At 41.3% G+C, this 144,179-nt stretch overlaps 6 protein-coding genes and 1 pseudogene across 7 annotated transcripts; 6 read left to right on the top strand and 1 right to left on the bottom strand.

The window, feature by feature from the left end:
- The first annotated feature begins 2,470 nt into the window (after positions 1–2,470).
- Positions 2,471–2,986, top strand: LOC137277865 (interleukin 17-like protein). The gene has a single exon (XM_067809839.1). It carries the CDS (start codon positions 2,471–2,473, stop codon positions 2,984–2,986), a length of 516 nt encoding a protein of 171 aa, XP_067665940.1.
- A 28,792-nt stretch (positions 2,987–31,778) lies between these two features.
- Positions 31,779–47,112, top strand: LOC137285695 (Na(+)/citrate cotransporter-like). The gene is made up of 15 exons (XM_067817754.1): positions 31,779–31,839; positions 32,357–32,572; positions 33,178–33,327; positions 36,131–36,246; positions 36,620–36,777; positions 37,254–37,335; positions 37,894–38,025; positions 39,024–39,152; positions 39,571–39,657; positions 39,907–40,011; positions 40,172–40,269; positions 40,350–40,465; positions 41,912–42,073; positions 43,432–43,569; positions 46,587–47,112. The coding sequence occupies exons 2-15, from the start codon at positions 32,369–32,371 to the stop codon at positions 46,752–46,754; spliced, it is 1,845 nt and encodes a 614-aa protein (XP_067673855.1). The 5' UTR covers positions 31,779–31,839; positions 32,357–32,368; the 3' UTR covers positions 46,755–47,112.
- Positions 47,113–53,473: 6,361 nt separating this feature from the next.
- On the top strand, positions 53,474–91,004 carry LOC137285669 (solute carrier family 13 member 2-like). Of its 2 annotated transcripts, none has more exons than XM_067817752.1 (16): positions 53,474–53,590; positions 60,394–60,473; positions 65,992–66,292; positions 66,613–66,762; positions 68,842–68,957; positions 69,413–69,573; positions 70,255–70,387; positions 72,475–72,630; positions 73,693–73,821; positions 74,709–74,807; positions 77,772–77,876; positions 79,039–79,136; positions 79,545–79,660; positions 81,212–81,373; positions 87,742–87,879; positions 89,296–91,004. In XM_067817752.1, exons 3-16 carry the CDS (start codon positions 66,074–66,076, stop codon positions 89,476–89,478), a joined length of 1,965 nt encoding a protein of 654 aa, XP_067673853.1. In that variant the 5' UTR covers positions 53,474–53,590; positions 60,394–60,473; positions 65,992–66,073; the 3' UTR covers positions 89,479–91,004. The 2 variants fall into 2 exon arrangements, with proteins under 2 accessions (XP_067673853.1, XP_067673854.1); XM_067817753.1 differs by lacking the exon at positions 53,474–53,590 and adding an exon at positions 56,586–56,736 and having other exon boundaries at positions 89,296–91,001.
- Positions 85,289–86,529, bottom strand: LOC137258740 (UDP-GalNAc:beta-1,3-N-acetylgalactosaminyltransferase 1-like). The gene has a single exon (XM_067796433.1). It carries the CDS (start codon positions 86,447–86,449, stop codon positions 85,289–85,291), a length of 1,161 nt encoding a protein of 386 aa, XP_067652534.1. The 5' UTR covers positions 86,450–86,529.
- A 6,934-nt stretch (positions 91,005–97,938) lies between the features above and the next one.
- LOC137277857 (interleukin 17-like protein) lies at positions 97,939–98,982 on the top strand. Its single transcript, XM_067809825.1, has 2 exons — positions 97,939–98,417; positions 98,871–98,982. Exons 1-2 carry the CDS (start codon positions 97,939–97,941, stop codon positions 98,980–98,982), a joined length of 591 nt encoding a protein of 196 aa, XP_067665926.1.
- Positions 98,983–108,577: 9,595 nt separating this feature from the next.
- Positions 108,578–109,159, top strand: LOC137277846 (interleukin 17-like protein). The gene has a single exon (XM_067809814.1). It carries the CDS (start codon positions 108,578–108,580, stop codon positions 109,157–109,159), a length of 582 nt encoding a protein of 193 aa, XP_067665915.1.
- A 34,130-nt stretch (positions 109,160–143,289) lies between these two features.
- LOC137277838 (uncharacterized) overlaps positions 143,290–144,179 on the top strand; it is a 1,460-nt pseudogene continuing 570 nt past the window's right edge.

Here is a 144,179-nt window from a genome sequence, read left to right as displayed (position 1 = left end):
ACAGAGGTCGCTCTACGACAGAGCACGCTGTACGACAGACCACGATGTACAACAGAGGTCGCTGTACGACATAGCACGCTGTACGACAGAGGTCGCTGTACGACAGAGCACGCTGTACGACAGAGCACGCTGTACGACAGAGGTCGCTGTATGACAGAGCACGCTGTACAACAGAGGTCGCTGTACGACAGAGCACGCTGTACGACAGAGCACGATGTACAACAGAGGTCGCTCTACGACAGAGCATGCTGTACGACAGACCACGATGTACAACAGAGGTCGCTGTACGACAGAGGTCGCTGTACGACAGAGCATGATGTACAACAGAGGTCGCTGTACGACAGAGCATGCTGTACGACAGACCACGATATACAACAGAGGTCGCTGTACGACAGAGGTTGCTGTACGACATAGCACGCTGTACGACAGAGGTCGCTGTACGACAGAGGTCGCTGTACGACGGAGCACGCTGTACGACAGAGGTCGCTGTACGACAGAGCACGCTGTACGACAGAGGTCGCTGTACGACAGAGGTTGCTGTACGACAGAGCACGCTGTACGACAGAGCACGCTGTACAACAGAGGTCGCTGTACAACAGAGCACGCTGTACGACAGACCACGATGTACAACAGAGGTCGCTCTACGACAGAGCACGCTGTACGACAGACCACGATGTACAACAGAGGTCGCTGTACGACAGAGCACGCTGTAGGACAGAGGTCGCTGTACGACAGAGCACGCTGTACGGCAGAGGTCGCTGTACGACAGAGCACGCTGTACGGCAGAGGTCGCTGTACGACAGAGGTCGCTGTACGACAGAGGTCGCTGCATGACGTGTTTGCAAGAATTAGAAGGAGCGTGGTGTTGCAATCAAATCATACTGACAAATATTTATGCATCCAGATAAAGGAATTGTCTAAACAATCTGGACTGGGTATCCAGCTCCTTAACCACAAAGATACCCTAATACACACACTGTGAGTGAAACCTGGTGTCTACCTACATCGTACTGCAAGTGTGTACTACATTGTACTGCAAGTGTGTACTACATCGTACTGCCAGTGTGTAACTACACCGCACTGTCAGTGTCTACCTACACCGTACTGCCAGTGTGTACTACATCGTACTGCCAGTGTGTACCTACATCGTACTGCAAGTGTGTACTGCATAGTACTGCAAGTGTCTATCTATACCGTACTGCTAGTGTCTACCTACATCGTACTGCCAGTGTCTACCTACATCGTACTGCCAGTGTCTACCTACATCGTACTGCCAGTGTGTACTACATCGTACTGCCAGTGTCTACCTACACCGCACTGCTAGTGTCTACCTACATCGTACTGCCAGTGTGTACCTACACCGTACTGCCAGTGTGTACCTACATCGTACTGCTAGTATGTACTGTTGGTTGTGCCAAATTAAAGTTTATCCTATTATCGACTGTTGTGTCAGCAGCAAACAGTGTGTAACAGCTTGTTTCCCCGAGACCAGAAAAGATCTAAGCTTCGTGTGTCGCATCATCGATCATATTTTGAGGCTTTTCACTTCCAACAAGTGTCCCAAATGTAATCACAATGGGCATTCAGTTTATCACTCCGACTCACGTAAACATGAAGGAAGTATACACTTAAGATATCGATCCTATAAAGAATCTGAAGAAACAGAGGTCTACTATGAAGACATTTCCTTTCATAGAAACATGGAGCGGGCCTGCCCTTGAATAAACATATACCTAGTGTTAGATACTTGACCTTGTGAGCGGAAACAAGTTTTAGAACTTTTACATTTTGTACGAGATGGGGCTTTGAGTCTGAAGAAAACCGACGCCTCATCTTCAGTTCGCCTTTCGTGTTCATTAAACAAATTGTTTTGTTAGAAAAAATATAGGGAACCCTCCTGAAACACTTTCTTGCAAAGTCAAATTGGAAAATATAGAAATGTTTTATGTTCTATAATTCTAACTACAGCAAGAATATCTGTATAATGTATTATAACCTACATGTGTACCAACGGTCCCTCAATTTCAGTATTGCCGTGTATCAATACACGTCACTCATCCACTCACCCATTGAAACACTCACTCACCACAACCATCCACTCACTCACTTAATCCAAAATTCACATCTTCAAGTAATTATAAAACTATTCTCTTTTTGCGTGGTATATATTATAGATCCGTCCTCGCGATATCACCCAGAGGACCCCGGGAAATCCTTGAATACTTGGAGGTGTTGCTAATTTCCTTATCTTTAAGATGGTCGTCTTTTGCTGTGGCTATATTTAACTTTCAGAGTTTGACATCTTGCTAAATATACACTAGACACGTGGGGTTGTTCCGATGGGATTTCAAGATTTGTCCAGATATTTGGTACTATATAACCAAGAGTTGGAGACCAGTTCAACAGTCTCAGTATTGTAGACAACTCACAGTTAAACGACCAACACATCTGTAGTTGCGAGCATGCCAGCATGGAAGCAGTACAATCAACTTCATCATCGCGTCACTTCGTCAAGCTGCTACTGACGTTGATGTCTTGTGTCACCGCCCAGCACACTGACTGTGGGGCTGCAGGTAACGACACTGAGTTGATGGCGAGATTTAAAAGTTTAAATCCTGGCACGTTTGTCCAATACCACCGCCGAGGATGTCCTCATGACGGTGGTATGACGACCGATTCTACTCCAACAATTCCAAGGTGTCCAACGTCTCTAGGTGATTCCTCAGCTGCTACGAATGACAAGGCTCTCTGCCCATGGACGTACAGAGATGAGCATTACCAGGGTCAGTTCCCCCCGGTTCTTGTACAGGCCACATGCCTGTGTCAGAGATGTGTGAACAACACGGGGTACAGCTGTGCGCCCGTTAGGTACAGCATCTGGGTGCTGCAAGAGACCGGGGAGTGCAGGGCCGGCGTCAAGGAGTACCGGAAGGTACAGAGGGACGTCACCGTGGGGTGCACCTGCGTCACACCACGGACCAACTGAAGCAAATATACGTCGACCAAATGGACATGTTGAACACGAACTAATCTAAGGGACAGAACTGGTGAAGGACTGACGCTACAGGTGCAGTTTCTCTTGATGAATATGAAAACACAGATAAAGTATAAACGGCATGTGAATATACCGGTGAAACTGCAAGTGTTTCTGCACATGACGCTACAGCTGAAACTCCAGTGTTTCAACACATGACGATACAGGTGAAACAATGAGTGTTTCTGCACATGACGCTACAGGTGAAAAAATGAGTGTTTCAACACATGGCGCTACAGGTCAAACTACAGGTGTTTCTGCACATGACGCTGCAGGTGAATGCTCATTTCTCTGAAATCCCACAAATGCGCAATGGATGAGAAGTGGATTGGTGAACTCATTGTGTATTTAGTGTCCCCAAGTTGTGTACATATCATCGTATGTCTAAGTGGGTGAGTGAGTGAGTGAGTATTCTATAAGATACCATCGCGTGTCTTAGCTTCCTCATGAATTCTGTAAGATTTCATCGTGTATCTGAATGTCCTGAAGTATTCTATGTAAAGCCATCGTGTGTGTAAGAACTTGTGGAGACTAAGAGCCTGATGTACAAAATCATTATCAATAAGCTGTATCGTTCGTCATTAAATAATTTCATGTTCATGTTCTTGTATATTGTTCATAGTGTGATATGTATGTATATAAATATTTACCACGTTCCTTCACCATAGTTGACCACTCGTCAAAGCCACGCAGATTCACGGAGCAATTATATTTCAGTTTCCAAAAGCACGGGTTGGTAAACATGCAGAGCTGGTCATGTGAGTGGGTGAGTGAGTTAGAATTTACAGTGAAATCAGCAATATTTTAGCCATATTGTGACTAAAACAAGTCTCAAACTGACCATAAATACATGTAAATTATAAAAACCTGTCAACGAAGGACAGTAAAACTGACCTTAAATACATAACGGGAAATTATAAACACCTGTCAACGAAGGACAGTAAAACTGAACATACATACATGTAACTTATAAACACCTGTCAACGAAGGACACTAAAACGAACTAGACTACCACTGAATCAAAAATTAAATGAGTGAGTTTAGTTTTACGCCGCACTCTGCAATATTCCAGCTATATGACGGCGGTCTGTAAATCATCGAGTCTGGAACAGACAATCCAGTGATCAACAACATGAGAATCGATCTGCGCAATTGGGAACCGATGCCATGTGCCAACCAAGTCAGCAAGCCTGACCACCCGATCCCGTTAGTCGCCTCTTACGACAAGAATAGTTGCCTTTTATGGCAAGCATGGGTTGCTGAAGGCCTATTCTACCCCGGGATCTTCACGGGTCATCAAGAATTAAAACTAGCGTCACTCTCTAAAATTTGATTTCAAATTAGGACAAGGCAGTATGAAAATGGGGATAGATCTCCAACAACAGAAGACAGAGCACCACTCTAGGGACCATGAGGAACTACTGGTAATGCTGGTACCGACACGGTGACATGAACAACAATACGACTGATCAAAAAGGTCAACAAATTAAAACGTGTGTCATTTGTGACAGTGTACAAACAGATGTGTTGAATCCAATGTGAGTTCAGCGGTAAAAAAGTATACATATCATCACTGAAATCTGAACAGGTTAAAGAATGTCCATGTTGGTCTAGTGTTATAGCGACGTACGTACTTATACACCTGTACCTAAACTCTGTCATTAAGTGTTAAAGGACACATCGCCCCTAATATCAAGATATTTATTGTACATGTGAATAGATAATGTAGGGCGTGATCACAGTGATAACGAGGTGAGTAGATATTAATAGATATGTGTCTGACAAATTTTAAGTCTCAGTTTGACTCAGTTTAAGTCAAAGTAGGTGCTTGTCAAATCTGGATTAGAAATTAAAGTCATATTTTTGTTGAGTTAACGTTAGTGACTTCTTCAGGCATGGGATTCCAAAAGCTTATTGTGCTTGGAGTAAATGAATGTGTATACCTCTGGCTTCAACAGTTTGTAATATTGTTGTTGGTATTACGATCGCTCATACATCTAAGTATCTGTGCCTGGTTCAAGGTCAGTAAGATACTCGTAGAGCCATGCGGTACGTCATTACACCATGTCATTAGTTTGAAGCTATATCGTTTTCCTTTCAGAGACTTCAAATTTCAAGATCCTGTTTATCTGTAAATTTGTTCAATTATACCAAGTGTAACAACAAAAATTAAAGATGGCGAGAATTAACGATTCAGAGATTTTCTTAATAGGCGACAGTTTAAACTCTGCATACACAAGCATTACTCTCTGATCAATATCATTCCATGAGCAGAAGTTTGAAGTTTGATTTCCAATTGTTTATTACATTCTACTTCTTTTATAGTTTTACATGTGTGTATAAGATCGGTCTTTACAGTAGAAATAATACTTTCAGTCTTTTCGGGATTAAATCCTACTTTATATTTATTGGTCCAATCTGAAACATTTTGCAGATAATTGTTGGCACATATGGCTGCATATATAAGTACATTACTGCCCAAGAGCGTCCGTTGTGGTTGCTCTCGGGTGGTAGTTCAGGATGGTGGACAAGAGACAGGCAAGGCAAGAGTCGACGGTAGAGATGAAGACAGCAGCAGTCATGTTTTATTATTGTTTGGTTGAATGATGGTCGAAATGGTATACACAGTGGTAAACATGTGACAAAACGCACATCGGGACTGAGTGGTCAAGAATCCCGATGTGGAGACCCGCTCTGTTACTTACGCACATTCAGAAGTCCGACGGCGATTCTTCATCGTCGACGTAGTGGTATGTGGGGCGACGGCCTTGACCGACACCCCGTCTAGCCGCACAATCCGACCACTTTTGTCGATGATCTGGTTTCCCTGCTTGGTTCCCATGGCTGGTGTCGCTGGTTGGTCTCGCAAGTCGGTCTGCCCGACTGACCATATCAGCCAGGCTTTTATACGCCACATTGTGCAAAGTCACTGGCCCAAGGTCACTGGCCCATGCACATGCACATACGTAAGATTCGCCGAGGTGTTAACTGACATGTATTGATAGCGTTTGAGAATTAAGTGTCCTGCCCGGGAGGGATACACCGAACACTTAATACATTACATAGACAAATGGGACAGAATTTCGGTGCACTTGGGACATATATTGAAACAAATAGATCGCTTGAATGATGAAGTTTTAAAGAAACTTATTGAAATGATTTAGTCTACGACATTACTAGTCGTACCTTCAATGACGCCATTCATATAGACTGTCAATAGTAGCGGTTATAAGACTGGTCCTTGGGGGACCTCTACTTCTATGAGTTAATAATCTTCAGAGATATAAACCTTTAAAACATTTTCTGCGTTCCATTTCAAAACAATTTTAAAAAAGAACATTTCGCCGTTGATACCGCAATATTTTCAGTTCAAGCAGCACGTTTTTCACAGAGAGGAATAATTAGTGCTGACCTCCACAATAAATGAAACATGATGGATTGAAGTGACATGCTTATGCTTTTAAACATTGGAGCTAAAACACTCCTTGTTACTTTGACTGATTTGTTTCTGTAACACCCGTTGCTTTAGATGGTACAATGGGCACGAGAAATCACGAACTTCTCCAAAACAAATATTGGTTGATGATAAAGCATTGTCAACCATGTACCGATCAATTATTGGAAGATCTTAATCGGGGTGTCTGATTTTCTTATTGTACTACGAAGAAACTGTCGAGCATATTAGTATTGCCTTGTAGATCACCATACATGTGGTTCAGTTGATGGGAAGGTCAAACTATCAGTATATTAACTCGGGAAAATTTTACCAATATTTTATAACGGTATGTGCTATTGAAAACTGGAAATTCACAGACCAACTGAGCACATTCCTCAATGCTAAACCTGTCGAGGGTCACAGTGACAACGAGTATCAGACTTAATCCGTGACCAGTATCTCTTAAGCTAACAGAACCAAGGTGCAATGCATGTATCTGTCTCTACGGCCGTTTGAAGCTCACGCAAGTACAATCACGTGCGTGCCACGTGTACCCTCGTGGCATGCTCACGACTAGCCATCGATGCCTTGGTCCTTCTAAATTACATAATCAAAGGTTCACAATAACAGCATTATCGTAAGTTTTATCTGTAAACGCGATTATCCGCTATAACTGGAATAGGTATAAAACAGGGATGGCACACAGTTGGTCTGTAAATTTCCAGTTTTCAATAACACATACCGTTATAAAATATTGGTAAAATTTTGTCCAATTTTCCCGTGTTTATAAGTATCTTTTCAAGCAAACAGCACCATGTCATAGGACCATTCTTTGGTCTTTACCAGGTTTGGTCACGTGATTTATTACGCTCGTCTTATAAGTCATATCACCTTGTTTTTTAAGTTTTTAACATTAATCTAGTCTGAAGATCGCTGTCAGTTTTTTTGCAAATTTATTAATTCGGTTTCGCGTTCTAATCAAAGATCGTAATTCATTATTTATACATACTGGGTCCTTAGTTCCAGTCTTGTTTGGTATCTCTCCATCCTCTGTTGGTTCATTCTTCGTTAGAAAAGAAAACATCTAAGTTAATATCATTTATGGTCTTATTTGCGCAACAGTTATCTGCTAAGTCGGAATTATGTTGTTTTTTTCTGTAAAATGTATAAATTATAAGGTAGCACCCCACTGTTGTCGCGGAAGACATGACAGTTATTGATATCAAGAATCCCTAATGTCTATAATGTATAGTAGTAAAAAAAACAACGTTCACATTCTTTCTTCGGGACACTATAAAAGAACAAGAGATGGTAAGATGGTTAAATTGTTATTATTTCATTGCTGAGGTCTGTGTGATGTACTCGATACACTGACAGTGCCACAATCAGTTTTATTATGCTACACCGCCGTTCCCAAAACATGGGTATACAGAATGTCAAGTCACAAGAGTAAAAATTCGAAATTTCTCAGTTCAATATTGTGTGTGGCCGCCCCGCGCATTCACCACTGCCAAACACCGTCTGCTCATTGACTGCCTAATGCTTGTGAACACGTGGTTGGGATTCTGCGTCATTGCTCTTGCAAGGCAGCGCCAAGTTCCTGCGAATTCAGAGATTGGTTCCTAAGACCACGAAGCCTTTTCCCAAGTGCATCCCACACGTGCTCTATTGGATTAGGGTCAGGGGACCTCGATGGCCAGTCCATGACGCTGATTCCAGCGTTTTAATGGAAATTTCATGTCAATATCACGATATGTGGCCGAGCATTATCATGCTGGAACTGCAGACCTGGGCCATGAGCCGCCATGAAAGGAACGAGTTCAGGGGTGAGCACCTGGTCGCGGTAAGCAGCGGCTGTGAGATTTCCACGGATGACCAGAAATCGGGAACGGTTGTTCCCAGAGAAAGCACCCCACACCATGCAACTTCCGCCCCTAAATCTGTCGACTTCCTGTACACAACATTGGGCATGCCGTTCACGACGTCGTCTCCAAACTCTATGCCTGCCGTCCGCGAATCTGAGGGTGAACCTAGATTCATCGCTAAAGACGACTTGATTCTAATCTCTCTGGGTCCATCGGAGGTGATGGTGACCTCTAAACATATCAGCCCTGGTTCGTGTCTTCTCCTCGTGACGTCATATGTAGACGACCCGACCTTGGGCGATCAGAAGGGGTGCCACTTTGTTGCAGACCTTGCAAGTCATACACAGTACGACGGCTGCATCCAAATGTTCTTGCGACGTCAATAACTGATCTTCCCGCTTGCAACACGACAACGGCACGTTCACGTTGCACATTTGACAATCGTGGTATTTAAAGTACCTTTAGAACTGTGGTTTAAAAGTGTTTTTCAATTGTTGAGACCAATGCAAACACGTGCAAATGAAGAAAACGTCGATGCGAAGATCACGTGATCGACTGCAGGGGCAAAACCTGATTTGGCACTAACGTCATTTGCACGACGAATGGATGGGTTTGAGTGGGTTTTGCTAACGTTTTTCTAGAGTCGAAAGATAGGGAGCCCATTTCGGATACATAGATGTATCATCAGAGAAAAAGTATTCATTATGTTTAAAAATTACATTTTGTGAAGTTTCTTTTTTGACTGAGTATATACGTAATTTTGTATATAAAAATGTATATATATATACTTAATACAAACATTAATGTTAGCGGTTAATCAGATAGCTCTTGTTACTATTTGTTGAGACCGTGGACAGATTACAAACGCACTGTGTCCAAAGAGAACATCACAGTGACGGCACACTGTGGCCACATTTTCTCGCTTTATACACACATCAGTGTACGATGTTTGAAACTAACACAGGAAACCGAGACTAGTTTAGTGCTGACGTCAATGACCACATCGGTCACGGCTCACAGTCCACGTCGTGCCGGTCACAAATAGGCGTGACCTGTCACAGCTCGTACGCTTAATCTTCGAGTGCCTTCCTGTCCGCGGGGGAGCTGTGCCAATTTACACTTGAGATAAACGAACTATGTGATCTAGACTACCAGTTGTCTGACTTTCATCATTGTGCAAGCCTGAATGACTTAGTGGGTTAGATCGCTGACTTTGTATGCTGGTGAATTAGGTGTACTCTGAGAGTATTGGCTGGCATCCCGGACGAGACTCAAAATAAAGGGATAATAGAATCTTTACTACAGTGAAAACTATACTCACAAATATAATTTATGTTGTCACTCCATCCTGCATGATATCATCCCAGTTCCATAGGGTTAGGCGTATCCAGAGTAGGATGCGCATACCGCCACTCACCAATGTCTCACACACAGCATGATTCTCGTGGTCAAGAAAATTCAAAATAATTAACTTCAGATGTGTTTTCATTTCTTATTTAATCAGGTTGTTATCTTGAAATTTCAAATGTTATCTGGAAGTTCCAATTTAACAGTCTTTGAAAGCCATTTACAAGTGATACAGGTGGTGACAAATTCATGGCTGTCAACTTCTTTACATTGAGAAACCCGACGTTTCGGAGTATATTCTAAGTCCTTCATCGGGTTATTTACAAGAATATACTCAGAAACGTCGTGCCCATCAAATTATTGAAGATGAGGTCCACATGTGCTCGCCCTTTTCAGTTCAATTTCTCGAAATGTCAACTTACATATCTTAAAACGTGTCTCAAAGACCCGATCTTAAAGACCGATTTCCCCGCACATAGTGGAAGCCTTTCATACGTTGGCATAATAGGACCATCTGTTTTGGTATTTTTTCTTGAAATTTCCAGCAGTAACTTGAAAATTCGAGATTGGAAGTTAAAATTTCAAGATGTTGATCGTGAAATCATAAATAAATTTCAAGAAGAAAAAAAACAACAACCAAAAACCAAAGCCCTATTATTCCACCACACCAAAAGACTTCCACACACAAGCCGTTCAAAGATTCTAAGAAATTTAATTTTCAAGTTAAGTAAGTTGCAATTTCAAGATGATATATTGATACCACAAGAAATCAAAGTATATTTATCGTTAATTATTTTGAAATTTTATGGTCATTTCTTGGTGGGCATTTTCGATGTGGGGATGGTGAAGAATGGCTGTACTTTGTATGGATATGCCACTCCGTCATAGTGGGAAATGCCACGTTTTGACATCGATTCTAATCGATGTTGTCAAACAAGTGATGACGACATTAGAATCTATGTTGAATGTGTACCTTGAAATTTCAGTTTAGAATTTTAAGTTTTCCTAAAAGACTTCCGCAGTAAACGGTATATGTGAATAAGTCTTCATCTCATAAAAGTGCATCCTGAGAACCCCCCCCCCCCCCCGCCCCTCCAAAAGAAATCACTGTGTATAGGTAAATCAGTTAAAAAGTCACTTTACTCATATATCGTACTAAATAAACCATCAATCTAATCAAGCGGTTGAATATTTAAATCGATATAATTTTTAAGCAAGCTTTGATTGAATACCCAACACCTCGAAATGACAGATTTCGTTTTTGTTTCCACTTGATACTGCTTTCAGATCGAACATTTTGACGGGATACTACATCTGACGTCTTCATGATCAGATATTTAACTGAGAACGAGCAAAGACGCTTGTGAGTTTCCCCATGGCCAAATGAAGCGCTATCTGAAATGTGTAGTTTATATTCGAGTACATTCAAGGTACGAGTCGTAGCCGAGAGCATGACCCGTGAAGTCCGTTTTATAGCAGGTTCTATATCAGTACTAATCTCTCACAATCACAATCACCACCTGTGGTCTGTGTCAATTCTATATCATTACTAATCTCTCACAACCACAATCACCACCTGTGGTCTGTGTCACTTCTATATCAGTACTAATCTCTCACAACCACAATAACCACCTGTGGTCTGTGTCACTTCTATATCAGTACTAATCTCTGACAACCACAATAACCACCTGTGGTCTATATCAGTACTAATCTCTCACAACCACAATAACCATCTGTGGTCTGTGTCAATTCTATATCAGTACTAATCTCTCACAACCACAATCACCACCTGTGGTCTATATCAGTACTAATCTCTCACAACCACAATAACCATCTGTGGTCTGTGTCACTTCTATATCAGTACTAATCTCTCACAACCACAATAACCACCTGTGGTCTGTGTCACTTCTATATCAGTACTAATCTCTCACAACCACAATAACCAGCCGTGGTCTGTGTCACGCCACTGTTTAGTGTATCTGGTAAAACTGTCTCTACGATGTAAGGCTACAGTTTGTTCCGGACAGGATATGCCCCAAACGCATTCTGGTCGTAAAAGGCGATTTACTGGATAAGCTTCACTGGTTCATTGACTGTCGTCATCAGATTACAACGCCAAGCGGAAGGTCACCGATGTTCTTCCTCCATAGCTACCCGATAAACATCTAGGTGTACATACAGGGGCGGGTTGGGGGTCACGGAAATTCTTTGATCGTGTATGAAATTGAGCTTAAATACCTCATAGTCAATAGCGGATTACCCAGAGTAATTCCTAGTAACTAGGGTAATATTTTATATATTACAAATGAAGTGTGAGTAATGTTTGTGGCTCCGACATGTTGTACGAAAACTTGATGAAATCATAACGACCGAACACTGAAACCTCTGGACTACCCCACCAGCCCCCTTTTCCCCCACCAGCACCCTCCGCCCTCCTCAGCTAAAATAGGGATTAAGGAACTGCGAGGATATGCACACAGATTCTGATGATAATAGAAACAATCCAAACATACAGCCACACTCTGATTATACATCCGAAACACCAGCCACAGATATAAGCACTCTGTCAATGACGTGGTCCTACTACTTCTAGGGGTCAGTATTTGCCTACTGTTTCAAACCTAGTCAAGGATTTAAAAGTCTTTCTCTCACTGATTGTAATATCATAAATACTTTGTATTTGGAGAGGTAGTCGTTGTTGGAGAGAACACTCGGGGGCTGGGCTCGGATAATGTTGGCTCTATGCAGCGGTCGATGTGATTATTCTCCCGTACTCATTGTCAGTTTCCTCCACGTCGTCATCGTCAGTTTCCTCGCCAACGTCATCGACTCTTGACATTCAGTATCACTTTCGTTGACCGCTGCGTTGGGTTATTCACAATAGGGCTTACGCATTTGAACTCGGAAAATGAAAATAGCATTCACATCAAACGGGACATTGTTCACTGACAGCAGGGACGCTTGTGTGTGCGTGTGTGTGGTAACCTAGTGGTTAAAGCGTTCGCTCGCGGGTTCGATTCCCCTCACGAGTACAATGTATGATGCCGATTTCCCAGTGTCCGCTGTCGCGATATTGCTGGAATATTGCTTAAAGTGGCGTATACCTCCTCAGTAACGCTCGTAGCTCTGACGCTTGCGTAGAGTCCACAGCGCTGAACTAGAAATAGGTTTCCGTCAGCCTGACGATGTCAACACTTGGTCAGCATCAGGGGTTTTTGTGCGGGTTTTGCCCACTTAGGCAACTGGGTTTGAATTACGAATTTCGTTCCGTTCATTCAGAGAATAAATTTCCTATGACGCAGTAATTATCCTGAAAACTGATACACTGACCAAAGACGTAATGAACGAGTTCTACTTATTGACATGCTGACGGCCTTCCAATATTCAAGAGCACTAGTTACTCTGTATGACCAATATTGAGCATGATTTGTAATGTGAAACCAGCCATACCATTCCCTATAGCTGTGACAGGTGACAAAAGTAAACCACCCAATCTTCACTTCCTCGGAGAAAAAAACACAGAATTTGATAGTCTGTGTGGTCTCGAGTTTAATAGTAAACATAATAAAGTGGAAGTAAAATGTGTCACAAGTGATGCACTTGTGACAAGTGCAATCAAAGAGGCCTGAGCATTGGCAGAATTACCTATCCATGCACAGAAAACCTAATTCTAAGGTCTGATGAATATTTCCGAAACGTCGACCAAGAATAGCGCCATAGGGGTAGATCACCATTGCTTAACCTTCCAATGGATATGCTCCATGATTTCCCCCATTTACTACACGCACCAAGAGTGCCTGGAAAAACTGCACATAACATGACTGCGTGGTCAGCATAACATTTTGTGCTATCCACACGTAGGCGAAACCATGTCTAAATAATAACATGCTCACCTTTGATACCCAGTTCTTGTCTCCATTATCATCTAGTCTTTTTAACATTTCATAAGAGTTTCTTGTGTATCTGTATGGGGGTTGGCGTACGATCCTGATCCAAAACGACAAAAGAGTAATATGGGCGCAAATTCAATTGTATAACGGCCAATTTCTGCCAGCGCGGCTTTACCTGATGCCCTAGAGCCAATCTGTAATACGTATTTACAAAAACCTGAATATACCCTTTCAACTGGTTTACGTTTTTCCCATCCCCAGAGTCCAGCTCCATATAAAAGTATAGGCTTAATCTTGTCATCAAATAGCTTGAATGCTGCCTCAACTGGGAGATTTTGTATTTTGTTGATAAAGCGTTTGATTGGGTAAAGGGCCTTTTCTGCTTGTTGGGAAAGTGTCTCACATGCTTTTGCAGACATGTTTCTAAGGGAGAATATAATGCCGAGATGCTTATTATAAGATGTGGTTTCAATGCGCTGTCCATTAATAACCATTTTTCATATTTCGACAAAAAGCCTCTTTTCTTAAAAACAACTTTGGTTATATTTGTGTTTATAGTTAATCCCCATTTCTCACAATATCTTACTAAAATATCTATTTTCTTTTGGAGGTTGATAACAGAGTCTGCAAATATGGCTACATCATCAGCAAAGAGCAATACTGACAATGCTTTTACAGATTCATCAATGAATATGCCAGCGTCATTAGATTTCATTATTTCATTTACAAGTTCATCAATATACATTTTAAATAATACTGGTGACAATATACGCCCTTGTCTTACTCCACATGATGTGTTAAACATACTAGTCATGGTTGTCTTACTGCACCGAACTGAAGCCTTAACATTCTTGTAAATATGTGCTTAAGGGTTATGTACCTTACCATGTATACCTCTTTGGAACAGCAGATAGAGCAGTTTACTCCTGTTCACTCAATCAAACGCTTTTTTGGAAGTCTACAAATATACAGTAAATTTTACCCCTCTTTTTCTAATATATTTGTGTATAATTAAATGTATAATTCCTCTGTAATTCCCTGGATCGTTCTTTACACCAGACTTAAATAAAGGCACTATTAATCCTAAGTTCCAAGAAGACGGAAAACAGGAAATGTTTAAATGATGGGTTTAACAAAGGCAACAAGAGTGTAGAGACCTCCTTAATTGATTCGGCAGGTATACCATCCTCCCCCAGTGCCTTACCACTTTTTAACTTTTCGATAGCATGGATAATTTCCTGGTCACTTATGCAGCTGGCGATCTCAGTATCACTGTTATTACAAAATTCACAGTCGTTGGTATTGTGATTAGACAAAAACTCAGAAAAATGTTAAGCAATGTCATTATTTGCGTTGTCGGGGTTTAGAAGATGTTGAAAATATTCATGCCATGTCTCAGGTGAAATAATTTGTGGGCAAGAAATATCATAACAATATCTTTTAATTACTCTCCAAAATCGGGTGCAGTTCTTGACGTTTACTGTTAAGAATGACATCAAGTATATCCCTTTCATATTTAGCTTTCTTTTCACTACATAATTTCTGGAACTGTTGTTAACGTCAAGGTATTTTCTACAATGCCCACCGTTATTTCTTTTTCTAATTTTTTTTCAAGAGCTTGTACCTATATCTCTTAAGTTGCTCACATTCTCGATCGAACCACTTGGGTTGGGGTTCATGTTGCGTGTTGTTGATGTTCAGAGTGGCTGTTTTGTTATATTTTGAACTATAAGTATTCGCCGAGTTAAAACACTCACTAAATATTTCATAAAATACATGTATGGCTTTATCTATGTCCTTATTCAAATGATAAAAAAAGAGCAACGAATATTTGTCAATTACACTAGATAAATACTGGTGAAACTCACCACGCACGCTGTCTCGCCATACGAATGTGTCCACGTGCTCTACCCGAGCATGAGGCGTGCGTGAGTGGGGTGAGTCACGTGGTATACCTGAGTGAGAGGGTAAACTCACCATCACTGTCAGCGGTAGATGGTCTGATACACTCCTAGGTAAGATTCTAAAATCGGTTATATTTGTGTATAAATCAGATGATACTATTCCCTTGCTGACTGATAAAAGAGAAATCCCCTGATCTATCATTTCCAGCCCTACCATTTAGGATATGCATATTTAAGTTGCGACATATTGGTAGCAGCTGTTTCCCTTCATCATTTATCACAACATCTTTAGAAGACCGCAAAATATCAAAACCATCATTGCCATATTCGAATTCGTCAAGTGGCAGATAAGACGGGTCATCGTTTTGAATGAAACATTGCTCACTACCAGTTCGTGCGTTCATATCCCCAGAAAGAAAGAAAGAAAGAAAGTAGCTGAGGGGTATTCTGTTGATAGGGTCAACAACCTCCAGTCCAACAGGTCCATACCACATAATTCTTCAAAATTTTTAACAGATGCCTCAGAGTTTGTGACGAATACGAATCCAAAGATAACTTGTTTATCAAAGCTGGTGTGTAAAAAGAACACACAATCTGACCATTCAGTATGCAGTCTACTAAAACTGTGGACAATGTTAGCGACGTAAACAGCAATACCCCCGCCATAGCGTCCTCGTCCAAAGCGACGTTGTCTCACACATTGGAGGCAGGTATAATCTGTAAACAGATTTTCCAAATCTGTAGTGGTTCGGGCCCAAGCCTCTATGAAACAAATAATATTATAATTTGCGCACAAATGTAACAAGCTGTTCTTTCCTGTAAGGATTTTAGAATACAGTCCGTTGATGTTCCATGTATGCAAATTTATAGATTGTGGACAATTAGAGTGTAATGTTGTATTCATTTGTATTTGTTCAGTGTCCTGGCCTCGGCCGCACCCCTCGGTCTCCTGAACACTGTCATTCAGGACATCCGTGTCCTCGGCGTTGGCTTGTCGTCTGCTACGTGGAGACCTCCCCGGGGGTCCCACTGGTCTGAGACTGAGCGTCGGTTGTATCCCGAGTGTTGTCAAAGGGACGTTGCCGTGTCCCTATCTTAACTATGGTCTTTTTACTCCAAACATAAGCATAGACATCGCCATTCACTATCAGCTTGTTACAGGATATGTAACAATCGTCGCCATTATCCCTACAGTGTTTGACAAACTCTCCCCGCTGCCTGCGTGTTTCTCTCACCGACTGTGTATAGTAGAGTCATCTGTAGTAGCTGGATACACACGCTCACTGTCTTTATACGATGAAAATAGCACTATGATAGGGCCTGGTTTTCTCTTCGTAGGCAGCCTTTGAGTTCGTTCTATGTGGGTATTACGACACTTGGCCTCACTCACATGTAATTCATTACACAAGAAGTTTTTACCCTATCTTCCGAGCTTGACCACGTTTCTTCGTTCTTCATTCCGAAAAATATAAGGTTGTTTCTCCTTAATTGTGACTCTAATTTTTCGACTCTATCTGACAGAAACAATTTTTCATCCTCTAGTCTCTCAATAGTTTTCCACATGTTGTCCTGCTCCGACTTCATGGTCTCTATAGTAAGACTCGAATTGATCAAACTTACTGTTGAGGCTGGAGAGCTGGTGCTGTATATCTTGCAGTATCCCGATGGCACGTGTGACGTCAGTATCGCCAGCAGCAGCATGGTGTCTTCACTTGTCTATCTGGACACCAGCGGATGACACGGACAGTCTACTCTGGGTCTGACGTGTCAGGGCCCCGGATTTGATTCCACGTTACCACTCACAATGATCAACATTCCGACAACAAGCAGAATTTGCAATTACCTTTGCAAAAAAACACCCTGATTACCCCAAACCACATTTGCACTTGCTTTTCGTACTGTTGGGCTGTACATTCGTGCCTATACGCATGCGCCAGAGCTGGATGTCTACTCCTATGGTGTCGTGTGCGACCTACCCTCGCCATTACAGGTGGCGCTTCTAATGTACATGCTCTTCTTCATTTGCAAAAGAGGTGGAGAAATTTGGCTCTTTAGATGCATGTTCTGCGTGGAATTTTGAAAACTGTCTGCACCAGAAAGCAAGTTTCATACTGGACTTCTCTCCCATTACTACATCAGTCTGGTAGTAGGAGTTGTCTCCCATTACTACATCAGTCTGGTAGTAGGAGTTGTCTCCCATTACTACATCAGTCTGGTAGTAGGAGTTGTCTCCCATTACTACATCAGTCTGGTAGTAGGAGTTGTCTCCCATTACTACATCAGTCTGGTAGTAGGAGTTGTCTCCCATTACTACATCAGTCTGGTAGTAGGAGTTGTCTCCCATTACTACATCAGTCTGGTAGTAGGAGTTGTCTCCCATTACTACATCAGTCTGGTAGTAGGAGTTGTCTCCCATTACTACATCAGTCTGGTAGTAGGAGTTGTCTCCCATTACTACATCAGTCTGGTAGTAGGACTTCTCTCCCATTACTACATCAGTCTGGTAGTAGGAGTTGTCTCCCATTACTACATCAGTCTGGTAGTAGGAGTTGTCTCCCATTACTACATCAGTCTGGTAGTAGGAGTTGTCTCCCATTACTACATCAGTCTGGTAGTAGGAGTTGTCTCCCATTACTACATCAGTCTGGTAGTAGGAGTTGTCTCCCATTACTACATCAGTCTGGTAGTAGGAGTTGTCTCCCATTACTACATCAGTCTGGTAGTAGGAGTTGTCTCCCATTACTACATCAGTCTGGTAGTAGGAGTTGTCTCCCATTACTACATCAGTCTGGTAGTAGGAGTTGTCTCCCATTACTACATCAGTCTGGTAGTAGGAGTTGTCTCCCATTACTACATCAGTCTGGTAGTAGGAGTTGTCTCCCATTACTACATCAGTCTGGTAGTAGGAGTTGTCTCCCATTACTACATCAGTCTGGTAGTAGGAGTTGTCTCCCATTACTACATCAGTCTGGTAGTAGGAGTTGTCTCCCATTACTACATCAGTCTGGTAGTAGGACTTCTCTCCCATTACTACATCAGTCTGGTAGTAGGAGTTGTCTCCCATTACTACATCAGTCTGGTAGTAGGAGTTGTCTCCCATTACTACATCAGTCTGGTAGTAGGAGTTGTCTCCCATTACTACATCAGTCTGGTAGTAGGAGTTCTCTCCCATTACTACATCAGTCTGGTAGTAGGAGTTGTCTCCCATTAACAAAGTATCAAAAGTAAAATATGCTGTTCATAGTCAACAAGGGAAAGATAAGGTAGAATGTTTTTATGGCTTAGTACTCAGCATTTAACTTGAAAGTGTGTGTAATGCCCAAAGATAAAGCACCTGTTATTGAGACTTCACGAATTGGGAACAATTTGAAGCGTAGATCGAGTACAAAGTATTCATGGTTCATTCAGTTGCTTTTGTAAAAATAATCAGTATAAGGTTTAAAACAATATAAAACAATGAATGTTATCAGTAATCATGCAAATATATGACAATGTGAGCACACTGGCCCTTTAATTAATTAATTACCACACATAGTGTTTATGTTGTACGTTTTATTTTTAGATATTAATCCTTTCTATGTTTTAAGTTTTGAAAAGCAAACATTGATAGGTGCATTATAACAGTCTTGAGAGAGATTAATTTTTATTACAATACTATGATTATTTTTGCAGATCATGTTTCCTGCCGTCCATTTTCAGGATAAGAACTGCGCTGAGTGTGTACCAACAAGATGGATAGATGGACTAAGAAAAATACTCCAAAACAGAAGTCTTGTGTACACATTGAAAAAGATTCTCTGATGAATTTATGGATAAATATTTGTAAAGAGGAATATTAACATTAACCACATCAAAAACCACACATCAAGTTTCAGATGTCAGGCACGCAGTATTTGTTGCAGGATAAGTGCTTCTGGCCATCGGATGATACAAAGAACAGAATATGGACTCAGTCAATACCTGACACAGAGAGATGACCTAGGTATAGGATAAGAAGGCTTGGGAATGGTTACTTCTTAATTAATTAGTTAATAAGATGTTTATAGTCATTTAATATGATACCAATAGTCAGTTTTTGTCTCGTAGCCCCACGTTTTTGTCATCAAGTGGACTTTCATGTGACGCATCTCTTGTATTCTACATTGGCTTTTCTACAATGATGACCAGGGAAATTTTCTCGTTTCAGTTTTCTATGGACGATACTTGAAAGACACACCACTATAAATCCTAGAGGATTACCTTTCAGATTATCAGGATTACGTCACTACTACAGACAGAGGAGGAAACTTCATCCATCCTGGAATAGGAGGAAGAATCCAAGAAGATGAAGAGGTCTCACTTGCTAATGAGCGAGAATGAGGCAGAGGAGGAATCTTCCAACATGGAATAGGAGGAAAAATCCAGGAAGATGAAGAGGTCTCACAGGCTAGTGAGCGGCAGGTATTTAAGGTAGTAGCACTTTAGAGTTACCTCCCTTTGGTTAGTTGGCCTTGTCGATCGCCAAACATATCGAAGGTGCCATACTTCACTCGAATGCGCTGGAGTACGTGACTGTATGTAAATAAAGGCTGGTTATTGTGCTGACCACGGACACGGACATCCACACTGATTAACTGGAGTACACCAACCTGCCTGCCTTTGTCAGCGGTCGACCTACATGACCGCTGTCTGACCGCTCGCCACTTTACATTCAGAATTACTGTTTCTCACTTTCAAATCAAGTCTTTGGTGAGCTGATATTACATTTGTGACCCATTACTTTAGATCTGATTCAGTAGCATTGTGCTAGAAATCTCTATTGTGAAACTTTGTATCTTGCTCTTTTTGTTCAATACATATTACCGAATATCTTAGACTTGTCACTGTTATATTTGCTGGTTCGAAGGGGATTTCTTATACCTTTGTCTCGGAAAACTTTTAACCGTAACAATATTCAAATAACCAGGTCGCAACGACTTAACATAATGACTCAAATGTATTATAGGACAATGAATAAATAGTCCTTGCCGTAGAAAACACGGGGGTTTAATGCAGATCAAATCACCTGCTTCACTGCAAGGTGGTAGTCACTCATATGTCAGACCCTCATTCGAGCCCAAATGACAAACCACTTGATGAGCCAGTAGTGGACCGTGCCAGAAAGGCAAGCCGGCCTTCATCCACAAACCAGTTTACATGATTATAATGTGTAATCCCACTCTTGTGTTTTAAGGTATAATTTATAAGCTATCAGCATTTGCATCTCAACAATCTGTTTATATAATTATATTAATGTAGTACAGCACTTCTTTTGCTCTGAATAGCCAGCTCTGCATGTTTGCAGGTAACTGTACACAACAGCCTACGTATATATTGATACCTTTTGAAGAATTTATCTGAGCTGAGAGCGTAGTGATCGTATATGGAAATTGTCCAGCAAATAAAAATATTAACCAGTTGAATTTTATCATGTTGATATTTGTTGGCAAATCAGTACCAGATGGCTGTTGCTGTATATATATATCATAGAATATTCAATACTAAGCTGTCACCCTTCCCGCCCCTTTTCTTGTGACTACATGTAGCTTACATCAATATGACCATCTCTTTGTATTTGTGTGTGTATTTCATAATTAGCCATTTTTATATCTTTTAGTATGCTAGTATTCTTGTGCTCTGTACATCTAATTTGTTTGGTTAAGCAATCACATGAAAATATATGACCTCAAAATATAGTACTCAACACATTCTATGTTTTCAGAGACATCAACAAAGGCAAACCGTTGTTACATTAGCAGATGAAGACTCAGATTGAACTGAAAGACTGTTATCATGTGAATATCAATAGATTACGTTCCTTATACAGTTATATCCCTCGTTTTGTGGAATTATTTACATAATTCTTACCATGTTTTCAGTTTTTAGTCCTGAGTTGATGAAGTTAAAACTATCTGATGCTTGTATTAGCTTACTTTACAGACAGCAGTTAGATCAGGTACATGGCTGTAACACATGCATCAGTTAGCTGATGTTGAGAAGCAGGACGAAACACGCTCCTGGTGTTTGGGTGGCGTGAGAGATGGCGACAGACAGCAGTTAGATAAGGTACATGGCTGTAACACATGCATCAGTTAGCTGATGTTGAGAAGCAGGACGAAACACGCTCCTGGTGTTTGGGTGGCGTGAGAGATGGCGACAGACAGCAGTTAGATCAGGTACATGGCTGTAACACATGCATCAGTTATCTGATGTTGAGAAGCAGGACGAAACACGCTCCTGGTGTTTGGGTGGCGTGAGAGATGGCGACAGACAGCAGTTAGATCAGGTACATGGTTGTAACACATGCATCAGTTAGCTGATGTTGAGAAGCAGGACGAAACACGCTCCTGGTGTTTGGGTGGCGTGAGAGATGGCGACAGACAGCAGTTAGATAAGGTACATGGCTGTAACACATGCATCAGTTAGCTGATGTTGAGAAGCAGGACCAAACACGCTCCTGGTGTTTGGGTGGCGTGAGAGATGGCGACAGACAGCAGTTAGATCAGGTACATGGCTGTAACACATGCATCAGTTATCTGATGTTGAGAAGCAGGACGAAACACGCTCCTGGTGTTTGGGTGGCGTGAGAGATGGCGACAGACAGCAGTTAGATCAGGTACATGGTTGTAACACATGCATCAGTTAGCTGATGTTGAGAAGCAGGACGAAACACGCTCCTGGTGTTTGGGTGGCGTGAGAGATGGCGACAGACAGCAGTTAGATAAGGTACATGGCTGTAACACATGCATCAGTTATCTGATGTTGAGAAGCAGGACGAAACACGCTCCTGGTGTTTGGGTGGCGTGAGAGATGGCGACAGACAGCAGTTAGATAAGGTACATGGCTGTAACACATGCATCAGTTAGCTGATGTTGAGAAGCAGGACGAAACACGCTCCTGGTGTTTGGGTGGCGTGAGAGATGGCGACAGACAGCAGTTAGATCAGGTACATGGCTGTAACACATGCATCAGTTATCTGATGTTGAGAAGCAGGACGAAACACGCTCCTGGTGTTTGGGTGGCGTGAGAGATGGCGACAGACAGCAGTTAGATCAGGTACATGGTTGTAACACATGCATCAGTTAGCTGATGTTGAGAAGCAGGACGAAACACGCTCCTGGTGTTTGGGTGGCGTGAGAGATGGCGACAGACAGCAGTTAGATAAGGTACATGGCTGTAACACATGCATCAGTTAGCTGATGTTGAGAAGCAGGACGAAACACGCTCCTGGTGTTTGGGTGGCGTGAGAGATGGCGACAGACAGCAGTTAGATCAGGTACATGGTTGTAACACATGCATCAGTTAGCTGATGTTGAGAAGCAGGACGAAACACGCTCCTGGTGTTTGGGTGGCGTGAGAGATGGCGACAGACAGCAGTTAGATAAGGTACGTGGCTGTAACACGTGCATCAGTTAGCTGATGTTGAGAAGCAGGACGAAACACGCTCCTGGTGTTTGGGTGGCGTGAGAGATGGCGACAGACAGCAGTTAGATCAGGTACATGGTTGTAACACATGCATCAGTTAGCTGATGTTGAGAAGCAGGACGAAACACGCTCCTGGTGTTTGGGTGGCGTGAGAGATGGCGACAGACAGCAGTTAGATAAGGTACATGGTTGTAACACATGCATCAGTTAGCTGATGTTGAGAAGCAGGACGAAACACGCTCCTGGTGTTTGGGTGGCGTGAGAGATGGCGACAGACAGCAGTTAGATCAGGTACATGGCTGTAACACATGCATCAGTTAGCTGATGTTGAGAAGCAGGACGAAACACGCTCCTGGTGTTTGGGTGGCGTGAGAGATGGCGACAGACAGCAGTTAGATCAGGTACATGGTTGTAACACATGCATCAGTTAGCTGATGTTGAGAAGCAGGACGAAACACGCTCCTGGTGTTTGGGTGGCGTGAGAGATGGCGACAGACAGCAGTTAGATAAGGTACATGGCTGTAACACATGCATCAGTTAGCTGATGTTGAGAAGCAGGACGAAACACGCTCCTGGTGTTTGGGTGGCGTGAGAGATGGCGACAGACAGCAGTTAGATCAGGTACATGGCTGTAACACATGCATCAGTTAGCTGATGATGAGAAGCAGGACGAAACACGCTCCTGGTGTTTGGGTGGCGTGAGAGATGGCGACACATAAAGACGTGCAGGAGGTACTGCCGATGGCCATGTGGAAAAAGTGAGAGAAGAAGCATACCTAACATAAATTTGAGGAAACTGGGATAAGTTGTAAAGTAGTCGTGGATAAGACATGTATAAGTCAAGGATAAGTCGTTGATAAATCGTGGATAAGTCATGAATAAATCGTGGAGAAGTCATGAATAAATCGTGGAGAAGTCATGAATAAATCGTGGAGAAGTCATGAATAAATCGTGGAGAAGTCATGAATAAATCGTGGAGAAGTTGGAGATAAGTCATTGGTAAGTCATGAATAAATCGTGGAGAAGTTGGAGATAAGTCATTGGTAAGTCATGAATAAATCGTGGAGAAGTTGGAGATAAGTCATTGGTAAGTCATGAATAAATCGTGGAGAAGTTGGAGATAAGTCATTGGTAAGTCACGAATAAATCGTGGAGAAGTTGGAGATAAGTCATTGGTAAGTCATGAATAAATCGTGGAGAAGTTGGAGATAAGTCATTGGTAAGTCATGAATAAATCGTGGAGAAGTTGGAGATAAGTCATTGGTAAGTCATGAATAAATCGTGGAGAAGTTGGAGATAAGTCATTGGTAAGTCATGAATAAATCGTGGAGAAGTTGGAGATAAGTCATTGGTAAGTCATGAATAAATCGTGTATGTCTTGGATAAGTCTTGGATAGGTTGCACTTGTATAGCCTACGACAACAGAATGACACCAGGTGTCCATATGTTCGCTGCTTGACTCCCGTCCAGCTGTAGACTCCGTAGTCAGGACCGACTGAAAGCCAGGACATGGTAACTGCACAGTTGTGGACAGTAGGCATCCGAGCTGAGTGTCAGTATAATCAGTGTATGTGAACCAGTGAAGATGGATGGAGTGACAGCTTTCAATCGGCTGTTACCGTCAAGATTTTACTTCTTTACGGATTTTGGAATGGCTCCATTCGCGTCTTCGTTAGACTATCAATTTGTCTGAATGAAGATATTTTACAGAAAAAAAGTTCATAGTAAGATAAGTAAACTAATGAAAGGGAGCCCTGAAACTTTCTTCATTTTCAGATCCTGGAGATGTTGAAATCTAGACTTGCCACATTTTCTAGACTTGTGTGGGCTTGGATATATTGGTTCTGGGTCTGTATGACAGACTACGTCCTCGTCGGCAGATTGCCAGTGTTTATCAGGGAGATTATGTTTGTGTTACTCACTCTTCTGTCAGTGTAGCAAGGAAAGATATCAGTGGCGTCTCTCTCTTAGATTCACTGACCAAAACAAGATACAAATACCATCCCTGATTATTGCTTTTCTCCATGTTAAACAAAGCACCTATCTTGAAGTGATCTGGGATCATGACAGCGAATGAGTAGAGTTTACGCCGCTTTTGTCCCAGCAAAATCACCACCAGACATGGGCTTCGCACACTTCACCCATCGAACGCGCGTGTTCGGTGCAACGAGCGAAATGCTTTAACCACTAGTCTACCTCACAGCCAGTCAGGGGTCATGAATAAGTAGGTTTTACACTCAATACATTCATTGTGAGATATTGATTCAGCCGTCATAATTATATCTAGTGTATTGCTGAGTGTCTTAATCAACAAGTAACAAAACGTTCTCCAGCAACTGTTCTACTGGAGACAGTATAATTAGGTTCATGTATCTTGAATGCGTCTGTGTTATCTAATGACGGTACACGATAAGGGTATTAAAGTACTGTAGGAAATAACAACACCTGTATTTCGGCTTTTACTCTACAACTGCACATAGGATATGTCGACATACCTCACTTCGGCCTAACTGGGCTTTCAGTAGGATACGTAAGAGATTATCAAGAAAAGAATGTTTACTCCTAAAATCGGACAAAACTTTGAAAAATACGAAAAGTTGATGAAAACAATAGATCAATCTTTGATGGCAATTAGGTCGCTCAGTCAGGTTTAATGTCAACTCACCTGGCATGAATTGCGTGTGCTGCCGACTGGCGCAAGGGGTCATCTGAAAGATATTTTGTGCGTGTCATGTGTGTCGAATATGTCTCATCTGTTGAACATGTTGCATGTCTTTCTTTCATTAAGTTTATGTTAGATATGTAAAAGAGTATGACACTTGAATACCATGGCTGCCTGGAGACCGAAATGGCTTGATATTATTTGTAAATTGTTATTATACGCAATGTATTTCTCACCATGTATTTGCCGCCATGCATTTCTTGCCATGTATTTCCCGCCATGTATTTCCTATGGTGGCTGATTCGGGCCATCGCTTTATCGCCCTGTAAAATCTGGGCGACATGGCGACAAAGCGATAGCACGACACGACATTGCGATATGGCGACACGATATAACGATATGGCGATACGGCCAGAAAACGAAATAGTGAAAACCCGACACGATATAGCGATAACAAGACACGAAATGGCGATAACTAGACACGAAATGGCGATATCACGACACGAAATGGCGATAAAACTGGGCGACATTGCGATATGGCGATAACGCGAAAAGGCGACATTGCGATATAGAGACACGATATGGCGATGTTGCGATAAAGCGATACAGCGGCATTGCGATATAGCGACACAGCGATATAGCGATACAGCGACAATGCGATTTGGCGATACAGTGACATTGCGATATGACGATATTGCTCCCTTTCCATTTGTTATGGTGGCTGATTCGGGCCATCGCTTTATCGCCCTGTAAAATCAAGGCGACATTGCGACAAAGCGATAGCACGACACGACATTGCGATACGCCGACACGATATAGCGATATTGCGATACGGCCAGAAAACGAAATAGCGAAAACCCGTCACGATATAGCGATAACACGACACGAAATGGCGATATCACGACACGAAATGGCGATAACAAGACACGAAATGGCGATAACCCGACACGAAATGGCGATATCACGACACGAAATGGCGATATCACGACACGAAATGGCGATAAAACTGGGCGACATTGCGATATGGCGATAACGCGAAAAGGCGATATTGCGATATAGAGACACGATATGGCGATACAGCGACATTGCGACATAGCGATACAGCGACATTGCGATATTGCGATATTGCTTCCTTTCCATTGATTCAGTTTTAGAATCTGATAGGTGGAGTATGTGAGATAAACGCATTTGTAAAACCATCCAGTTTACACAAATAGCTATAGCTCATCCAAAAGCACGATGAGTGATGACATATTTCAAACTGTGATAGTTGTGCAGGCCATGGTCATGCTAATTTTGTACTCTATAGGATTTCACCAGAACGGACTTGGCATCATACCGTGCCTTTTTTTTTCTTCTTTACGAAATGATCATAAAGAAAAGTTGTAGAAGACTTTTTATACTTGTATCTATAAATAAGAAAATATTACATTGTACACTGAATTAATTTCAGTAAGTATAGTAAGTCACTCTCAGAATTTAAAGAATTTAAAGCAAAATATATTTGACGCCGAATACAGTATTGTGGACCCACTGATGACCTTCAGCGTTTGAGGAGACAGCCCAATTGAACAGTCCGAGATACAATATTACACATGATTAGATTAAACAATTTGATACAAAATTGGATGGAATTGACTTTAGTTTAGGTTTGTTGAGGCTAGAGCAATAGAATTTTACTGGAAAGGTACATGTACGGGGATGTAAATGTTTTTGGGGTGAAACATCTAGTTAACAAAATACAATGTATATGATTAATGCACATGGGTTTCAATCTATCTCTACAGATATTTATAGATTAAGAAATTGTAGGTCTTGTAGTTGTTATAGCATGATCCCTCTGGTAAACGATTTGGAAACAAACAGATAAAAACATGTTTGTTTGTTTGTTTGTTTGCTTTCTGACCATGTCAATGTTGTATTTGAATGGTGGGGTGGTTATTACTATTTAAACCGTACCTCTTATCTCTTATCTCTTACCATCTGTGTAACTGCGGCGTCATATTACCACTAACTAAAGAATAATGGAACAACGTCGACTCATTGTTCCATACATAAGGACAAAAAATATTACACTAAATGTAGAAATGTTTGAGATATTTACCGATTTTCCCTAATAGGCATTAGCAGGGTTGCGTGTTATCAAAATGATCGTATACCGATGTTTTGTGATATACTTTGGCGTACTGCAATATGTATTGCAATACATTGTGAAAGTGGAACACATGGTTTAAGGTCATGAAATTACTGTTTCATTTCTTTTGAAACAATGCCACTAGCCAGTTAGGAATCAGGTGTGATTGTAGGAGAGATCAAATGAACATGTTTCTGAATGCTTTGCTCTAATGTTTGGAACTCGAGAAAAAGCGTCTGCAGCAGGGCCCACCATTTCGGTTTGTTTATCCCCACAACAAGTGCCCCACCAATCTATTTTCTTTAATCACATGACCAATAAATATTTTCGAAACTAAAAGTATGCGGTTTAAACAGTATTTATTCAAAAAAAAGAAAAGACATCAGAAAGACAACAGAGAAAACCACAAAAAGGAATGGCAAACAGATCGAACAAGGCCTGTATTGATGCCTCTCCCAAGAGAAAACAGCTTAAACGAATTAAACACGATTAAGAGATTGTAAAAGGATGTATAATTCAATGAGTCAATTTTCAAAACCAAGAAAACGAGTTTATGTGTTATTTAACCATACGTTTGGAGTTGAATTATGAAATGATAAATGGATGTAAGAAGTAATTCTGCATGAATATTGGATACGTTATCTTTGCCACAGATTATTTCTTCAACAGAGAATCTATTGCGGTAGAAGTACTGGTTATATTATGTCTGATATGACGAAATACAGGGCAGAAAATGAAGTACGGGGTATCTTCTGTTAAAAAGCCACATTGGTATGAACTGTTTTGTTTTATATGTCTTTCGAAATGGTGTAAGTTTAAAACACTACACCCTGTCTCAGTTTGGACATGATAATTTGGAAAAAGTTGGATAATTTGGCAATAATTAAAGTATTTATAGCTCTGAAAATGAGAGTGTAATAAGTAAGATATAATTTAAATTTAGACAATAACTTTGCCGATTTACATATTCGTCCAGATTATTGTAGCCTTGTATGACTAATGGAAGAAGAGAGTGTTATAGTGTTAAACTCGTCCAGTTGTTTTTGTTCTGGCTGTCTTGAGTATCTTTGGCATTGTGAAGGAAATAGTGAGTATTTCTGCCCACTTCTTGTTAAGTACTCTGGCGTTAAACATGTACCATCTTATAAAAAATAAACAATTTATGATTCTTTCTCCTTTGAGAGAAAGATGGCATACATGTTTCTTCGTCATTTGTTTAATGACTGATACCCATGATGGCCTCACTTAAGGTACGATGAGCATCAAGGTGTAATCTTTCTAGTACTGATCCTTGTTCTTGGGATCAGTTGTCCCAAATGAAGTCACAGTAATCAAAGATAGGAAGGAGGAATGATATATGCAGTCTTTCTGTTTAGTTTATTAGTTCATATTTAAGACTCCAAAAGCAATATATTATAGGACTAGTTTCTTTACTTGATATTCGATTTGCATATTCTATATACCATTGCTTTGAAATCGTAGCCCTAAATGTTTATGATAGTCATCCATCATTAAATCTGTTTTCGCTCTAGGTATTGCCTTTCAGTGAATAACGTTGTCACCGCTTTGGGGGGACTAAACGACACCTGCAATTCATTTCTTCATTCAGACAGATTAGCAAGATCACTGTTCAATATTCTTGGTGCATCGGTGGGGTTACGTATAATTATGTAAAGGGAGGTATCATCAGTAAATAAAATTATGCTGCTTGATACCAATAAGTGATTCATTTATCTAAACAAGGAACATAAGAGGACCCAATACGGAGTGTATTAATGTATAACGATATAAAGGAAATACGAATATTATTAGTAGTTTGGCTACATCACAAAAATGGCAGATCGTATCGGGTGAACCGGTTCGCGAAAAGTGTACCGCAATATATAGTACTGTGAAGCTCGTATGGCAATATATCGGTTAAGCGGTATTATCGGCCACGTCCACAAATTTATCATTGTCGTACTTTAAAACGAACTTCTAAGCTACAACCAAATCGAGAAAGCGTTAACTTTAACAAGTAAAAGATAAGGTTCTGATCTTAAATAAATAAATAAATAAATAAATAAATAAATAAATAAATAAATAAATAAATAAATAAATAAATAAATGAATGAATGAATGAATGAATGAATGAATGAATGAATAAATAAATAAATAAATAAACATGAGATATTACTAGAATGCACACGTAAAGCACGTTCTTCATCCAGTATATACCAGTCAGCGGCAGGATGATATGCTGTGAACGAGCCTAGCACATTGAGGTATACTAGTATATTTCAAAATTGCACTTTGTGCATTATGAACTGATAAAAAAATATGACATTAGTACTAAACATTAACTTGACACGGCAAGACGTAGACTTTCGGAAAACGGGAAATCAGCTTCATTAATCCTTTTGTGCACATTACCATGACCACACATGATCTTAACTGTTTGTTTCCAAATCGTCTTCCAGAGGCATTATGCATGTAACAACTACAAGACCCAGACTTTCTTAATCTATAAATATCTGTAGAGATAGACTGAAACCCATGAACATTAATCATTTAAATTATTTTTTTATTAACTAGATGTTTAATCCTATACTCCACATTTTCCACATTTCACAAATGGAAAGGGAGCAATATCGTCATATCGCAATGTCGCTGTATCGCCAAATCGCATTGTCGCTGTATCGCTATATCGCTGTGTCGCTATATCGCAATGTCGCTGTATCGCTTTATCGCAATATCGCTGTATCGTCATATCGTGTCTCTATATCGCAATGTCGCCTTTTCGCGTTATCGCAATATCGCTGTATCGCCATATCGTGTCTCTATATCGCAATGTCGCCTTTTCGCGTTATCGCCATATCGCAATGTCGCCCAGTTTTATCGCCATTTCGTGTCGTGATATCGCCATTTCGTGTCGTGATATCGCCATTTCGTGTCGGGTTATCGCCATTTCGTGTCTTGTTATCGCCATTTCGTGTCGTGATATCGCCATTTCGTGTCGTGTTATCGCTATATCGTGTCGGGTTTTCGCTATTTCGTTTTCTGGCCGTATCGCAATATCGCTATATCGTGTCGGCGTATCGCAATGTCGTGTCGTGCTATCGCTTTGTCGCAATGTCGCCTTGATTTTACAGGGCGATAAAGCGATGGCCCGAATCAGCCACCATACGAATCAGCCACCATAGGTTTTACAAATGCGTTTATCTCACATAGTCCACATATCAGATTATAAAACTGAATCAGCTTACCCGCTGTTCCATATTTATTAAATGGAAAGGAAGCAATATCGCAATGTCGCTGTATCGCTATATCGTGTCTCTATATCGCAATGTCGCCTTTTCGCGTTATCGCCATATCGCAATGTCGCCCAGCTTTATCGCCATTTCGTGCTGTGATATCGCCATTTCGTGTCTAGTTATCGCCATTTCGTGTCTAGTTATCGCCATTTCGTGTCTTGTTATCGCTATATCATGTCGGGTTTTCGCTATTTCGTTTTCTGGCCGTATCGCAATATTGCTATATCGTGTCGGCGTATCGCAATGTCGTGTCGTTCTATCGCTTTGTCGCAATGCCGCCTTGATTTTACAGGGCGATAAAGCGATGGCCCGAATCAGCCACCATAGATTATCATGTCTTAGCAGATTTAAAAAGCGCCCATTTAAAATACAATATCATCGCACACTAATTTGCATAAAAGCCATAGTCTGTTCCAAATAAATCGCTTGGGACCTTGAAAAAATCTGCATTGCTCATTTATACACTACTCTCTCCTCAGTAAAGTCCCTTTTCATGTTTCCTATCTCGCTACCGCTGGAACTGTAGTTAGGTAGAACGTATTTTTACACTTTCACATTTCAGCTGCATAAATTGTAGAGATAAATGTCAAAAAAGTTTATTTCTATTTCCAACAGTACTTTAGTAAATAACTTTTTCTTCATGAAGATTCCACAGGTTCCGGATACGCTGTACCTTGACATGTTGTGACCTACGCTCATTGAACAAACAACACACAGGTATGCGAACCTGTGTTACTAGTGACACAATGTGCATGCGTTGAGCAAACATCGCTATTTATCTCATCCAGTGTTACAGTACCCAGGAGATACGTAGGCGTTGGTACCTAAACGGTAAGGGATCGCATTCTTTTGGTGTTTCTTTGGTATCAAAGCTCACTCAGTGGGTGTTTTGTATATATCACTGATCGGCCGATATGCATCTTCATTGGAATCACACTAATTATTGTTTCTCCGTAACAGTTTATCACAAACATACCATCCGCCTATTAGCAAACTCTGCACACCCCTCCGAAAAATTTGCTTCTAAATTACATGTAACTAGCATTGGATATTGATGGAGAGAAACATATAAGCTTGGTGGAACGTGAAGATTGTACATATACAGACAAACTCTTCGGCAAGCTGTCTGACTTGATTACTTGACCTGTGGTGAGGTCGCTGCTTCACAAGTTGGGTGAATCCGAAATTTTGAGCATCATTAACAAGTTAGTGAAGGTTTTGAGCCATATTTAATTTGATCAACCAAGACGTGGGGGATACGTTGAGTATTCTCCGGCCTGAGTATGAAATTTCAAATATTATTAACCGGTGCAACGTTCATCTGACAACGGGCAATTAATAACGCCAGTTACAGGGAAATATGGACCAGGAACCGAGCACGTGTGACCTGTCAGCCAGCCCGCCAACACCGTTTCCACCAGTCACAGAGTCAGACCTGGAACCAGTCGCAGAACAATGCAGTAGACCAACAATAGGGAAGCAGCTCTGGGCTCTACGCAATGTTCTTATCGTACTCCTAACTCCGCTAGTGCTCTTACCGCTTCCTATCGTGGTGGATGACCCGGTGAGGAGCTTATTTTAAACATTTTCTGTAAAACAAGTGAGTGAGTTTAGTTTTATGCAGCACTCAGCAAAATACCAGCTATATGGCGGCGGTCTGTAAGTAATCGAGTCTGGCCCAGACAATCAATTGACCAACATGAGAATCGATCTGCGCAGTTGGGAACCGATGACATGTGTCAACCAAGTCAGCAAGCCTGACCACCCGATCCCGTCAGTCGCCTCGTACAACAAGCATAGCCGCCTTTTATTGCAAGCATGGTTTGCTGAAGGCCTATTCTACCCCGGGACCTTCACGGGTCGTAAAACAAGTAAATTATTATGTAACTAGTAGGACCTACCAAAGTTTCGCTGTTTGAACATCACGCTGGTAAACGTATCTTGTGAACATCAGTGATCTCATGGATATACACGAGACAAATCGTAGCGAAAATATCTTCTAAGGATATGAATTAGCTTTATGTTTCGTTTACTGATTCAAGAGCACTCATTCAAACACGGACCTGGTGCCACAATGCACCATCTAGTATCTAGTTGCAATTTCTGGATATTCATTATCAATAAAAGCTACTGCACTGCACGTGCACGATCTCTTCGTCTGTTACCTAGAAAACCAACTGTGCCTACATCATACTGGTGATGGCTGTGTTCTGGATGACTGAGGCAGTTCCCATCGCAGCCACATCCCTCATCCCCATCTTCCTCTTCCCTATGATGGGGATGCTCCCAGCCTCAACGGTGTCAGCAACATACCTCAACGTGAGTAGCAGCGACATCGGAATCCGTCCCTGTGTTTAGCAATATCTCAATATCAGCAACATACCTCAACGTGAGCAGCAGCGACATCGGTATCCGTCCCTCAATATCAGGAACATAAACCTCGATGTCTATACAACACATTCTTTTAACCTTTATATAAACTTGTCGAATTTCACTTATCGTTGAACAAAACAGCAACTTGATCATTTTTATCACAAACTAAGCCATCTCGAGTTATCTCCCTTTGTGATCGGTCAGGAATTGTCATGGTGAAACATTCTTGCTTCTCATTGTGCTGAATGTTGAATATTGTTTGAAAAAAAGCTAAATCTTAATTAAGATCTTAATGGCAATAAATTCGTCACGCGGTGTTTTGAAAAGTTGTGCGGGACCGTAAGACCCTTGTAAAGTCCGTACTTCCTTCGACTGCGCCTCAGAAAATACGGAATGTACAAGGATCTTACTGTTCAGTTACACGTGTATTGGAAGGGTATACGGGACTCGAAGACCCTTGTAAAGTCAGTATTTCCTGAGGAGATTTCCTGATCGCGAAGCGATCAGCCGTTTGTCAGTCCTTCTACTAACGCCAAGGTTATTCGTACAACTCATGTAGCTTATCACATGAAAGATTTGACGAGTTGTACGGTTCGTACACCCTGGCAAATCCATCTAAATGGTTTGGTATGCTTGGCTGTTGACCAGTCAGAATTCGACAAGTTTATTTTAAGGGTACACCTTTTCAAAAACACAGTGTAACTAGTATTATTATCCATGCAGTGAAAATGACCGAGTACATAAACATTATATGTTGCACACGTGTAATAAAACCTAAAACGAATTTGATTGGTCAGTTACTCGAATGGGAACTACTTTTTTCATTCATAACTTTTTACTACAAATTTACTACGAATGTTCAGTCTCGCCACTACGAGAACAAACCAATGGAATGTTATCAAATCATCAATACTAAACGTCACAAACAAACACATTTTCACACACCGTGTTTATTCGATATGAGATTTACGTCAAACGACAACACCTCAAACTCGTGTCAGAAAAAGCCCTATTTTCCTTGCCCTCGCTCGAGAAATATGGATTTTTCTGACACTCATTTCGTAAAAACAATATAACAGACTCGCGAATGGATTAACCTCTGTAACTGAGGATCACATGAAAGGGCAAGTGTTCATTTATATTTTCCCCAGGTTTCTTCGCAAGCTTTGTATCACATAGCTTGTGAAAAAATGGAAACAATAAGGGGACACCTGTGTTTTCATGGGATGCCTTATTTCTTTCCCTCAGTATATAATCGAGACTTAGTCTCTAGTCTGTACCCTAGTTGCGAGTATCACCGAGGTGGCCCATACAGCGACCTGGAGTATACGGGGGCAAATAAGCGCTAAGCCTGTCACAACATACGTCTTTTAGGCAATGCAAAATTGCTAGCATGCTTAAGTATGTGCTTTGGAGGATACAAACACTTTGGCGGAACTTAGAAACTAAACATGTACTTCACCCTCGACCAGAAACAGGTATTTCACTTAAACAAGGTAATCCTTCTATTACTTGAAATAATACATTGTAAGTGAATATAAAAAGCGCTAAACTCGATTGAATACGAGAATGCTCCTGGTGTTAACAATCTGGCTATTTTAACCCCGGATAAATGCCTGTGATGCGCTGAATGGCTAATAGTCATATGACACACAACTAATGGCCAGTGACAACGATTTGAACCTATAATCATTTGTTAAACAACTTTAAGTTGAATAAAATACTGAGATTTATGTATTCAATTGGCAAGTTAAAATTATGAGGCTTTTTAATTTCACTTTAATCGATTTACAATTTGGGACTAATAGACATTCATCGGGGCGTTTTCATTGCAGACTATACGTGTCTTTCCTTCATAACATGTGTGTTGAGAAATGTAAAAGTTTATGATACCCAAAAGCTTTAATCAGCCATCGTATTAAATGTCTCAAAATACATAGTTCCAGAAGATCGGCAAGACTGGATATTAATTGTAAAGTGTTATGACGTGCCGTTTGATTCCCAAGGCCAATTATCCTAAAGGATTAGCCTATCTTACCTGATATCTCCCCCAACCCGACCTCAAACGCCGTTTGTGACACCTGGTTTTACTTTTGAAGCGACTCCTTCTACCTGATTTATTTTTATGATGACATTGAGAATTCGTGGTAGCTACATCCTAAATAGTTTCATCATTAAAGTTGTTGTTTCTTACGTCAACTATCCTATGATTCTAAGTCTAATTGCAAAATTTTCATTCCTTGGTTATGCAATATGACTAAATACTAATTTGCATACAGACATGGTCTGTTCCAAATAAACCGGATTGCTCATTTCTGCACTAATCTTTGATCAGTAAAGTTCTGTTTGAACGTCTCCTATCCCCCTACCACTGAAACTGTAGGCCGAACCTAGTTTAACCGATATTTCACACGCTCGTATATTAACTACATAAACTGTAGACAAAAATAGTAGTCTTTATGTGTTTCCTGCAGTTCTTAGAAAACCTTCCAATACCAGATGAAGTTGAGTGATCCATGATGAAAGTATGGTGAAACTGTCAGCGAATACCATCATATGACACCAAGGTCCCGATCAGGTAGCATGAGCCGTCAGGCAGTGGGGAGTGGCTGGGCGAACATTGCTGATAACATTGCGCATGCCCTGATAACGTTCCGGTGAATATATGCAATATACCATATTCATGAGAAAACGTAATATAAGCACAAATAGAACATGCGTCGATATACCCACTTCCTTCCTTTTCAAGGACGCGTCTGTGTTGTGCTTTGGCAGTCTCGTTATGGCAGTTGCTATAGAAACGTGGGGAGTCCACAGACGAATAGCATTGAGAATGCTGGTGCTTGTTGGTGCAGAACCAAGACGGTAAGTGATCTCTATGAGACTAATGGACACATTTGCCACATCCTCCTAAACCATTGTCCGCTCCACGCTGGTATTTCTCAACGTGTAACAGACCTTCTTGAAATGTGTTCCGCATTTACACTGACCCTTCCTTCTTTTATCATTAGCATGTTTTGAGTCGTCGTAGACACACAATGGGGCAACAGTTTGTTTTCTGACTTTGCAAGAGTAACGGAATATAAGTTGAATACAAACTGCTTTCTGTACCCTTGTGAGCAGCTTTGAAAGTCTCAACTTCAGAACCCTCCTGACAGGAAGTATAATAAAAAGATATTCAGTCGTGTAATCTGGTGAATGCGAATGCATATGATACGATATTAACGTGTCGTTACAGGCTGATGGCGGGGCTGATGGCGTCCACGTGGTTTCTGTCCATCTGGATGGCCAACACCGCCGCCACCGCCATGATGATTCCTATTGTCAATACCATCATGCAGCAGCTGAAGACTTCCGGTCAAGGCGGTCTTGACAAGGACACGGACATAGACCAATGTAAGGTTGGCGGGGAACGCTATTAACACAGAGGGAAGCCTCCGTTAAATCTCCAACAGTAGTGAGCGTAATGGACGAAATGGCGTATATTGCGAATTTCACAGAATGCTTTGTGTGTTGGTTTGTTTGCTTGACACTAAGCAAGATTCTATTTATCGAATGCCGATCTAATCTGGAAAGGACTCATCATGACTGATGATTCAGTAACTTGATTAAACTAGAGGGAAAGGCTTGACCTCTTACTACAAGGATTTGGTGCTGAAGACCAATGAGAACTTGAGTTAGTGGAGTTCATTAGTCCGGTTTCTCGATAAAGCGTTAGCTCGCAGCGACTAAGATTCCGCCTCCTGGTTATTTAGTAACGTCTTTATTTGCCCTGAAGGTTTAATAGCATACTGATAGATTGAATCAAGATACCAGCAAATGAACATATGTTATGACATACTTCGCATTTGACATAATTCCTATATTCGTAGCTAGTAACTCCTACAAGCTGGCGAAGATCTCTCCAGAAGACGGTAAACCTACCGACACATCTCAGACCTCCTCTCACACTCGGTATGTCAGTAATATTACTCCACTAGACAAACACCAGACAAACACTTGATAAACACTAGATAAACACTTGATAAACACTAGATAAACACTTGATAAACACCAGACAAACACTAGTCTTGATAAACACTAGACAAACACCAGATAAACACTTGACAAACACCATATAAACACCAGACAAACACTAGTCTTGCTAAACACTAGACAAACACCAGATAAACACTTGTCTTGCTAAACACTAGACAAACACCAGATAAACACTTGAAAAACACCATATAAACACCAGACAAACACTTGATAAACACCAGTTAAATACAGCAGCTTCACATGTAGACACTTTTCTAAAGTCACGTCTTATCTTGTCTTACCTGTTATCAAATACTGGATTTAATAATTAAAAGCACCATTTTTCAGACGACAACGTAAATATTGTGTTAGTTGTTAATGCTGTGATTTGTGTTAAATATAATATAGTTCAACGGTAATGAATTATATTAGTAAGCCGCATGTCTTCCAATCACGGGATGGATTGATTGGTTCTCTGAACTTTGCATGTTCCAGCGACGACGAGGTGCACCATCAGCGGATGTTTAAAGCTCTGTCTCTCAGTGTTTGTTTTGCCGCCAATATTGGTGGCATTGCCGGGCTCACCGGGACTGGTTCCAATGTAGTGTTGAAAGGCCAGTCTGACATGTGAGTCCACAAAGATATAGTGAGTGAGTGAGTGAGTGAGTGAGTGGGAGTGGGGTGGTGCTAGGGGTAACCGTGCTAGCCTATCACCCCGGCAAGTTAGAACCGTTGTACATGTTGACGTCAAAATCGGGTGTCGAGACGTGTGGGCCAGGGGAGTAGCTGCCCTTACATACACGCTCGGGTTTACACATAATCGTTGCCCAAAGGCCCTCAATACTATCTGAATATAAAACTGTAAGCCTATCGGGCTTACACGTAAACACTGGCTTGCGACGCGCCTGGTGTGGGCTTGGGTGTGGGTGGTGGTGGTGGCACGATGCTTAGAGACTGTGTGACGTCATTGTTTACCATGCCAGTCCAATGGCGCCACTGATCACTCTACCAGATCAGATCCTGGTTATGAATTGTAAGGAACCAATAACAGATTGAACTTTTTGACTTGGTGGCAAAGAGTGACCTCGCCACAGGATGCTAGTATGTGTTTTCCGGGGTCTATTGACATGTTACTGTGCATTGATGAAAACCCAGAAGAAAGATTCTTGATAATAAAGTGACTCCTACACTCTCAGTTCCCGTACAGCTGCCAATGGTGGACGTCATCAGCTTCCGAGGTGGAAGTTGTGGAGCGTTGAAGTAACTATATCGTCTTACATTAATAAAATTGAGGGCAACTGTGATAATATTTTCGTTCTAATAATAACTGGAGCAGTGATTGGTATATGAAGTCTTTTTCTCACAGGTAGGATACAAAGTTGTGTCAGCATCCACGCCACTGGACCTGCCACGAGATTGGTGCTCTCCAACGTCAAGGTTCTAGCTGTATTTCTTCTAGAATCTCTCTAATATTTTACGAGGAGTATTGTTATCGCCGGCCAGGTGTGCTGGCCCATTGCTAGAGCTTGTCGATTACGTCAGAATCCCATTTACGGGAGTCTCTTCCTCTTCGATAATCAAGGAACACAGAAGCGGGGTCAAACTCATATTTGTCTCTTCCTCAGGATTTTCGCTGACAACAACGCCACGTCGCCCATCACGTTCAGTGCGTGGTTCGTGTACGGCCTTCCCCTCTCCGTCCTCGTCCTCGGCATTCTGTGGATCTGGATGCAGATCTACTTCCTCAGATGCGGGTACTGATGGTAGCACAACTTGTTCTATGTAACCGCAGACGATCTGATTGGGGCAAGGTGCCGTGTTTCCATGCTTGTACCTTTATAGTATATGGTTGAATTTTCAAGAATATTTATTGTATGCCGAGACTACAGGTATGGAGGTGGCAGGGAATGGACATCCATAAAACTGAATCCCTCCCCCCCCCCCACCACACACACACACACACACACACACACACACACACACACACACACACACACACACACACACACACACACACACACACACACACACACACACACACACACACATCATCCCGACCAGTTAGATTCGGCTATGCCGTTGCATTTCTACTGCTAGAATATTGGTAAAATTTATTATAATCCTACTTCCCTTGATTAGACTAGTATGATGTAAATTGTATATTTGCTACAGATGCGGGTCATTTTCAAACGACAGAGCGGCAACAAAGCGAGTAAACGACGCCATAAAGAAGGACATCAGACAGCTTGGCCCTATGTCGTACGTTAGAACCGCCTGCTTAGACTCACATACTATCAGAATGATAAGATTCTGCCATGAAAGATAGACCAGGTTGTACAGTGCGCGCGCGTGCGTGCGTGCGTGCGTGCGTGCGTGTGTGTGTGTGTGTGTGTGTATGTGTCTGTTTGTTTAGAAGCATTGGTACCATGAAATCATCAATCACATTTTCTAGAGGCAAGTTTGATGTAGAAACCAGAAGGAACATGTGTGTTGTTTGTTTTCCGCCAGGTTTGCAGAACGGAGTACTTTAATCTTCACCGGACTTCTCATGGTTCTGTGGATCACCCGGGATTTCGGCAACTTTGGTGGCTGGGGACTCATTTTCAAACCAAAGCAGGTTTTTTCCATCTACCGTAAGATTAAATAAGACTAAATGTACAAATCTCCATTCTTAATGTCGGACATGTAAGCTTGACGAAGTATATGACAGTTTCTACCTCACAGTCACCATGACAATGTAAGCTTGACGGTATTTCTTGCATTCTCATACCAGATTTGCCTCAGATTCGACCCCAGCGTTGCTGATCAGCTTTCTGCTCTTCATATTTCCCGCAGATAGACCCCCCGTGTTCTGTTTAAGAAAGAAAGATGGTAAGTAGCTTTTTGTTTTTCAGCAAGTTCATAGTAGACCCAGCCATCGCCTGAATATACATGTACCTATGTGTTTCCAGATTCCGGGGACCCAGCGTTCCGCCCGCTTCTCACATGGAAGGATGTGCAGGAGAAGATGACTTGGTCCCTGTACCTTCTCTTCGGGGCCGGCTTCTCGCTGGCAAAGGCATCTCAGGTGATAGCATCCTCGTACGTTCCGTTTACAACATCGGCATGTTGTTTGAATAAATGGATGAGATAGATGCTCAATCCCTTTGAATTCGAGTTATTGTATTATTTTATGCAACATTTCTATTGCGCTCTATTTTGGGAGAAACTGTAATATGTAAGTAATGTGTCCAATGTCCATGTGTCTGGCCTCTCCGACTGCATTGGTGAGAAGATGCAGGTGTCTGACGTTGTGTGTTCAATGTTCAGGTGTCTAGCCTCAACAACTGCATTGGTGAGAAGATGCAGGTGTTTGACGTTGTGTGTTCAATGTTCAGGTGTCTAGCCTCAACAACTGCATTGGTGAGAAGATGCAGGTGTTTGACGTTGTGTGTTCAATGTTCAGGTGTCTAGCCTCAACAACTGCATTGGTGAGAAGATGCAGGTGTTTGACGTTGTGTGTTCAATGTTCAGGTGTCTAGCCTCAACAACTGCATTGGTGAGAAGATGCAGGTGTTTGACGTTGTGTGTTCAATGTTCAGGTGTCTAGCCTCAACAACTGCATTGGTGAGAAGATGCAGGTGTTTGACGTTGTGTGTTCAATGTTCAGGTGTCTAGCCTCTCCAACTGCATTGGTGAGAAGATGCAGGTGTTTGACGTTGTGTGTTCAATGTTCAGGTGTCTAGCCTCAACAACTGCATTGGTGAGAAGATGCAGGTGTTTGACGTTGTGTGTTCAATGTTCAGGTGTCTAGCCTCAACAACTGCATTGGTGAGAAGATGCAGGTGTTTGACGTTGTGTGTTCAATGTTCAGGTGTCTAGCCTCAACAACTGCATTAGGGAGAAGCTGCATGTATTTGACTTTGTGTTTAATATTCAGGTGTCTGGCCTCTCCGACTGGATTGGGGAGAAGCTGCATGTATTTGACTTTGTGTTTAATATTCAGGTGTCTGGCCTCTCCGACTGGATTGGGGAGAAGCTGTATGTATTTGACTTTGTGTTTAATATTCAGGTGTCTGGCCTCTCCGACTGGATTGGTGAAAAGCTGCATGTATTTGACTTTGTGTTTAATGTTCAGATGTCTGGCCTCTCCGACTGGATTGGGGAGAAGCTGCATGTATTTGACTTTGTGTTTAACATTCAGGTGTCTGGCCTCTCCGACTGGATTGGGGAAAAGCTGCATGTATTTGACTTTGTGTTTAATATTCAGGTGTCTGGCCTCTCCGACTGGATTGGGGAGAAGCTGCATGTATTTGACTTTGTGTTTAATATTCAGGTGTCTGGCCTCTCCGACTGGATTGGGGAGAAGCTGCAGGTGTTTGACGTTGTGTTTAATATTCAGGTGTCTGGCCTCTCCGACTGGATTGGGGAGAAGCTGCAGGTGTTTGACGTTGTGTTTAATATTCAGGTGTCTGGCTTCTCCGACTGGATTGGGGAGAAGCTGCAGGTGTTTGACGTTGTGTTTAATATTCAGGTGTCTGGCCTCTCCGACTGGATTGGGGAGAAGCTGCAGGTGTTTGCTGACCTCAACCCATACGTCACTATGCTCATCATCTGCTACATCGTGTCATTCGTCACACAGTTTATGAGCAACGTTGCCCTGGCGACGCTCATGATGCCTATCATGGCCAAAATGGTACGTTATGTTAATCCCTACGTTACCACTGTAGTCTTGAACCTGGCAGGGCTGGATTCTACTGTAACCCTTGTCTTTTCATGGCACAAATGGTACGTTATGTTAATCCCTACGTTACCACTGTAGCCTTGAACCAGACAGGGCTAGATTCTACTGTAACCCTTGTCTTTTCATGGCACAAATGGTACGTTATGTTAATCCCTACGTTACCACTGTAGCCTTGAACCTGACAGGGCTAGATTCTACTGTAACCCTTGTCTTTTCATGGCACAAATCGTACGTCATGATAACCCTTGTCTTTTCATGGCACAAATCGTACGTCATCATAACATTTGTTTGTTAAAGGCACAAACTGTACGTCATCATAACATTTGTTTGTTAAAGGCACAAACTGTACGTCATCATAACATTTGTTTGTTAAAGGCACAAACTGTACGTCATGATCATGATGACCCATGCGTCAGGAGTATCCGCATCGCTTGTAAAGTTGACTTATTCACTTCTCCAGATTTACAATGTTGTAGTTATTGCTAAGTGTAGACTTCCGACATGTCGTCAAAGATGCTGCTAGCTGTTCTAGTTAAACGATGGAACGACAGCAAAGGTTGCAGCGTAATTATCTTGTATCTGTGTTTACTGTATGGCGAAGTGAATGAAGAACACCAAGGCCAGTTTCCCTAGCACTGTCAGCATCTATCTTGACTATTGTTTGACTTGACGGGTTAGAGCGTGGCTGATATTTCGGAAATGTCTCGGACGGTTACCTTGTCAAGAAACTAGCAAAACCTTGGAAATGCAGCATATGTCCACCACACATACATGGACAGTTATTTTCCTTCCACCGTAGCAGTCAGTCCACGTTATCTAGTGAATGCATAATGCCATTTAGAAATTAGTTATCTAGTGTTTTAAATTTTCCATACCCCGGGCGTTTCACATAAAATTCAAGCAATGCTGCGAAGCATGGTTGTCAAGAAAATGTGTCTTTTGCAGTTTATTTTAGATCAAATTTCAGATCGATTCAACTCATACACTATTTCAAGCATAATAACAAGCACCTATATCACACTCGACCAGCTGACGGTAAGATCTGGGTGCCCACATATGTTAACGTTGTGAAACTGTGTAATTTAGTAGTTTCGCTGGGTATTTATAACTTTACAGCACATGTCCAGAGTACTACCTGTGTACAGTATGTAAATGAACACGCTTTGCCTGACGACAACCTCTACTAAAGTCTCTAGAGTCCCTTGCCTAGATGTTGACGCATGGGGTTGGTGAAAGATGCGTGAAACATGCTCCACTGGATGGGAGGATATTTGGTTCTGATATTCACGACACTGATGATCTGTTTTCAGGCCACCAGCCTCGGTTTCAGCCCTCTCTTCTTCATGTTCCCCGTCACGGTAGCAACGTCCTTCGCCTTCATGTTACCAATAGCAACGCCTCCCAATGCCATCGTGTTCTCTTATGGAAATGTGGGCGTGGTGGAAATGGTGAGTTGCTTCCATCTGGCCAGAACCAATCAACATTATACAGCACCGCGAACCCTCCGTCCACTGCACAACCCCACCCACCCCCGCCTCTCTCCCTCACTCACACACACTCACTCACACACACACATACACACACACTCTCTCATACACACTCACTCACTCACACACACACTCACTCACGTTCTCTCTCTCTCTCTCTCTCTCTCACACACACACACACACACACACACACACTCCGTCCGTTACAGGATTGTAGGAGGTGGTCTGTGATGTCTGATTAGTAAGCAATTGTTCGTGCTCACTTCTTTGAGTGCCATTTTTAGAAGTTGGGGAGTCCAAGATTGTCAAGCTTTATGGATAACAACTTCTTTATTACGATAGTGCGACGTTTCGGTAGAGATTCTTTGTCAAGCAGGAATGAAACATACAGTGGTGGCAAAGTATATATAGTAAGGCTAACACAGACAACAAGATAACAAGGTAATTAACACAATAGGGTGGGGTCTGGGGGTGAAGCCATTGGGTAAACAATGGGGGAGGGAGTAGAAGCCAGCGATGTACAAATGTAAGGGATGGTTTAACAAGGCAGAGAGTTTGCTGCAGAAATCGGTGGAGTCCTTGATGAATGAGTTAGCAGAGTTGCTTAAAGGAGAGAGTACATGGGTAAGGTGTTAAGTCGTGTTGTAGAACACAGTGTCACAGGACAACAACCAAACAGACTTCACCAAACGCAAACTCACGATGGTATTCATATCAAACGTCAAAAGCCTACCATCAACCGAGATCAAGGATACTACATTCCATCAGCTTATGATGCACTCCTCCAAGCCCAATCAGCTGTATAAACTCTCTTACACCCCACTGTGTCAACTTTTAGAAAATAAAAGTGTTACATTGGCTTAAGGGTGATAAGAGGATTAGCGGCTAATTGGTAGTGGGCACTGGGGCCCAACTAGGAGGGGAATTCCATGCCTCCTTACAAATGAGCTGCACTATCCAACATGATGTAAGCCGTATTTGAATGAATAATCAAACTTATGATTAGTGAACAGATGTCAGGGATTATTAGAGAAAATATTTCAATTATTACGCACTCTCATCGAGTATGTTCCCAATTCTCAAGGTGGTGAAAACTTAGTGCATGAAGGGTACAAGATCAGAGTTAAGACCAGGAAAGCAGACCGAGTATACTGGAGGTGTTGTATTAGAGGTTGTACAGCAACACTGACCACCCATCATGGGCTCATCACCAAGTATTCCAGGACCCACAACCATCCTGCTAACCCACACAAGGTGGCCGTTGACAAGTTTCTTGGTGCCATGAAAACCAAGGTCCAAGAGGAAACCAAGCCGGTGTATGCCATTTATCGAGAGGAAGTGGCAGGTATGTGTGCATTTTAGTCATCCAAATGTTCTCAAGAAAATAAATGTAATTTATCATCTTATTTTCACACTTTGAGGAAAGAAAGGTAATTTTTCGTCTTAATTTTTCACTTTGAAGACAGGGTGAACTTAATAGTGTCAATATATTCCTTACAAACACTAATAGGTGTATTCTTTTTTTCCAGCCCTGCGATCTGATCGTGACTCAACTGACATCATCCCGGAGATACAAACACTCTACAGAGGTATGGACTTCAAGCAGACTTCTCCCGAGTTCCAGCAAGTAAGAAGATAATCAAACTAGCAGCAGCCCTCTCCCTGGTTCCTGAGCAGTAGATAGATGATGTCTGACTGAAGGCTTTTGATGATACGCCACTACAAGATCCAAGAGTGCTGCAATTTGCTGATTACGTGACTGAGTTCTGGGTTGAGGAGCAGCATGGCCGCAACATGTGGAACCATTTCCACGCTGAAGGTCCAGGCACTACCAATCGCGTGGAAGGATGGCACTCGAAGATGACATCCATTCTAGCTTCCCCTCACCCGAACATTTTAAAGTTAGTAGACATTTCACGAACAAGCCTTCTCTGAGGCCACTACCATGCAGTTAACTGCAAATGGAAAAGTACGGCCAAAAAGAAGAAAGTATCGACAAGTGGAGACCAGACTCCAAGTGGAGACCAGACTCCAAGTGGAGACCAGACTCCAAGTGGAGACCAGACTCCAAACTCTGACAACTGAACTGTTAACCGATGCAAAAACTGTGTACGAGTATGCCGACGGTGTGGCCGTTCTTACTGCCTTGTGAATGTATATGAGTAATATTATTATGTAGATGTACATTTTGAAGAGTATATGATGACTACATTGACGTAATGTATGACGTAATATGACAAGAATGAATTATATGTATATGTGTGTGTGTTTCTAACATAGCTGAAGAATGAAGACATTTTGAAATATATGTGTAATATGATGACTATATATTGATGTCTATACTCATGTAATATGGCAAGAATGAATTATGTATGTGTGCATTTGTTAAAAAGCTGAAGAGTGAAGATTTCATGCATGACTGATTATGTTGATGTAACATGTTACAAGGTGAATGGAAATGATGCAGAATAAACTGTTATACAGTATCTCTGACTTAAGTCATTATTTATTTCACCAAATGTTAGAGTTGAGGGGACCCAAGTTGGGCCCCAAGTGCCAAACCCTAATCCTCTTAATTTTAATTGGACTTAATCCCTTATTTTACAAAAGTTGGCACAGTGGGGACCCACCGTTAAACCATTCCTTAATTTGTACGTCGCTGGCTTGTACTCCCTCCCCCGTTGTCTGCCCACTAGCTTCATCACCTCAGTCCCCACACCCTATTGTGTTAATTACCTTGTTATCTTGTTGTCTTTGTTAGCCTTACTGTATATACTTTGCCACCACTGTATGTTTCATTCCTGCTTGACAAAGAATCTGTACCGAAACGTCGCACTATCGTAATAAAGGAGTTTTATCCATGAAGTTTGACAATCTTGTTAGTGTTCAGTGTATCGATAACTGGTTTCTGGAGCCCCATCCTCGCCATCTTTTATGAGAAAAAACGTTAAAATATGTCATACATGCTTTGTTCATAGGCGACTTGCGGATTAATGATGAACATATTGTCCGTCCCTGTCATAGTCTTTGCGACATCGACGTGGGGGAACGCTTTCTTTAACCTCACAACCCTCCCAGCGGGGTTTCTACTAACAGCTACAACCAGCTCCCCTTTGAACCTCTCAGTCTCCAACACGACAAACTGACCACTGACCGTAGAATCAGCATCCAGCATGTGAAACAGATTAAATAAACGTTTTTAGCGTTATGTGCTTCTGATTAATTAATTGTGGTTAGGCCAAATAAACCCAGAGGTATCAAGACACAAGCAATCAGAATCAGTTTCATCTCTTGTTTCCTCAACCATGAAACAGTTTGATTACAAGGAATGGTGCTCCAAAGAACTGAAACTTAAAAACTGAGTGCAGTGTATAGATTTTTGTTCCCATAATTATTACTAACGTTGTGTTATTAATTAATATCCTAAATCACGTTGTCCAAATGATTACGGATAGTGATCTCAAAACCGGAGGCGATGCTGTGCAGAATAAGAAAAACAAGGTTTGTGGATGTCGACTCATTTGTTGTGAATAACGCGAAGATTGGGAGCGTAAGCTTGCTCCTTCATCAGGTGGGGTGAATAAAACGACATTTGGGAGCGTATGCTTGCTCCTTCATCAGGTGGAGTGAATAACACGACATTTGGGAGCGTATGCTTGCTCCTTCACCAGGTGGAGTGGATAACACGACATTTGGGAGCGTATGCTTGCTCCTTCACCAGGAGGAGTGGATAACACGACATTTGGGAGCGTATGCTTGCTCCTTCATCAGGTGGAGTGAATAACACGACATTTGGGAGCGTATGCTTGCTCCTTCATCAGGTGGAGTGGATAACACGTCGATTGGGAGCTATGCTTGCTCCTTCATCAGGAGGAGTGGATAACACGTCGATTGGGAGCTATGCTTGCTCCTTCACCAGGTGGAGCTGATGAAAGACCTACACATTAACGTCAGACTCATCTGCTGCACTGCGTGGGCCACGTCATACTGTTATTTGTTACAATTTGTGGCTGACTTGTAACTGCCAATCTCTTTTGATCACCCCCGGAAAGTTGAGGAGGTGGGAATGTTTTAGTGGAGGAAATCATTGGACCGTGATAATCACCTCTAATTCCCTTATTTTGTTCCCTATGAAATACTATCCTGGACTAAATGTGATAAAATAATAAGTAATTTTGACTCAGTGTTCATCTATATGTACACACAAGTTATCCCGTTATGTAACTTAACACAACGTCAATACTGATACTGAACCTACAGCCTCAGTCAGTAGACCAAGTACTGGCCGCCATTGGGAAGACACAAGAGTCTATTGAACAATGGAGAAACAAGGACAAGGACATTTCAATACTTTATAATTCTTGTCGTTGGCATAGTTCCCTCAATTAAAATTCATTTCGTAGGAAATGATATGAATATAGTTCAGTTGGGTTATCTTGTGAAATGTGTTCACCCGTAGAACTTTTGTGAGGCTTTTCTCCAAATGCGACGTCAGTCTCCGAAAACTAAATATCCGTCCTAGAAGTCCCAAATGTGTCCATCATTAAGAAGCTCTCGTCTACTAACAGCACAAGGCCTTCAAGGCCTTTCTGAATTAGTTAATCATATGTTTAATGCTTTTAAAAATGAAATATTGTTGCTTTCTTTCATCTCGCTATCGTGCAAGCTGGTGTCTTGTATATCATGTAAATATGTACATGTATATGCCTATCTCATGTACCGCCGTTGACGGTTTGTAGAGAACAAAGGTTTGGAGCTTAGTCATGACTTGAGTGGTGGGTGAGTAATATCACAGGCACAACAAAGGTAGCTAATTCACCCTGCACAATCAAAATGGGAAAGAGCCTTTTGAAACAAGCGGGTTCGTTTTCAATTTATTTCTCATAATTTTAATCAGGTCATTTGTATAGAGACTTGTTAGTGTCACTTTATAAGAAGAACTCCTACTTTCAACTATGTAGAGCATACTTTCATCAAAACTGTTTGGTTGACATTTTAGAAGTTGAATGAAAAGTAAGAAAGGTAAGATACCTTATGGAAGACAGCTTCTACGTTGTACTATCATGCAGCGTTTCGGTATACATTCTTATACCGTAGTCACGCGAAAGTGAAGTACTTCATCACAGAACTGACATATACATCAACAATGATTAAGTAAAAACAACATGCAGGCATGATTACACGGTGTTATTTTAGACAGTCGTCAAAAGCAACATGTCATATTTGGCATTTCACTTTCTTAGCCACTTTTGTGGAAGTCGCGGTGGCTGAGCGGGTTAGGTGGCTGACTTTGTGTGCTGCCGATTAGGTGCCTGACTCTGATGGTGCGGGTTCGAATCCCGGATGGGACTCAACCAAAAAGTACTAGAATTTGTTCTTTACTAAGAAAGTGAAATCCCAAATATGACATATGTTGACCATGTAGGTATGAAGGAGATCAACAAAACCAACAACAATAGATGGTCGCAATGCTGCGGTGACAATAGGGCGAGGCCGATTGTCCATGAGGCGGATTTTTAGTCCGGGTTTGTGGTGTAAGTGTAATGTGATCTAAGATTCGGATGTTTATGGGACGAGAAGTTTCACCTACAGTCACAGCTGATTTTGTAGACAACACCTTTGGGTTGATGTTGTCGGTTTGAGGTGTTTTCCTGCCATTGGCTTTCAGTAGGGTTGTGATGTACAGCTGGTGAAGTAGGTTCCGAAGCATGCTCCTGGTGGGAGGTCTTCCCGAAACGGGGAGAAACGTACGAAGGGGTACTGGTACTGATGCTGATAATTTTGTCGACTAGCTTTGACGGGTAGAGGCTGAACCTCATTATTACAAATACCCACTGTTGTTGTTGCTGTTGACGTTGTCAAACATTTGCATGTATACATTCATCCATAGTGTCTCACTGTTCTCACGTAGATGATCGATACCCACATGGTTGTAGAACATATATATATGTACATATATACAAGATGCCACGTTAAGCCTTGTTCCACCTGGTGCGATGCAAGTCGGACAAACATGAGGGATCATCACTCCAGTGACGTGAATCTGTTCATAGGGATAAACCTTGTGTAATACTGGCCTAACAGGAGGGTTGTACACATAATGACAAGACATCTACCTAACGGATATAAAAGAGAATCACCACCTCGTACCTATGACGTCATCATGACATAATCGATTTTTAAGACGAAAATTGACTAAACGAGGTACATGGAAATCTTCCCCACAGTCATAAGTTGGAGCTGTGACGATATATTGTAGTATCGATACCCGTGATGCGTTATCGGACGATATATTGTAGTATCGATACCCGTGATGCGTTATCCCACGATATTGTAGTATCGATACCCGTGATGCGTTATCGGACGATATATTGTAGTATCGATACCAGTGATGCGTCAAGATTTATACTGTTACTTTCTATTAAAATAAATCTTTTGAAAGAAACTAACTAAAGGCAGCATATCGTGATATGCATCGTATTGATTTAATCATGTTGACATCTTGCCTGTCATTGATAAAGGGCAGAGACATCCAGGCCGGGATTAAAAATTCAATAAGACCACATCGGTGATCGGTTACATTCCAACCGACGAAACATATACAGTCTGACACTTCCGTCATGGATTAGAAGGGAGTTATAATCATTTGGTTGTCGTTTGCACACCTCTAAAAAGAATAAATAAGGAAGTTAGTGATGCGTCGTAGAATCTCTACTAGCAAAATATAACTGCAGTTAACGCAACAAATCAAGCCTTTACTCACAGAATGTATTTAGGCCATCGGCCCATAATGTAATGCAGTTTTACATGCTTGCAGCCATATTTGATTGGAGGTACATTGCAGCAGAAAATGCAAACATTGCCACAATTCTTATGACAGAAGTATTGTTTGAGACATCAATAAACTGAAATTTAACAAAGAAGGGTATGTATAAAACTTGGCCGGAATGTATTTAGTGCGCATAAAAATGTATGCAGTACACACCAAAAGGAAATGATACTTTTTCGGCATATTCATTGTCGCACAAGTTACATGTCTGAGCCTATTTGTGTATCTACCTGTGTTCATCTTTAACTGATGGGAACCACAACGAAACAGTGCAAGAGCATGTTGTTGATAACAGAAGCGTATGGTCCCATAGAAAGATTACTCTTAGAAGGAGAATGTGAACAGGTTCTAGAACTCGATGATGGCAGGTTATGCCATTCTTTATGGGATATATGTTGACTCCAATATTTCATATAACTTTTGTAAGCATATATATATATATATATATATATATAAATATATATATATATATATATATATATATATATATATATATATATATATATATATATATATATATATATATATTTATATATATATATATATATATATATATATATATATATAATATATGAAATATTGGAGTCAACATATAAGGGAGTTATATATATATATATATATATATATATATATATATATATATATATATATATATATATATATATATATATATATATATATATAAGGGAGTTATATATATATAATATATATATATTAATGTATTAATATGAAAGTAAGCAAAGATTTACAAGCCAAAGTTAGAACGTTCTCGACTGGTGAGCCAAAAGCACAATCCAACCCCCAGACGTCAGCCCCCTTATAATAGGATTGGTAACACTTTAGAATAAAAACATCCCGAAGACGATATCACCGCAAATAGGTTTCAACTTCGATAATGACCTAATAATACTATAGAAGGCCTTTTAGATTGTAGAATGGACTTATCAAAATGTTTATGCCACTACAACCATTGAGAAAAAAGAACTCCCAGATACTTATGCCATGGGACACAATTCTTTTCTCTTACCGCTCCACAATTTTGGATTTATCTATATTAACGGAAAGATCATACTCAAAACAATGCTTTTCCAAAACATTAATACCCCTTTGAAGTCGGTAGATTGTATCTGTAGTCGGTAGATTGTATCTGTAGTCCGTAGATTGTATCTGTAGTCGGTAGATTGTATCTGTAGTCGGTAGATTGTATCTGTAGTCGGTAGATAGTATCTGTAGTCGGTAGATTGTATCTGTAGTATCTGTAGTCGGTAGATTGTATCTGTACTCGGTAGATTGCATCTGTAGTCGGTAGATTGTATCTGTAGTCGGTAGATTGTATCTGTAGTCCGTAGATAGTATCTGTAGTCGGTAGATTGTATCTGTAGTCGGTAGATAGTATCTGTAGTCGGTAGATAGTATCTGTAGTCGGTAGATTGTATCTGTAGTCGGTAGATTGTATCTGTAGTCGGTAGATTGTATCTGTAGTCGGTAGATTGTATCTGTAGTCGGTAGATTGTATCTGTAGTCGGTAGATAGTATCGGAGAGGCGTACCGCGTCGTCAGCGACCAACAGGAGAAATGCTTGTGCTAGTTCTTTATGCATCTGTATACCAGGAAAACAAGAAGACTCAATTTCACGAGCCAAATCACCTATAAAAATGGAACATAGAAAGGGACTAAAACACACCCTAGACATACTCCGACATTACACTGGAACATGTTGGTAAACATAATTTTATTAGTTGATATAACACAACATTGAACACAATCATAAATGGATCGGACATAGGTCTTCATTTTAGGAGACACGCCCTTCTCATTTAATACAGACAGTAATCTTGCCCTGTTCACCTCACCAAACGCTTTTGAATAATCTACAAAGAGAGCATACAATTTAACATTTTTTATGAAGTCCGTTTATAATAGTTTGTAAATGTTGTCTGTAGTTTCAATATATCGCTATAGGTATCGTACGTATGTATCGTTCACAAGAATTATCTGGTGTGTCACCGTTTTCGGTGTTGTAGCCATTAAGTAGCCATCAAACAGATGTATCGATGTATCGGCCTTGAAACCTTCCACCTAACAAAAACACAAAGGAAAAACATGTGAAAGGCATGTTCAACTGTTATCAAGTCAAACCAGTCACTACAGGACATGCTGTTTTCTCAGTTTGTGTCTCACCATTAAAGTAACACATGTATTTAGACAGCGATCACACGAGTTTTATTGAGAATTACCGTAATCATAATCAAATTATGACAATCGGGCGGGGATCAGGAGTTATCGTATTTGAGCTCCGCTAAGTGAAGGAAAGAGCGTGTGAAACAGGTTTATCACCTGTGGCATACCGAGTTCATGGGAGTGATGTAAGGGTAGTTGGTTATAGTGAATCGCTGACCCAGACAAACAATAAATTTGAACAAGGCTTATCACCTCATTACTCTATCGCCACAACAGCCATTACCGAGTTCCCTCCTATAGCTGCACACCTAGGTGTGCTGAATTCTTCCAAATGACACTAACCATTACCCATTTGCATATCAGCAAAATTAACTCGGTGGGAATGATCCAACTACCAGACATTTCCCAATGAAATTTAGAGAGCCCTTTATTCAAATACTGGGAAGCCTTCAACGGGGTATGTGAACTTCCCCTGATGTTCCTACAGCGTACAGTAGTACTACGTAACCATGGTAACAGTGTCGGTGGTTAGCGCGCTCGCTCGGCAAGCCTGACGCCAGGTTCAATTCCTTATATGGCTACAATATGTGAAGACCATTTGTGACGTCACCATGATACTGTGGGAATATTGCAACAAGAGGCGAAAAGCGAGTCACCTCAGGTACATTCGTTAGTCACCAAGCTGTTCGGTATAATGACGTAATTCGTGATGATTGGTCACCCAACCATCCACTCTCTAACGCCAAACCATCAGGATACATATGTCATGCAACAGCGCTATGAAGGTACGGATGTATTTTGGAGACAGTACGGTATGCGGACAACAGCCCCCCCTGTGAAGGACTGGCTGCCGATACTGGACACAGATCTTTGACAGGAGCCAGTGTCTGCATTAGGAGCCAGTGCCTGCACTTGCGTCTTGAACCTGGATTTCAACACAACAGTTACGGAACTTCAGTGAGGAGAAATACGGTAAGGTGTGCCGACGCCCATGTTGACAAAGGTAGGCTAACGGTAAAAACAGTACATATTAAAACAAATATAGTTTTCAGAACTCGTGGAAATCTAGACTTGCCACAAGATGAACACGCCTAACCTCTCTGACATCAATGGTGGTTGTGTGTATTAACGATCAAACGTATATTGTGATACATACTGTATCGTAAGATACAGTTATACCAGGTACTGAGACGACTTAATGTGATGTCCTGATGTCCTGATGTCCTGGTGTTATCAAACAGCATACAGACCATCGACAGACTGGTCAGTGAGCCGGACTTCCTGGACAATACAGTTTTTGCAATCACGAACCGGAGTTTGCTTAAGAAGACATGCATTATCTATGTATTTGCAAGCATTTTTCATGTCGGTATACCTTTAATATTATTTAATTAATGTATACCTTAAATGTTAAAAGTCATCTCAATTTTTAAAAAGTCCATCCAAGTTGAGTAAGAGACAGCTGTTTTTTGTCCGCAATAGGTAATTGCCCAGCTACATTAAGTGAGGGCTTGATCGACCGGTTGCAGATGGCGCAGCGGTCGGATACGACCAGACACTCCCAGCCCGACTACACGTTCTTAGTGTGATCCTAACGTGTCCTTAGTTTAGTAGACCCGTGAAGATCAGGTGTTAGAATTGGTCTTCGGTAACCCATGCTTGTCGCAATAGACGACTAACATTATCGGGTGGTCACTGTCGCTGACTTGGCTGACACGTGTCATTGCATCCCAGTTGCGTAAGTCGTAGCTCATATCTGTTGATCACTGGAGTATCTGATCCAGATTCGCTTATTTACAGATCACCGCCATATAGCTAGAATATTGCTGAATGCGGTGTAAACTAAACTCACTCACTTGAACATAATGGTTTTTTTGTCCGTATTTGAGACAGCACGATTACATGTACCGTTATCTTTGCCCATGAGCATATACATGTTCGGACATGGGAGATTAGGATTTATCTTCGGTATCTCCTTAGCCTCGAGGATAGAGGGTCCTCGCATCTCAGAAGTTGCATAACTGTCCTTGACAGACTTACTTCCCATGGAATATGATGTAAGAGCTGACCCACGCCATTCAAGCTGAGCCCATCAACAGACTGACACAGAAAGTATTGCTATCAGACATTCGCAACTCATGATCAGCAAATCCTGAAACGACCAAAGGAATGTAACCATAAACTACAGGGTTTTCATTCTCCTTGCTATGTGAGTGACCAAATGACCTCTAACACAACAAGGTCGTGTAGATGTCATTGTCAGGTGTGCTGTAGGCCGAGTTTGAGAGATTAACTCGCGACAGACTCGCATAGTCTTTTGTTCGGCAGCGCTTCTTGACACCGTGAACACATGGACATGTACACAGCACAAATACTTCAATTGGCCTTAAAGGCGGTCTTCCCGCATCTACGCATCCTTAATTACAAACTTCAATGGAACAGAGAACTACCCCACACATTGTGACAGTCTGTGACAGTTGTAATAACTAACGGTTGCAATCACCGGCGTACTCTCACTACTCATTCACTGATTCACTGATTCTCCTCGTGTGAATTCATCAACACTAAACATTCGACAATGGCATGTCTTCAGCTTGTACGTGTTCACGATGTACATATCGAGTGATGGAGGGTATTCATCTGTTAATCAATGGAAGGTGCGCTGTCTAAATATAATTGTATTCCAAAATTGCCATTGTATCGAGATATGGCATGTCCATTTTCTCTTCTGGGGCTACTAGAGTTGAGTGAGTGAGTTTATTGTTATGCCGCTTTTGGAAATATTCCAGCAATATCACTACGGCGGACTCAAGAAGTGGACATAACACATTGTACGCATGTACGGGATCGAACTCGTATCTTCATTGTGGCGAACTGACGTTTTAGTATATCTTACTACGGACATGCCTGTGGGCCTTCAACCGGTGGTTTCAGTGTATCGTAATACCAGCATGCCTGTGGGCCCTCAATTTCTGGTTTCAGTGTATCGTAATACCAGCATGCCCGTGGGCCTTCAACCTCTGGTTTTAGTGTATTGTAATGTCAGCATGCCCGTGGGCCTTCAACGGGTGGTTTCACTGTATCGTAATGCTAGCATGCCTGTGGGCCCTCAATCTCTGGTTTCAGTATATCGTAATACCAGCATGCCTATGGGACTTCAACCTCTGGTTTCAGAGTGTCGCAGTACCGGAGCCTGTGGGCCTTTATCCGCTGGCTTTTAGCCTAGTATGCTTGTCAAAAGACGTGACTTGCTGGATTAGGTTGCCTTCATTTGGTCGAGTGCGTTGATTAATGCTGATGATGTTAATCATTGGATTGTCTGTCAGGATTATTTACAAACCGGTCATGTAGTCGGAATATCGCTCAGCGGGGATGAAACAACAAGCAAAAAACTACATAAAATAAACAAAGATAACTCGAAGCCTTCTGTAATCGTATATAAACCATGAAACGATTATATCTAGCTGAATCTCCCACGTAGCCTGCTCAAAGTGTGCCGTCTTCGTGGTTTCAATGTCCATGAATATTTCCTGCTGACCGCGAAGTCGCCTCACCTCGACCAGGTGATCTCGACCAGGTGACCTCGACAGGTGCTCGGACGGTAGAACTTCCTTGTTTTATTGACGACGAACCCAAACACTTGATGACCTCAGCTCCAGAAGGTGGTCAACAAAACTAATTGTGTACCTGGTTTAAGATCAGAACGTCTGTGGCAGGTAACACTTAACCAATAGTAGCGGGGCGATATAGGTTTTCAAGTGGAAAATATCTGGATTCTTTCAAAATCCGACATTCTTAATATGTCACTACAGGCTTGTAACTATACTAGTATATGTGCGTGTTGCGACATTAGACGAGTCCAGTTACATGGCAGGGGCGAAAGCTTTGGTTCGGATTTGGCGTAGTTATATAAGGTTCCTGGTCGTATGTCACGTGGGTAAAGTAGCTAACACGTGGTCTATTCCCGACACACTATCCTTTATCCGTGTCTCCTCCCTCACGGGGCGGTGGAGCAGTCTAGTAATTACAGCGTTCCCTACATGGGGACAATATGTGAAGCCCATCCCTGACGTCGCCCACCGGGATATTGCTGGAATACATGTATTGCTGCAAGCGAGGTAAAACTAAATTGACTCACTCACTCCTGGGACCCGTTAAACAAACCTATCTTTGTGAAATGCAATATTAAGGCATGGCGAATTCGACCAGCTTCCAGCTAAAGGGTCCAAGGTCTTGAGGGATGAAGCCATCACAAGGAAACCACAAACACCACAAAAGGTCTGTTCATGTGGAGAACCGGAGGAGGTAGTCACTATTTATAGATAACGTTCACATGAGATGATGTCGAGGAAGGACCCCAGTGTGGACTGTGATGTACGTACTTCCTGCTAGCGAGATATATCTCCCACCGGGGGTAGATTATATAATGTGTGGACAGTAGGTTCTTCATTCACTAAGTAGGACGACTGCGGCAGACATTACTAAAATACGACTAAATACTTCCTTGTAATGAGGAAACAAATCAAGTACTTTCTTAAAGATTATCTATACACCCTTGATGAGCAACATGTGTTAAAATGTTTGTTTGAATGTGTATTGTGTTGGAGGCAGTGGATGTGTGTGGTTGATTACATAGAGCGGCTTGGGCTGACAATGTTGGTATCACACAGATGGTCCTCCATGTTTTCCCTGCGTCTACCATATTGTGTTGTCGCCCTTGGGGATCTGGGACAAGACTAAGTGAGTTGGTATGGTTTTATGCCAATCTTAGTGACATTCCTGCTATATAATCAGAATTAAACCTGAAATTTGCCTCATAAATTGTACCCGTGGAAATCGGAAAGAAATGGAACCAGGGCATTCAAGCTGGAAACAAACCCATCTACCTGTGGCGCCACTGTGCTGACGGTAGCGTGAGTGAGCTTAGTTTAACGCCGCGTTCAGCAATAGCCTAGCTATATGGCGGTGGTCTGTAAATAATTACGTCTGGACCAGACAATCCAGTGATAAACAGAATGAGCATCGAATGAACGGTCTGTAAATAAACGAATCTGGATCAGATAATCCAGTGATCGACAGATATGAGCTTCGAATTACACAACTGTGTCAACCACGTCAGCGAGTGTGACCACCCGACCTTGTTAGTCGTCTATTACGACAAGCATGCGTTACTGAAAACCAATTCTAACACCTGATCTTCACGGGTCTACTAATGGTAGAAAACTAATGACACTTTAGGATCACACTAAGAACGTGTAGTCGGGCTGCACCATCTGCAACCGGTCGAACAAACCTCACTTAATGTAGCTGGGCAATTACCTATTGCGGCATAAAACAGCTGTCTCTTACTGAACGTGGATGGACTTTTGAGTCTCTTTGATCTCGACATGAAAGATGTTTGAAAATACATAGATAATGTACGTCTTCTTAAGCAAACTCCGGTTCGTGATTACAGAAACTGTTTTGTCAAGGAAGTCCGGTTCACTGACCAGTCTGTCGATGGTCTGTATGCTGTTTGATAACATCAGGACATCAGGACATCAGCCCCGATGTGTGTATCAGTACCTGATATAACCAGTCATCTCTGTATATCATATAATACAGTATGTATCACAATATACGTTTGATCGTTACTTCACACAACCACCATCGATGTCAGAGGCGGTAGACGTATTCCTCTTGTGAAGAAACCAATCACACGATGAGAACATCCATTCTTGAATCGACTTGAAAGGTAAGGTGGAGTCAAATGGGGTGTAAGGTCGGAAAAAGATTAAATACATGTAAATAAATACGTGCGTGCGTGCGCGTGTGTGTGTGCGTGTGCGTGTGCGTGCGTGTTTGTGTGCGTGCGTGCGTGCGTGCGTGTGCGTGTGTGTGTGCGTGCGCGTGTGTGTGTGTGTGCGCGTGTGTGTGCGCGCGCGTGCGTGTGTGTGTTTGTGTGTGTGTTTGTGTGTGTGTGCGTGCGTGTGTGTGTGAATGTGTGTGTGTGCGTGCGTGTGTGTGTGTGTGAGAGAGAGAATGTGTGTGTGTGTGTGTGTGTGTGTGTGTGTGTGTGTGTGTGTGTGTGTGTGTGTGTGTGTGTGTGTGTGTGTGTGTGTGTGTGTGTGTGTGTGTGTGTGTGTGTGTGTGTGTGTGTGTGCATGCTGCAACCGCACGTGAGTAAGCGCTTGTATTTGTCAGGTTCAATGGCAATAATATTGTGCTACTCCACTATGATCCCATGTGGCAGTTTGACGTGCATGTCCCACGCAGACACAGTATACTGAGCCAAGCCGTCCCTGTTTTATTTCCCACTGACGCACGGCTGGGTATCAACAGGTACCATCTTTTAACGGATGTTTGGTTCCATGCCAAGGAATAGAACCGCCTACCTTCCGGTCTCCAGACAGACCCTCTATTCATGCCTGGTTTGGTGTTTAACAGTAAATACTATGCCACTATTCGAGTGCCACCTATGCACAGGCTTCATTCATTTCACTTCCACTGGTGTAACAACATGGTAAATACTGGCCTTTAAAAAATGAGAGGTGATGATCATGGATTTTCCAGCTTATCTTTTATACCGATTTCATATGATATTAGTAATGAAAATACTCTTCACTGGACAGCTGACACACACATTTTGTAAATATAGAAAACTAATACATCCATTTGGCATTTTAGAGGTTGATTAATAATGATTAGAGTATAATTCTATACGGAAACGTTGCACCATAATACATTAAATAAACTGTTATCAGTAAAATATCATAGGTTTCTTTTTTATATATCATCTACAAGCAGTATTCCCACGATAAATACACTAAACATTTCAAAACATGTTCTGGGACATCAGGCTATTCGCTGACTGTCAGTATATTGGCCTGTCCTTGGTGTCCAGGGTTGATCTTACACTCAGCACGTCTGTCAATGATTCGTATCTCATTAGAAACACCGTAAACCGGACACTTCATCATTATGGACAATTTACCATACATAACACCTTATTATCGGGTAGCTCATTATTATATCCTCATTATGCGAACTGTGTGACCCAGACACCTCCTCATACCAGACATCTCATCATATCATGCCAGACATATCACTATACCAGACACTTCACCATCCCAAACACCTTGTCATACCGGTCATCCATCATACCGGACACCACACCTTGTCAGACACCTCACCATACCAGACACCTCACGCTGCCAGCCTTCTCACTATACAGGGCACCTCCCCATGCTAGACACCTCCTCATACCAGACACCTCCTCATACCAGACATCTCATCATACCAGACACATCCTCATACCAGACATCTCATCATATCATACCAGACATCTCATCATATCATACCAGACATCTCATCATATCATACCAGACACCTCCTCATATCATACCAGACACCTCCTCATACCAGACATCTCATCATATCCGAAGTTTACTGTTCCGTACAACTCTTTGTGTGTACAGTCAACCAGAACATGCTTATCCCTCCTTTACATCATCACCACAAGTACTGTAAAAACTAAAACATGGCACGACAAAAAAACGTCTCAGTTAACCTCAACTATGCCCCCGCTGGGCGGACCAGGAAGCGAGCTGAGAATCACGTCATTGTAATCAACACAGTTAGATGTTCCGTCCCTGCCAGGTGGCACGGTACACAATGCATAATCTCTTAGTCTTTGTTTGTTTTGTGCCACAAGATACTTTGTTCTATAAACAATCGAGTAAGTGTGTATAGATGTCCGCGCAGATTTAAGTGTTGATGTGCCATTGATGTTTTAGTGGCGTATGTGTAGAGCACTCTGAAGACGAAGGACTGGACATCTCAGGGGAAGCTGTGTTTAGCGCATCCTGCAGTAAAGGTAGGGTATTATATCTCTTACTTATGTCCAGCATGTGTACAGCGAAATTTGCAGTATACATGTGGTATAGACGAGCACAAAACATATATGTATATGTACCTTTCAGTGCTAAAGTAATAACATATATACATGTATGTGTACAAAATACATACCAAGAGCACATGACACATTAACTAGAAAAGTTCTCCACGTTCAGTCACAGCAGAGACAGGTGCCAGTAGCAGGAGAGAGATGATCTGGTAAATCTGTAACACCAATAAACGTTAGAATACAGGATGGATGACGACATTTTAGTGGTATCTCCTGTACAGTGCAATCTGAAATCTGTATCGTACTAAGAACAGTGCGTGCAGTTCATTTCTGATATACTGCGTACACGTATTACACCTATGCACTACCCGGTGATAGAAGGTTCTCTCTAGTATCACATCTAACTCTTTATCTTCTAAAACTGCCTCCAAATCTTAGAATATGGTACACACGTAGAACAGCTAATCATAGTTTACCCATAGTAACTGAAAGATGGATCAGCGATGTTAGATCTGACAATTTATGTACATTATGTAGTAGTTTAGTAGAAAAACGAGAGGTTTGTTCAGAAAGACGATGGGCGAGCCGGTGTTGATTGACAGCTGAATATGACGAGGGCGCAGTCAGAGACGCATATTCAGCTGTCAGCATTATCTATGTGGACAAACCTTGAGTGATTGGATAGCGTCATGTGCCACGCCCTCATTGCGTGTTTTCAAAATCTGCGCTGGACGTTTGAATTTGAAATCATTCTGTTTCACACCATCGCGATGTCAAGCCAGGAGTGGAATGACACCATAGACGACATTACATTGTCACACATAATGGACGAAATTGAAAGTAATAGACTTGAATGAGATGAGACAATCAAAGACACAATTCTTTTCCAAGCTGCTGAGGTTATGAAAACTCAGTCGGTCATGTAGATGGTTTGACTCTGATGTCAAACACAGACGAACGTGCAGCGGTTCCTGAACTTTCAAGCTGTACTTTTAATGAGGTCATGAAAAAATATGATGTAGACATGGGCAGTCCAACTCATCTGAAAGTTCAACTTGATTGTGATGTCTTTCACAACGAATTTGTAGTAGCGGTAAACGAAAACAAGAAACACAGAATAGTCCAAAACATGATGACGACATCAATCATTGTTTTGCTGAAACTGAGAAAGGAATACGCGGAAAATGCGAAATGGTTCGAGCAGTGGAGAAAACAACGTAAAGACGACGCTGTCCCGATCTGAAAGACTTAATTGTGGAGACAGTGAACGTTTGGTTATCAAAATTTGTTGCTGAGGTGCGTCAAGTGAGGGGGACTGATACCCACGAAGACGTTGTGTTTGATCATGACTGGGTTTCTTTGGGCAATGAGAGAGCGAGGCAATGACATAAACTTCCTCGATGTCAAGCGCGACGAGTGCTATCAGTTTCGCCGAGTATTCAGCACTCAAACGTCCAAACTTGGAATGACTACAAAACATGCCCACATCGTAACAAGACGGTGAGCGAATTTTATGGAAGAAAGATGTTTTTCGGGAGCAAAACTGCACAGTCTCCTGAACACTGTTTTTCTATAACTGTAAACTGTTTGGTTTGAGAGCATGCGATGAACACCGTTTGTTCGTGGGAACACAAATTGTCCGGGATCAACAGGGCAATTTCATCGAATTGTATTTTTAATTAAGTAGTAATTATTATTGGGTCAGACCGCTTAGTGTTTTGAACGATAATTATTATGGGTCACATTTCGTATCATAAATGTTCACTACTTTTAGTATTTTGGCAGCAGGCTTTCAGGAAGTACTTTAGTGTTGCCTCCTCTTGAGTTTTTGTTTTCATTATTTGTGCGTACTTCCGGGACACTGCTAGAAGGTTCTACGTTGATGGCGATGGTTACATGTGCTCGAATATTGTTGAAATATCGACTGTATATAAAAAGTTACGGATACACACATTTAGTTGAGTCACATCATCAATCTCCGTCAACGCTGACCTACATAATCCCTGCGTGAGCGCTTGCTGTGTTACATTCGCCATAACTGTTTCTCACTCTTACATCAAGACATCGGTGAGTTGACATTATATTTGTGACCCATTACTTTAGAACTGACTCAGTTGTATTGTACATGAAGCCTATCTTGTGAATCTTTTGTATCTTGCCTTTGCGTTTGCTGAATACATAAATATTGAAAATCTTAAGACTTGTCAGTGTTATTTTTTGCTGGTTCGGTGGGGATTTCTTACACCTTTCGTCACGGCAATTTGTAACAAAGGTAAAGCTGCTAAACACTTAAACGGTGGACAGGCAAAGACACTCCGACATCACACCTCGAGTGAAGTGCCGGAAATGTACGAACTGTAGCTGATGAAAAGTGGTTATCAAGGCCCTTTCTAGAGGCAAGCTCTCGCACTCGGAATAAAATAGAGGATGACTTGAGATACAGCTTCCAGGTACTAGGTGTAAACAAGCCGAGATCATTGATGAAGGATATTTGCAGTGCAGGGGGTATCGAAGGCAACTAATTTAATCACTGCATCTGTGCAACGCGAATTTACGAAGCAGGCATTGAAGAATGGGAGATCATAAGAATCACAGGTCGTCTTTTTCAGTCAGATACAAACGACCATCTGTCGACATGTTGGCAGACATTTTCAACAAGTCAGAAGATACAAACGACCATCTGTCGACATGTTGGCAGACATTTCCAACAAGTCAGAAGATACAAACGACCATCTGTCGACATGTTGGCAGACATTTCCAACAAGTCAGAAGATACAAACGACCATCTGTCGACATGTTGGCAGACATTTCCAACAAGTTCTCTGTTGGTTCTGTTGAACATGGCCCTTTCATAATGAGTGTTTAACACTTCCAACGACAAACCAACAAATTCTTCGTCAATGAAATATTATCTACCAGAACTTCCATAATTACTGAATTGAAGATGTTCTCTGATTGTTCACCCTTTATCTACTTGTGCAGATGCTTTAAAAGTATTTCAGCAGAGAAACTAGTCGTTAATTAAGGTCAAATTATCTTCATGAAGTGGATTTTCTGTACCTGTAATTGAGTTCCGAATTTGTATGAAAAGTTAACGCTATTTGTTCCACATTACCTCGTTTGAATATGTAATATGTTCTCGAAACTAAAAAGTTATAAAAGTCATTTTGTTGGAGTTTATTTCAGCAGGTTTACATTCGACTAAGATAGGTAAACTGAAACTGTGTTGTGTGTAAGAGCTGTAGGCGTGTCTTGGTAACCTGTAATGAGGCAATCAGATAGCCACATTCTTAGATTCCTTCAAGCCCTGGTGTAACTATTAGATAGACCACGGGTAAGATCAAAGGGGCCGCTACCAGGGCACGGTACAAGTAATGAAGCAGTCGGCGACGACCATTTCCTTTTAACATGTCCAAGTGTGGCGACCCTATGAAATAAATATCTGCCTAAGTATTTTTGTAATAATCCCTCAATAGATAAATCCACCTCAATATGAAATCCAGTTATAAAGCACTCACACTGAAAGTAGCCAAATACATCAATAAATGTGTGTGTTTGTACATATGACACCTACCATGTGCATAATTGTAACTTTTTTATTGTTGCCATGTATAAACTCACACCCTTCACGTTGCAAATTATCTGTGTGCTCTCTGTGCCACAACAAGTGATTTATGAGAATAAACTTTTGTTTCCTTTGTCTTTTGTTAGCGTAACAACAGATGTTGCACATACGATGCATTCGTACATATAGAAAGCGATACGTTACACTGTTGCTATGCGAATCCAAATCTATTCAATTTACACAGAGTTGGAAATACTACCTACTATCTACGTATGTGATAGTACCACCGTAGGAAATGTACAACATTTGCTTTACATACTATAATGAGAATTTCGAGCCAATATACATAAGTACTAGAAGTGTAAGTGTGGGAATAGGAAGAGAAAGACAGGAGAAGATGGTAGGAATAGATGGCACGGGAGGGGGCGTGAACAGACTTCTTCATCGCAATGCCAGCACCCACATGGGCATCCCCCAGATGACAACAAGCGATGTTGACAGACAGACGATGATAGACAGAGGCAGAACTCCAGAAACGTCCGAGTGTAAGTCCGTGTGTATCCGGCAACACAACCAGCCTTTCTATAAACTGACACAGCGCAACAAAGTGTGGCTATATCGCCATTTAGTCAGAACGTTTATGAACAGGAAGTAAACAATAGATTGCAAAGAGTAGGTAACTGGGGCGCTATCAAGAGGGTCTGCCGCTAAAAACACCATTGCCATTAAACATATATGATATGAAAAGTGACCATGGTAACCATCACCTAATCAATGATTATACACACTACAAAATACTCTCGCATCACAATATAAACATAACACACCGTGAGTGTTTATAATATGAGTCTATGTTTTTTAAAGAGGTATATATCTGACAATGTTTTCTTATTTGGTTTTGATGGTAATTTGTCTTTGAGTAATCTTTTGCTCAGGTTCTACGTCTAAATTTCGGACTATTTTCGGTGAATTTTCTTGTGGGCTAGAATCTTTCAGGCACAGCAAGCTACATATGCATAGCAAGCATATTTTCCAGCAAAATCTGGAAACTATTTCGCACTGGCTTTCACGGAAACTTGTTTCATTCATTTTTGAAAATATATTTTGGATGGTATTCCCAACTTGTGCTTCAGTCAATCCGTGTCCCACAGCGGAAATATTTTCTGCTGACAAACATGAGCATTTTGTATATTTAAAACTTTACATGTTCTAATCCCATTCAAAGAGATTCATTACATTGGATGAAACGTAGACATTTGTTCCCCACTTTTGTTCCAGCTACTGTTATGTTTGAATAAGCCAGAAACAATATGATAACAACGGATCGTGACGAGGGATTGTATGCAGCGTTGACAACAGTACTTGTAGTTGTAGCAGTAGTTGATGTTGTTCTAGAGGTTCACTGCTCGCATTTTTGACGGGATCTCATGTGAAGGTGTCACACCTATACATACATTGATGTTATATTAATATAGGTCCCATCGTATGCCATATTTGGGATTTCACTTTCTTAGTAAAGTACAAATTCTAGTACTTTTTTGTTTGAGTCCCATCCGCTCAGTCACCGCGACTTCCACAAAAACGGACTGGTAGTCTAGATTGCGTACTTTGTGTACCCCTCTGATGAGTGTAAATTGGCACGGCCCCCACGGCCGAAAGCTATGATTACATAATGCCGTTTAGAAAGTGGTCAATGCAACGTAAATGCAAATCCTTGATCTCATGAGTGGGAGTGTTAGTAGCAAGACCAATGTAAATAGTATTTCTGTCAAACCACCGACGACACTTTATTTTTGAGATAATATTCAAAGCGGCACGAGTGTATTCATACATGATGCTAGGAGAAGAAAGAACGCCAAGCGAACAATGCAGTCATCACTCAAACATTGGATATACTAAACCACAACCTCACTATTTCCACAGGTAAGAGAGGTGCGCCATCTTCCAAAGCGCTTGTCCCCAGGGTTGTTCCGTACAGTATTCCAACAACCAGTGGTGTGTAAATATGGACTCCAGCTCCACCACGACCTACGCTCTACCCCCAACCGACCAACAGGACCCCCTCGAACCGGAGTTTGAGCCGCCAAACACTAGGGGTTCTGTTGATGAACAGATTTACGACAGACCGTCAATATGGCGGCAACTGTGGGGAGTCCGCAACGTGCTGATCGTTCTCCTAACACCGATGATCCTGCTGCCACTACCCCTAGCGGCTGACGACCCGGTACGTATCTGTATCCAGCTTCATGACGAGATCTAACTGTTTCAAACCACCAACATTAACTTTGTAAAAGTTCCAAGAATGCAGACATAAGATGGCTGAATCCTGTCACCCCTGTGTCACAATACGTGGGTGGGCATTCTAATGACAATGGTATTTGTGGGAGTCTGTGTCCTCGCATAATCACGTAGGTTAGTTATAATATTGCTATACTGGATCAGGACGTAGATAGTACAAGCCGGACAGTTTGTGCTGAACACCGTGTATGTTAGTTCAAACGGAAAGTGAAAGTCATTGTTCACTTGAAGGTTCTCCCCTTTCAGAAAACACAATGTGCCTACGTGATACTGGTGATGGCTGTGTTCTGGATCACAGAGGCAGTTCCCATCGCAGCCACATCACTCATCCCCATCTTCCTCTTCCCAATGATGGGTCTACTTTCTGCCAGGACGGTGTCAGCAACATACCTCAACGTGAGTGCATGCAACATCGTCAGTGTCAGCAACATACGTCAGTGACAGTAACACACCTCAGTTGTCAGCAACATACCTCAGTTGTCAGTAACATACCTCAGTTGTCAGTAACATACCTCAGTTGTCAGTAACATACCTCAGTTGTCAGTAACATACCTCAGTGGCAGTAACATACCCCAGTTGTCAGTAACATACCTCAGTTGTCAGTAACATACCTCAGTTGTCAGTAACACACCTCAGTGACAGTAACACACCTCAGTTGTCAGTAACACACCTCAGTTGTCAGTAACATACCTCAGTTGTCAGTAAGGCACCTCAGTTGTCAGTAACATACCTCAGTGGCAGTAACATACCCCAGTTGTCAGTAAGGCACCTCAGTTGTCAGTAACATACCTCAGTGACAGTGACATACCTCTGTGCCAGTAACATACCTCAGTGTCAGTAACACACCTCAGTGGCAGTAACATACCTCAGTGACAGTAACATACCTCAGTGACAGTGACATACCTCAGTGTCAATAACACACTTCTGTGTCAGTAACATACCTCAGTGACAGTGACATACCTCTGTGCCAGTAACATACCTCAGTGTCAGTAACACACCTCAGTGGCAGTAACATACCTCAGTGACAGTAACATACCTCAGTGACAGTGACATACCTCAGTGTCAATAACACACTTCTGTGTCAGTAACATACCTCAGTGACAGTGACATACCTCAGTGCCAGTAACATACCTCAGTGGCAGTAACACACCTCAGTGGCAGTAACATACCTCAGTGCCATTAACATACCTCAGTGACAGTGACATACCTCAGTGTCAATAACACACTTCTGTGTCAGTAACATACCTCAGTGACAGTAACACACGTCAGTGACAGTAACATACCTCAGTGTTAGTAACATACCTCAGTGACGGTTACATGCCTCTGTCTAATCCTAAAGGTCACATGCAACTTAAAACACTATTTTGCAGATTCTGGTACCTTTCGGCATACACTTACCGAAACAAATCATCAAAAGTGCCAATTCAACCTATAAACTAAGTAAAAACTCGCCCGCGAGTTCACACGATCCACTAATTTTTCCCCAGCGCTGGGGAAAAAATGGTTTCAACAGTTATGCTGCGCTGCGATCATAACGCATGCCCGATGATTAGGTTCGCGGAGCTTGAAACAGTATGCCTGCCTGGAGTATGAGGTCCTGAGCAGTAGTTTAATCTTGGTTGTGTACACAAACAAGTAAATAATCTACACGTTGCATGAAAAAAAACATGTTGATGATCAGCAGCCTCTGTCACAGAGAAAGCTCAATGTCTGGTTTATTGACACCTACATGTCTGCCTGTCTGCTAATGACAATATGCAAAGCACAGCTTCAATCACGGACCATATGCAGTTTGCAATTAACACCTATCGGTCTTATGAGCCATAAACAAACAGCCGGCTAAGAGTAAGGGCAAATGAACCAGTGGCCAATGAAAAGGTTTCGTTACACTTGTGTGCACACTCACCGGCTCTGTCTGGGTTCGGTGTCGCGACTGCTTCCTGTCGAGGAAAGTACACCCAAGTACGTAATATTGCACCTTTGATTTGCGAATATATAAATTTGTTTATTTGTTTTTTATTAATCAACAATGCATTTTATCTATCATAAATAAGTGATATATGTGTTTGATTTGTTTTTGTTTTTGGTTTGTTTGGGTTTTTTTGGTTTTTTTTGTTTTGTTTTTTTTATTGTTTGTTTGTTGTTTTTTGGCGCATGTGACCTTTAAGAGATAGATTAGAGACACAGATTGGTGTTAGGCATTGAAAAGGACACAAGGTGTAATCATACACATAATGGTGGACGTTGCAGTGCTTCACGTAGCTGCTGACACATAGAGATGAATCAGTGCCCAGAACGACACTCTCAGAGTGTCAAGAGTGTTCTTTGAAGTGGCTTTATGTGCTTCCTGCTCTTCTAGCTTTACTCTATGTTCGAGATTATCAGACATGCAGAAGAGCAACTCAGTTTCCTTATTTATTTCTAATTACGAATTGGGAATTGTATGGGAATTGTATTTTAATATGTATTTTCCAGGATACGTCAGTGTTATTTCTTGGAGGCCTCATTGTGGCAGTTGCCATAGAAACATGGAATCTTCACAAACGTATAGCAGTGGGAGTTTTGATGCTGGTTGGCGCAGAACCAAGATGGTTGGAGCCTTTCTGACAAATTACTGTCTGTCCCGTTTGATATTTATACAAATCATTTATTGATGTACACATTCAGTGTACAGACGTATTTAGGGATCTGAAAATACCCCACTCTAAGATATATCAATGAAATCATAAAACCAATGTTTACTTTCTTTTAGTTTATATTTGAATAAACTAATTTTTAAAAAAACAACAAAAAACAAATAGAGGTTATCATAAACTGTGTGCCGCCATAATGTATAATCTTCGCCTGATGTTGAATATTTCTACGTCGAATAATTCGAATGACTGAATTCACAAAATATTCATTCGGTATTTTATTCTTCAAGTACAGTTGTCTCCTCTCCCCTTACCTTCAAGAACACAGTCAAACTAGAGGCTGAGAAAAAGTTTCTTCCACTGTCCTTAATGATATATTAAACTTTGATTGATCGACTGAGTACATGCTCCAGGTTGATGGCAGGTCTGATGGCGGTCACGTGGTTTCTGTCCATGTGGATTTCCAACACCGCCACCACAGCCATGATGATTCCAATAGTGCAAGCAGTCCTGCAGCAACTGAAGACTTCCGGTCATGGCAACCAGGCCCAGTCGCAACTGGATATGGGAGAGGGTACGGCCAATACATTCACACTTACGGGTAGCCGTATGTATGGACATGTAAAGGAATGCACTCTTTGCATCTGTTGAAAAGTATGTATTTTTAAGAAATGCATTGGTTGCTGGGTACCCGGAACCCACACGTGATGGGGTATCGGGTAGAGTTGCTGTCCATAACCTGGGACAAGCTCGATATGGGATAGCAAGGAATGCTGATGTCCTATGTGCCGGAACCCTTTCGGTCCGTGGGTGCTAGTGGTTAAAGCGTTCGATCATCACGCCGAAGACCCCGATTCTATTGCCGACGTGGGCACAGTGGTGAAGTCCATTTCTGGTGTAATCCGTCATGATATGGCTGGGATATTCCAGACAGCGGCGCAGAAGTTAAGACTCACTTGGGTACGTGGCAAAGCTGCTGTCTATATTCCATGACCCAATCGTCATGGGGTATGTGGAGAAGCTGTTGTCTATACTCCGGAATCCACCCCACCCCGTTATGCGGTAATGTCACGCATGCATGGTGTAGTCAGATCATTTCATATATGTCGTCTGTTGTGACCAGACACTTTAGTACAGATATCACAGAAAGAATACTGAGTGCCCGTTTGCTAGGACCGTTTGTCTTGGCCACACGTACGGCTATACCCGAGTCCTTCTTTAGGAACCGGACAATAACGTTCCACATCTTCAACAGGAAATGACTGCTTCCAAATGGAGATGACGCCAACTGGCGATGATGCAAAGACGCCCGTCGATGACGTGACAAAAGTAGACGTCGCTAGTAACGGCACAAAGCCAGTGGGAGCAGCACCTGAACAACACAGCAGGTATGAGGTGGGGAACCACGTACACAGTCATTGCAATACATGGTATAATTGTCAAGCAGTCAGTGCTATAGAGACAGGACCGATATCTTTTCCCGTGTTTCTGCTAATATAACAGTTATTTACCCCAGTTTTAATGTCAAGGTGTTAAACGACAGTGGTTAATATTCCAAGTTACTGCTCTGAATCCACACATCCACCTACCAGAAGCGTTCATATATATCCAATAACAACGTACCTCGATCACGTGGGTCACTGTAACGATCTCAATCACAGGATAATTCACAGGCATCCGTCTCCCTGTTCTTTGTATATTGTCGGCCGAAGCGGTAAAACAAACAACATATCATCATCGTAATCTGCATAAGTTTGCACAAAACAATTGTATGGACGGGAAGTACATTCCCGCGGTGCATCACGCTGTCTAACAACCCTATGGATAGCCATGGCTTGCTGTAGCGTCCGTGGATCAGGGACGAAAGATCATTTACTTTGCAATAACCTTTACGTTAACATTGCACCGAGGCTACCTTAGAGACGAACGATCACCATAGTGGTTTGTGAAAGGAGTCCCAGCTGTCACCTCCCGACTTAATTTCACCCAGTACAATTAATGTCATTGCGATCGCCTTGTTGAGCTATGAACGTAAAACCTTCCTCTTCCAATCAATGAAAGTCCAAATGAGAAAGGCGCCATCATTTTAAGTAAGGGTATATAGAATTTGTTATATTGGGCATTACACTATGTGTCACATCTGACCACTTCCACGCTGGTATTATGCATTTAATTACACACACAGTTTTGAAGTACACTGCACTGTACATGTGTCATTGGTGATGGAAGTTTTACAGGCTAAGGGCAACTTGGACCGGAAATAAGACCATTGAATGAATTTCATAAAGTCATAAACGATATATACACGATGCACCACGTTAGATGTGTTTACCACCCATACGATTGCCAGACAATGCGATTCACCCGTCGAATGTATTTACCATCATTATGGCTGTCAGACAGTGTGATTCACCACGTTACGTTATTTACCATCATTAAGGTTGCCAGATAGTGCGATTCACCCCTGGAATGTATTTACCATCATCAAGGTTTCCAGACAATGTGGTGGACCACGGGAGTTTATTTACCATCATCAAGGTTTCCAGACAATGTGATGGACCACGGGAGTTTATTTACCATCCATAACGTAGTCAGACACTATGCTCGGTTACTCTGATGGAATAACAAGACCTGTTGCCTATTGAAAAAAATTAAGACATGAAATAAGCCGACGGTTGTTTGTGGGGTGGGGCTAAGACATGAAATAGGCCGACGGTTGTTTCTGGGGTGGGACTAAGACATGAAATAAGCCAACGGTTGTTAGTAGGGGTGGGACTAAGACACGAAATAAGACGCCGATTGTTAGGGGGATGGGGCTAAGACATGAAATAAGCCGACGGTTGTTTGTGGGGTGGGACAAAGCCATTAAATAAGCCGACGGTTGTTAGTAGAGGTGGGGGCTGGGGTGTGAAATAAGCCGGATTTGGCGACACGGCTATCACTATCTTTCCCCAGTATCCGACACGCAAAGACGGTGACACATACGAAGGGTTGTTCATCACAACACACTGGGGTAAAATATTTGTGAAGTATTTGCAGAAAATGAAAACGTTAATATGTTATTTGGTACTTTGGATGTCTTGGTGTCTTGGGTAATGGTATGTCCTCGAATAGTATCATATAGAATATGTTCAGAATGGTGTTGAATGCATTTCCGTCAAAATCGACTGCCAAGGATTTTGATCTTTCACAAACATTGCTTCCAGATATTCAAGCACGAACCACTTTAACAAGAGATTGTAGTTTCAAATTGCTTTTTTATGCAAACTTCAAGTGTTCTGAATACCGTGTATCGGTGGGATGGCCTAGTGGTTCAAGCATGTCCTCCTCTCGTCAAAACCCCGGATTCGATTCCCCACATGGGCACAATATGTGAAACTCATTTCTGAGGCCGTAGTCGTGATATTGCTAGAATATTGCCAAGTGCGGAGTAGAACGATACTGACTACAACTGAGAACATCCGCCTTGCTCCAGATCGGCCCGGACCAAGGCAGATCACGAAGAAGAAGCCAAACACCTGCGCATGTGCAAAGCGATGTCTTTGAGTATTTGTTACGCAGCGAATATTGGTGGAATAGCAAGTCTCACGGGAACTGGCCCAAATCTCGTGCTGAAGGGACAGTCTGATATGTAAGTTTCACTGTCCTGTTTGTCTATAACAATGTCCAATGTGCTGCTGATGTGTTCATTGTTATCAATATGCTCCATACTTCTACTTCTACTTCTATTTGTATATTTATAATATACTTCCTTGCACAAGAATTAACGTTAACTGCCATATTTCATGGTGTCTGAAAATAAGTCACACGATGGCCATTTACCTGATGGCGAGGTCAAATCTAGTATGTATACTCTTAAAACAAAGTTGAGGGACCAGAACTTTCAGTTTGGGTAGGAGAACATAAGTGAAGCAATTTTTCAAAGACAGACATCTTATGAACGCACCGTCGTTTCTCTTTGTCACCACCTAGACACAAGGCATGGGATGCACATGCACAAGGCATGGGATGCACATGCACAAGGCATGGGATGCACATGCACAAGGCATGGGATGCACATGCACAAGGCCATAGCCCCAAAAGCGTACATGGGGTGTCATTCTTGACTTTCAAGTGGGTCAGTTTAATAACTGTGGACCGTTAATTTTGGCAGTCATGTTGCATCACCCTGTTGTTAGTGTTTGCTTTGGGTTTGGTTTTGTTTTTTGTAAAAAAAATGAAAATCGTACACATGCAAATTTTCCGTCATACTTCAATCATCTTTCAAGAACTGTACCAGCTATAGAAATAATGAAGTACAAGTGTCGGTACACACTCACAACATTCATTGCTATCATACCAACATTGACTGACCCCGACATATGTTCCATTGTGTTCAATCGTAAATTAATAATGTAGGTCCCCTACCTTTTTAAGGGTGTATAATGCATCTCCAACATGCAATATGAACTAGTAATCCACTGATCTCTAAAACATACATAGTTGTGTCCCCAACTTCCCCATCCCGTAGCGCCCAGGATTCGATGGTCTTTGGTTTGACTCTAACATCGACCTGAGGAGAATACACTACGGATCCTTTCCAAAACATATTTAACGTCTACGAATGTCAGTTGTGTCACGTCAAAATTAAACACAAGTTCACTTTCTCACTCTCAATAAATACAAAAAAATTAATATATTTTTCAAATTTTAGAATTTTCACCGACAACAACGCCACGTCCCCCATCACGTTCAGCACGTGGTTGGTGTACGGCCTTCCCCTCTCAGTCATCGTCCTCGTCATTCTGTGGATCTGGATGCAGATCTACTTCCTGAGGTGCAGGTACTGATGGTAGCACAACTTGTTTAAGTTATACGACTTGATTCGGGAGTGGTATCACTCAATGTTATTGGATGTTGTAAAACATTTTTTCGTGTTCTAACTGGTGTGACTATTTAAACAACTAAGTCACAAGCAACAGGTTTAGTTGAAGTAAATATTTCAACAACGCAGAGTAGTCCGTATGGACGCAGGATGTGAAACCGGTCAGACATCCGCCGCTGTCATAGCACTGGATTGTTGCGGGACTGTTTGCGGGAAACGACATACTGGTCCATACTATACAAAACAATCTGTTTATAGAGCGCCGAGTTCTACCACGGCTGCTAACGGGCTCTTTCCTCGTCCCTCGATCATATAGGATCGTAGTATCAGTCTCAACTCACTGGGGATTATGAAACAGCTAGGAGCCGCTAGGCCATTCACAGCTGGGTGGACTGGTACACATGGCCACTGTTCTTTGGCCAGGTTGCATGTTGTTGTACCCGCAACTAAATGTTAGCACGTATTCCCTTGGTAACCATCTGGTCATATACCGACGGATTGTTTGTGAGTTTTTTATATGCACAGGGTTGTGTACTGTACAGCAGGGGCAACACTGAAAGAGTCTACACACTCTTTCTTACATCCAACCACAAGCGGGCTCGATCCCAGCACCTCAAGCTCGCTGGCTGACTAGCCTGGCTCGCCGACGACACAACATTCCCATCGTGATACACACCTTTCATTCCCTGTTCCTAGGACGCTAGATAATTTACATCTCCTGTAACTGCTGCTCACCCTCCCAGGTATCCATTTATAGCTGTGTGAACAGAGGAGCATACGGCGTGCTACAACTAACAGCTGTCATTGAAAGCTCAACCAGCTCACGCACGTGCGTTTGTTTTCAGAGGGTTCTGTGGCTGTTTCTCTGGTGGCGTAAACAACGATGCCAGCAAGAGAGTTAAAGGTGTCATACGTGAAGAGTTCCGGAAACTGGGACCCGTCTCGTATGTATAGTCGATTGTGATGAAATAGCAAACGTTTCTGCCAGTCCTGATAAGGCCACGGTAGAACATCAGCATGTCTCAATGCCACTTTGTCTGGTTTACGTACCTGGGTTATGGTTTAACGCCCAAGGGCCCCTTTCATGATGCAACATTTACTGAGATTAACTTTTACCTCCCATTTTTTAACATTGCACTAGGGTTACCCTAGTGATTTACGATCACCTTGCACATTGCACTAAGGTTACCCTAGTGATTTACGATCACCTGGCATATTGCACTAAGGTTACCCTAGTGATTTACGATCGCACCCTCCAAAGAGGCTCCCTACCCTTATCGAGTACATCAGAGGCAGAATGGTTTTGCCACTTCAGGGACTTGTTTTCTAAAGACGATATTATCTATGATGCACATGATTATACAATAGATACAGATAATGGACGTGACGAGTTTAGTGATGTTGATAAGTCTCTACTTGAGTCTCCTATTACAGAATTAGAAATAGTTAACGCAGTATCTCGTCTTAAAGCTGGAACGTCTACTGGGGCGGATAATGTTATTCCAGAAATGATCAAAACTGCCTTACCCGAGATAATGACGTTCCTTGTTAAAAGCTTTAACTTGGTATTTGACTCCAGATGTTTCCCGTCTAAATAGGCTTAATCAATAATTGTTCCAGTATTTAAAAATGGAAACACAAATAACCTTAACAATTATCGGGACATCTCTCTGACAAGTATCGTTGGTAAAACGCTTGTATCTATTATCAATAATAGGCTAACACAGTGGTCAAATATGAGAGACCTGATTCCAGATTTACAAGCTAGGTTTAGAAAAGAATACTCAACCTTTGATCATATTTTCACTCTACACTCAGTAGTTGAGCGATGTTTTCCTTTTAGTAAAAGAAATTTGTATGTAGCTTTTTTTTATTTTAGAAAGACTTTTAATTCTGTAGGTAGAAATAAACTGTGGAAATGCCTTAGAAATATGGGTTTTAAAGGCAAAATGTTTGATATTATCATGTCAGTGTATACAAATGTAAAGTCTTGCGTTCGATGCGATAATGTTTTCAGTGACTATTTTGATTGCCCTGTTGGTGTACGACAAGGCTGTGTTCTAAGCCCGATACTTTTTTCATTCTTTATTAACGAACTATATTTTGACATTATACACTCTGGCAGACATGGCATCCAATTATCTCCTGATCTTGGTGAACTCTTTATTTTACTTTTTGCTGACGATGTGATCCTAATGTCAAGCACTGTTATTGACCTTCAGAGGCAAATTAATAGACTATCACATTATTCAGATAACTGGCGACTTGACGTTAATCTTGAAAAGATCAAGATTCGTAAGGGTGGCCCAACGGTAGCTATAGGGAAGTGGTGCTTTAAAGGTGAACGTATGACCGTTGTCAACGAATATAAATATCTAGGGATATTATTTACATTATACACTTTTGACATTATACAGAATCAAAAGCCTTTCTAAACTCAACAAAAGCTACATACAATTTTCTTTTACTAAAAGTTAAACATCGCTCAACTACTGAGTATAGAGTAAAAATATAAATATCTACTAGTAGGGATATTATTTACACATACACTAAACCTGAATAAATATATCATTAATTTGGCTAGTAGATGGGGAAAGGCTTTACTACAATTGCTCTCTGTTATACCGAAGTTGGGGGCTGTTGGGCCCTTGTATATTTTTCAAGTTGTTTGATTCCCATGTGCAGCCTATTCTCCTCTATGGATCTGAAATCTGGGGCTTCAAGGAATTTTATATCATCGAAAAGGTCTACCCCTAATAGTATGGTGTACGGTGAATGTGGGAGATACCGTTTGTACATAATTTCTTACTCTCGCTGTTTAAAGTACTGGGGTAAAATACAAAATATGCCCGGACATCGTCAGCCAAAAAAACCTACAATATGACTGTTCATGTTGATAATATTGGTAAAAACATTTGGGCAACCCGTATTCGCAGTCTTTTGTTTAGATACGGCTTTGGATTCGTCTGGTTATCCCAAACCCTGGGCGATGTTAATGCATTTATCAAACATTTTCGTACCAGGGCTATCGATATCTTTAAACAGGACTGGCATTCATTGCTATATGAAAGTTCAAGATATGACTGTTATCGTGAGTTTAAATCTCTACGTGAACCCGAGTCGTATCTATACAACCTACGTAATACAAACCTGCGTAATGCTTTCATACGCCTGAGACTTGGTCTAAATGAGTTATATATCAATCAAGGAAGATGTTCATCCTTTATGAAATCACAAAGGTTCTGTCCATTCTGTAACACTATTGAGAATGAATTTCACTTTTTATTTATTTGTTCTGTATATAAAGATTTAAGGCAGATGTATTTCCCGCCATGGCTACGATCATACAAGAATGCTACAAAACGTTATTCAATACTCTCAAGTAAAGCATCCCTATTACAACATGAGACAGCTCTATTTATTCATCATGCGCTCATATTGAGAAGAGATTCACTGTAACGTGTGTCATATGTTGTACATGTTGTACATGTTGTACATACTATACATATATATTTTGTGTATGGGCCACTGGCCTTCGTGCGATAAACTGATTGACTGATTGATTGATTGATTGATTGATCACTTTGCACATTGCACTAAGGTTTTCCTAGTGCTTTACGATCACCTTGCATATTGAACTAAGGTTACCTTAGTAATTTACGACCACCTTGCACACTGCACTAACGTTACCTTAATAATATTGATTTACGATCACCTTGTACATTGCACTAGGGTTACCTTAGTGACTTACGATCACTTTAGTGCCTGGTGTGGGTTTACAGTGGATGTATGATCAGCAGTGTATGTACAGGTCGTAGTGTTCAGGACGAAAAACGTACATACAGGGCATATTCTGTGGAGTAGGCCAATCATTCATTCGCTGTCTACGTTTTTCTTTTTGCTTCTAGATTTGCGCAGTGGTGCATTATAATCTGCTTCGGAATTCTCGTGGTGTTATGGATCACGCGAGACTTCGGGGAGGTTCCCGGATGGGGAGAGATTTTCAGACCAAAGTAAGCCATATTTTGGTACATTTAGTATTGATGATGATGATAATGACGATGATGATGATGGTGATGATGATGATGATGGTGATGATGATAACGTGTTCTTTGTAATTCCTGCATTCTCATAGGCTGAACAGGTCGTGTTGTATTCCCAATTAATGTAAAACATTATGCCCCGGCCACCGATCGATGCGATGGTTATACGCATTGAAGGAGTCTTAGTTGCAGTCGGCTGGCAAGATGAACTCTGGCTTTGAGTTTCGACTCTAGCATTCTCATGGCACCAAGTCATTTGAAAAGCCGCCTCCTCCTAACGCCATCTCTTAACATATTTCTCCCTATTTATCAGGGCTGACTGTTCGTCTCACCTCTTGCTTTGATTGACACATCCATGTAATTTCATTTGTTTCTACTCTCCGTTGATTTGCTGCTGAATTTGTGGGTTTGTCACTTTTTGTGTAAATTTATCAAAATCTGTGAGAATATATAACAAAGTCATCTGATTCACGTCATGACACAATGTATATTCCTTCTCTTTGAATGTCTATCACTCCTGTCAGTTTGGTTTATCTCTCTGCATGTATCATCACCACATGGTGTTGGCGTCAGCTTCTATTACAAGGATTGACCGGTGCTGTGAAGAATGAATACCTCAGTATTGACAATAGCTGGGATTTGAACACTGTCAGACCAGCTGTCGTCCATCCCCATGGAACATCAGTATGTCACCTGGTTAGAATGACAGAGTTACAAATCTGTCAATATTCACCGCAGCATGATATTGGCTCGCTCGACGTACTGTTTTCATCAGTTGATGGACGTCAAGCACAACTTCAGTCCTTGGTGGACGTCAAGCACAACTTCAGTCCCTGGACGAACAGTCAAAACACATTCTTTGCTCGAGTACTTCGAGCGATTACGTCACAGTGGTCTGCAAAGCATTTCACAACCCCATGTAGTGGCGTCCGTTCATGCAGCTTGTTAGTAATTATTTAAGTTTACACTATGCAAACCGTGAAACTGCTTGTTGAATTTTGAAACAAATCGGCCAGCAGCCTTCAAGTGATCGTTATTTGCAGGGCTGTACGTCATCATTCAGGATACGTTTTGTCAGCACGGTCAACGTGGTTCACAAAATAACACTTTCACAATCATCTCACGTTTTCAGCTTCGTATCGGATTCGACACCAGCCATGTTCATCGGCTTTCTGCTGTTTGTGTGTCCCGCAAACGTCCCTAACGTTTTCTGTTTACGGAAGCCTGAAGGTGAACTACAGTCCCATGTGCTGAGTTACACGAATATCTCAATAACATCCCATTATCGTATTTTAATCTGTAAAGAAAGCCAAAGGCCTGCTGGAAACCACATTGATTAACATTTAGGAAGTAACATCGCCATCAGTTTATGAAGCAAGCCCACACTGTTTCACAATATCTTTTTCATTCTCTTATTCTCCGATATGTAATTCTGAATTTAAGTTCACTGTCGATGAAAACTAGTACTGGGGCTAGTGTGAGATACGAGTGCGTTTCTGTAATATGCTATCAGGAGCAGGCCAGACAGGAAAAATGAGCTTCACGTTCAACTGCAGATCTGACTGATCAACGTGTTGTTCTACCTTGCTCGTTTGCGTTGATGTGTAATTGTTGACATTTGAATGTTTTAATTGTTAGATAAAACGAAACCGAAGATCCGACCCATCCTTCGCTGGCAAGATGTCCATGAGAAAATGCCGTGGTCCCTGTACCTAATCCTTGGGGCTGGATACTCTCTGGCCAGAGCCTCACAGGTAGGCAGCTAGGGGTAGGTCTCCACCTAATTCTTTGGGCTTGATACTCTCTAACAGCCTCACAGGGAGGCTGCTTGGGGTAGGTCTCCACCTAATTCTTTGGGCTTGATACTCTCTAACAGCCTCACAGGGAGGCAACTTGGGGTAGGTCTCCTCGTAATCCTTGGGACTTGATACTCTCTGACAGCCTCACAGGGAGGCAACTTGGGGTAGGTCTCCTCGTAATCCTTGGGACTTGATACTCTCTGACAGCCTCACAGGGAGGCTGCTTGGGGTAGGTCTCCACCTAATTCTTTGGGCTTGATACTCTCTAAAAGCCTCACAGGGAGGCAACTTGGGGTAGGTCTCCTCGTAATCCTTGGGACTTGATACTCTCTGACAGCCTCACAGGGAGGCAACTTGGGGTAGGTCTCCTCGTAATCCTTGGGACTTGATACTCTCTGACAGCCTCACAGGGAGGCTGCTTGGGGTAGGTCTCCACCTAATTCTTTGGGCTTGATACTCTCTAACAGCCTCACAGGGAGGCAACTTGGGGTAGGTCTCCTCGTAATCCTTGGGACTTGATACTCTCTGACAGCCTCACAGGGAGGCAACTTGGGGTAGATCTCCACCTAATCCTTTGGGGGCATGGTGCGCGACCTAAGACGCCAGGCTAGTAATCCAGGGAGGATGAGGTGTCGGGACCGAGCCCACCTGTGACCGGGTTCAAAAACCTTGGAGTCAACTTTGTGTGCAGACCCTTTCAGTGTTATCACAACCCCTAGTGCACAGTACACAACCCTGTACACTTAAAAGAACCCACGAATCCGTTGGTATATAGCCAGATGGTGGTCACATGAATGCGAGCAAACACTTACCTAGATGTGGGTACAGCAACGTGCAGTGAACTTGGACAAAGTACTGTGACTATGTGTCCCAGTCCACCCAGCTGTGAATGGGTACCTCGTTAGGATGAGAGAGCCTCGATAAACTCGGAGCGTCAAGTGACAGCAAAAGTTGTATACTCCCCAAGGAGTTGAGATTGAAATCGATGTGCTATTGAGATTGACATCCAGTGATCGAGGGGGAAATAACAGCGCCTTGAACATGCACTAGTGCGAGGATATGTGCGCTATATAAATATCCTTTTTCTAAACCTGGACATTTGCCACCCATAGAGCCAAGAACAGTTGTAACTGAGCAAAAGAACTACGGGGGACAACTGCCACCACAACAGACAATGAAGACATTAAAGACCTATATAAAGAATAATAACACTCCAGAATTATCCTCTGCAGGAAACCTTCCGCCGTGTCCAGTACATTACAAAAACAAGTTCAGAAGTTCTTACTGCATTTTGTTGTTGTTGTTGTTGTTGCTTTTGTTTGTTTTGTTTTTTGGCTTTTGTTTTTTTGTATTTTTTTAGAAGGGGGGGGGGGGGGGGGGGGGAGAGAGGGGTTTTTTTACATTTAAACAGTGAAAATCTTCTACCTACATCATATGTCTTCTTTAAAATTCCAAATCTCCTTATGTACAATGGAAAGTGTATGAAAAATCTGTGCTGATTTTCAGGATTCCGGACTGTCCGAATGGCTTGGCGGGAAGCTGGCTGTGTTTTCACACCTCGATCCCTATTTGATGTTGTTGATTCTCTGCTACATCGTTGCCTTCGCTACTGAGGTGACCAGCAACACCGCCATTGCAACACTTATGATGCCTATAATGGCGCAACTGGTCAGTACACTTGTTTCTCTTGTCTCGGGAATGTCTGGGCACCGTATATCCCAACCAAGTCCCGTCACCTCGGCTGCTAGTAGCAGGAGGTTTCGAATGATGATAACTTTGACATAACTTAACCCCATTCATGACGTTGATGATTGCTGAACTGTACGACAACACTCTCTCCTCCAGTGAGGACAGGTGTTCGTGCTGCCAACCTCCGGTTTGTCTTGTGTTTGGATTCAGTATTATTGAGGACTGAGACACATTATTCATTCCGTCAACAAAATAACAGCGTCATTCACATTCTTCATCCAGAATAATAGCAATAAACCCTTTCTTCATTCAGAAAAATACCAACAAACCCCTTCTCCATCCAAAACAAACTCTTTATTCATCCAGAATAATAGCCACAAGCCCTTTCTTCATCCAGAATAATAGCAACAGACTTGTTTATCCTAAATGATAGTAATGAACCCTTACTTCATCTTGAATAACAACGACAAACCCTTCTTTCATTCACAAAACTAAAAACAAGTGTTTCCTTCATCCAGAGTATTAGCGACCCTCTCCTCGCCCAGTAGACACTGAAACCCATTTCTCATGTGGTATTAACAGCGGTGTAAAACTAATTCACACATAAGTTGTTTCAAAGGCATTTAGAAGTTGGTGGAATCAAACTAAAAATGATGGAATCAAACTAAAAATGCTTTAGGGTTCAACTTCTTTAATATATTAATATAGAAGTTGAACCATAAAGCATTTTTAGTTTCATTCACACATGCATTAGAAATCACATCTGAAGTCGAGTGTATGGTTCCTACTCTTCCATGTATCCATGACTTACTATGGAACAGTGATGGCACCGAGCGTTCGCAAGAGCACAGTGTACCACATGCGGTGTACCACATACGGTGTATCATGGTTGATACCAGTCCTGGTGTCTAAGGAATTGCGATTTCAGTGAAATAGTTTGTGGTGAACAGTAAAATTATACACGTGACTCTACATAGTGTTCACAGCAATGGACTTGCAGGGCAGCATCTGAAGGTTTGATAGGTAAACCTTGCATTCGATTTCTCCACTCGAGCTGTGCTGCTGTGGCCAGTGGCAATTGGCGATGGCATTGTGTATTCAAACCTAGACATGTGCATGTCCCGACTATCCCGACTTTCTGATTCGCAGCTGACAGCAGACATTGATTTTCCATAAATTTGTGAATTTACATTTGATGTCCTGGGTAGATGTGATATTTGCCAGCTGCCACACGATCGTATTGACCATCTTTATGTGGTGTGCAAGAAGTCAGTTTCTGCCACTGTGTATCCCACTATGTCTTGCCTGCCACGCGATCATCACACAATAAATACGATTTTATACTCATACTGTCGGCGTGCTAGAAGTCGAAAACCGACCAGAAACACTTCCAAAATACAAGTACATGTGGTGATCTATAACTGCCGTGTACAAGCCCGTACGAGACGACTGAACAGCCGTGTACAAGCCCGTACGAGACGACTGCAATATCTGAAGTAACATCAAGACGTCGTGGCTTGTATTGTTCCCATCAATACAAGGTTCGAGAATATGGATGCATGTTATAATATTTGAGAATACATTGCTGCAACATTAGATACATATGTAGGCATATTGCACGTGGAAGTTCAGCAGTTAACATTGGTCATTCTAAGTCAAATAGTGGGAATAGAGGAGACCATTTTTGAGATTTTATCGAAAACATCGTTTCTTCTGGAAATATTTTTTTCCACCATGAACACGTCTTTTTAAATCTTTACAAAGGTTTCTAAGTCGAGTATTATTTTTCAGGGTTGAACTATAAATGTGTCTTTGAGCAGAAGGTATCGTGTGATAAAGTAATGGGTCAACATTTAGAGTACCAAACCAAACGTGGACGTTTAGTCAGTTGTAGTTCCTGTATGTTTTTATTAATCCAAATTTGAAGCTCATTCCATTTGGTTTGTTTCCTCACATTCCCAATATATATGACAACTGTTTCATTCGCTTCGTTACAGAAAGTACATTCAAAATTGTCAACCAATTTCATCTTGAAAAGTTCTCTTTTGGTATAAATAATTCCATGCAAAATGTATATTGAAAATATTAAAAGTTTAACATCTTTTACGTTTTTCCTACTTAGATTAAAGAGCAAGGGCTATGCGAAATCAATATCTTTGAATATATTTTCCCATTTATGGCAACTATGAGGTAAAACACCATCAGACAGCAGTTTATCATAAAACGTTCTTGAACCTTTAGCTGAAGTTATGAACTCCGTTTGTAGAGAGTTTATATTGAGGTCATCTGTATACATATATCTGTAGCCTTTTAATGTCTTTGTCCATGATTCAGGTCAAAAAATATGTAAATATGAGAATATATTCAAGATCTAAATGTGTACCCTTTGTCCCATTTGTATTTCTCACGTCTTCATAAGTGACCAGATCTTGTTCATCATGCAAGTCCTTAATACTTGAAATTCCTTTGTTGAGCCAGTGTCTGATAAAGTGGTTTGGGTTTTTAAAGTTATGATTGAGCCATACAGGTTGGGATAAGACTTCATTTATGTTATTATCTTCAATGGTGTTTTACGTACAATAGCAATTCCATGCTTTCAATACATCTCTTCAAAACGGATTTTCGATTTCAACAATATTATGAAAGTTATCACCATATTTTAGTGTATCTTTAAATGGAAAGTTGCGTGGATTACTTACATTTGCTTTTCTGATATATAGTCTGAGTATGGAGAGTTCCATGGCATTAGCAAAGATTTTAATATCAATCATGCGAAACCCCCTTTCTTTATAATGTTTTTTCAAAACGCTCCTTTTGATTTTGTCAATTTTATCATCCCAGATAAATCTGAAAAATATTCTTTCAAGGGAATAATTATACATTCATCTGGTAGGGTAAGTAAAGTATTAAAGATATGCACCAACTTAGAAAGAGCCAATGTTTTAATACCAGTAATTTTGCCAAGCAATGTCAGGTTTCTTTTCTGCCATGACGCTAGTAATCTATTAGTATCTTCTAGTCTTTTTCTTGTGTTGATAACCCACAGATCATTGAAGTCAGAAGTAAATTTATTCTTTGCCATTCTATATTCAAGTCTTAACAAAGTATGTCTCTGCCTCCAGCCTTAGAGCTTGCTGGATAGCTTGCTGGACATCAGTGTTAACGAGTGACCTCATTCATGGGTCAAAAGATGTCTGTCTGTTGACCATGGTTTTGCCTTGCCGAGACACTATTGTTAGCGGAGACACTATTGTTAGTCGAGACATTATTGTTAGTCGAGACATTATTATTAGCAGTCTGGCGGAGAGAATGTAGAAAATCTCAGGTAAAATATGCAATCTATTAATCAAAATCTAACCAGGCAATGCATGTTAGCGCTGTGGGCTCACACCAAAGTTTTTTAAAGACTGCGAGTATAGAGTTATAAACCTGAAGGTCAATCTCGTGTTTGTCGAGCTAGCATCAATTAAACAGGTGTTAAACGTGTATGCGTATATCAGTCTTACATGACTTCTGACAAACTCCTGGCTGTTGCAATAACGGTAATAAAAATGCATTTCAATATCCTGATCAATAACCTTTATTCCAACTTCTTTGGGGATTTCAGCAGTCACCAGGATGACGTTTAACATAGTATTTTCTAGATTTTTAAGAGGACACCACCAAATTTCATAAGCTGTATCCTGTTTCCAGACCTGCCATCATTGGAACAGCTGTCATTAATTTCCTTGCTTTCAAACGATTTGCTTTATCCATATTTTGCAATCTCCTCACAGACATGTCATTCTAAATCATGCAAAGAATGATAGCCATCTTTTTTATGTGTATAGTTAAAGAACGGTACATATGTTCACAGTCATTGCCTCTTTATTGTTACAAGCCAGGAGTAATATTTTACTGCATTAAAAGTGTGCGTATTTCTGGAATGTTATATTCTCTGGGATCGTTCATGAATATTTCCGTCTTTTGTGTTTTGAAGTCCCAAATGTAATAACTTCCGTTCTTAAACACGCGAGTTCTTACCGGCACCAGGTGTCCCGTCAGGTAGCTACTGTACCGGGCCCGCCATAGCTCATGAATATCGGGGATTCGTGCTGATGCTATAACCAGCTTACACTCCGAGGTATTGAAACACTGCAACACCTCTCGCTTTGTCCTGTTGCTGCGTATCTTATTGAGGAGGTGCACTCGCTGCACGCCACCCACCAACTCCGGGAGAACCCCGAACAGATAGACATCGTCAATCCACAAGAATGGCGACATCAGCGCGGCTTTATACAATTTGGGAACAAGAGCGCCGGATATGATTACAGCATATCCACTGCAGGAATTCCATGGAAATGATGCATAATGTCTCATGTGGAACTCTGACAGCCTCCATCGGCTTCGCCGTTCAACCAACAAAGACCAAGCCTGCCAACAATGACACATCATCACATCTCTATGGCTCTTATTGTAAAACGTCGCGAAAAAGTTGAACGTATCTACGTAAACGTCATCGTCAATTTTAATGACGTATTTCACATTATTACAGTTGGCGGTGATCCACTTCAATCCCATAACGCCTTTGTACGTAAGATTGGTGTAAGCGTCGATGAAGTCTCCCTGAACAATGTCTCCGAACAACCTGTGTTCTAGATCTATTGCCGTTTGTATGTTGGATTCACCAGGTTGACGTTGTATCCCCAGCAGAAATATCACCTTCACTGAATGCGTCCTGTAATGAGAGCTGTTGGCATACGTTGACCTGATGGTTTGCCTGTGCGCGGTATGCGACGGCGCCGTATGGACCATAAATAACACGGAGACCGTCTCCACGTCATGACAAATGCTTTTATTTTCCAGTAATATTGTGATGTCAAGATCTGTAGGATACCTGGAATGTCGTAATGACTTATCGTCATGGACAGGTCCTGGAGATCTGGGAACCAGTCGGTTTTGGTTTTTGATTCGAGTCCAAGACATGGCGACCAATGCCAGAACGCTGACAATGACAAGTTGGTAGACGACTATGAGGAAGAACCACCTCAGTGGTGATTTGCATCGTGACGTCATCGGCGAGTTTCAAACCAAGTAGCTGATGTAGAACCTATCTGTCCTCAACCTGCACAAGTACCCTCAAATATGTCCATCTCCATACACAGTGAACATTTCATCAAGATTGTTGATCTCTGTTCTCGCAATGTCCATACACACGAAGATGTCAGTCTCCATACACCGTGAATATCTCATTACACACGAAGATGTCAGTATCTATACACCGTGAATATCTCATAAGTCTGTCTGTCACCACAGATCATTCCTCGAAGGCTATGATGTGAATACAACGTCAATACTCTTCTCTGAGCACAATGTTATCACGTGGCTAAATGGATCCCTTCACTCCCATTGTGTCTTTATTCGCCACGCTGTTCTGAACCTTTTCACTGTAAACCTTGTGGGCAGTACAGTCGCCGACAGCTGTATGTGAAGTTGAACAAGTTGGTTAGGAAGATTGATTGATACCAGATATATGTCTAACGTATGGTCGATGTTTGAGGTACGATGAAACAACATAATAACCTAGGGATGTGGTCCTGCCCAGCTTGTGATCCTCTATATGTTATATACAAGAAGACACATATGAAAACCTGACTGACTTTAAAAGTAATATCCCTATTTCAGTCATTCAAATGATTTCAGCAAATATGTATAATTTTGTTTCTTAAATTTCAGGAATTATGCATAATGTTTGAGTTAATCATCGCCTGAGTGAATCAGGCATTATTCATAATTCTGGAAATTTTCAACTGCGAAATAAGCGTTAAACATGGGGTCACACAGAGACCCTGACTGGTCGTGATGAGACCAGCACGGGCTCAGAAGCGACGCTAAGGACGCCACCGCTATTCCAGCTTTAAAGCATCGTGGTACAGGGTCTCACCAAAGTAGTAAGCTTTAGAGCCTGGTTTGGTTTCACGGCAGCCACAATCATCTGTGCGGAGGTGCGACTTTGTGGTGTGCACAGAACATGGGTTACAATACCAAACTTGCTTCACTGCAATACGTCCTCACTATACCCCTAATAATAGCGTTACAAGGGTTAAAGCTGTATCATTTCGGGGTTAACAAACACGTCAAACATATATGGTAAAGGTCAGCATACCTCCATCTGAGCACCTCCATCTGACCACGTTATACACCTATGCATTATATTGTATTTAATGTGTGTTCTACTTCATGAAAGTTGATAAACAGGTTTAATATGTGCTGTTCATTATGTCAGGATATATTCCATGTTTCAAGTTTCAGTTTTCTTGGATGTTCTATTGCAAGTGCCCCTTTACTGAACATTTTCTTCTTTGTAGGCCGTCAACCTGAACGTCAATCCACTATTCTTTATGTTCCCTACGGCGCTCGCAACGTCTTTCGCATTCATGTTGCCAGTTGCAACACCGCCTAATGCAATAGTGTTTTCCTATGGACAAGTACGAGTAATCGATATGGTAGGTGACATCTGCTTGTTTCCAGCCATGTACTTCTTAAACTGTTTGAATGCTAATCAGGAATTGCCGTTCTAAATTATTTCAGGATACAAGGTCATTTGTGTTTGTACATGTTTACTACAGTAAATGTCTAGATAGACGGAGTGTTGGTGGATAAGATGGGAGTACCCGATGGGAGAGTGGAAGGGTAAATGGCTAGACAGACAGACTGTTGGTGTATACAACGGAGTATCTGTTGGGTGAGAGGAAGGCTAAATGGCTAGACAGACAGACTGTTGGTGTATACAACGGAGTATCTGTTGGGTGAGAGGAAGGCTAAATGGCTAGACAGACAGACTGTTGGTGTATACAACGGAGTATCTGTTGGGTGAGAGGAAGGCTAAATGGCTAGACAGACAGACTGTTGGTGTATACAACGGAGTATCTGTTGGGTGAGAGGAAGGCTAAATGGCTAGACAGACAGACTGTTGGTGTATACAACGGAGTATCTGTTGGGTGAGAGGAAGGCTAAATGGCTAGACAGACAGACTGTTGGTGTATACAACGGAGTATCTGTTGGGTGAGAGGAAGGCTAAATGGCTAGATACACTGAGAGTTGGTGTATACAGCGGAGTATCTGTTGGGTGAGCGGAAGGCTAAATGGCTAGATACACTGAGAGTTGGTGTATACAACGGAGTATCTGTTGGGTGAGTGGAAGGCTAAATGGCTAGATACACTGAGAGTTGGTGTATACAACGGAGTATCTGTTGGGTGAGTGGAAGGCTAAATGGCTAGATACACTGAGAGTTGGTGTATACAACGGAGTATCTGTTGGGTGAGCGGAAGGCTAAATGGCTAGATACACTGAGAGTTGGTGTATACAACGGAGTATCTGTTGGGTGAGCGGAAGGCTAAATGGCTAGATACACTGAGAGTTGGTGTATACAACGGAGTATCTGTTGGGTGAGCGGAAGGCTAAATGGCTAGATACACTGAGAGTTGGTGTATACAACGGAGTGTCTGTTGGGTGAGCGGAAGGCTAAATGGCTAGATACACTGAGAGTTGGTGTATACAGCGGAGTACATGATGGGAGAGCGGAAGGTCGGTAGTTCGAATCCAAGTGTCCCTCACACAAAGCTATGCTGGAGCATGGCCCTGGTTTTCCAGTCTGACTGCCGTCGTTTAAGGGATATTGCCAGGGTTGGTCATGTCCTGCTCGAAACACTGGCATTCCGCACCCCAAACAACAGTGTCTCCACTCTACCATCGAGGCAATGTTATTGTGTTTATTCTGAGAGTAGGTTATCCGGACAGTCCTGTTGTTACGTCTGATTGGTTGTTGTTGTTGTTGTTGTTGTTGTTGTTGTTGTTGTTGTTGTTGTTGTTGTGCGGGTAACGTACAAGCCCTTCAATAACCCAGCTGATGACTTTCCAGGTGACATGTGGCTTCCTCATGAACGTCTTGTCCGTCCCCGTCATCATCTTGGCGACAGCGACGTGGGGGAATGCGTTCTTCAACTTCGACACCCTCCCATCCGGGTTCCTCCAACTGACCACACCCTTGTCAGACCTCAATACGTCCACCCCACTGCCGCTACTGCTGAACGGGTCAGGTTGAGGGCGCTATGAGTGCCACTACATACCCGAGACACCCAGTGCAGACCCTGTAACTAGTACCTTGTGTTTAATGGGGACGTTGTCTGTGTATATTACGGGAGAACATAAGACCGGAGTTGCCAGACAAACTCGGTGGCGTTGCAACTATATCAATTAGGAATTGAAACTATCAGAGCCATGGCCTCATTTACCAAAGACTATGTTGTAGATCCATTATGTACAATGGGATGCCGTGACGACGCGGGATGCCTTCGACAGGTGCCCGGGCTGCAAAGGATCTTTGAAAAGCTCCATCTCTCAGCTTCAAAATGGACTTGAAATATTTATTTTGACATGCCTTTCCATATTTATACAGACAGGATGAAATCCACGACTCTAAATAACATGATGTAATCCACCTGGGCCAAGATGTAAGCGGAGGCACTGTAAAATACACATGATCATTCTCTGTTCAAGATGATTTATAAACACATCGGAAACAGTGAAATATTTCTACATTAACTGTAGTGAATATTCACACATCAGATTCAGTGAGATACGCCTACATGGGTTTAAGGAAACCTCACAAATCAAATCTAGTAAGATATTCCAACAACAGTGTTAATGAACATTCACAAATCAGATCATACGACTGTTTTAATGAATATTCAGTCACATTCAATTAGCTAGTTATTCATATGACTGTTTTAAGGAATCTTTACAAATCAGACTCAGTTAGCCAACTATTCATATGGCTGTTTTAATGAACACTGAAGTCAGATGCTATTCATACGACTGTTTTAATGAATATTCACAGACAGATTCAATTACTTAGTTATTCATATGACTGTTTTAAGGAATATTTACAAATCAGACTGAGTTAGCTAGCTGTTCATATGGCTGTTATTATGAGTATTCACAATCAGATTCACTATTTATTCGACTGTTTTAATGAATATTCACAAGTTAATTTCAGTGAGATATTCATGCATATGATCAAACGGATTTTCATTCGCAGATATTCCTACTCAGATTCTAAAAAAAAGTGAATATGACCTTAACATAAAATCAGTACCAACTTATGTGATGCAACACAACCAGAAAGTACCGAGGTCACACTGACCCAGCATCAGCTGGTGCTGACAATGAATGCACCTTATGCAGTGCAGAATGAAAGTCAGAATGTAAAATTATTGATTCATCGATGAAGCTATACTGAATATGTAGACGTTTAGAACGTGCACACATAACATTTTATTGCGTATATATTACATATGTCGTCATTTCGTTCTGGTGTATATAGCAGCACTTGGGGTTGTCAGCACTTCTTCATACCAATATTTGTGACATGGAAACTTGTTAAAGTGCCATTGTAGCACTTGTGTGTACCTGATATTGTGCTTAGTTCTGTATACCAGTACCTGTGTATTCCCACACCTTTATAACTGCAGAATACCTCTGTATGCCATTTGTGCATACTTACATATAGCATCCATACTATCGTGCAGTGTATATAGCTGACATTAAATAATTCCTACATGCTTGTGACACTGTTGTTTTTTTATTTGTCGGGTATGCATGCTGCTGAGCCAGAGATCTGTTGTGATTTATGTCCTTCAGAAATGTGTCGAGACACAGCTATTTCCGTTTCCTCCTCCGAAGTTGCTGATAGTTACGGACAATGCTCCCAATCACAATACACAAGGTCGAAATAGATGGGTACAACATCAAATTGCAGAAAGCATGACACGATATTTTGTCTGGAGTCACGTGACATTCCATTTCCGACTAAGAGTACCAAACCTGTGTTGTGCAACACTGAAGACCAACAAAACAAATTTTTTAAGACTTTGAATGCCATGCACGCACGCAATTATGTCCTTGAGGCTGAGGTCGAAGGATCGAGAGGAGTTTATCTCACGTTATACCGACGTTGACGTCATGGACTTCCCGTACCCCAGACTTGAACCCAGTCGAGCACACTAAGGATGTGTTGCAAAGACTCGAGTCTGGACGAATTAAGCTCAGACCCTGCAAGAATTTGGGTTATCAGTCCTCAACCAATGGCCGAGCAGAGTACCAATAGGCGTTCCAGGCAGCGAGGGGTCGTTGCGTTGCCATCACGGTCGCCCCAGGAGCCCAGTGTTGGGTCATGGAACATCATGAATTACTTCTCCAACAAATATCATATCGCACAACATTTTTCATGAGCAGTATTGTTACTGGCGTAATAGTAGAATTACACGCATCTTTTCACGTAGTAATGGAGACACTATTCTAAGACCCAGGTTACAAAGTGTAATAAGATTATGAAACAAGAACAAGACATGGGTACACATCACACACAATACATGACACCACCACGTCACATCAACACTATATATGGCACCACCTCGCCGCATCACCACTACACATAGCACCACAACGCTACATCACCACAATACACGGCATCACCACGTCACAATACATGACACCACCATGTCACACCACCATAATGCATGACACCACCACGTCACATCACCACGCTACATCACCACAATGCATGACACCACACGCCACATCATCAACACAACGCGTGACACCACCACGTCACATCATCACAATGCATGACACCACCACGCCACATCACCACGTCCCACCACCACAATACATGACACCACCACGTCACATCATCATAATGCATGACACCACCACGTCAACTCGCCACGTCCCACCACCACAATACATGACACCACCACTTCACGTCACCACAATACATGACACCACCACTTCACGTCACCACTATACATGGCACCACCACGTCACATCACCACGTTACACTACCACAATGCATGACACCACCACGTCACCTCGCCACGTTACACCACAACAATACATGACACCACCACGTCATGTCACCACGTTACAATGCATAACACCACCACGTCACACCACCACTAGACACCATTACAATATATGTCACCACCGTGCCACATCACCACAATGCAGGACACCACCACGTCACACCAACACAACACATGACATCACCACGTCACACCACCAAAATACATGACACCACCAAGTCACACCACAACAACGCATGACACCACCACGTCACCTCGCCATATATAGTTCTAAAACAGTCCAGAGTGTCCTCGCTGCGAGTTATGGAAGCAGTTCTGAAATGCTCTACCTGTGACTTGGTACTTGTCAACATCGATGTTCATAGCGTTGTTATTGCACCGTGGATGTTAACAGGCAAAAAAGGATGTTCAGATTCTGCTGTGATTGCAAAGTCATCTGCGTATTCAGGGATCCAGACTGTTGATCCCTCTTTGATAACGATGCCCACTGATTCATGGTTGACAGATGTTTCAACACCGTGAATGTTCAACGATAAACAGACCCTTTTAGTCCACATTTTACATCAACCACTGTGAAGGACGTAGGTAAATGATTGTGTTCAGCATTCTGCCTTTTATGTGAGCTGCCCAACAGATGAGTGAACATTTTGCCCCTCTCAGTACAGTGGTAGACTTGACGAACGTCAATGAGCACTGTATGAGTTAATCTCCTCACAGATTTCAGAGTTTCCTAGCAATAGATGCTATAGTGGCACCTTGCTCTGTGGAGTATGTCCCTCTTCTGGTTCCACTTTGGTTATCTTCTAAAATTTGATTTTCTTTAACAAACTTGGAGAGTCTACTGCACTGAAGTTTGTTGTAGTTAGGCCTGTGTATGATAATAGGTTTCTAGGAGCCTCTCTCCCTTCTTCTATAGTGACAGGGCCCGTGAAGATTTAGTTGAATAGGTACCCCTTCAGCAGCCCATGCTTGCCATAAAAGGCGACTGTGTTTGTCGTAAGAGACGACTGTGCTTGTCGCAAGAGGCGACTGTGCTTGTCGTAAGAGGCGACTGTGCTTGTCGCAAGAGGCGACTGTGCTTGTCGTAAGAGGCGACTAACGGGATCGGGTGATCAGGCTCGCTGACTGGTCGACACTTGTCATCGGTTCCAACTTGCGTAGATCGACTCTCATGCTGTTGATCACTGGATTGTCTCGTCCAAACTCGATTATTCACAGGCGCCGTCATATAGCTGTAATATTGCTGAGTGCGCGTAAAGATAAACTCACTCACTCACTCACTTCAGTGATAGGCTGGCACATTTCAGCGTCCTCGGGGTCATCTATGGCGGACACGAGGTTACCTTCACCAACATAACAGTTTAGTAGTTCAAAAAACGCCTACACTTATCCATCACGACATCGCATATCATAGTCTATAGATCCATCATATGGAACGCGATTCACACAGATCTTTTATTCACATTTTTTTTACCTCGGTCGGTCCGTCTGGTGATATTAACAATGAATTGCAGGATAAACGATAATTGCAGGAAAAACGAAACCTTCACACCTGGGTATATACACTTCCTGCCTTCACAAATGTATGGTTTGATTGAAAATGTACATTTAACGATGAAATAAAAAGAAAATAGAAAACTACATGCCGGGAGTCTCGTAGAAAAAAGGCCCCGTCCTGTCGTTTTCTGTTTCCCTCATGTGTTTGTGTGAGAAGATTACTTCTCTTGCGTGTGACGTGCGACGTCCTAGGCAGCGAGTGACAGTTTTTCTCACTTCTTTATTTTCGTATCTAAAATAGTGGATTTCCCTTACCAACCTGTATTGCCTTAGAGTGAGTGTACTTTTACACCACACGCAGCAATCTTCCAGCCACACGGTGGCGATCTGTAAATAATCGAGTCTGGACGAGACAATCCAGTGCGATCAACGACATGAGCATCATGTCAGCGAGCCTGACCACCCGATCCCGGTAGTCGCCTTTAACGACAAGCATGGGTTGCTGAAGACCTGTTGTACCCCGGATCTTCACGGGTCATGTTATCCTGAATTCAACATTGACATATTTCATCACTGGTGTACATCTGGTGACAAGGTACTTAAATACTTGATTGCTTCTCTGGAATATATAGATAAATATCTTCTGGAAAGTACAACTGCAACGGAAATCCACGTGTATTACCTGATGTTCCATCAGACACACTAAATATCTATCAAGGGTCTCTTTACCACCAGGTCATGTGATATCCTGGATGCTACGTACTATGACTCGGGATTTCATGCTCTACTTCATTGATCAATATTGCCTTATCTCAACAAGCTTATATGTGTAAATCAATGCGTTTTCAGTTGCACAACAGGTTTCAACATACACAAGTAGTTCATTTAAGGATTGACTGTGTATTTCTTTCGTTGCATTGAAGTATGAAACTAAAAACCAATGTGCAAACTTTTGTAAGAATCCGCTACGGGTGCAAACTTTTGTACACGTTTTGTACATGTTTGCACATTGGTTTTTAGTTTCATACTTCAATGCAACGAAAGAAATACAAAGTCAATCCTTATAATTAAATTCAGCAACAAATACTATACCCTGTCAACAATATTTTCTTTAAACATAATCAAATTCATCGAAACAGATATCTTTGTTACCACCGATTAACATTTTCGGTGTAAGAATTCGGTAATGGCGTGACATGACTCAGGTGACTCATTTACATAAAATGACACGCCTGCCAAACCATTAGCCAATCAGCATAGAGTACCCCCAAACAGCTGTCAATCAACCAGGCTAACGTCGGTCGGCGAATCAGAGTGGAACAACTCAACGTGACGCGTCCCGGTATCGGCAAAGTTTCAAGTTCAAACGTTTGAATTACTACCTGCGAACTGAAAGAGACAGTTTGAAAAGTGAGAAATGGAAATGAAACCCGATGATATAAAGTTATTTGAACTGAGATTGTAGTATTTGTGCAAGTAGAAGGAGACTGTGATGTGACTGGGATTGTGGTGCCATGAACTTATGTTCCAACCTGCGCATGCTCTTGTCGAGACGTTGCAACGTTTATTAACGTTCACGGATAATTTTCAGTTGTTTGTTTATGTTAACCACAATGGATCACTTCAGTGTTTACCCAAAGTTCATTAAGGTACCCGGGTGCAAGGGAATTCCCTCGCTGTGTAAAGGAATTCCCCGACATTCCTCAGGTCCGAAAGCAGTCCGGTTCGGGGGACGTGGCTTATTTTTTTCAGATTCATTGGAAAATGAAATCAAAACAAATGTTCCCAGTTAACCAATCAGATTGCCAGAATTTTAATCAACACAATAAAAATTTAATTATAAATTAATGAATAAGACGACAACCAGCATCACATAACAAACTAAATCTGACTGTTGCACCCTACTCACAAGATACCCACTCTGCTGCCACCAACATGGCTCCTACAATACCAGATACCCACACTGTTGCCTCCAACATGACCCCTACAACACCAGATCTCCCCACTGCTGCCACCAACATGGCTCCTACAACACCAGATCCCCACACTGCTGCCGCCAACATGGCTCCTACAACATCAGATCCCCTCACTGCTGCCACCAACATGGCTCCTACAACACCAGATCCCCTCACTGCTGCCACCAACATGGCTCCTACAACACCAGATCCCCACACTGCTGGAGCCTACATGGCTCCGACAACAACAGCAAGACGCACTGTATATACAGCACTGATACATACAGACATACTATTAAAAATGATCCGAATGAAGTATCCGTGTCCGGAGTACGACAGGCATTCTGAATGAGGTCTCCAAGTTTCCTAAGTAGAGCTTTCTTCCTGATCGCCCAGAGATAACTGAGGTTGTAACGAGGTACTTGACTTGCGCCACAGGATTGGTCAAGACAGTGTGAATGAGCTCGTGTGGGAAACTGTCCACTGAGATTTTGTTTCGTCACACCAGTGTCGACGTGTACAACTTGAGGAGCACAGTCGGTGAATGGGGTTATTTCAGTAGCGGGTTAAACCAGCATCACAGTAGTTGTAAAACATGATATTCACGTTTGATATTTAAGTGTGTTATTGTTTGTCATTATTTTACCATATATTTACACGTAAAAATGATCAGGGGGTAACCCTTGAAAACCCAGAGACCATCCGATCATTTCATCTTAAGGATGTCTTTATACTTCCTACATATGTTTATACATGCAATGGGCAATCAGCAACTCACTTCGCCTCCATTGTAACATACAACCCGTGCCCCTACTAGCTCAACAATCACTTCCTCATTTGAAAGACACGTGTATCAAAATAATGAAGTTATTTCATAATGTTGTGAAACAATTCATTAAAAGAGCATAGTTTCTTTAATACACTTTAAGAGTCGTGTCAGCTGAATATTATATCTGATCATGTTGAACGACATGACGCGATTGCAGAATATATGAATATATAATTACGTCTTATCGGATTGTTTGTTACTCAGTTGTTGATGTCATGCCAGATTGTCCGTTATTCAACAGATTGTGTAATGTTGGATCTTCTTTTATTCAATATGTGATGTCTTATTGAATTGTCTGTCACTCACTTGTTGACGTCATATCAGATGATCTGTCACGAAAGATGGCGCCATATTGGATTTTCCTTAAGACAAACATAATCACATATACTTGTAAACCTTCAATTATTTATTCAATCAGCGATTGGCGCCATCACTCAATCAGCCACCCACTCGATCACTTACTCAAACACTCATTCAGCCACCCACTCAATCACTTACTCAAACACTCATTCAGCCACCCACTCAATCACTTACTCAATCACTCAGTCAGACATCCACTTAGTTACTCAATCAGACACTCACTCAATCACTTAACGCATACAGTGGCGCGCTTGGGTCGACGATTTAGCTCCTGTGGAATATTTTACAGCCTTTAAAGACACCGGAACTTTGTGTATTGCAAAAAGGGAACAGTAATTATTGCTATTTCTAAAAAAACAACCAAAAAACCCCGATTCTTCACATTGGAAGAAGCGGATTAGCTCTGAGAGTTCTTCATGACTGCAATCAACATTAAATAGTTAGGGCGCCTGAAACTACGTGGGGAAAACACTAGTGATGCCTGATACTAATTAAGAAATACGTTTATGTTGTCGGTACTACTTAGCCGTAGAGACGTGACCAAAGTAAGGGGCCGTCACCTACAGCTGATGTCCTCCAGATACGTGGTTTAAGGGTGCAGTAAGCAGTCATTCTTCAACAAATAGCTTTCGTGAATAACGTTAACACATTTGAACTATAAAATGAAGTTTATAGGCCATTGAGGCCTCTCGTAATGTTTATGACATTCCGTGATTGAGCAAACTACCCACAATTCAACAAATATAATTCTTCCGCCTTGAGCTCATTCCATACTATCAAGTGGCCTCTGTCGAACGTGTCGTCACTTCCTATATCCAATAATACCCGGGAATTTTGTCCCATTTAGGGACCTACTCCTGTATATAAGGACATATGTGTTTTGTCAACATGCATGCTCTGCTAGAACACTGACACCTGCGTCCACGCATCATTCCTCAATAAGCCAGGGAATATTCAACATGAAGACACTTGTCCTTCTGTGTCTGTTTGGGTCGATAATGACTTATACGCTAGCCCTGAGGAGGGCTTTCAGGGTGAGGCGAACATCAGTCAACTGCACCATTCCTGAAGATATGAACACGATGTTCGCTGAACTAAACACACACCTCAACACATCCATGTTCCTCCAAGTTAACTCGGCGTTAACACGCTACCTCCCGAATGAACTCAACACCAACCTCGTCTTCGACAGAATGCACAGATACGGGGGGAGGACGTGTCCGGATGTCGTCACGGAAGACGTGAACGCCCCGTTGTCTGAACGCTCTCTGTGTCCGTGGTATTACGAGGCTGACGAAATGCCCGCTGGTCACTACCCATCCGTCATCCCCCAGGCCACCTGTAAATGTACTAACTGTGTCCAGCACAGCCGTAGTGGGTGCGAGAGGGTGTCCACCACGGTTCGGGTGTTGAAGGAGACTGGTTGCATGGCTGGGTTCCAGACCTACACAGCGGAGCTAAGGGTCCACCATGTCGGGTGTGTTTGTGTTGGGCGCCGTCTCGAAAGTAATCCTGCGCCATTAACCACTACAACAGCACCAACGCCTAACCCATGTGGTGCATGGGGATGTGCTGACTGACAAACCACATCGCTGTTGGGAACCTCATTCCCAACATTTCACGCACATTATCATACATCATTCTTCAATGAACGACCGACGAGTAACGACATTTTCTGCTACCTTCTAGAACTACAACAACAAAGACGACCCCAGCTATATCAACACGGCGCTGCTACGCCCTGTTCCTTTCACTACAATGATGACAGCTGCAACCAAACCGACGTCATTGCCATCACCTACTAATTCCAGCACCTTGTCCACGACATAGGCCAGCATGGCGACGTGTTCCACTGCTCCATCCGAGAACTTCTGTTCATCACATATCACACGTTGTTGAAACATATACTTATGTCATTCAAAATATTTAGCATCAAGTATGCTGGAAATAACCTTCACCATCACCTCATCGTCATCATCGTCATCATCGACAGCAGCAGCAGCACCATCATCAGCACCTTCTTTAAAATACAACCACCATGAACACTACCACTACGGGTAATAACTTTCATTACCACTAGATTTATCATCATCATCATCATCATCATCATCATCACGACTGTTATACTGAGCCAAAGAAATTCAGTTACCTGTTTCTCTTCTCTGTTCACCTAATCTCACTGCTACAACTAGCGTCAACTTAAGGCAATACTTATGTTGTCATGCAGATACAGGAGATAAGCACGAGTGTGCGGACTTACACCCCCGGCGTTCCAGGTCGTGGGTTCGAGTCCCAGTTTGCTACGGCAAAGTTTCTAAACTTGTGAGCACCATACCCATGTTGGTGATTTTAACCGTGGTCAAGGCTACGTTATATGTCGTTATATATCGGCGCTGCTTCTCCAATCAGCATCGTACTCACTAACACCAAGTAGCATGTAGCATTGACTGAGCGATGCTTGTCCTCAGTTAAGGTATAGAGCTGTAAAATAACCGTTTTCTTTTTTCACAACTCAGATTGATAGCATCATTTTCACATATCATTTGGGTGTCGATAATACTTGTACATAGTTGTCTCCCTTGGTGCTCAGGATACGCTGTTTGTTACGCCGTCCCCATGATCGACAGTGTGGACTTTCCTGCACGATAAGCTGACGTACCGTGTTATGCTAGTGTCTGAAATGCTGCTATGTGTTACGGTGAATTCACGACATAACGAGAGTTAAAATCGTTAGACTATTATCAGGAATGTCGTTCACACTATCGCAATATTACTGAACATCCACAAATGTAACTTAGGAACAGATAAGGTTCATATTTCAGTTATATGTAGGATAAGTGGTCTTGTTTTTGCTGTTTGATGGTTACAAATGGGACATCTTGTTTGTTTTTCCATATGTTTATTATTCATTATTTATTATGTGCATCATCGTGTGTAAATGTATGTATTACAAGTACACCTGGTTCATGTCACCTTCTCTCACCTGATATTATAAAACATTTCATACTCATCGTTTGTTCCAGGTCGTGAATTAGTATTTTTAATAAAGTGTAAAAGCCCTTGAACGTGTTCACAGTGCAGTTCTTCTTTCTCAGATCTCAGTCAAACAACAGGTGTCGTTTTGAGGTTTTGAAGATTTTGGCTCTCCGAAATACATTTTCTAACAAATTCTTGAGTCAACATTTGGTCTGATTACATCCATGAATGTGGACAAGCTGTACACCATTGAATGATATTTTAGCTGAGACTATGATGGTCATGAACACCAACACTTAACGAAACATCCTTCGATAGTGCATATTTTTGGATGTTTATAGTAACTTGCAATCACTGTCGATGATGTTTAGCTGTAAGATAAAGCATTGGCGTGGAGGTGTTATATTTGGTTTGGGCGCCAAGTGTAATCTGAACTAACATACCTGGACAGTGGGCATGTAGGCAGGACAATGCTTCTCATATCAGGACCAGCGGTTGTGTGAAGATCGTTTTGTTCACCCTAAATACAACCAAGACCTACTGTGGAAGCATAACCACTGTTATCAATAGTTATCATCACGGAAGTTACTGCTGTTTGTAGATGCCACATGTTACATTGTTTCCACTGCCCTCTATTGGGTACTGCTCGTTTGGCTGGGTTTGCAAAGAGCTGTATTGACTTGTACCCATACAGCACCTATGCCGAGAACTAGGTATTGTGAGCAGCTGCCGAGAGAATACCGCCAGCCCAGACTGTACCGAACAGTAAAGATCAATTCAAGTTATCTTCCATGTACAACACATATGGTAATTATAACATCTCACCAGTCCAACCAAAGGAATTTGTGAAATTCATTAATGATGACGGTCACTACGATGTCCCAGTCAATGTCCATGAGAGGTGAGACAGCTCTATTCAGGGGGATCCCAGCAATGTCATCTGCTATGTCTCTGACACAGTACACTCACAAGCTGAAATAAATGAATCCACAGAGTATCTTGCCAATGTAAATCCAATATGCGCATGCCAATAATATCTAGGATATTACTGGATATAGACTGTAGTTATATATCTAGTATACTGCTGAATACAGACTGTAGTTATATATCTAGATATTGCTGAGTACAGACTGTCGTTATATATCTAGGATATTGCTGAATACAGACTGTAGTTATATATCTAGGATATTAATGGATATAGACTGTAGTTATATATCTAGTATACTGCTGAATACAGACTGTAGTTATATATCTAGATATTGCTGAGTACCGATTGTAGTTATATATCTAGATATTGCTGAATACAGACTGTAGTTATATATCTGGGATATTGCTGAATACAGACTGTAGTTACCTATCTAGGATATTACTGGATATAGACTGTAGTTATATATCTAGTATACTGCTGAATACCGATTGTAGTTATATATCTAGATATTGCTGAGTACAGACTGTCGTTATGTATCTGGGATATTGGTGAATACAGACTGTAGTTATATATCTAGGATATTACTGGATATAGACTGTAGTTATATATCTAGTATACTGCTGAATACAGACTGTAGTTATATATCTAGATATTGCTGAGTACAGACTGTAGTTATATTTCTAGGATATCACTGGATATAGACTGTAGTTATATATCTAGATATTGCTGAATACAGACTGTAGTTATATATCTAGTATACTGCTGAATACAGACTGTAGTTATATATCTAGATATTGCTGAGTACAGACTGTCGTTATATATCTAGGATGTTACTGGATATAGACTGTAGTTATATATCTAGATATTGCTGAATACAGACTGTAGTTATATATCTAGTATACTGCTGAATACAGACTGTAGTTATATATCTAGATATTGCTGAGTACCGATTGTAGTTATATATCTAGATATTGCTGAATACAGACTGTAGTTATATATCTGGGATATTGCTGAATACAGACTGTAGTTATATATCTAGTATACTGCTGAATACAGACTGTAGTTATATATCTAGATATTGCTGAGTACAGACTGTCGTTATATATCTAGGATATTACTGGATATAGACTGTAGTTATATATCTAGATATTGCTGAATACAGACTGTAGTTATATATCTAGTATACTGCTGAATACAGACTGTAGTTATATATCTAGATATTGCTGAATACAGACTGTAGTTATATATCTAGGATATTACTGGATATACACTGTACTTATATATCTAGTATACTGCTGAATACCGATTGTAGTTATATATCTAGATATTGCTGAGTACAGACTGTCGTTATGTATCTGGGATATTGCTGAGTACAGACTGTCGTTATGTATCTGGGATATTGCTGAATACAGACTGTAGTTATATATCTGGGATATTACTGGATACAGACTGTAGTTATATATCTAGTATACTGCTGAATACAGACTGTAGTTATATATCTAGATATTGCTGAGTACAGACTGTAGTTATATTTCTAGGATATCACTGGATATAGACTGTAGTTATATATCTAGATATTGCTGAATACAGACTGTAGTTATATATCTAGTATACTGCTGAATACAGACTGTAGTTATATATCTAGATATTGCTGAGTACCGATTGTAGTTATATATCTAGATATTGCTGAATACAGACTGTAGTTATATATCTGGGATATTGCTGAATACAGACTGTAGTTATATATCTAGTATACTGCTGAATACAGACTGTAGTTATATATCTAGATATTGCTGAGTACAGACTGTCGTTATATATCTAGGATATTACTGGATATAGACTGTAGTTATATATCTAGATATTGCTGAATACAGACTGTAGTTATATATCTAGTATACTGCTGAATACAGACTGTAGTTATATATCTAGATATTGCTGAATACAGACTGTAGTTATATATCTAGGATATTACTGGATATAGACTGTACTTATATATCTAGTATACTGCTGAATACCGATTGTAGTTATATGTCTAGATATTGCTGAGTACAGACTGTCGTTATGTATCTGGGATATTGCTGAGTACAGACTGTCGTTATGTATCTGGGATATTGCTGAATACAGACTGTAGTTATATATCTGGGATATTACTGGATACAGACTGTAGTTATATATCTAGTATACTGCTGAATACAGACTGTAGTTATATATCTAGATATTGCTGAGTACAGACTGTCGTTATATATCTTGGATATTGGTGGATATCCAGTGCAAGACTGCACTATATATCTGGAATTGTGTTGGATACAATAAGCCTCTGTAGGACGTGTTCAGAATCTTGGGTATCGCCAATTTAACTGTCCTGACGGAAACTACAGATGGTCAGTCACAATTGCTTGTGAAAATTGTTTGAAACAGCCCACAAATGCCCACCCAGAGCATTTGTCATTCCCGCGTTGCTCCGCGTTGCACCTGTGCTAAACTGGACTGAAAACTCGGAGGTCCGTCAGTTGAAGTACTTTTTTAGTTTAATTTTTATCTATTTATCTATTTTTTCATCTTTTATCTTCCTACCACCATCCTACGATAGACACATCCGGGCTCACCAAGCCTTGTGGCCACCGTTATAGCTCCTTACGGCCATCCTCTTTGACCAACATATACACCCACAGGAAAGTGCGTCCCCCGACGCCCACAAACCCCATACCCTCAGGATTAAATGTTAAAAATGTGCTGAAACATATAAGGTCGGTCATCTAAAATATTTTAATTTTTATTCTGTTATCTTCCTACCCACGTAAGGAACACACCTGCAAACTGGGTGACTCGGAACCTGTGCGTGAAGAGCTTCATCCGTCGTCCAGCTTACCGGGGACCCAACACATGCACGGCATAAACGCCATCACCCACGTCCACCTGCACCCTCACGACGCCTTCGTTATAATTCACTTATTTCTACCGAATATTAACTCATTTTTAATATTTAAATTGCGGTTTTAGTTTGGCTGAGAAACTAAGGAAGGAAAACACAGTATGGATGAGTACCTCCTATATTTAAGTGGCAGCGACATGTAGCTGTAGGTTCGTTATCAAGAAAGTGATGGCGCAGCAGAACTGTATCGTTATAATTCACAAGTGCCCCGTTTCAGCACATTTTAAGCATTAATGCCTCTAGAAAAGGAAGGAAAACACTGTACCTCCACAATAGATGACACCACCACGTCACATCACCACGTCACACCACCACGTCACACCACCAAGTGACATCATTACAATATATGTCACCACCGTGCCACATCACCACAATGCAGGACACCACCACGTCACACCAACACAACACATGACATCACCACGTCACACCACCAAAATACATGACACCACCAAGTCACACCACAACAACGCATGACACCACCACGTCACCTCGCCATATATAGTTCTAAAACAGTCCAGAGTGTCCTCGCTGCGAGTTATGGAAGCAGTTCTGAAATGCTCTACCTGTGACTTGGTACTTGTCAACATCGATGTTCATAGCGTTGTTATTGCATCGTGGATGTTAACAGGCCAAAAAAGGATGTTCAGATTCTGCTGTGATTGCAAAGTCATCTGCGTATTCAGGGATCCAGACTGTTGATCCCTCTTTGATAACGATGCCCACTGATAAATTGTTGACAGATGTTTCAACACCGTGAATGTTCAACGATAAACAGACCCTTTTAGTCCACATTTTACATCAACCACTGTGAAGGACGTAGGTAAATGATTGTGTTCAGCATTCTGCCTTTTACGTGAGCTGCCCAACAGATGAGTGAACATTTTGCCCCTCTCAGTACAGTGGTAGACTTGACGAACGTCAATGAGCACTGTATGAGTTAATCTCCTCACAGATTTCAGAGTTTCCTAGCAATAGATGCTATAGTGGCACCTTGCTCTGTGGAGTATGTCCCTCTTCTCGTTCCACTTTGGTTATCTTCTAAAATTTGATTTTCTTTAACAAACTTGGAGAGTCTATGATAATAGGTTTCTAGGAGCCTCTCTCCCTTCTATAGTGACAGGGCCCGTGAAGATTTAGTTGAATAGGTACCCATTCAGCAACCGGTGCTTGCCATAAAAGGCGACTGTGCTTGTCGTAAGAGGCGACTAACGGGATCGGGTGGTCAGGCTCGCTGACTTGGTCGACACATGTCACCGGTTCCAACTTGCGTAGATCGATTCTCATGCTGTTGATCACTGGATTGTCTCTTCCAGACTCGATTATTTCAGACGCTGTAATATAGCTGTAATATTGCTGAGTGCGACGTAAAACTAAACTCACTCACTCACTCACTCATCTATGGCGGACACGAGGTTACCTTCACCAACATAACAGTTTAGTAGTTCAAAAACGCCTACACTTATCCATCACGACATCGCAAATCATAGTCTATACATCCATCATATGGAACGGCTTCCATAGAGATCTCTTTGATTCTGTTGTCTACTCCTATTGTCCTTATGTTCTACCCAAACTCTCCCATATCTGATTCACACAGATCTTTTATTCACATTTTTTTTTACCTCGGTCGGTCCGTCTGGTGATATTAACAATGAATTGCAGGATAAACGATAATTGCAGGAAAAACGAAACCTTCACACCTGGGTATATACACTTCCTGCCTTCACAAATGTATGGTTTGATTGAAAATGTACATTTAACGATGAAATAAAAAGAAAATAGAAAACTACATGCCGGGAGTCTCGTAGAAAAAGGCCCCGTCCTGTCGTTTTCTGTTTCCCTCATGTGTTTGTGTGAGAAGATTACTTCTCTTGCGTGTGACGTGCGACGTCCTAGGCAGCGAGTGACAGTTTTTCTCACTTCTTTATTTTCGTATCTAAAATAGTGGATTTCCCTTACCAACTTGTATTACCTTAGAGTGAGTGTGTGAGTGAGTGTACTTTTACGCCACACGCAGCAATCTTCCAGCCACACGGTGGCGATCTGTAAATAATCGAGTCTGGACGAGACAATCCAGTGCGATCAACGACATGAGCATCATGTCAGCGAGCCTGACCACCCGATCCCGGTAGTCGCCTTTAACGACAAGCATGGGTTGCTGAAGACCTGTTGTACCCCGGATCTTCACGGGTCATGTTATCCTGAATTCAACATTGACATATTTCATCACTGGTGTACATCTGGTGACAAGGTACTTAAATACTTGATTGCTTCTCTGGAATATATAGATAAATATCTTCTGGAAAGTACAACTGCAACGGAAATCCACGTGTATTACCTGATGTTCCATCAGACACACTAAATGTCTATCAAGGGTCTCTTTACCACCAGGTCATGTGATATTCAGGATGCTACGTACTATGACTCGGGATTTCATGCTCTACTTCATTGATCAATATTGCCTTATCTCAACAAGCTTATATGTGTAAATCAATGCGTTTTCAGTTGCACAACAGGTTTCAACATATACAAGTAGTTCATAAATTAATGAATAAGACGACAACCAGCATCACATAACAAACTAAATCTGACTGTTGCACCCTACTCACAAGATACCCACACTGCTGCCACCAACATGGTTCTTACAACACCAAATACCCACAGTGTTGCCTCCAACATGGCCCCTACAACACCAGATCTCCACACTGCTGCCACCAACATGGTTCCTACAACACCAGATCCCCACACTGCTGCCACCAACATGGCTCCTACAACACCAGATCCCCTCACTGCTGCCACCAACATGGCTCCTGCAACACCAGATCCCCACACTGCTGGAGCCTACATGGCTCCGACAACAACAGCAAGACGCACTGTATATACAGCACTGATACATACAGACATACTATTAAAAATGATCCGAATGAAGTATCCGTGTCCGGAGTACGACAGGCATTCTGAATGAGGTCTCCAAGTTTCCTAAGTAGAACTTTCTTCCTGATCGCCCAGAGATAACTGAGGTTGTAACGAGGTACTTGACTTGCGCCACAGGATTGGTCAAGACAGTGTGAATGAGCTCGTGTGGGAAACTGTCCACTGAGATTTTGTTTCGTCACACCAGTGTCGACGTGTACAACTTGAGGAGCACAGTCGGTGAATGGGGTTATTTCAGTAGCGGGTTAAACCAGCATCACAGTAGTTGTAAAACATGATATTCACGTTTGATATTTAAGTGTGTTATTGTTTGTCATTATTTTACCATATATTTACACGTAAAAATGATCAGGGGGTAACCCTTGAAAACCCAGAGACCATCCGATCATTTCATCTTAAGGATGTCTTTATACTTCCTACATATGTTTATACATGCAATGGGCAATCAGCAACTCACTTCGCCTCCATTGTAACATACAACCCGTGCCCCTACTAGCTCAACAATCACTTCCTCATTTGAAAGACACGTGTATCAAAATAATGAAGTTATTTCATAATGTTGTGAAACAATTCATTAAAAGAGCATAGTTTCTTTAATACACTTTAAGAGTCGTGTCAGCTGAATATTATATCTGATCATGTTGAACGACATGACGCGATTGCAGAATATATGAATATATAATTACGTCTTATCGGATTGTTTGTTACTCAGTTGTTGATGTCATGCCAGATTGTCCGTTATTCAACAGATTGTGTAATGTTGGATCTTCTTTTATTCAATATGTGATGTCTTATTGAATTGTCTGTCATTCACTTGTTGACGTCATATCAGATGATCTGTCACGAAAGATGGCGCCATATTGGATTTTCCTTAAGACAAACATAATCACATATACTTGTAAACCTTCAATTATTTATTCAATCAGCGATTGGCGCCATCACTCAATCAGCCACCCACTCGATCACTTACTCAAACACTCATTCAGCCACCCACTCAATCACTTACTCAAACACTCATTCAGCCACCCACTCAATCACTTACTCAATCACTCAGTCAGACATCCGCTTAGTTACTCAATCAGACACTCACTCAATCACTTAACGCATACAGTGGCGCGCTTGGGTCGACGATTTAGCTCCTGTGGAATATTTTACAGCCTTTAAAGACACCGGAACTTTGTGTATTGCAAAAAGGGAACAGTAATTATTGCTATTTCTAAAAAAACAACCAAAAAAACCCCGATTCTTCACATTGGAAGAAGCGGATTAGCTCTGAGAGTTCTTCATGACTGCAATCAACATTAAATAGTTAGGGCGCCTGAAACTACGTGGGGAAAACACTAGTGATGCCTGATACTAATTAAGAAATACGTTTATGTTGTCGGTACTACTTAGCCGTAGAGACGTGACCAAAGTAAGGGGCCGTCACCTACAGCTGATGTCCTCCAGATACGTGGTTTAAGGGTGCAGTAAGCAGTCATTCTTCAACAAATAGCTTTCGTAAATAACGTTAACACATTTGAACTATAAAATGAAGTTTATAGGCCATTGAGGCCTCCCGTAATGTTTATGACATTCCGTGATTGAGCAAACTACCCACAATTCAACAAATATAATTCTTCCGCCTTGAGCTCATTCCATACTATCAAGTGGCCTCTGTCGAACGTGTCGTCACTTCCTATATCCAATAATACCCGGGAATTTTGTCCCATTTAGGGACCTACTCCTGTATATAAGGACATATGTGTTTTGTCAACATGCATGCTCTGCTAGAACACTGACACCTGCGTCCACGCATCATTCCTCAATAAGCCAGGGAATATTCAACATGAAGACACTTGTCCTTCTGTGTCTGTTTGGGTCGATAATGACTTATACGCTAGCCCTGAGGAGGGCTTTCAGGGTGAGGCGAACATCGGTCAACTGCACCATTCCTGAAGATATCAACACGATGTTCGCTGAACTAAACACACACCTCAACACATCCATGTTCCTCCAAGTTAACTCGGCGTTAACACGCTACCTCCCGAATGAACTCAACACCAACCTCGTCTTCGACAGAATGCACAGATACGGGGGGAGGACGTGTCCGGATGTCGTCACGGAAGACGTGAACGCCCCGTTGTCTGAACGCTCTCTGTGTCCGTGGTATTACGAGGCTGACGAAATGCCCGCTGGTCACTACCCATCCGTCATCCCCCAGGCCACCTGTAAATGTACTAACTGTGTCCAGCACAGCCGTAGTGGGTGCGAGAGGGTGTCCACCACGGTTCGGGTGTTGAAGGAGACTGGTTGCATGGCTGGGTTCCAGACCTACACAGCGGAGCTAAGGGTCCACCATGTCGGGTGTGTCTGTGTTGGGCGCCGTCTCGAAAGTAATCCTGCGCCATTAACCACTACAACAGCACCAACGCCTAACCCATGTGGTGCATGGGGATGTGCTGACTGACAAACCACATCGCTGTTGGGAACCTCATTCCCAACATTTCACGCACATTATCATACATCATTCTTCAATGAACGACCGACGAGTAACGACATTTTCTGCTACCTTCTAGAACTACAACAACAAAGACGACCCCAGCTATATCAACACGGCGCTGCTACGCCCTGTTCCTTTCACTACAATGATGACAGCTGCAACCAAACCGACGTCATTGCCATCACCTACTAATTCCAGCACCTTGTCCACGACATAGGCCAGCATGGCGACGTGTTCCACTGCTCCATCCGAGAACTTCTGTTCATCACATATCACACGTTGTTGAAACATATACTTATGTCATTCAAAATATTTAGCATCAAGTATGCTGGAAATAACCTTCACCATCACCTCATCGTCATCATCGTCATCATCGACAGCAGCAGCACCATCATCAGCACCTTCTTTAAAATACAACCACCATGAACACTACCACTACGGGTAATAACTTTCATTACCACTAGATTTATCATCATCATCATCATCATCATCATCACGACTGTTATACTGAGCCAAAGAAATTCAGTTACCTGTTTCTCTTCTCTGTTCACCTAATCTCACTGCTACAACTAGCGTCAACTTAAGGCAATACTTATGTTGTCATGCAGATACAGGAGATAAGCACGAGTGTGCGGACTTACACCCCCGGCGTTCCAGGTCGTGGGTTCGAGTCCCAGTTTGCTACGGCAAAGTTTCTAAACTTGTGAGCACCATACCCATGTTGGTGATTTTAACCGTGGTCAAGGCTACGTTATATGTCGTTATATATCGGCGCTGCTTCTCCAATCAGCATCGTACTCACTAACACCAAGTAGCATGTAGCATTGACTGAGCGATGCTTGTCCTCAGTTAAGGTATAGAGCTGTAAAATAACCGTTTTCTTTTTTCACAACTCAGATTGATAGCATCATTTTCACATATCATTTGGGTGTCGATAATACTTGTACATAGTTGTCTCCCTTGGTGCTCAGGATACGCTGTTTGTTACGCCGTCCCCATGATCGACAGTGTGGACTTTCCTGCACGATAAGCTGACGTACCGTGTTATGCTAGTGTCTGAAATGCTGCTATGTGTTACGGTGAATTCACGACATAACGAGAGTTAAAATCGTTAGACTATTATCAGGAATGTCGTTCACACTATCGCAATATTACTGAACATCCACAAATGTAACTTAGGAACAGATAAGGTTCATATTTCAGTTATATGTAGGATAAGTGGTCTTGTTTTTGCTGTTTGATGGTTACAAATGGGACATCTTGTTTGTTTTTCCATATGTTTATTATTCATTATTTATTATGTGCATCATCGTGTGTAAATGTATGTATTACAAGTACACCTGGTTCATGTCACCTTCTCTCACCTGATATTATAAAACATTTCATACTCATCGTTTGTTCCAGGTCGTGAATTAGTATTTTTAATAAAGTGTAAAAGCCCTTGAACGTGTTCACAGTGCAGTTCTTCTTTCTCAGATCTCAGTCAAACAACAGGTGTCGTTTTGAGGTTTTGAAGATTTTGGCTCTCCGAAATACATTTTCTAACAAATTCTTGAGTCAACATTTGGTCTGATTACATCCATGAATGTGGACAAGCTGTACACCATTGAATGATATTTTAGCTGAGACTATGATGATCATGAACACCCACACTTAACGAGACATCCTTCGATAGTGCATAGTTTTGGATGTTTATAGTGACTTGCAATCACTGTCGATGATGTTTAGCTATAAGACTAAGCATTGGCGTGGAGGTGTTATATTTGGTTTGGGCGCCAAGTGTAATCTGAACTAACATACCTGGACAGTGGGCATGTAGGCAGGACAATGCTTCTCACATCAGGACCAGCGGTTGTGTGAAGATCGTTTTGTTCACCCTAAATACAACCAAGACCTTCTGTGGAAGCATAACCACTGTTATCATTAGTTATCATCACGGAAGTTACCGCTGTTTGTAGATGCCACATGTTACATTGTTTGCACTGCCCTCTATTGGGTACTGCTCGTTTGGCTGGGTTTGCAAAGAGCTGTATTGACTTGTACCTGTAGTTACCACATAGAAGGACTGTTAATTGTACATGTTTAACACCTGTGAGATTGCAGCTATGGTTACATGACATATGTCACATTTGGGATTACACTTTCTTATATATCAGACTTCCACAAAGTCAGTCGCCTAGCCCATTCAGCCACCGCGACTTCCACAAAAACGACTAGACTACCAGTTGTCCGACTTCCATTTTTGTGGAAGTTGCGGTGGCTGAATGGGCTAGGCGACTGACTTTGTCTGTTGACGATTAGGTGTCTGACTCTGAGGGTGCGGGTTCGAATCCCGAATGGGGCTCAACCAAAAAAGCACTAGAATTTGTACTTTACTCAGAAAGTGTGCTGTGACGTATGTTACTGTTGGTCACATTCTAAATGGCATTGTATACTCACGTGGTTATATATGTGGAATATTGCTGGATACAGACTGTAATATATATCTAGGATATTGCTGAATACGGACTGTAGGTACAGATCTAGGATCTAGGGAGTTAATTCCCTAATATACTTGTATATCCTCAGCAACCGTTCACAACCCTAATTCAACCACTAATTGACTAGGAGAGCCTGCGACTCTCCTTCGCCAATGACAATGAGAGCATATTAGTGCTGGGGCCAACGCATAGACACCCATTTCTCTCGGCCAAGACCCAGTATGCATCACTCAGGCTCTAAGGACCCCTGCATCGCAAGACCAGAGTGCGTACACAAATCCCACAACTTGTAGTACGATATGAGTCGGGAGCCAGCCACATACAGCACCTATGCCGAGAACTAGGTATTGTGAGCAGCTGCCGAGAGAATACCGCCAGCCCAGACTGTACCGAACAGTAAAGATCAACCCAAGTTATCTTCCATGTACAACACATATGGTAATTATAACATCTCACCAGTCCAACCAAAGGAATTTGTGAAATTCATTAATGATGACGGTCACTACGATGTCCCAGTCAATGTCCATGAGAGGTGAGACAGCTCTATTCAGGGGGATCCCAGCAATGTCATCTGCTATGTCTCTGACACAGTACACTCACAAGCTGAAATAAATGAATCCACAGAGTATCTTGCCAATGTAAATCCAATATGCGCATGCCAACATATATGCATGTATATAACACACATCAACAGATTAAAACTGTAACTTCAAAACTAAATGGGAGGGTGGGTGGGATTTTTGCCTTGATAATGCTTAACTGCGTCTGTCCTTGACGATCCTACTGGCACCATGTGCTTTGTAAAACAATTTCAGTCTTACCTGCCCTTGGCCATTGCACCGACAAGACGTAATACCTACCCCGAGTTTCCACTGGTTACATGCAGCTAAAAGAGTTATCTCCCCTCAATCGTACTGATCAAAGATTTGGCAGCTCGAAGTCAATAATAGAATGTATCCATTAATTGGATAAATTTTAATCTGGGATATTGCTGCATACAGACCGTAGTTATATATCTAGGATACTGCTGGATACAGACTGTAGTTATATATCTAGGATATTACTGGATGCAGACTGTAGTTATATATCTAGATATTGCTGAACACAGACTGTAGTTATATATCTAGGATATTACTGGATATAGACTGTAGTTATATATCTAGTATACTGCTGAATACCGATTGTAGTTATATATCTAGATATTGCTGAGTACAGACTGTCGTTATGTATCTGGGATATTGCTGAATACAGACTGTAGTTATATATCTGGGATATTGCTGAATACAGACTGTAGTTATATATCTAGATATTGCTGAGTACAGACTGTCGTTATGTATCTGGGATATTGCTGAATACAGACTGTAGTTATATATCTGGGATATTGCTGAATACAGACTGTAGTTATCTATCTAGGATATTACTGGATACAGACTGTAGTTATATATCTAGTATACTGCTGAATACAGACTGTAGTTATATATCTAGATATTGCTGAGTACAGACTGTCGTTATATATCTTGGATATTGGTGGATATCCAGTGCAAGACTGCACTATATATCTGGAATTGTGTTGGATACAATAAGCCTCTGTAGGACGTGTTCAGAATCTTGGGTATCGCCAATTTAACTGTCCTGACGGAAACTACAGATGGTCAGTCACAATTGCTTGTGAAAATTGTTTGAAACGGCCCACAAATGCCCACCCAGAGCATTTGTCATTCCCGCGTTGCTTCGCCTTGACATGTGCTAAACTGGACTGAAAACTCGGAGGTCCGTCAGTTGAAGTACTTTTTTAGTTTAATTTTTATCTATTTATCTATTTTTTCATCTTTTATCTTCCTACCACCATCCTACGATAGACACATCCGGGCTCACCAAGCCTTGTGGCCACCGTTATAGCTCCTTACGGCCATCCTCTTTGACCAACATATACACCCACAGGAAAGTGCGTCCCCCACGCCCACAAACCCCATACCCTCAGGACTAAATGTTAAAAATGTGCTGAAACATATAAAGTCAGTCATCTAAAATATTTTAATTTTTATTCTGTTATCTTCCTACCCACGTAAGGAACACACCTGCAAACTGGGTGACTCGGAACCTGTGCGTGAAGAGCTTCATCCGTCGTCCAGCTTACCGATGACCCAACACATGCACGGCATAAACGCCATCACCCACGTCCACCTGCACCCTCCGACGCCTTTGTTGTAATTCAGTTATTTCCACCGGATATTGGCTCATTTTTAATATTCAAATTGCGGTTTTAGTTTGGCTGAGAAACCAAGGAAGGAAAACACATTATGGATGAGTACCTCCTATATTTCGGTGGCAGCGACATGTAGCTGTAGGTTCAAACATCGTTATCAAGAAAGTGATGGCGCAGCAGGACTGTATCGTTATAATTCACAAGTGCCCCGTTTCAGCACATTTTAAACATTAATGCCTCTCGAAGAAGTTATAATAAATAACAATATAAAAACACAACTTTTTAGGTTTTTGACTAAATTCCGCTGTGGAAACCATAATTAACTCATTGAGTCAGCTCGCTGGGAAAGTATATCAGTTGAAAATAGCATGTGTTAATATTGTAAAAAGATTCATTCAATAATATATTCTTTTAGTGTGTCCATTGTATGAAAACCTAAGAAATGAATGCATAAATGTTCCAAAAGAATATCATTATGATACTAATATCATGTTAGTTTGTAACAAGCAGTTTGGAGGTTAGGAGCTTCTATATTTTACAGCTTTAGATTAAGACAAAATTGGATTTAAAAATTGTTGATGATTTAAATGTATCATGTAAATATATTTTAAAAGTTGTTGCCAAAACAATAACATATTATCATATGTCATGATTCACATAACAAGGTACTCTGTCAAGAAAATTAAATGATTACATATGTCAGTTATGGCCTGGATGGTCTACATTTCCGAAATAAAATCAAATATATATATTATATATTGACAAGAAATTTAGATGGTAAAAGAACGAAAAGCTCCTTGGTAGTGTTAACATATGATATATTTGGGATTACACTTTCTTAGTAAAGTAAAGATTCTACTCCAAAGCAGGATTTGAACCAACACGCCTGGAGTCAGCCGCCTAACCTTACTCTTGCTCTGTTAAGAACAGATTCTAATACGTTTTGGTCAAGAATCCCAGTCAATATTCGGTGGCCATTATCCTTCAGTGCACGATCTATTCCGTGAGAGACTTGGTCTATCCGTACATTCAACATTGTTCTCCCACTACTACACAGTGTCATCTGCGTTGGTGACGACTGTGTCAAATGTACAGGGATTGATATCAAAGATGCATGTACATTGCACCTACATGTGAGTGAGTGGGTTTGGTCTTACGCTAACCGTAAACTAGAATTGATCGTCAGTAACCTTGTCGTAAGAGGTGACTAACGAGATCGGGTGGTCAGACTGGCTGACTGGTAGACACATGTCATTGTATACACCACAGTTGTGTAGATCAGTGCTCATGACTGGCTGACTTGTAGACACATGTCATTGTATACACCACAGTCGTGTAGATCAGTGCTCATGACTGGCTGACTTGTAGACACATGTCATTGTATACACCACAGTTGTGTAGATCAGTGCTCATGACTCGCTGACTTGTAGACACATGTCAATGTATACACCACAGTTGTGTAGATCAGTGCTCATGACTCGCTGACTGGTAGACACATGACATTGTATACACCACAGTTGTGTAGATCAGTGCTCATGACTCGCTGACTTGCAGACACATGTCAATGTATACACCACAGTTGTGTAGATCAGTGCTCATGACTCGCTGACTTGTAGACACATGTCATTGTATACACCACAGTTGTGTAGATCAGCGCTCATGATTGACTGACTTGCAGACACATGTCAATGTATACACCACAGTTGTGTAGATCAGTGCTCATGACTCGCTGACTTGTAGACACATGTCATTGTATACACCACAGTCGTGTAGATCAGTGCTCATGACTCGCTGACTTGCAGACACATGTCATTGTATACACCACAGTTGTGTAGATCAGTGCTCATGACTCGCTGACTTGTAGACACATGTCATTGTATACACCACAGTTGTGTAGATCAGTGCTCATGCTCATGACTAGAATATCTGTTCCAGTCTCGATTATTTACGGACCCCCGCCATATTGCTGGAATATTTTTAAAAAACCGTTGTAAACTAAACTCGCTTAGTTTTACGCGGCTTTTAGCAATGTTGCAGCACTACGGCAGCTGGGGACACCAGAAGCGGTCTTCACACAATTTTGGAAATCGAACCTGGGTGTTTGGAATGACGGGTATCGTGAATACAGATGGTATTTACAAGTGCAGGACGTACTCGGCGTCGGAAAATCTCAAGACAGATATTCAAGAACTGAAAAATGACATGCTATCTTCAGTAATATTTCAGCAATATCTAGACATCAGAACTGGGCTTCACACATTGGAGAATCGAACGTGGCGTGGCGAGCGAACGCGTTAACCACTAGGCTACCCCGTCGGCCCGCAGTGGATGTAGCGACAGCAACTTGGCGTGGAATCCACAACAAAACTTCATCATGTCTATCAATAATTACTTGACCTGTGACACGTTTGGCGGGCATAATGTTCCGAAACACTGTGGTGTATATCCAAATATATTGAGAGGTGGTACAAAGATAACTTGTATCACCTCCACTTCACAGGATTGCCATGAAGCCAACAGGACTAGGTGCATTTGCTATAATTAATTATCCACCTAATCCAAGATCACGGAATCTTAGGTCCCTTGAAACCAATCCGACGCATTATAACACACACCACAACGCCTCCCCTCTACCATAACCAAAACACACGCCAAAATTCACACACCACACCACACACCACAGACAACACACCACAACGCCACCCCTCCACCATAACCAAAACACCCGCCAAAATTCACACACCACACACCACACACCACACACCACACACCACACACCACACACCACACCACACACCACACACCACACACCACAACGCCACCCCTCCACCATAACCAAAACACCCGCCAAAATTCACACACCACACACCACACACCACACACCACACACCACAACGCCACCCCTCCACCATAACCAAAACACCCGCCAAAATTCACACACCACACACCACACACCACACACCACACACCACACACTCTACATCCACCATCACAATACCCCATATGCCACCACTACACCACACACCACACACCACACACCACACACCACACACCACACACCACACACCACACACCACACACCACACACTCTACATCCACCATCACAATACCCCATATGCCACCACTACACCACACACCACACACCACACACTCTACATCCACCATCACAATACCCCATATGCCACCACTACACCACACACCACACACCACACACCACACACCACACACCACACACCACACACCGTTTTGCACGTGATACCCAGTGAAGTGGATGTATGGTGTATCCGTAGTATATCATAGAGACGTAACTTAATTTCCGTCGGTGTTATGTGGGTTAAGAAATATGACACTTTCATCCTTCACGATACATGCCTGTTATGACAGAGAGGAACCCACGACCTCAACCCTCGCTTTGACACGATTATTCAAATTCCTTATCCAGTTTCATTACAATAGGAGCTATGAATAATCCACATTACCTGTACAGTGTGATCTCTTTGATGTTGCACTTCAGCGCTTAAGGCAGGGATCAAGCAATCTTATCTCCCTGATATATCCGGAATGGTTTAGGTTACGGGTCACACGTCACAAAGCCATGCAGTTTTTGTTGATTCAAGATCGCTCAGTAATATCCCATATCAAACCCGGACGTGAAAGTGAGACGCTCACCTGAGGGTGAGTGCACATTCAGTAGTGCGTCCGGTGTGGCCTGAACCCTACTGATGCTCACATGAGACTCACCGTGACTTTTAGATGTAACAGACTGTTACATCTGCACCTGTACAACTGGTGGGTTCAGAGCAAATCAAAGAATGCCATGAACACCAAGGTCTTGACTGACGAACCAACATCCTACGAAAACGACGACTGTTCATAAATGCAAAATTCTCTAGAATGCTCCCAAAAGCTTTAACTCCTAATATGTGCTCTCGATTAGGTGCCTCTCCTCAGAGTGTGGGTTCGAATCCCCACACCAAGCCTACACCACACCATACACCTTACCCACACCATACCTGCACCATACCATACACCATACCTACATTATGACATACACCATATCATACACCATACCTACAGCATACCATACACCATACCTACACCATACCTACACCATACATACACCATACATACACCATACCTACACCACACCATACACCATACCTACAGCATACCTACAGTACACCATAAACCATACCTACACCATACCTACATCATACCTACACCATACCTACACCATACCTACACCATACCTGCACCATACCATGCATCATACCATATCGTGGCGACAAAAAGGTTATATATTTCGAGTAAATATGTTTACACTTCATTAGTTTATAAGTTATTGTTTACCGCAAGTAAATTTGATATTTCCTGAAAACGGTCGTTTGTACTTTTAGGCCATAATATTCCTGGTCAGAATGACTTCACAAGTACTAGCACAGAGGCAGCTATCTTCTTTTTTTCAACAATCATTAATTCACAGGTGGCTGTAAAAGTGTATCTCCTAGGTACGAGAAAGGATCTGTAGGGAGAGCCGGATGTGGGCGGAACAATGGAGCAAGCCACTGATATCAGGAGTGTGGGCGATCAGTTGTCAGGCAGTGAGACGACCCCCTGCAGGCAGTAAACACAACAACAAAACAAAATACACTGACAAATACTATGTGCCATGAATACGACGTTATGCACACAGAACGATCGACAGTCCAGTAGCTGAGGCTGATACTATGGTAATGTAGCTATTCTGCTGCGGTTACACTGGATGTGTGGAAGTATTCTGCACATTGACTGGAGCTTTGGGGGCAACATGCTACTGCTTTAACAGGTGGCATTTCCTGCAACGATCAGCTGAACTCACACCTGTGCCCGTGCGAACTTCCAAAGGCTTAGATAGAATTATACACGATTAATATTTCGCACGAAAGAAGACATAAGCAGAGATGAAGACTACCAGGAGTCCATGCTAATCTAACCGCATATCTTACTGTACATCCTCCTACTTGCCGTGTGTTTCCACTGGAACATCTTGACGTAAACAACACTTTGTCGCCAGTAAGTTTGCCATAGAGAATGTATATGTGTAAACTTCTACTTTGAGCGAGTATGTTCTTATTCCTTCATCAGGTGAATGAAGTTGACATCCATAAATTCTGTTTTTATTTATATCAGTTATAAATGTTGTTCTAGGACTCCACACAATATCAACATGGAGGTAATGAAGTAAGAGTTTACATCCACCAATTCTCGCCTTCATGTATATCACTTCTACATGTCATTCAAAGAGAGAAAACTACACCGTTTCAATTCCACGATTCCATGTTTAGTTTCACACTGAAGTCACTCAAGCAATCAGTATGACAATATTCAGTCAGTCACTGTTCAACACGAGAAAGTCATGAAAAACCGTAGATATCGATTAACATCTTTCATCCGGAACAGAACCGTCTGCGATATGCAATCAAATACTTCAGGATCAACCCCGACAATGTTTTATGAGATTGAGAGATTTTTAGATAACAGTTCATGCCTTAAAAATATAGTATTTCGTCCCACAAACATTTTTAAGATTTGGGTTGGATTACCCATTTCTGCCCCTATATCTTCAACATAGTAGTGTAGCTGACCACAGACTATAAAACTAGACATTTTGCTGTCGATGGTCACATTAGAAGATCTTCTTAAATGGTAATGTATTTCTGATATAAATCATGATACCTCCGCAAGATGGGTTCCTGTCCTTACGAAAAGGATCGTGGTAACCTGTCCACTTCATTGAGTCACTATCGGTGTTATTGTCTAAATGTGTTTCTGTACAACCAACAATGTCGTTATCGGAAACATACTCGCTAAGATATTCAAGATTATTTCTTATGCTTCGTGTATTAAGATGAAACAAGGATATAGTTTTGTTATGAAACTCGTGCATTTGTGGGCCTGGACTTGACTCTGTGCCTCCAGCAAGCAATCAGAGTAACAACAGCAGTAGTATAACTACGTTTGTGTTGCTAAATTGACAGTGCAATGTACAAAGGAAAGTAATCGCACGCCGATAAGAGAGTACACCTTATATAATTCTGACAGAATAGCCAGGTGTAAAGAATTGTTACATAGACTAAATGGGGAATGTCTTTTGCTAAAGCGCATGATCTTACAACATGTTTTACACTGAAAGATCCCGATTGTCACACGATATTGAATTATATCATTACCCATTAGCTATCTAATTTGAAAAGACAAGGTGTGGCATGAAACTCGGGACATTTCATTGTAAAACAATACCATTTGTTGTAGTACAATTCTAACGTAGATTGGAAGTGCAGACGTAGTGAGATTTAATGATTTTGATATGACATGTTTCTACTGCATCAGTGAGAAGAATGAACACATTACCAAACACCTACAACATTTGAAGAATGTACACATTACCAAACACCTACAACACTTGAAGAATGTACATATTACCAAACACCTACAACACTTGAAGGATGTACACATTACCAGACACCTACAACACTCGAAGGATGTACATATTACCAAACAAATACAACACCTGAAGAATGTACACATTACCACACACCTACAACACTTGAAGAATGTACACATTACCAGTCACCTACAACACTTGAAGAATGTACACATTACCAGACACCTACAACACTTGAAGATTGTACACAGTACCAGACACCTACAACACTTGAAGAATGAACACAGTAACAAACACCTACAACACTTGAGGAATGAACACAGTAACAGAAACTTATAGCACTTGAAGAATGAACAAATTAAGAAACACATAGAACACGTCATGATGAAATAAGTAACAGACATCTACAGCATTTGAAGAATGAACAAAAACAAGAAACCCCTACAACACTTAAGGATTAAACAAAGTAACAGACACTTACAACATTTCAAGACTGAAAACAGTATCAGACACCTACAACACTTGAAGAATGAACACAGTATACAACACTTCAGGACTGAACACAGTAACATACACCTACAACACTTGCAGAATGAACACAGTTGCAGGTACCTACACCACTTAAGGAACACTTGAAGAATGGACAAATTAGGAAACACCTACAACACTTCAGGATTAAACAAAGTAACAGACACCTACAACACTTCAGGATTGAACATAGTGACAAACACCTAGAACACACCAGGATTGAACACAGTACCAGACACCTACAACACTTCAGGATTGAACACAGTAACAGACACCTACAACACTTGAGGAGTGAACAGAGTAACAGACGCCTACGACACTTCAGGATTGAACACATTAACGGACACATACAGCACTTGAGGATTGAACAAAATAACAAACACCTACAACACTTGAGAATTGAAGACATTAAGAGACACATACAAGACTTGAGTACTGAACATACTCACAATCACCTACAACGCTTCAGGATTGAGAACATTAACGGACACATACAACACTTCAGGACTGAACAAAATAACAACACCTACAACACTTCAGGATTGAACACAGTAACAAACACCTACAAGACTTGAGGATTGAACACAGTAACAAACACCTACAACACAGGACTGAACACATTCAAAACACCTAAAGCATTTGAGGATTGAGCACATTCATAAGCACCTACAAAACTTTAGGATTGAACACATTATCAAACACCTAAACACTTGGGGATTGAGCACATTCATTTCGAAAACACGTACAACATTTGACGAATGGACAAATTAACAGACACCTACAACACGTCAGGATTGAACACATTAACAAACACCTACAACACTTGAGGTTTGAACACATTCAAAACACCTAAAGCATTTGTGGACTGAACACATTTAGAAACATATACCATACTTGAGGACTGAACACATTCAAAACAACTACAACACTTGAGGATTGAGCACAATCACAAGCACCTGCGACACTTGGGGACTGAACACATTATAAACAACACATTAACAAACACCTACAATACTTGAGGATCGAACACATTAACAAGCACTGACAATACTCAAGAACTGACAGTAGAGTGAGTGAGTTTTGTTTTACGTCGTTTTAGCAATATTCCAGCCATATCACGGCAGGGGACACCACAAATATGCTTCACACATTGAACCCAAGTCTTCGGTGTAATTCTGCTTTGTATGTATATCAGTTATAAATGTTGTTCTAAGACTCCACACAATATCAACATGGAGATAATGAAGTAAGAGTTTACATCCACCAATTCTCGCCTTCATGTATATCACTTCTACATGTCATTCAAAGAGAGAAAACTACACCGTTTCAATTCCACGATTCCATGTTTAGTTTCACACTGAAGTCACTCAAGCAATCAGTATGACAATATTCAGTCAGTCACTGTTCAACACGAGAAAGTCATGAAAAACTTTCTTTCATCCGGAACAGAACCGTCTGCGATATGCAATCAAATACTTCAGGATCAATCCAGACAATGTTTTATGAGAGTGAGAGTTTTTTAGATAACAGTTCATGCCTTAAATACTATAGTATTTCGTCCCACAGACTTGAGGATTGAACACAGTAACACACACCTACAACACAGGACTGAACACATTCAAAACACCTAAAGCATTTGAGGATTGAGCACATTCATAAGCACCTACAAAACTTCAGGATTGAGTGAACGTCGGTACGAAAACCTTCAAAACACAAAAAAGCATGTGATAAAGGTATTAGCTCTCCCTTACTAGACAGAAGATCTCTTTCATAAAGTGTGTTTGTGCCTTTGGAATTCCGTCACTGAACAGTTCCATCTCATCATATTGGTTCGTACCATGTATTTTTTCAAAGTTACTCAAGCTATACCTTGGTGTCAAGAAACACAGAATATGGTTAGCCAATATCGTCTTACAACAGGAACAGTTCAGATAGCAAATAAAGGAATATCTCTGAAATATTTCAAGATCACAAATCCTGACTAATGAAAACTGTAGGCGGCGTTGGGCGTTTTTAGATGTACGGGATGTACCGTTCACCCAGTCTCAATTTCTACACTCACGCACTGAGAGTGCAAAATGTTGGATTAACCCATTTCTGCCCCCATAATCTTCATCATAGTAGTGTAGGTGACCACACACTATAAAACTAGACATTTTGCTGTAGATCGTCACATCAGAACATCTTCACTAGAATCTGTCTACAAGTCTCTAATTCACGTTGACTGTAGGGGTTTTGTCAGTCATCATGCCACTACTACTGTCCCTGATTTCACTACTCGTGATCGTGAAAGCAAATGCTACACCGATGTCTGGTGATCTGGGAAATGTGATCAGAGAGAGAAGGGATGCGCCACAGTGCCAGATACCATCAGAAGTACAACAGATCTTCAACAGTTTCAACAACATCCCCGATACTTCCAGCACTCACGCGTCACAAAACGACTTGCACGATTCCACTCAGGAACGTTCCACCTGCCCCTGGAGCTTCGTCTCGCAAACACTTGGGCACAACTTTTATCCACAACAGTTTTGGAGAGCCAGCTGTAACTGTAGAAACTGTGTCAATAATACCCGGAACCAGTGTGAACAAGTGAAAGCAAGCTTCCGAGTTTTGCAATACAGCTGCGAAAATGGTACCTTTGCCTATCAACCCAAGGACATAGAAGTAGCAGTTGGGTGCACATGTGCAGCACCTCGAACATCCCTTGGCCGATGATGAAGATGAACATTTATGGAATCCTTCAGAAACATTTGCTGTTTGCAAGTTGTGATGTAAGCCAATATTTGGCAACAGTAATGTTTATATCGTCCTTACACTTTTTACTCTCTTCTTTTAGAATATTTTAGCAAAAAAAAGTTCCAATGTTTGATATCTGTGCATCAACATGTACTCAGTATCGATGTTGAAGTATATTAAAATGACCGCTTGTAATTGTACAATGCTCACATGTTGTCACTATCAAATGATTTTTTTATGTTGTGATAAAAATGTTCCACCAACAGTTAGACTCTCGTCTGATTTCCACATAGAATATAAAAATATTTACCTGTGTCGGGCCATTATGTCTTCGTCTAAAAGCCTTGTCAATATATTTCCTTTTTCATATTGTACCATCTAGCGTGTTGTCTGTCGAGGTGAACACAGTTCTCCCATACGTACATTCAGGGTGAGAATAAGCGCACCTTTGGCAGGTCAGACCGAAAGTGTTTCATTCAAGAGTCACGATATGTACTTAACTAAACAATGTTCCCGCATCCGGGTAATAAATGATAAAGACAGAGGGGCGTGTCCGGTGTCGCAAGAAACATGACATGACTGTTATAACCCAGTAACATTATCAAGTGGGTGAAGTGGTGGTTTAATGTGTCTATACTCTGTTTGGGGAATTTGTGGCTGACGAATTATATTCCACTGTTTGTAGTGGCATGTTATGTCTGGTGATAATAATCTTTGACATCGGCACACGAAACAATGGGTAATCTTCTACACGTGGACTTCCATCAGATGTGCTAGTCTGTAGCCCGCAGCGCAGTGATTTCTTCGTTTCCTGAAGAGGCCTGTGATTAGTACAGTGAGACAAGTAGATTTAACGATGATTTAACCTGTACATGTAGTTCAATGTTGTCAGTCGAGTCCAGTGATCAAGAACATGGGCATCGATCTGTGCAACTGGGTACCGATGCCATGCGTCAGTCAAGTCACGGAGCCTGACCACCCGATCCCGTTAGATGTCTGTTACGACAATCATGGGTTTCTGAAGACCAAAATTCTAACCCAGACCTTCACGGATCTTAAACAAGTACAGTCTGACCCATATTATTTAACATGTCATTCAGTGCAGGTGTGTACGTGTGAGCAAGGCACAGTGAATTTAGTGAGTGAGTGAGTGAGTGAGTTTAGTTTTACGTCGCACTTAGCAACATTCCAGCTATATGGCGACGGTCTGTAAATAATCGAGTCTGGACCAGACAGTCCAGTGATCAACAACATGAGCATCGATCTGCGCAATGGGGAACCGATGACATGTGTCAACCAAGTCAGCTAGTCTGACCACACGATCCCGTTAGTCGCCTCTTACGACAAGCATAGTCACCTTTTAAGGCAAGCATGGGTTGCTGAAGGCCTATTCTACCCCGGGACATTCACGGGTCGTGAATTTAGTAGTAATACGGTAATGTGCATTGATATAGCTGGTCTGTCTGCTGCCGGGTATGTGGGGGTTATACCTGGTCAACTGTCGTGGTTCCGATGTGTCTGTAGCCTTCGTGGTGTTGATTCAGTTGTCAGTCCAGCCACATTGCTTTCCTCATGGTTATAGAATGACATGACCGGTATTGTCTCATACGTCCCTTCGGAACTAGGCTACGTCAGTACAGTTTGTTGTCGTCAACAGACCGTCAAGGAAGGGAACATTCTTCCTTCTGGTTCTTTATGAAGACACTGGATTATCGTAGACATATGCATACTACCGCGCTGCGATGACTTAGCATAACATTTGGATCAGAGAATTTGGACATGTGTTTTTCGACATGCGTTTGGGTAATGGACTGAAATAGCAACCATTATTACATTTAATTCCTCATGAGATGAAATTCTTACACATAGTTTACTAGTCGATTACCTCATTATAGTGGTCTCTCTTACTAGTCGATTACCTTATTATAGTGGTCTCTCTTACTAGTCGATTACCTTATTATAGGTGGTCTCTCTTACTAGTCGATTACCTTATTATAGGTGGTCTCTCTTACTAGTCGATTACTTTATTATAGTGGTCTCTCTTACTAGTCGATTACCTTATTATAGTGGTCTCTCTAACTAGTCGATTACCTTATTATAGGTGGTCTCTCTTACTAGTCGATTACCTTATTATAGTGGTCTCTCTTACTAGTCGATTACCTTATTATAGGTGGTCTCTCTTACTAGTCGATTACTTTATTATAGTGGTCTCTCTTACTAGTCGATTACCTTATTATAGTGGTCTCTCTTACTAGTCGATTACCTTATTATAGTGGTCTCTCTTACTAGTCGATTACCTTATTATAGTGGTCTCTCTTACTAGTCGATTACCTTATTATAGGTGGTCTCTCTTACTAGTCGATTACCTTATTATAGGTGGTCTCTCTTACTAGTCGATTACTTTATTATAGTGGTCTCTCTTACTAGTCGATTACCTTATTATAGTGGTCTCTCTTACTAGTCGATTACCTTATTATAGGTGGTCTCTCTTACTAGTCGATTACCTTATTATAGTGGTCTCTCTTACTAGTCGATTACCTTATTATAGTGGTCTCTCTTACTAGTCGATTACCTTATTATAGGTGGTCTCTCTTACTAGTCGATTACCTTATTATAGTGGTCTCTCTTACTAGTCGATTACTTTATTATAGTGGTCTCTCTTACTAGTCGATTACCTTATTATAGTGGTCTCTCTTACTAGTCGATTACCTTATTATAGGTGGTCTCTCTTACTAGTCGATTACTTTATTATAGTGGTCTCTCTTACTAGTCGATTACCTTATTATAGGTGGTCTCTCTTACTAGTCGATTACCTTATTATAGTGGTCTCTCTTACTAGTCGATTACCTTATTATAGGTGGTCTCTCTTACTAGTCGATTACTTTATTATAGTGGTCTCTCTTACTAGTCGATTACTTTATTATAGTGGTCTCTCTTACTAGTCGATTACTTTATTATAGTGGTCTCTCTTACTAGTCGATTACCTTATTATAGGTGGTCTCTCTTACTAGTCGATTACCTTATTATAGGTGGTCTCTCTTACTAGTCGATTACTTTATTATAGTGGTCTCTCTTACTAGTCGATTACCTCATTATAGGTGGTCTCTCTTACTAGTCGATTACCTTATTATAGTGGTCTCTCTTACTAGTCGATTACCTTATTATAGGTGGTCTCTCTTACTAGTCGATTACCTTATTATAGGTGGTCTCTCTTACTAGTCGATTACTTTATTATAGTGGTCTCTCTTACTAGTCGATTACTTTATTATAGGTGGTCTCTCTTACTAGTCGATTACCTTATTATAGGTGGTCTCTCTTACTAGTCGATTACCTTATTATAGGTGGTCTCTCTTACTAGTCGATTACTTTATTATAGTGGTCTCTCTTACTAGTCGATTACCTTATTATAGGTGGTCTCTCTTACTAGTCGATTACCTTATTATAGTGGTCTCTCTTACTAGTCGATTACCTTATTATAGGTGGTCTCTCTTACTAGTCGAATACTTTATTATAGGTGGTCTCTCTTACTAGTCGATTACCTTATTATAGTGGTCTCTCTTACTAGTCGATTACCTTATTATAGGTGGTCTCTCTTACTAGTCGATTACTTTATTATAGTGGTCTCTCTTACTAGTCGATTACTTTATTATAGTGGTCTCTCTTACTAGTCGATTACCTTATTATAGTGGTCTCTCTTACTAGTCGATTACCTTATTATAGTGGTCTCTCTTACTAGTCGATTACTTTATTATAGGTGGTCTCTCTTACTAGTCGATTACCTTATTATAGGTGGTCTCTCTTACTAGTCGATTACCTTATTATAGGTGGTCTCTCTTACTAGTCGATTACCTTATTATAGTGGTCTCTCTTACTAGTCGATTACCTTATTATAGTGGTCTCTCTTACTAGTCGATTACCTTATTATAGGTGGTCTCTCTTACTAGTCGATTACCTTATTATAGGTGGTCTCTCTTACTAGTCGATTACTTTATTATAGTGGTCTCTCTTACTAGTCGATTACCTTATTATAGTGGTCTCTCTTACTAGTCGATTACCTTATTATAGGTGGTCTCTCTTACTAGTCGATTACTTTATTATAGTGGTCTCTCTTACTAGTCGATTACTTTATTATAGGTGGTCTCTCTTACTAGTCGATTACCTTATTATAGGTGGTCTCTCTTACTAGTCGATTACCTTATTATAGGTGGTCTCTCTTACTAGTCGATTACCTTATTATAGGTGGTCTCTCTTACTAGTCGATTACCTTATTATAGTGGTCTCTCTTACTAGTCGATTACCTTATTATAGTGGTCTCTCTTACTAGTCGATTACCTTATTATAGGTGGTCTCTCTTACTAGTCGATTACCTTATTATAGGTGGTCTCTCTTACTAGTCGATTACTTTATTATAGTGGTCTCTCTTACTAGTCGATTACCTTATTATAGTGGTCTCTCTTACTAGTCGATTACCTTATTATAGGTGGTCTCTCTTACTAGTCGATTACTTTATTATAGTGGTCTCTCTTACTAGTCGATTACCTTATTATAGTGGTCTCTCTTACTAGTCGATTACCTTATTATAGGTGGTCTCTCTTACTAGTCGATTACCTTATTATAGGTGGTCTCTCTTACTAGTCGATTACTTTATTATAGTGGTCTCTCTTACTAGTCGATTACCTTATTATAGTGGTCTCTCTTACTAGTCGATTACCTTATTATAGGTGGTCTCTCTTACTAGTCGATTACCTTATTATAGTGGTCTCTCTTACTAGTCGATTACCTTATTATAGGTGGTCTCTCTTACTAGTCGATTACTTTATTATAGTGGTCTCTCTTACTAGTCGATTACCTTATTATAGTGGTCTCTCTTACTAGTCGATTACCTTATTATAGTGGTCTCTCTTACTAGTCGATTACCTTATTATAGGTGGTCTCTCTTACTAGTCGATTACCTTATTATAGGTGGTCTCTCTTACTAGTCGATTACTTTATTATAGTGGTCTCTCTTACTAGTCGATTACCTTATTATAGTGGTCTCTCTTACTAGTCGATTACCTTATTATAGGTGGTCTCTCTTACTAGTCGATTACTTTATTATAGTGGTCTCTCTTACTAGTCGATTACTTTATTATAGGTGGTCTCTCTTACTAGTCGATTACCTTATTATAGGTGGTCTCTCTTACTAGTCGATTACCTTATTATAGGTGGTCTCTCTTACTAGTCGATTACCTTATTATAGTGGTCTCTCTTACTAGTCGATTACCTTATTATAGTGGTCTCTCTTACTAGTCGATTACCTTATTATAGGTGGTCTCTCTTACTAGTCGATTACCTTATTATAGGTGGTCTCTCTTACTAGTCGATTACTTTATTATAGTGGTCTCTCTTACTAGTCGATTACCTTATTATAGTGGTCTCTCTTACTAGTCGATTACCTTATTATAGGTGGTCTCTCTTACTAGTCGATTACTTTATTATAGTGGTCTCTCTTACTAGTCGATTACCTTATTATAGTGGTCTCTCTTACTAGTCGATTACCTTATTATAGGTGGTCTCTCTTACTAGTCGATTACCTTATTATAGGTGGTCTCTCTTACTAGTCGATTACTTTATTATAGTGGTCTCTCTTACTAGTCGATTACCTTATTATAGTGGTCTCTCTTACTAGTCGATTACCTTATTATAGGTGGTCTCTCTTACTAGTCGATTACTATATTACATCAGTCTGTTTATTGTGTCTCAGCAATGGTTCCGCAGTCTAAAATATTGGGAGAACACAGTATCATGTCACAGTTCACAAAAGGAATGCTGAAACTTAAGTTTGTTTTCTTTGAGCGTTTTGGCTTATTGCGTCATGTCCACAATATTGCTATCAATAGATCTGCGTTCCAGGTGGATCTGCAAGTCCACAATGTTGCAATCAATAGATCTGCGTTCCAGGTGGATCTGCAAGTCCACAATGTTGCAATCAATAGATCTGCGCTCCAGGTGGATCTGCAAGTCCACAATGTTGCAGTCAATAGATCTGCGCTCCAAGTGGATCTGCAAGTCCACAATGTTGCAATCAACAGATCTGCGCTCCAAGTGGATCTGTAAGTCCACAATGCTCCTATCAGTAGAACTGCGCTCAGTCAAATGACACGCCCTCTGACAATTTGAATCCTGAGTATGACGAGTGATATCAGAACCTGATTCTTCTTCACCCTGTAATCTTTGACCAAAGAAAATTGCTGTTATGTTTAAATGGAACTCAAAAGAAAGTAAAACTATCAGTGAATTCCTCACAGTTTTATTACAAAATATCACAGAAATGTTTAGATGTTGAAAGCACGATTTGCAAACAGCAAATGTTTCTGAAGGATTCCATAAATGTTCATCTTCATCATCGGCCAAGGGATGTTCGAGGTGCTGCACATGTGCACCCAACTGCTACTTCTATGTCCTTGGGTTGATAGGCAAAGGTACCATTTTCGCAGCTGTATTGCAAAACTCGGAAGCTTGCTTTCACTTGTTCACACTGGTTCCGGGTATTATTGACACAGTTTCTACAGTTACAGTTGGCTCTCCAAAACTGTTGTGGATAAAAGTTGTGTCCAAGTGTTTGCGAGACGAAGCTCCAGGGGCAGGTGGAACGTTCCTGAGTGGAATCGTGCAAGTCGTTTTGTGACGCGTGAGTGCTGGAAGTATCGGGGATGTTGTTGAAACTGTTGAAGATCTGTTGTACTTCTGATGGTATCTGGCACTGTGGCGCATCCCTTCTCTCTCTGATCACATTTCCCAGATCACCAGACATCGGTGTAGCACTTGCTTTCACGATCACGAGTAGTGAAATCAGGGACATGCATGATAGTTGCATGATCGCTTGCAAGACCTTCGCTGCCAGGTTGAATTAAAAACTGGAAAACAGCCTTCAATCACGATGTTCTAATGTGACTGTTGATTGCTAAATACCAGATTTTATAGCGTGTGTCCACCCACACTACCGTGAAGAAAGCATGTGGGCAGATAATTCAATTTTGTCCATTTCCAAATCAGTGGTTTCGAAATTCAATTCCTTTACAATGATAAACCATATTAATCAATATTCTGATACGAAATTGTTGTAAAGCATAAATGTAGGCAATGGACATATTACCGTACACCTATACGTCCACAACCACTGAATTCCAAAGCACTTGTCATTTTCTGCAGCTAAAGTGACTCACCTCTGCAAGCAATTCAAAACGTTTGAAGTACAAACAAAAGCACAGGATAAAAGCATCTGCCTTATTTGATAGAAGACATGCTATATAATGTGCACCTGTTTTATTGAATTATTTCATTGAACAATTCTAACTCATATCTAACCGTCCTGCGCACTTTTAAAAAGTTACCAAAAGGTCACATGCAGCCAAAAAATCAAACATAATTAAATCACAATTGTCACTTATTCATGACTAATAATATACATTGCCGCCTCTTAAAAAAAGCAAATAAGAAATTATGAGCGAACAATCGCGATTCAAAAGTGCAATATTTTCTACTTGGGCTTACTTCCCTCGAAACGAAGCCCCCAGGAGTCCAAACCCTGTCATAGCGGGTGGGTGTGCACTCAAGTGTAACGACGGCCTCCGATTGGCTGGTTCATTTGCTGATACCTTGGAGGCTCATTGTGTGTTCAGAAAGATGATCTGTTTGATCTGCATTTTAGAGGTATGGTCAGTCACAAAAAAGTAAGATTCTTTATGGATAACGACTTCTTTTATTGTATTTGATGCGTCGTTTCAGTATGGATTCATATACCGTTGTCAAAAAAATCATATACACTAGAAGAAGTTGTTATCCATAGAGAATGTATATAAAGATGTTGGGTTTTGTAAATACATGTTCTCTGAATTTGCGTTCGATCCAATGAAAAATCATCTCACGAGAGATGGTGAACTACTGGAAACTGTCATTCGTCCAAGTACAAAGCAGGACTTGAAACTGACAAGAGTTTGCAACTGTTTCCGTCAGATACACTCATCCGAGAAAAATGGATGTAATTTGTTTGCAACCCACAGACATAAAAACATGTCATGTGTAATAGTATCCCACCTGCCTAATTACATAATGTGGCAGAGACAGGATCTGGAAGCACGAGTCATAAATCAATTTATATTTTGTTTATGGCGTATAGCCTGATAGGTGTTGAGTTCAAATTGCATGTGGTCAATGATTGAAGCTGTGTATTGCATATTGTCTTTAGGAGACAGGCAGGCAGACATATAGGTGTCAATAAACATCAGACATTGAGGTTTCTCTGTGACAGATGCTGCTTACCACAGTCAATAAGGTTTTATTTATGTAACGAGTAGATTATTTACCTATTTGTGTATACAACCAAGATTAGACTACTGCTCACGACTGCATTTTCGTTTAAGCTCCGAGAACCTATATTCACTACGCATCAGTTATGGGCGGAGCGTAGCACAGCTGTTGAAATCACTTTTCACCCAGCGCTTCAGGAAACTTAGTGAATCGTTTGAACTCCGATTTCGCGGGCTTTTTTTCATCGCATTTTTTTTAAATTCGTAGGTTGAATTGGCTATTTTGATTATTTGTTTCGGTAAGTGCATACCGAAATGTATCAGAATCTGCAAAGTTGTGTTTTACGTTGCCTGTGACCTTACAGCAATATCTGGGAGTGAAAGACAAACAATATGGGTAACGAATATCCTCTTACAACAGGAACATTCCAGATCGCAAGTACAAAAATATGTACAAATTCTAAGTAAAGTTCTAGAAGGAGAATAGTTTTTTTTCGATGGACGGGATGAACCGTTCAAGCTGTCTGCAAGCTCCATATCTAAGCATCAACATAAGAGTACACACGTATTTGAGCACATTAATCAGTCAGCAATTAAACACAAAGTTCCGTGCTACGGCTGGTAAAATGGTATGATTGCCTATCATTAGAGTGACCCTGAAGTAGAAGCTGGTCTTTGATTTGCTGCATCTCAAACATTATCAAACCAGAAGCTTTGGACTTACCACAATTCTAGATCTGCCACATTTCTAGACTTACCGCATTTCTAGACTTGCCACATTTCTAGACTTGCGGGGACTTTCTTGGATATGTTTGTTTCATAATTTGTATAACAGATTGAGAAATATTGTTGTGGTACAAGTCAATATTTGTCAATACTAAATCCGAAACGTAGTAACATTCCTCACAATTTGTGACAATATTCTATAAGAACACTAGGCGGAATATATTTACTCTGCCCCATTTCTAAACAGGATCATTTCCTCCGCATGTTCTAAGAATATGCGTGTATACAATGTTCATGCATCAAATTAGTTTTTACATCAAAAGATTTTTATTTCTGGTATTTTCTCATTGCAATGTTCATGTATGAAATTAGCTGTAACGTCAAAAGATTTTTTGATAGTTTTTCATTACAATGTTCATGCATCAAATTAGTTTTAACATCAAAAGATTTCTATGATATTTTCTCATTACAATTTTCATGTACCAAAGCAGTTTTAACATCAAAAGATTTCTCTTGTAATTCTCATTACAATCTTCAGGATCCGCATAGGTTGGAAGTTTCCTTGAGTCATATATACATATTCTGTAGAAAGGCCACAGTACAATCTAAAATACAATACAAAAGAAATGATGTACACACTAACTAGAACATATAGTTATATTTTACAACAGGGCTTCCCATGTTTTGGATACATATGATTAATAATTGCAATTTCTATTTGAAGAAGACGAATGAGAAAATTGCAGTCTTTGCAGTCACCATTTACCATAAATTAATATCTTATTCTTCAATCATGTGGGTAAATAAACATGAAATGAACCTCATTTTTTAAACGTTTCTAACAAAATGGACAAAATCTTAATTCTCTTGGGATATTATTTCTTCTATTCTTTAAGATATTTAATTAGCCTAACCTTAAAAGTGATAAAATCTTCTTAAATTTTTTATACATGTATATAAAGTTGACAAATATGATTCCACATGGATAGAACTTTAAACATTGAAACATGGATAGAAATCTAAATTAGAATTTTCTGTTAACATAGAAAATATATCCCGCATGTTACAATCTTCAACTGGCTGAGAAAACTGCTTAACAAATAAATCAGTGTTAACAATATTTTTATTTTTTGTATGGCTGAAACCATAAATAAACATCAATTTCGTCAGTGGATTATTATCGTCGCAGTTATTATTGTCCATTATTTTTAACATAACAGGTTTGTTTTTGGATATCTTGTCCCTTCCATAACCAATACTTTGCATCAGTAGTTAACACATCTTGTTATCACGCTACTCTATTAGGGTGTGTCTCGGTAAGGTGGATGACCTACAAAAGATCGAAGCTAAAACCCTCGTTCCACATCCACAAGAAGTGACTGTTCAAGTAACAAGCATGTGTCTCTGAATCACTAAGAAATGTGACGATACCTGAAATTCTAGAAATGGTTAGCATATCCTGCTCCATCCGTCCAAACTACATGGAACGACTAGTCATTCATTCACTTGGTAAACGTCAGGAGCGTATGGCACAAGTCACATTATGCTTTGAGAACTCTGTGCCATGATAGAAACCGATACCAAACAGACAATCAGGTCAATCAGGTCAATCAGGTCAATCAGGTCAATCAGGCAATCAGGCAAACTCTTTACTGAAGCAAAGGAAACCTTGCAAACATGAAAGTCACTTTACAGAAAAGCCAGTGGGCTGTGAGAATTCTCGTTCGTGACAAACGTGAAAGGGTGGGGTTTGAATCTGAGCATTCAGCAAGGTATTAAGTCTTTGTGATGACGATCTTAACGAGACAGGTCAATACAGAGCCAACACAATTCATGCGATTCTTATCTCGATACGGAAATTTATGCCCTAAGGTGGTCAGGATGTGAACCTAACCTCTGATTTTGCTTTCTGGAGTTAGCCAATCTTTCAAATTCTTTATTAGTCTTGTAACATTAACATTAATAGCGAAAATTATTAGTAGCAGATACTATGTTCGTTTGACAACGTGGTCGATGTCACGCTGCCGTTATTGTTATAACTACTATTTCCGGTTTATTGAGCATCATTATCATTCTTGAACGGGTAATCCGTCAGTAAGTAAAACAGATCGTAAGTACAGCCACGCAGGACAAAAAAATCATAATTTTATAAGGGAATCCATATGTAACATTTGATGTTTCAGACAAGAAATGTCAACGTTTTATCATACATATTATATATAAGTAGCCTTCTGAGTCTGTCAGTCAGTGTTCGACGGGGTGGGTGGGTGGGTGACTGAAAGAGTGAGTGAGTGGTAAGTAAAGAAAAGGTTTCAGTGCCACGATAGATTGTCAAAGCACCCTTCGTGTCCCTGCACATGCCTCAGTTGATGACCCTAGAAAGGTAACAGATATTTTGGAGTAGACTAAATTTAAATGTTTATTACTCCTCTCCCGATTCTATATACTCGAAAACGTGACACAGGCGTGAAACAGAGAAACAGAGTAGTGGACTGACGCTGTTACAGTCTGGAGAACCTTTACACCACCACTTGACGCGTCACTCAGGAGATCGTTGGGTTCCAATACAAAGCATGCAAGCTCGACTCCCATTAATTTTCATTTTCAAAAAGGCTGACAGTTTTACATGCATGGGGTGGCACCACGTCATAGTAGGCTTTACGTGATGGAAATAAAACGTTAAAGTAGGTATGCTTGATGGAAGTAAAGGTTAAAGTAGGTATGCTTGATGGAAGTAAACGTTAAAGTAGGTATGCTTGATGGAAGTAAAGGTTAAAGTAGGTTTACTTGATGGAAGTAAAGGTTAAAGTAGGTTTGCTTGATGGAAGTAAAGGTTAAAGTAGGTTTACTTGATGGAAGTAAAGGTTAAAGTAGGTTTGCTTGATGGAAGTAAAGGTTAAAGTAGGTTTACTTGATGGAAGTAAAGGTTAAAGTAGGTTTGCTTGATGGAAGTAAAGGTTAAAGTAGGTATGCTTGATGGAAGTAAAGGTTAAAGTAGGTTTACTTGATGGAAGTAAAGGTTAAAGTAGGTTTGCTTGATGGAAGTAAAGGTTAAAGTAGGTTTGCTTGATGGAAGTAAAGGTTAAAGTAGGTTTACTTGATGGAAGTAAAGGTTAAAGTAGGTTTGCTTGATGGAAGTAAAGGTTAAAGTAGGTTTACTTGATGGAAGTAAAGGTTAAAGTAGGTTTGCTTGATGGAAGTAAAGGTTAAAGTAGGTATGCTTGATGGAAGTAAAGGTTAAAGTAGGTTTACTTGATGGAAGTAAAGGTTAAAGTAGGTTTGCTTGATGGAAGTAAAGGTTAAAGTAGGTTTACTTGATGGAAGTAAAGGTTAAAGTAGGTTTACTTGATGGAAGTAAAGGTTAAAGTAGGTTTACTTGATGGAAGTAAAGGTTAAAGTAGGTTTGCTTGATGGAAGTAAAGGTTAAAGTAGGTATGCTTGATGGAAGTAAAGGTTAAAGTAGGTTTACTTGATGGAAGTAAAGGTTAAAGTAGGTTTGCTTGATGGAAGTTACTTTATGGAAGAGTGTGTTAAAGTAGACCTTACTTTGATGGAAGTAAAGCGTTAAAGTAGGTTTTCGGGATGGAAGTAAAACGTTAATGTAGGCAGTAATTGATGGAAGCAAAACGTTAAAGTAGACCTTACCAACTGGAAGTAACGCGATAAAACAAGCCTTACTTGATGGAAGCAAAAAGGTAGTGTAGGCCTTACTTGATGGAAGCAAACAGGTAGTGTAGGCCTTACTTGATGGAAGCAAAAAGGTAGTGTAGGCCATATTTGATGGAAGTAAAACGTTAAAGTAGGTCTTAGTTGATGAAAGTAAAACGTTAATGTAGCTCTTACGTGATGGAAGTAAAACGTTAAAGTAGGCCTCACATAATGGCAGTCAAACCTGTGGGAAGTAAGACTTTAATTTGTAAACTCACACGCCGCATAAAGTCTTTCAACTGGATTGACTACAGTTGTGTTGAAAGAAGACTAGAAAATTCGGATCACGTCATATCAAGAACGACAACTACTTTACTGAATATTTTCGGAAGAAAAACAGATGTCGTTTCGTAAAATGGGATAATGGAAATATAGTATCACTGCACTGCTAAATAAACATGCAGAATCAATAGTTCAAGTAAAACAAAACTGGGTGTGTCCGTTACTCTGACAACATGAAGAGAAGACGAGCGGTCAGCCAGCCCAAGGGGGCACACACTCACGGCCGCTCTGTCAATCACCTGATCGCCTGATGCGGTTGTTTGCAGGTCGTCGTCAAATATGGCATAATGTCATTGTCATCCAGTGTGGCGTTAAACAATCGACACACCAATTAACAGAGAGATAAAGAATCAGAACAAGGAAGCACTTACCTCATCCGATTTTAACTGCTAGCTGCTCTCAATCAACATCCTCGTCTCTATATCTTGTGACCGTTTACGCCGTCTAAGGTAATGGAGACAACAGGTAACAATGTCAGGGGCACGTGCACAACACTACTGAGTCACGCGTGCTTAACCTGCACCGTTTCCATAACGTCTGTGAGATTAAGCGACACACTCAAAGTCTTTTCCAGTCACCGCGAGAATCCGTTTAAACCAGATTGGATTTAGAATGCGTGTGTGCCAGAAGGCGAGCAGTGGTAGTCCAGGCTGCATGTAAAAACAACGGTCATTGTGGCGTTCCTCCTTCCGTCTGGGATAGGTTGGAGAGTAATCTGTGAAACAAGTGAGTCTGACCACCATTACTTTGTCACGACTTGACACCGGCTGTTAAATGTAGGCATCTGATCCCACGGATCGAAGGGATGAGGAAGAAGGAGAGGGGAAAGAGGGAAAGAGAGAAAATAGGAAGGGGTAGAGAGAGCGAGAGGAGAGTGGGGGAGCAGGAGGAGAAAGGAGAATAAGGGGAGAGGGGGAGGGGTACGTAGAGTGAATCGAGGCGAGGAAGACATGTTGGTGATATTACCATATCAAGGTCTATCAGTGAGTGACTGAGTCTAGTTTTACGCGGCACTCAGAAGTATCCCAGCTAAATGGTGGCGGTCTGTTTGAACCTGATAACAGGCATCAACAGTATGACCATCGATCTAAGTAACTGGAAGACAATGACATGTTTCAACCAAGTCTGACTACCAGATCCCATTAGTCGCCTCTTACGACATGCATGGGTTCGTTATCAGGGCAGGCACGCTCTCCTCCAACATCTAATGACATCTCTGTTACAAGGACGGGCCTACACATACTACCAACATCTGATGTCATCTCTGTCAGCAGGACAGGCCTACACATACCACCAACAACTGATGTCATCTCTGTCACCAGGACAGACCTGCCAACATCAACAACATCTTATGTCATCAGTGTCAAATGGACAGGAATACCCATATCACCAACATCAGATGTCATCACTGTAACAAGTGGCCTACAGACACCAACAACATCTGATGTCATCAGTGTTACAAGGACAGGCCCACCCAGACCTCCAACATCTGATGGCATCAGTGTCACCTGGACAGGCCTACCCACACCTCCAACATCTGATGTCATGACCATCACATCGACAGGCTTACCCTTCCAGCAACATCTCACATCATCAGTGTCACATGGACAGGCTTACCCTTCCGTCAACATCTGATGTCATCACTGTCACAAGGACAGGCCTACCCTTCCGTCAACATCTGATATCATCAATATCACCAAAACAGGCCTACCCACACCTCCAACATCTGATGTCATGACCATCACCTCGACAGGCTTACCCTTCCGGCAACATCTCACATCATCAGTGTCACATGGACAGGCTTACCCTTCCGTCAACATCTGATGTCATCACTGTCACAAGGACAGGCCTACCCTTCCTTCAACATCGGATATCATCAATATCACCAAGACAGGCCTACCCTTCCGTCAACATCTCATACCATCAGTGTCACATGGACAGGCCTAACCAAACCACCAACATCTGATGCCACCGGTCTCACAGGGACAGGCCTACCCTTCCGTCAACATCCGATGTCAACAATTGCACCAGAGCAGGCCTATCCACACTACCAACATCTGATGTCATCAATGTCACAAGGAGAGGTCTACCTACACCACCAACATCTGATGGCACGAGGAGAGGCCTACCCTCTCCACCAACATCTGATGTCATCGCTGTCACGTGGACAGGCGTACCCACACCACCAACATCTGATGTCATCACTGTCACCTGTGCAGGCCTACCCACACCACCAACACCAGATTTCATCACTGTCACTTGGACAGGCCTACCCACAACAACAGCACCCGATGTCATCAGTGTCACTTGTACATGCCTACTCATACCACCAACATCTGATGTCATCATTGTCACCAGGACAGGTCTACTCACATCAACAACATCTGATGGCACCAGTGTCACACATACAGGCTTACCCACACCACCATCTGATGCCATCACTGTCACATGGACAGGTCTACCCATCCGCCAACATCTGATGTCATCACTGTCACATGGATAGGTCTACCCATCCGCCAACATCTGATGTCATCACTGTCACATGGACAGGTCTACCCACACCACCAACATCTGATGTCATCACTGTCACATGGACAGGTCTACCCACACCACCAACACCTTGGCAACTGAGAAGCGATGACATGTGTCAACCATGTCAGCCAGCCTAACCACCCGATCGAGTTAGTCGCCGCTCAAGACAAGCATAGTCGCCTTTTCTGGCAGGGATGTGGTGCTGAAGGTCTGTTCTACCCCTCACCTTCACGGGTCAGCAATACAAGTAACCGAATTCCGATGCAAATAGTTCCAATGTAAGTAATTAAGATGCGGTACAAGTAACTGAGTTCCAATACGAGTAAATAAGGCAGGATACATGATATTTTGATCCGATTCACGTTACATTGACTATTCCAACAGACATGTGGGTTATTTGTTAAATGTGTTCACTATATATTTGTCATTCCAATAGTGTTATCTGTTTGTATGTTTACTAACTGTAAGACGTAAACCGATAATCATTGCGAAATACTAAGATGCCAAGTAATGTAAGTCACCTTACATATTGTAGAAATGTAACAGTAAATGACCTTACACACTGTAGACTTGTGACAGTACGTGGCCTTGACTTGTGACACTACGTGGTCTTACATACTGTAGACTTGTGACAGCACATGACCTTACATACTGTAGACTTGTGACAGCACATGGCCTTACATACTGTAGACTTGTGACAGCACATGGCCTTGAACACTGTACACTTGTGACAGCACATGACCTTACATACTGTAGACTTGTGACAACACATGACCTTACATACTGTAGACATGTGACAACACATGACCTCACATGCTATAGACATGCTGACAGCACGTGGTCTTACATACTGAAGACTTGTGAAGGTACGTGGCCTAACATGCCGTAGACTTGTGACAATTCGTGGCCTTTTCACACTGTAGACTTGTGACAGCATATGGCCTTACATGCTGTAGACTTGTGACAGCACATGGCCTTACTGAAGACTTGTGACACTACGTGGCCTTTTCACACTGTAGACTTGTGACAACACATGACCTTACATACTGTAGACTTGTGACAATACGTGGCCTTATATACTGTAGACTTGTGACAGCACATAACCTTACACACTGTAGACTTGTGACAGCACATGACCTTACATACTGTAGACTTGTGACAGGCCTACTCATATATAGTGTAGACAAGTACCAGTATGTGACATTATCTAGGGTAGACAAGTACCAGTATGTGGCCTTATGTAGTGTAGACAAGTGACAATATGTGGCCTTACATAGTGTAGACAAGTCCCAGTATGTGGCCTTATATAGTGTAGACAAGTTGTAGATCATAGATCGTGGATCATGTATACAGGCAGGAAGCAAATGAATTGCAATTGAAACCCGGATGTTTTAAGGATTGACTGTGTATTTCTTTCTTTGCATTGAGGCAGTTTGCACCTTGGTTTTTAGTTTCATACCTCAATGCAACGAAAGAAATACAAAAGAAAGAAATCAAATTTAGCAACACATACTATAGGCTTTAAAAAATATTTTCTTTAAACATAAGCAAATTCATCGAAACAGATATCTTTGTTACCGCCGATTAACATTTTCGGTGTAAGAATTCGATAATGGCGTGAGATGACTCTGACGACTCATTTTCATAAAAAGACACACCTACCAATCCATTAGCCAATCAGCACAGAGCACCCCCAAACAGCTGTCAATCAACCAAGCTAACATCGGGTGGCAAATCAGAGCGGAACAACACAACGTGACGCGTTCCGGTAACGGCAAAGTTTCAAGTTCAAACATTTGAATTATTACCAGCGAACTGAAAGTCAAAGTTTGAAACGTGATAATTGGAAATGAAACTCGATGACATGAAGTTTGTGGAACTGAGATTGTTAGTGGCAGCAGTATTTGCGCAAGTGGAAAGAGGCTGTGATGTGACTGGGATTGCGATGCCATGATGTTCCTTCGTGCGCATGCTCTTGTCGAGGCGTTACAGCGTCACAGATAATTTTGAGTTGTTTATTTATGTTAACCACAATGTATCACTTCAAAGTTTATCAGGGTACCTGGCCCCGGTTTCTCAAAGCAAACGTAAGTTTTTACTTAAATCTCAAAATGAGTTTCACAATTTGAAACAGATGGATTTTTAACTCAACTGCATTTTTGACATATATAACCCAAACAAATTAAGTAATCTATTCACGAAACTCAAATTGTTTCCTATAGTTTGATCTTGTGCCGATTTCAGTTCATTCTGAGATACTCTGACTTAAGTTTGTTTCGAGAAATCGGGGCCTGGGTGCAAGGGAATTCCCTTGCTGTGTAAAGGTATTCCCAGACTTCCTCAGGTCCGAAAGTGGTCCAGTTCGGTGGGCGTGGCTTATTTGTTTTGACAGACAGACAGACAGACATATATTTTATTCAGTACAAAGGCCAAAGGCTCAAATACAAAAATTAGATTCGTTGAGATAAGCGCACATTTAATTGATACGATTTCCGTTGTCAGGGGTGCAGCTCTAGTTTCATGTACATATTTCAGAAATTTACAGACATTTATGATAATATTTGTTTCTTTAGTGTTAAGTATGTTTATCAGATTTGTTTGCTGACATTGTCATACAAAAATGGAGTGATAAACCTATTTCTAGCATCATTATATAATTTACAATCCAACAGGACATGTGTTTCGTCTTGGATACATTTCAAATTTTCTGCTTTACAAACAAACTCTGTCAGCCACTGGAACATCATTATATCTTCCTACCTCTATACCTAACCCAACACTGCTGCACCTAAACTTAGTTAGAAGAGATTTCAGATAGGTAGAGATTGATAATGATAGGTAGCTCTCCACATGCAGTAATGATTTAAAGTGTAGGTAGCTCTCCACATGCAGTAATGATTTAAAGTGTAGGTAGCTCTCCACATGCAGTAATGATTTAAAGTGTAGGTAGCTCTCCACATGCAGTAATGATTTAAAGTGTAGGTAGCTCTCCACATGCAGTAATGATTTAAAGTGTTTGTACGCAAATCAATCTGAAAGGTTATGAACAGTGGCAGACCATGATTGTTTGAGGTTATCAGAGAGACGAAGTTTAAATTGCTGCATAAATGTCTTGCTATCACCGACATCGTGTGTGATCCATACAAACCCAAAACCGAGGGTAATCTTAATCTGGAGGCCTTCAATAGTTTTTACAATATGTTGTTCCCCAAACCTCAGATCCATAACACAGTATAGGCACAATAACAGAATCGGACAACTTGAAGAGGTCCTGAGCTGACAGATTACCAACATTTCTTTGAAATGAGTAGATAGTTATAAGTGCTTTATCACCCTGAGAGAGGAGACAATGGTGTGCCTTAGTCCATGATAGCCTAGGAGTAAAAACTATGCCAAGATACCTATAAATTGACACGATTTCAATTTGTTTACCCTCAAAGAACCAGTTTTCATAGTGTCTTAAATATTTCCGAACACAATAATCTTTGTTTTTTCCAAATTAATCTTCATACCAGTATTCCTGCAGAATGTAATTGGAAAGCAGTATCTGCAACCTCTGACACATCATCAGGAAACATTAATGCATAGAGATTATCAACATTAACATTGATATTAACTCCTTTTTCCTCCAAAACCTTCTAAAATTGATAAAGATAATGAATAGTTGGGACTCAAGATGTAAGCATGAGGGGCGCCTTGATTGTAGTGAGGCCATATGAAGTCCTAACACAGGCTACCAATTTCGAGTACATGGACACTAAGATATTATAGAATTTGCCAGTTATTCCAATATGCTTTAGACAATGAAATCAAACTTTATGATTAATTGTATCAAATGCGTTTGCAAAATCTATAAAAACACAATAGTAGAGTAAAAAGAAGGTGCATCGCACCACATTTGTGCCAGCGTACTTATTAACCTTTTGTCAACAATGGGTTGAATGGTATTGTCCCTATGTCAACAGCGGGAATGGGTATTATCCTTATGTCAACAGAGTACTGAATAATTATTTAATCTCGACGCACCCGTGTTAATAATGTATTGTTATCGAATTGAATGTTACTTTCGGACTTTGACCAAAAACTATAGTTTCATTTTGTACAAAACTTCAGGTGAAAGAGTCGAGAAGTGCACTGCTAAAGGGGTGCAAGAAACATCTAAAAAGAAATATCTTCGTCACCAAATGTTTAAAAACTGCCTTTTCAAACATGAACAAAACATGGGCACTTATCATCAGATTCGATCCATTCACAACACCCTCGAGCTCTACACAGACAATGTAACCAAACTGGCTTTAACACCTCAACATAATAAGCGGTATCTGTTGGTAGACGGCATTGAGTCTCGACCGTATGGATTTAAAGCTTTCTAGAACCATCTAAACACAAAATGTCTAAAAGCAAGTCTCGGTCATTAGTACAGTAAGTGTCTAGCAAACATGTTAAGAAACCCTCTGAAAGAAAGACAAAAAATGAGGTATTTCATTGTTTGTTTTCATGTTGATTTTTGACATCTTATTAAAAAAACTTATATGAAATGACAAAAAACGTGTACAATGGAAACCATTAATGCATGATAGAATCAGAAACTTGTATGATACAAACTGAAATGTGTATGCTTGAAACTCGAATGTATATGATAAATACTAAAAATATGTATGGCAGGAACTAAAATGTGCATGACAGGAACTAAAATGTGCATGAGAGAAACTAAAACGAACATGACAGGAACTAAAACGTGTATGACAGAAACTAAATTGTGTCTGTGAGAAACTGAAATGTGCATCATAACAACTAAAACGTGTATGACAGAAACTAAATTGTGTCTGTGAGAAACTGAAATGTGCATCATAACAACAAAAACGTGTATGACAGAAACTAAATTGTGTCTGTGAGAAACTGAAATGTGCTTCATAACAACAAAAACGTGTATGACAGAAACTAAAATGTGTATGACAGAAAACGGAAACTTGTGTGAGTTGTTATGAGTTGTTATGCTGGATGATTGCAAAACTCACAAGGTACCGATTCAGGGTGGTGGGACGTCGTGGTGAAGTGCTGAAGGAAGGGCGAC

This window comes from Haliotis asinina, chromosome 1 (assembly GCF_037392515.1).
Source record: "Haliotis asinina isolate JCU_RB_2024 chromosome 1, JCU_Hal_asi_v2, whole genome shotgun sequence".
Lineage (NCBI taxonomy): Eukaryota > Metazoa > Mollusca > Gastropoda > Lepetellida > Haliotidae > Haliotis > Haliotis asinina.
The sequence above is the reverse complement of the archived record's forward strand: the minus strand, read 5'-3'. Positions and strand labels throughout refer to the sequence as shown.

Excerpts from the sequence above, each read along its gene's own strand:
- LOC137277857 (XM_067809825.1), top strand. The coding sequence starts at position 97,939 with ATGACTTATACGCTAGCCCTGAGGAGGGCTTTCAGGGTGAGGCGAACA. Across the intron at positions 98,418-98,870 it reads CTAAGGGTCCACCATGTCGG|CATCAAGTATGCTGGAAATA; the intron begins GTGTGTTTGTGT and ends CAAAATATTTAG.
- LOC137277846 (XM_067809814.1), top strand. The coding sequence starts at position 108,578 with ATGACTTATACGCTAGCCCTGAGGAGGGCTTTCAGGGTGAGGCGAACA.
- LOC137285695 (XM_067817754.1), top strand. The coding sequence starts at position 32,369 with ATGGACCAGGAACCGAGCACGTGTGACCTGTCAGCCAGCCCGCCAACA. Across the intron at positions 39,658-39,906 it reads AGACAGCTTGGCCCTATGTC|GTTTGCAGAACGGAGTACTT; the intron begins GTACGTTAGAAC and ends GTTTTCCGCCAG. Across the intron at positions 40,012-40,171 it reads GGACTCATTTTCAAACCAAA|ATTTGCCTCAGATTCGACCC; the intron begins GCAGGTTTTTTC and ends TTCTCATACCAG.
- LOC137285669 (XM_067817752.1), top strand. The coding sequence starts at position 66,074 with ATGGACTCCAGCTCCACCACGACCTACGCTCTACCCCCAACCGACCAA. Across the intron at positions 72,631-73,692 it reads CTGAAGGGACAGTCTGATAT|AATTTTCACCGACAACAACG; the intron begins GTAAGTTTCACT and ends TTCAAATTTTAG. Across the intron at positions 87,880-89,295 it reads AAGTACGAGTAATCGATATG|GTGACATGTGGCTTCCTCAT; the intron begins GTAGGTGACATC and ends ATGACTTTCCAG.
- LOC137258740 (XM_067796433.1), bottom strand. The coding sequence starts at position 86,449 with ATGACGTCACGATGCAAATCACCACTGAGGTGGTTCTTCCTCATAGTC.
- LOC137277865 (XM_067809839.1), top strand. The coding sequence starts at position 2,471 with ATGGAAGCAGTACAATCAACTTCATCATCGCGTCACTTCGTCAAGCTG.